At 53.1% G+C, this 137385-nt stretch overlaps 5 protein-coding genes, 1 long non-coding RNA gene and 1 pseudogene across 13 annotated transcripts; 4 read left to right on the forward strand and 3 right to left on the reverse strand.

The window, feature by feature from the left end:
• Positions 1 to 7226: 7226 nt before the first annotated feature.
• APOD (apolipoprotein D) lies at positions 7227 to 10036 on the forward strand. The gene is made up of 4 exons (XM_082223497.1): positions 7227 to 7359; positions 7620 to 7741; positions 8366 to 8454; positions 9403 to 10036. The coding sequence occupies exons 1-4, from the start codon at positions 7237 to 7239 to the stop codon at positions 9636 to 9638; spliced, it is 570 nt and encodes a 189-aa protein (XP_082079623.1). The 5' UTR covers positions 7227 to 7236; the 3' UTR covers positions 9639 to 10036.
• Positions 10037 to 14618: 4582 nt separating this feature from the next.
• Positions 14619 to 28847, forward strand: PPP1R2 (protein phosphatase 1 regulatory inhibitor subunit 2). 3 transcript variants are annotated; one of them, XM_082224649.1, is made up of 6 exons: positions 14619 to 14865; positions 15406 to 15513; positions 16024 to 16101; positions 16280 to 16383; positions 18198 to 18389; positions 26498 to 26567. In XM_082224649.1, exons 1-6 carry the CDS (start codon positions 14669 to 14671, stop codon positions 26509 to 26511), a joined length of 693 nt encoding a protein of 230 aa, XP_082080775.1. In that variant the 5' UTR covers positions 14619 to 14668; the 3' UTR covers positions 26512 to 26567. The 3 variants fall into 3 exon arrangements, with proteins under 3 accessions (XP_082080775.1, XP_082080774.1, XP_082080773.1); XM_082224648.1 differs by lacking the exon at positions 26498 to 26567 and adding an exon at positions 28531 to 28847 and having other exon boundaries at positions 14620 to 14865; positions 16280 to 16380; XM_082224647.1 differs by lacking the exon at positions 26498 to 26567 and adding an exon at positions 28531 to 28847 and having other exon boundaries at positions 14625 to 14865.
• Positions 28848 to 31758: 2911 nt separating this feature from the next.
• Positions 31759 to 36420, reverse strand: LOC309533327. Its single transcript, XR_014220120.1, has 2 exons — positions 34782 to 36420; positions 31759 to 32294 (listed from the first exon to the last, which is right to left on the reverse strand). It is a non-coding gene; the product is annotated as an uncharacterized lncRNA (long non-coding RNA).
• Positions 36421 to 37667: 1247 nt separating this feature from the next.
• On the forward strand, positions 37668 to 68052 carry ACAP2 (ArfGAP with coiled-coil, ankyrin repeat and PH domains 2). 5 transcript variants are annotated; one of them, XM_082224805.1, is made up of 25 exons: positions 37668 to 37803; positions 44821 to 44878; positions 45421 to 45540; positions 46016 to 46069; positions 48087 to 48145; positions 48778 to 48961; positions 49978 to 50022; positions 50271 to 50366; positions 50797 to 50871; positions 52089 to 52201; positions 53975 to 53995; positions 56275 to 56326; positions 57024 to 57124; positions 57542 to 57647; positions 58025 to 58230; positions 58352 to 58421; positions 59462 to 59556; positions 60044 to 60237; positions 61144 to 61248; positions 62107 to 62187; positions 62817 to 63010; positions 63120 to 63229; positions 64661 to 64771; positions 65001 to 65062; positions 67851 to 68052. In XM_082224805.1, the coding sequence occupies exons 1-25, from the start codon at positions 37751 to 37753 to the stop codon at positions 67952 to 67954; spliced, it is 2469 nt and encodes an 822-aa protein (XP_082080931.1). In that variant the 5' UTR covers positions 37668 to 37750; the 3' UTR covers positions 67955 to 68052. The 5 variants fall into 5 exon arrangements, with proteins under 5 accessions (XP_082080931.1, XP_082080933.1, XP_082080932.1 ...); XM_082224808.1 differs by having other exon boundaries at positions 37737 to 37803; positions 45358 to 45540; XM_082224807.1 differs by lacking the exon at positions 61144 to 61248.
• Positions 68053 to 83820: 15768 nt separating this feature from the next.
• XXYLT1 (xyloside xylosyltransferase 1) lies at positions 83821 to 86958 on the forward strand. The gene is made up of 4 exons (XM_082223716.1): positions 83821 to 84297; positions 84397 to 84544; positions 85301 to 85433; positions 86235 to 86958. The coding sequence occupies exons 1-4, from the start codon at positions 83833 to 83835 to the stop codon at positions 86629 to 86631; spliced, it is 1143 nt and encodes a 380-aa protein (XP_082079842.1). The 5' UTR covers positions 83821 to 83832; the 3' UTR covers positions 86632 to 86958.
• A 13707-nt stretch (positions 86959 to 100665) lies between these two features.
• On the reverse strand, positions 100666 to 101785 carry LOC309532903 (guanine nucleotide-binding protein G(I)/G(S)/G(O) subunit gamma-5 pseudogene; annotated as a pseudogene). The gene has a single exon. The product of its transcript is annotated as a guanine nucleotide-binding protein G(I)/G(S)/G(O) subunit gamma-5 pseudogene (transcript).
• Positions 101786 to 125705: 23920 nt separating this feature from the next.
• FAM43A (family with sequence similarity 43 member A) lies at positions 125706 to 127920 on the reverse strand. Its single transcript, XM_082223678.1, has one exon. The coding sequence runs from the start codon at positions 127796 to 127798 to the stop codon at positions 126431 to 126433; it is 1368 nt and encodes a 455-aa protein (XP_082079804.1). The 5' UTR covers positions 127799 to 127920; the 3' UTR covers positions 125706 to 126430.
• Between the last annotated feature and the right edge of the window lie 9465 nt (positions 127921 to 137385).

The raw sequence follows: 137385 nt of genomic DNA on the forward strand, positions 1-137385 counted from the left end.
CTCTCGAGCTGGGTAGATCCGTAACAAAGTCCAGGGCCACCCTCTCCCACGGTTCAAACGGCGTTTGCAGCGGTTCCAGCAGTCCCGCCGGTGGTTTGTGCACCGGTTTGGCCCTCTGGCAGGTGTCGCACCTCGCAACGTAGTCCGCGACTTCCCCTCTCAGTCTGGGCCACCAAAAGTCCCTTGCGACTAATTCCACCGTTTTTTCCGTGCCAAAGTGCCCGGCCGTGGGTGCGTCGTGCAGCTGCTGCAGTACCCTGGCGCGAAGTTCGTCTCCCGGCACGTAGATGGCCCCTTTACGTAAGAGCAAGCCGTCTCGTATCTGGAACTCGTCGCCCTTCGCCGTGCCCTTGTGCACCTCTGCCATCTTCGCCTGCGCGAAGGAGTCGTCCTGCAACGCCCGCCGCACCGCATCCAGGTCTACTGTGGCTGAAGCGCACGCCCACGCTGTTGGCGCGAAGATGTGCATGGCTGCCGCTGGCGTCGCCTCTTCGAGGTATTGCGGTTTGCGGGACAGTGCATCCGCCATGACGTTGGTGTCGCCTGGGACGTACTCTATTCGGAAATTGAAGTCAGCAAAGAACTCCGCCCAACGTATCTGCCTCTGGTTCAGGAACTGAGCCGTGCGCCAGTGCTCCAGATTCTTGTGATCCGTGCAGACCTGCACCGTGTGCTTGGCGCCGATCAGGAAGTGCCTCCACGCCTTGAAAGCTGCATGAATGGCCAGCAACTCCCTGTCCCAGATGGTGTAGTTCTGCTCCGACTTGCTGAGCTTTCTGGAGTAGAACGCTCCCGGCCTCCAGACCCCCTGTGGGTCCCTTTGCAGCAGGACAGCTCCCACTGCTCTATCGGACGCGTCTGTCTCTACCCGCATCGGTCTGCTGGGGTCGATATGCAGCAGTTGCTCTTCCGACGCGAATAGACGCTTGAGTGCTTGAAAGGACTGCTCCGCCTGCTCCGTCCAGATGAATTTCTTTTTCTTGGAGCTTAGCGTGTCCGTAATGGCCGCCGTCTGCATCGCGAACCCCTTGATAAACTTGCGATAGAAGTTGGCGAAGCCGACAAACCGCTGGACCTCCTTCCGGTTGCGCGGGCTCTTCCAATCCAACACCGCACGAACCTTGGCGCTGTCCATGGCTAGCCCCTTGTCCGACAACTTGTAACCCAAGAAATCCACCTCCGTCGTGTCGAACTGGCACTTCTCCAGTTTGGCGTACAGTCTATGCTGCTGCAGCCTCTTCAGCACCTCCCGAACATCTTGGTCATGGGCTTGCTGCGATTCGGAGAATATCAGGATGTCATCCAGAAAGCAGACGCACTTCTTGTAAAGGAGTCCCGCCAACACATGATGCATGAAAGCTTGGAAACAGTGAGAACCGTTTTGCAATCCAAACGGCATCACTCTGTATTCGTAGGTGCCCAGAGGCGTGAACATGGCTGTCTTCCACTCATCGCCCTCCCTCATGCGGATGAGATTGTACGCACCTCGCAGGTCCAACTTGGTGAACACGCGTCCCTTGCGCACCGTCGCTAGTAGGTCGTCAATCCTGGGCATGGGGAAATCAGAAGGCTTGGTCATCTTGTTTAAGAGGCGAAAATCCACCACCAGTCTTTTTTGGGGCGTGTCTTTCTTCTTCACGAAGAAAACAGGACTGCCCCCTACTGCCCTGGACTCCCGGATGAAACCGCGCTGCAAATTGTGATCTATGAACTGTTTGAGTTCCTGTAATTCGTCCTCAGACATGGAATACAGCTTCCCTTTCGGCAGCGTCGCCCCTGGTAGGAGGTCAATCTTGCAGTCATATTGCCTGTGCGGTGGTAGCTTGTCAGCCTCTTTCTCGCAGAAGACCTCCAGAAAGTCTGCGTATTTGTGGGGGACTGCTTGCAACGTTCCCAACTGCAGTTGTGATTCCTCCTCCTCTCCCTCCTGTCTGGGCAGGATGCAGTGTTCTGCGCAATAAGAGGAGCCGAAGATCAGCTGTCTCTGGTACCAAGCCAGTGTCGGACTGTGCCTGTCCAGCCAACTCATGCCCAACACAATGGGCGTGTCCGACAGTTGGGTGACATTAAAACTGATGACTTCCCTGTGGTTGCCAAGGCGCATCACCATCGGTGGCGTTTGCTTCACCACCTGCCCCCCTAGCAACTCTCTGCCATCCACTGTGACGACTTGCAGGGGCAGAGTGGCAGGCAGTAGCTGTATAGCGTGCTGCTCCACAAAATCCTGCGCTATAAAGTCTGCGTTGCTTCCAGAATCCACAGAAAGCGGCACTTCGATAGTGACGCCATCGGGTAGCTGGAGAGATGCTGTGAGCTGCACTACTGGTTTGGGTGGGAGGGGGTCCGTGGGTTGCAAGATCGCTGGGGACTGCTTCACTGATGCGTCTGGCTGGGCCCCAGTGCCTCTGTCTCCAGCCAGACATCGTCGTTTCCCTGCTGTGGTTCTCCTTGCTGCGTTGCTGCAGTCACCATTGCTGAGGCTGCAGTGTGCTTGTGGAGCCTCCGGGGACACTCTTTCGCCAAATGGCCTGGATCCTCGCAGATGTAACACTTCCTGTTCCCTCTAGGAGGCTTCGCTTTCACTGCTGTCGGTGCTTGGGCTCTGGCTGCTGACTGAGCCCTTGCACCTCCAACCTCCATCGGTTCCCCTCCCCCTCCAGGCGGAGGTATGGATTGCGCACGCGCTGCTTCTCTTGGAATGAAAGAGAAACTTCTCGCTGCTTCGCGCCCTCCACGTCCTTCATCTCTGCACCATGGACGTTCTTCCAGCCTCACCCCCACAGTCAGCGCCCTTTGGACCACCTCCTGCGTGCTTCGGGGCCTCTCCCCCCTTGCAATCTCATCCTTGACCGCAGAGCTTAGACCCTCCCAGAACAGGTCTCTGACAGGGGGCGAATCCCGGTCCCACTCTAAGGCACTGACCAGCGCAAAAAAGCGGGCGTGGTACTGCCGGACGCTTGCCCTCCCTTGTTTTAGTCCATGAATCTCCCGTCGGGCAAGATCCACATCAATAGTAGACAAAAAACACGCATCCATCGCTTTGATAAAGGCATCTGCATTCTGAAGCGCCGGATCTTTATCCCTCCACAAATTGCGTAGCCACGCTTTAGCATCCCCATGCAAATGGGATAGTATGAACCCCACTTTCTCTTCCTCATCTCTAAAGTCTTTTGCCAGCAGTTGCAGTGCGCACATTACGTCTGCTCGAAAATTGGGGTACTGTTGTAAATTCCCATCGAAGTGAGCCACAAGCCCTCCTGCTCTCCGTGCCAACCCAACCCCCTCCGGTCTGGGTCCTGGCTGCCCGTGTTTAACCCATGCTTCAAACCTGGCGTGGAGATCTCTGTAGGCGGCTGCCGCATCCTCCTCCCTCTTCTTGGATGCCAGTACCTCCGCGTTCAATTGGGTAACTGCCTGTTGCAGCGCTGCAACTGTCTCTGCTTCCGTCATCTCTGCTAACCGTCGTGAGCTTGCTCCCAAACACCGATCCCCTCCTCCAGCTGCCTCTCTCTCCGCTGCGAGATATCAGGTGTCCGAAGCTTTTGAGAGACGGGTCTTACTGTCAGAGCTGCCACCCAGTCCCAGCTCACATAGGACCAAGTCCGCCAGCGTTCACTTTATAAGAGTCTTTATTAAGTTACAGGTTTCATTTCCGAACTGCAGCGTGCAGCTCTACACCTTCTGCCCTAGGTCGGCGAAGACCCGTCTGAGTCCCCGCCTCTTGCACACCAGCTTAATACCCTAGCCTTGCTCCACCTCCTTCGCCTCTCCCTACGTCTCTGGGTCCTTCTGCCCCCCTGGGCCTCCTCCCTTCTACTCTCCTCTGACGCTGACCCCCCTGATCCTTCTGCCTCCTTGCGGCGGGCTTTAGGACCTGGCTCACTCTCCGGGCTGCTTACTGCTCCAGCTTCCGCTGCATTTGAACTTGGCGCGCGCGCCCAACTCTCTACTTTCCTCTTAACCGTTGCCTCGCTCTCTGAGGAGGGCGTGACCACCCCTGACTCGTGCCCTCCCTCCTGCTGACAGCCTCCGGAACCCGATGCCTGGCTACCTTCCTCCCTGCTGCTCTCAGTCTTGAGCGTGGGTCCCGACTTCCAGCTGCTGCCGCCCTCAGTTATGAGCGTGGGTCCCGACTTCCAGCTGCTACTCTCTGAATCTCCTCTGTTCCCTTCCTCCTGGGGTGTCCCCCCGGATCCCCCCCTTGCTCTGCTCACTGGGGCTCCCTTTTGGGAGTCCTCTGACTCACTGCTTAGGCTTGGAGATCTCGGGTCGTCATCATCACTCATTTTCCCTTCGGATTCCTCCCCCTCGCTCTCTGCTTCCTCCCTTCTCTGCGTCTCTGCTCCTGAACCCCTGACAAGCAGCATAGAATAACATTAAGTTAAGACGCATTCCCATCCCTCCTTTTGTTCTATGTCGGTAGAGAGTTTTGTTGCGTCTCCTAGTTTTTTTGCTTCCTGACACAACAAATGCATTGAATCTTTAGCTGAAAAGGGGGGATGAGAATAGGCAAACTTTTTAAAATACAAGGACTTAGGTTGGGGTCCATTTTCTGAAGCAACGACTGCCTGGTACTGAGAAGACCGCTGGTGGTGGTGGGGAGGAGCGGCGAGGGCACTGATGCCAAAGAGCCTGCCCTCTGGCTTGGCACCAGTTGCCGCCCTCCTTCCAGCAACAAAGGGATGAGTGAAAGGGGAGGAAGGTGTGGCTTGCCAGGGCAGGATCCTCAGCCCCAGAGAGGCTCATAAAAGGAGCTGCCCTTGCAGGGATCCTTTCCAGAGAGGCTGGAGAGCATCGGCTGCTGGTCTGCAGGAGGAGAGCTTTCAGCAGGCAGGAGACACCACCTGAGCTCAGGTAGGCCAAGACCGCGTCTCTTTGGGGTCTTCTTCGAAGGCTTGTGGAAGGCAGGCTCTCCATTCTGAGGGGGCTTCCTTCCCACAGGCAAGGGGCAGGAGCCTGGAGGGGCTTGGAGTTGGGCTTCTTTTTCATGCAAGCGTTGGCTCAAAGGGCTCAATATCAAGCCTTGACCCTCCAGAATTACCAACAGGGATAAATGCTTGACCAGCAGCTGACCATACACCCCATAAATGGCCAAAGTTTGCTTGTTTATTGCTATAATCTTTAGAATTTTTGTAAAATTATGGACAGAAGTTCAACATCACTCCCCTGAGAATTTGGTTACAATAAGAGGCTAAGCCTAAGTGATACTGAACAGAATTTTTCAACAAAAAAGAAAGAGAAAACAAAGACCCAAAAGTACAAATGTAAGGAGCCACGTTATGGAGTGGTTACAATACCATCAGTTACATGAAATGTTTAGATTAGATAGAAAAACTGGTTTTTCCAGCCAAAGCTCACAATTTGAAAAAGAACTTCTACAAAACAAAGAGAAACTTTAGTCCAAAATGTGTAATTTGTTATTAGACCGGGAACAAAAGACGAGCTTGTTAAAGCCTCAATGACACACCGGGCAATAGATATAAGACACAATATAGATTTTAACCTCTGGGAAGAACTCTGGAAAAGTGACTTGAAGTTTGTAGCATGTTATTCTTTGAAGGAGAACTACCTAAAAATGATTCACAGATGGTATTTTACTCTGAGTAGGCTTGCTAAGATTTACAAGACAGAATCAGATTAGTGCTGGAAGGGTAAAGAGGTGGAGCAAATGTTTTTTCATAAGTGGAGGACTTGTAAAAGGGTAAAAGAGCATTGGGAAATGATACATAATGAATTGAAAAAAATGTTTAAAAGTACTTTCCCCAAAAAACCAGAGTCCTTTCTGTTGGGGATAATTCAGACTGAAATTCCTAGGTGTCAAAAAAGGTTATTTAGGGATGCTACTACTGCGGCTTGTGTTTTGTTAGCCCCCAAATGGAAAACGAGCGAGGTCCCAACCAAAGAAGAAAGGCATCTTAAGTGGACAGAATATGCACAATTCCCAGGCTTAACATATAGAATAAGAGAACAGGAAGAACATACATTTAAAGAAGATTGGAAAACTTTTATTGAATATATGGGAAATAATTGTATACAGCTGAAAATGCTGGCAGCAGTGTAAACAAGTTTTGATGGATACAATAATGTAATACTGAATGGCATAGTTTTTGTAAAATATTCAGGGATTTATAATATGTAAAATGAACCATGGAAAGAGAAGAAGGGAAGCCATTGATATCTTAAGGATATTTTAAATTGCAAAACAGAAGATTTAATAGAAAATATAAATATAAATCTCTAATAGTCCGAAGACATAATAAAGTTGTCACAACTTTACTTCTTTCATAAAATTTATACACTGCTTTACTATAAAAAGACAAACCTCTAAATGGTTTACAAAAAGGACAAAACAATAACAGTAGCAATAAGAAAAATTAACAGCAATAATTTAAGACTCCCCCCCCCCTCAGTTCTGCCAACCCAGCTTCTGGCTGAAGGGGCTCGCAAGAGAGCCACTGTCTTCAGGGGAGCCCTCTCTGAACCCCCTTCCAGCCGCCACCCAGCAGAGGCTCCCCAGAGGCAGAGGAGGCAGCTGGGCATGGCCTGCCCGGGGGGGGGGGGGTGCCCACCCATGGCTCTGCCCCGGAACTGGCATGGTCTTGAGATGGGCTGGCTGCTCCTGGGGAGGTAATGAGAGAGCCCAGAGCGGCGGCAGACCCATTTCCTCTGCCTGGAAGCCACAAGAGGCTGCACGTCTGTTCAACAAGGAGCACTTTTGATTATCCTAGAATCGTGGCCATCTAGTCCAACCCCCGCAGTGCAGGAATCACAACGCTTTTCTCCTCTCCCCCCCCCCTTAATGGGTGGGAGATAAACTTTCTCAAATGAAGTAAAAAGTACATCTTTGGTGTCAGATTCTTTTCCAAAAAGTGATTCTACCTGCCCTATTGGTGATGTTATTTCTGAGCGTAAGGGATGCCTTTCCTTGCATGGCGCTGCTGGTCTCCCTCTGCCCAGTGATATCTGCAGCTGCCCCGGGGGGTCTCGCTGGGTCTCCTGGCTGAGCTGGAGTTGTGAGCCAATGCATTGCCTTCTGGGCTTCTTGGGCTCCCCCCCCCCACCTTCTCTCCTCGACAGGCAGCTGGGGATGAAGTTTCACCCAAGGCCCCTTTGGCCATTTCTGAGCCTTGCTCAATGATTGCCAGACCCATAAAACTGGAGAGTTGGCAGGGACCCCAAGGGCCATCTAACCCCTCCCTGACCCTTGTGCTGTTTTTCCCTGCCAGGAAGGGAGCCATGGCAGTCCACTGGGTGCTGCTCCCCTTCATCCTGGGACTCCTCGGCGGGACCCAGGGGCAAACTTTCCACATGGGGAGCTGCCCAGACCCTCCAGTCCAGGAGGGCTTTGACGTCAACAAGGTAGGAGCAAACCTGCCCTGACTCTGCCTTATTGCAGCCAAACTCAGCAGTCAGCTGGACCACCAGGTGGCAGCGGTGGCAGGGGGGGGGTTGAAGGTGGGGAGGGCATTGCCAAGGCTGGGCGGGGAAAAGCAGGGCAGAATGAGATTTCTTCAAGGCTACTCTGCGAGGAAGCCTGATCCACAGCGGTGCTTCAATCCACAGAAGAGGGTGGGCAGAATATGGAGTGACTCCCTTGTGTGTCCCCTCCCCTCTCTCAGTATCAGGGGATATGGTACGAGATCGAGAAGCTGCCATCCAATTTTGAGAAAGGGAAATGTATCCAGGCACACTATGAGCTCAAGGAAAACGGGAACGTGAGAGTGGTGAACAAAGAACTCCTGTAAGTATCTTTCTCCTCCTGCGTGGCAGGAGCTGGGGGTGCAAAGTGGATTCTTCCTCGTGGTTTGGGGAGGGGGGCTGGGCAAGAGCTGGGGTGCTCCTGCTGGGCTCCTGGGGGGCCCTCCTGCCCCAACACCTCCCTCTGGCTGCCCGGCTGAGGGGTTTGCAGGCTTGCCTTTATCTAGGTGTTTTGGTGCCCCATTCCAGGGCCAAAGACCCACCTGCAAAGACAGCTCACAAAGGGAGGCACAGAAGGTTTAAAACCTGCAAGATCAGGCCATCCAACAGTGGCACTTTAAAATTATACATTTAGTTAAAATGAGAACAGGAATAGCTGCATCTCAAAGGCCTATTTTAAAAACACAGAGAGAGGGAACCAGGCGCGCAAAACGCAGGAGGGAATTGCACAGGGAAGGAGCCACCACCGAAAAGGCCCCGCCTGCCTCCCACCAAGCAGGCAGATCTGAAGAGGAGGCCTGTGAATGCCACCGGGGCACAAGGGGACTGAGGTCGACTTTCTCCTGACACAGTTGCAGATGTGTCCATGCTGTTCCTTGCTTTGTAAACTCTTTATTGTCCTCCGTGGGCTGCTCTTTACCTGCTGCACGTCTTGCTCTCCCTCCAGCTCTGACGGCTCCATCAACCAGATTGAGGGGGAAGCCTTCCAAAGAGACCACCATGAACCGGCGAAGCTGCAGGTCAAGTTTAGCTCGTGTAAGTAAGTGGGAGGCTCCTCCTCGTCCTCTTGGTTCACCCTGGTCATGGAGGATGGAGCGTGCAAGGCCAACCGTGGAGGCAGAATGGAATCTGCCCCATTTCGGGGGTTTCTGCTGGCTACATTGTGGTTAGTAGTCATTGGCAATCCTCTTACTGCCCACTCCTCTTGGTGGACCATCCAAGTTGGCCATCCCTGCCTCCTGCAGCAGTGAGTTCCATAGTTTAACCATGCACGGTGTGAAGAAATAGCTTCTTTTACCTGTTCTGGATCTTCCAACACACAGCTTCACTGGAGCACCTCCCTGCATTGACTTTCTCCACAATATTCCAAATTTGCCCCAAAGTTGTCACCATTCCTCACCAGGGGAGTTGTTTCAGACCCTTGAAAATTGGAGTGGCCCCTTCAGCTCCGCAGCGCCCTTTGTGTTGCAGTGCACAGTGTCTTCCAGCTGTGAGCATGCCTTAGATTTGGACAAAGGCCTCACACTATTGGCCATTTTCAATCCCTTTATCAATGATCTGCTTCTTTGGCGCCATGTGGCTTCTTTCTACCTGGCAAGGAAGCAGATGGAGGCCTCATTCATTAGAAACACACAGAGAGCCATTTCCTTGATTGCCGGCTGTGAGTTTGGCCACTTCATTCCCCGCTGCAAGGATACACCTATTATAAAGGCTGTGTTTTGCATTGTGATACAGTTCGGTGAAGTCTCTGCACTGCTCAGCTTCCCTTTGGGACGGCTGGACTCTGAGTCACCGGTGAACAGGCTCCTTACTCCTTTTGCACCGTGGGCTTCGTTGTTGCCCCGGACAAAAGGGAGGCCTTGTTGGGAAGTGAAGGGACGCTGCCAGGCCTCTCCTCTCCCTCCGTTTTCCTGCCAGCCAAGCCGCCCTGGTTCTTCCAGCGGCTCTTTTGCTGATGGCAATTCCTGCTCCTTTCCCCTCCAGTCATGCCGGCAGCACCCTACTGGGTCCTCTCCACAGACTACGAGAACTACACGCTGATCTACTCCTGCACGAATTTCCTCTGGCTCTTCCATGTGGATTACGCCTGGATCATGTCCAGATCCCGCCAGCTGCCCCCGGAGACCGTGGAGCACCTCAAGAGCACTCTGCATTCCTACAAGATCGACACGGCGCGCATGATGCCCACCGACCAGGAGAATTGCCCATCAGACATGTAGCCTGCAGAGCCCCAGCCAGCCCTGGACTCTGCCTGCTCCTCCTCCCCCCTAGCTACTGCTTTGTCTTGACCAGCACAGTCTTTGGGCTCCTGTAGTCTGCCAGCCCTCAGGCCACCGGGACGGGTGGGAAGGCCCTGCGCCTGCTGCCTTGTGGCTCCCACCTGTCCCGGGGAGGACCTTGCTGTTGTGTCCTGCTGCCCCCTTCCACACTGCTGTTTCCGGGTTAAAATCTGTCTCAAGAGTAAAGCGAGGATCTTGGAGGAGGCTGCCACCTGACTGAGGCTGCCAGTTGCTTCCTGGAGGGTTGGGAACCTGGGACCACATTCCAAATTCTCTTGTGAGGAAACTTCAGTTTTTCTGCTTAGAATAAACTTGCCTAATCAAGCGACTTGCATCTATACAGCTCCTGATTTTCCTTCATTTATTGTGTCTTGCTATGGTGCTGAAATTGCGGGGGGGGGGGGTGTCGCCTTGGAGTGAGAACCCCTCACTCCTTTGGAACTTGCACCTCAGAATTTCCAGAACCCCAAAGGGTGTGTTTGTTTCCGACCTCCTTGCAGCCTCTTTGCCTGGGGCTGTCAGAGGCTGAGCCAAAGGTGGGCGGTTGAGATGGGTGCTGAGGGTTGTTGTCAGTCCTGCTGAAAAGCCGTGTCTAGACCTCCTCACTGCCGTTTAGAGGCAAGCCATCTGGGCCTCTGCTGAGATGTGCATTATCTGGCAGCCTGCCTGGTAAAGTGACAGGCTGGGGGCCAATTGCAGCCAGCTCCCCAACGGGCCCTTCTACCTGCTGCCCCAGCTTTGCAAACATGGCCCCTGGTGCTGTGTTTTCTTGGCCAGGGCTTTCTGGAGCTCCAGTGATAAACACAAGGCATACAAAATATGTAAAAACACCTCAACAATTGAAGCCTTACCTATTTGCAATTTATTTGCAGTTTAGGAGGGACCAGTTATGGTTGAGGTAGTTACAGGTGAGAAATAACGGCTGCCCTGAGGCCACCCAGTGAGGATCAGGCCCAAATGGAAATGTGCCCCCCCACCCCCGTCATAAGCCTCAGTCACATGTCAGAGTTCATGGTTAACGGCTGAATGTGAAGCCAGTGCAAGCAGCAAACCACAAGCCTCTGTTTAGCGTGGGGACCACTCAGGAGACGGTGGTTTGCTTCACTCCAGACAAACCACCGTCTGAAACCTGAATCCCTGGGCCTGGCTTGTTTGAGGGCAGCCAGCTAGGGACCCTCTACCTCCCTTATTAATTGTGCATTCCTAGGGATTGGTGCTCATCATGGTTTCAGGGAAGTAATACATGATCCTGCTCTCAATGCTCTTTACGCCTGCAAGAGTTTCTGGGCAGAGACGCTGCTTCGTTTCCTCCCAGGGCCCCCCCAGAGTGTCCTGCTCCATTCCTGTAACTTTGCATACTACAACTAAACAGTTTGCCGTGCCACACAAACCTGCCTGTAGTTCCAGCACTCATGTCTGCCACACCAATAATGGCTGCTGGTGCAGAAGCTGAGCTGAGCTTGAGGAAGAAGAGCTCCTGGAACATTCGCTGCTCCAGAAGTTTGTAAGTGGGACACCGGCCACTTCCTCACCTGCCCACCTTCTCTAGGCAGCTGCTGGGTCTTTGAGCAAGCAAGCTGATCTGCCGAGTGGGCCTGGAGCGCCACCCAGTGGCTTGCCAGGAGCCAAGCACCCGGTGCTCCAGAGCCCTTCCAGAGAGTCGGAGCAGGGTCCGCAGGGCTGTGTGGAATCAGGATCCTGCCTCTGGCCTCCCCTGGGTTGCTTATTCTCTAAATAATAGCCAGCTGGGCTCTGCCACCACTCAGGGCCAAAGCCCTTCCAAGCTGGCTCACACAGAAAGTCAAAATGCAAAATACTAATAAAATTAACTTACCGTATTAAGACTATAAAAATAAAGCAGGAGGCTGTTAACATTCTGGCACATCTCCCCATGAGCTTTTTCTCATCTGCATATATTTGCCATAGCTAACATGCCACAAGCAGCAATTGAGGGCCCAAAACTAAGGAGAACAGCAATATTTTAGAAACCTGATGATTCAATTTCCATATGGCCAAATCAGTATTTTTGAAGCAGGGAGCAAATGGCTTTTAGGTGAAGCCCATGTGTGCCATAGCAGGAACAGTCGGAGGAGAGAGGGGGAGGGATTCCTTCCTGTATGTGAGAGGAGAAATCCTTCCTAAACGAAATGCAGTTGCCACCTGTCATTTTTGTAAGGACCTGCATTCCAAGCAATGCAGACGCAGAGAGAGAGAGAGAGAGAGAGAGAGGGATCTGCTACCTGGGGTACTTTTGCAGCTGATGGGAAATGGCTGGCTGGATGGAACAGACAGAACACAAATTTCAGTCCCTGGAAATTCAAATGCAGCCCCAAAGCCACAAATTCCTGGTTTGCCCAGGAGAAAACGGGCAGCGCAGCAACCCTGCGGCTGGCCAAACCTGTCTCTTCCTGCTGGAGGACTGAGACGTCCCTGCAAAAAGCTGCTCTCCCTCTGCCAACCTAGATGGCACCCTCTGGAACCTGACGCTGTGGCTTCTGGGTCCTACTCCAGATCCAGCCCTCAGCTCCCCCCAAACTCCCGGCTGCTCAAAGACAACCTTGGCTCAGATCTGGCCACCAGTGATGAAAGAATCCCGTTTTCCACAGACCATCAACAGCCATCTTGGTCCCTCTAAAATAATATTTTGACCTTTCCGCAGCTGGTATTCAGATGGATAACTACAGTGACATGCGCTTAGCTCAGCATCATGCAGGGCTTCCTCTGGGAGTCAGCGAGACTCACACTAACCTTTATCCCCCGTGGGTCTTCCTCAGTTGGGGGTGGGGGCGGCAGTCTGGTGCCACCCCTGGGGATTCTGTGTTAGCCCTCCTGGCTGCATGTCTGCCAAGTGCCATCCCACAGCACTGTCCCTCTCCCAATCCAACAGGAACACCTCGCCCTCACTCAACTGCAACACCTGCCTTGGGGAACCTGCTCCCACACAGCCTGACTCTCTCCCAGGTGACGGAAGTGAAGCCACTGCCTGATTGCGCACTCACCCTGATGTTGTGTGACGGATGCGCACAGGGCTGGCCCATCCATGAGGTAGACGGAGGCAGCCGCCTCAGGTGGCAGAATCTATGGGGTGCCTCCATGGATGCCCTCTACCACCACCCTTGCGACTGGAGGGGTGGCTTCTGGACTCGGGTGAGGCCTCTGCACAATCTTGTGGGGCTCTCCTGAGATATCGCCAGAACACACAGCTGCGCACGCCGGTGAGAGAGGCTTTGGTGGGGTGGCAAGGGGGGAGGCGGGCTGAGTGTGTGCAGGACAGCAGCTTCCCCTCTCGCCTCGGATGGTGAAACATGATGCATGTGACCTTTATTTATTTTATTCTATTTATTAAATTTCTATACCACTGGTTCACGGCATAAAAATACAAGCAGGGGCAGGGGATCTGGCAACCCGGGAGCCCGGCCATGCGGCCACTGAGTGGAACTCATCCGAACCGCTCCAGGGGAAGAGGCCTGTCTGGGCAATTTTGTGCCGGGGCCGAGAGAGACTGGCCGTCCCCCCGAGCTCCCAAATGATCTGATGAGCCAGCAGCAGCCCAGGCTCAACCCGGCCATTATCTCAATCACTCCAGCAAGCCGGTCGATCGGTTTGGGCAGGGCTGACAGCTGGCAAGATGATGCGCTTGTCACTCCTTGCAAGGGAACAGGCAGAGACACGGCGCGTCCTGATTAGCAGCCAGGCAGGGCGGGATGTTCTCCTGCCTGGAGCTGCTCTGCATGGACGCCGGCCCCTTTGATGCCGCGTCCCCCGAAGGGAGAGGGAGGCTCTCGCAGAGATGGGAGATGGCCGACTTGCTAAAGCTGTTCTGACAGCAGAGCGGCCAACCCTAATCCCCTCGCACACCCGCCCCGTGCGCTTGTTAGCCCAGCGCCTGACAGCCAGCAGTAAAGACCGGAGCTGGGATGGGCCCAGGCTGCCAGGGGAGCGGGCGAGGGCTCCGCACCCATCCAGACAGGCTCCCCCTGGGGCAGAGCTGGCAAGGCATCAAGGAGCTCAAGGCAGGCGAGAAGGGCCCCCCCCCCCTGCCCGGCCTTTTCTTCGAGGCCAGCCTGGCCCGCAGGCGGAGGAATGTGGCCCTCGCCAGCCACACCAGGCCCAGGGTGCTGGGGTGGGGAGAGGGGTCGGAAGGCCCACTTGGCCACGGGCTGTCCAGGCTGCCCGACCTCGCAGGGTTGGTGTGAGGACACAATTCAGGATTCGCCTTCTGCCTGGAGCTGCAGGGGGCTGGACTGGATGCCCTCGGGGGGTCCCTTCCAGCCCTTCTGTGAATGGGAAGGCGGGACGCCCGCCCTCCGCTGAGGGGCCTCCGGGCGAGGGGAGCCTGCTGCGCCTCCCCCGGGGCCTCCGCTCTCACCGCCTCCTTCCGGGCAGGCCCGCCTCGGCTCCAGGCCCCGCGGAAAGGGCTCCTCGCCTCCCTGCCCGGGCCCCTCCTGGCGCGCCTGCACTACAACTCCCGTCATCCTGCGGGGGCGGGCGCGGGGGCCGACGGGAGCTGCCTTCCCGCCGCGTCCAGTTCTGAGGCGCTGGCCCAGGCCGAGTCGCGTCCAATGGCAGCGGGTGTTGTCGTTTGGGTTGCGCAGGGGCAGTTTGCGTTGAGCGGCGCGTTCTACATCCGGGCTCCCGGACGTCCCGCCTCTCGCGCGCTCGGCGCATGCTCAGAACGCCGCCGCGGCCGCCGCCTTGTCTCGCCTGGTCCCGCCGCCCGGCTTCTGAGGCGAAAGGGAGGGAAGGGAGGCGCCCCGCCCCCGCGCCCCGCTTATGACGCCGCGTCGCGCGTCGCCTGCCTGTTGCGCGTGCGCAGAGCGAGGCGGCGCCGTGACTCCGAGCGGCCTCCCGTCCCGCCTCCGCCGCCGCCTGAGGAGAAGCAGCAGCAGCAGCAGCCGGAGAGCCGAGGGGAGCGCGAGGCCACGGGCGGGCGGGCGAGTGGTCGGGCGGGGAGCCCCCCTCCCGGCGCCATGGAGGCCAAGTCCTCGTCCAGCAGCGGCCGCCCCCCCGTGAAGGGCATCCTCAAGAACCCCTCCGGAGGCAGCGGCAGCGGCGGCGCCGGGCTGGTGGCGGCGGCCCTGGCAGAGGCCTCCACCGCCAAGGCCAAGCCGGCCAAGCCCGCCGCCAAGGCCCCGCTCGGAGGCGCCTACGACGACGACGCCCAAGGGTGCGAGGCCGGGGGGGCGGGGCGGGAGGCGGGGCGCCGCAGAGGGGAGGGCTCCCCGTCCCGCCCTGGGTCAGGTTCCTTTCGGGCCCCCGAGGCCCACTCCCCGTGGGCGGGACGGGGAGCCTTCTGGTCAGATCCCCTTGCTTGCTGCGGGGGGGGGGTCCTGGTTTGGGGGCTGCCTTTCAAGTGGAACAGGCGGATCAGAGCGATCATCTGTTCTTATTCCAGATGGGCGGGGGATAAATAATTTACTAGCATGATTATCACCCACCTTTTCTCCAAAGACCTCAAGGTGGTCTTTGCCCTTTCTCCCGCTTCATCTTGTCCTTACAACAGCCCTGTCGGGTTGGGGGGTTATAGAGCCCAAGACCCACCCAGTGAGCTTTGTACCTGAGCAGGGGCTTTAAGGTGGGGTTGGATAGATCCAAAGGGTGAGTTGCCCTGCTCTCTAGGGAGAGGGAATAGGGTGTCTGAAAGAGAGAAGTGCTAATGTTTCTCTCCCTTCTAATTCCATTTCTTTCCTTTCTCATGTTCTTTTAGTAAGAAGTCCCAGAAGTGGGATGAAATGAACATCCTCGCTACCTATCATCCAGCGGGCAAAGACTACGGCTTAATGAAGATAGATGAGCCAAGCACTCCCTACCATAGGTAAGCCAGTCATGGTGATTAAAAGATAGATTGCCTTTGTGCTCTTCGCCAGATAAAGGCACTTTGGATAGGCTAAACAGCAGCCTAGAGTGAAAAGATTTCATGGTGTGGCAGGCTTTATGTGTTGCAGGGGTTGCTTTTGATTAATTAGTGCACATTTGTGTGTATGATAGGCTTTTGGGCAGCTCAAGCTCCAATTATATATTATTTGGAACTATATCACTCAAAAAAATTATATATCAAGGGAAAAGCCCTTCTACTCTGTTTAAAGAGACCAATTACAGCATTTAATAGGTCTCTGAATATGACATAGTTGGATATCACCTTGATTTTTGTAGATTCCTTTGGTATCTTCAGCACAGGAGTTGTTTTACACAAAAATACTTGAAATAAGGAGAGCTGGCATTAAAAGGAATCTCTTCTGGCACGCAGGTAGCTTGGTGCTGCTTCTTCAAGTGAGGCTGTAGCAGCAAGTTCTCTTGATGTCCTCTCTGTGTCTTACCTTTGCAGCATGACAGGAGATGATGAAGATGCAGGCAGCGATACAGAATGCAACGAAGGCATCACTGCAGATGTGTTGGCAAAAAAGTAAGTGCTCCTGGGTGCAGGGAGGATTGTTAGGTTTTATGCTACATTTAAAAATTATATTTTTACCTGAACTTGCTTATTTCTTTGGGTGTGTTACTACTGTAACCTGTCCTGTGATCTTGGGAAATAGAGTGGGCTAAAAGTATGATGAAATAAATAACCCAATAAATCTGTGTAGGTTAGCAGCTGCAGCGCATGGCAAGGGGCCGAAGATCCTCGCCCAGCAGGAAGAGAGCAGCGAGGAAGAAGAGGATGAGTCGGAGTTAACTCCTGAAGAACGTGGTAGGTCTTGCTTTGCCAGCTAGAGCCAAATGGTGCCTGTGGAATAGCTGAAATGTGTAAAGGGCTAGATAGTTTTTATTTTTCATATTTGCACAGATGTTGTGGTTTGGTTCTTATCCCTATCTATAGATGGAAAGATGAGGCAGAGGATGGTAATTTGATGGCCTGTGGCCATCAAGTGGGGCTGGGAGGTGGGATTGAAGCCCAAGGAACAGACTCTTGACTTTGGACTCCATTAACATAATAGTTATAACCTGTGAAAGAAAGATGCTTGGATTTGAAGGCACTCCTGGGGGTTGGATTCCACTGTCAACACTTGGAGGAGACCCGTTGAAACCAGTGTTGTTAATTGACTTAAGCCCTTTGTAATGAGGGGCTCCTCTTTGAGTATGACTTAGCTGGAATAGAGCCCTTAAGTGAAGGTAATGGCTGGGACCTTCTAACAAGTGGAGTTGGGTTGGGTTAACAGGTAAAAGTTTAAATAAAAAAATTCCTTCCTGTAGCACCTTAAAGACCAACTAAGTTAGTTCTTGGTATAAGCTTTCGTGTGCATGCACACTTCTTCAGATACGTATCTGAAGAAGTGTGCATGCACACGAAAGCTTATACCAAGAACTAACTTAGTTGGTCTTTAAGGTGCTACAGGAAGGAATTTTTTTATTTTGACTATGGCAGACCAACACGGCTACCTATCTGTAGGTAAAAGTTTGTCCTTCTTAGATCTCTACCTCCCCATGGCATGATAAAGATGCTTGGTGACAGTTATGATTTTGGATATTTTCCTTCCCCCTGAACTTTCCAACTAAATTTCTAAATTTCAGGCTCTTGGTGAGACACGGAGCTTTTTCCAAGTCAGCAGTTCTTTTGACTGCATAACATCATAGGGGAGGGAAAGAGCTGTGGTGGTGAATGAGCTGCCTTTTCCTTTAAGGCTACCTGCAGGTGCCAGGGAACAAGTTGGAAAGAATGGTTGCTCTTTGACGGATCAGTTTGGGGATCATGTTCTTGCCTCTTTCTGCAACTACACGCTGCAGTTCTCTGTGTTCATACCACGGCTTTCTGAAAACTGCTCTTGAGAATAGCTGGCATTTGTGCTGGGTATCTCTTTTTTGGTACCCTTAAGCCTTCCCAGTTACCTGCCCTTATGCCTGACTCCAGAGTAAAATGGCTGAGATTGGGAGCTGCTTAGGCTGGTCTGTTTGCTTCTTCCTTTGACTTTACTAACCAGAAAAATAAGCCACTGATTTCTCAGTGCGAAGGCCCAACAAAACAGACATTGGTGTGGTTCTTGCACAGACTGTGCATACACACTTGTGCAGGTGGATTTTGGCTGCTTAGGTGGAAATTCTGCTCCATTGCGGACCTGGAAAAAATCTAGTTGAGCACCCTGCAGAAGCTTGGAGGGGAAAATGTTTTGGAAGTTCTAGACTGACCAAAAACAAGTTCTGTTTGTGCTGCCTCCCTACCCACCCATAGCCTTTGGGATGAGGTCGGCTGTAACTCCCCTTAGCAAATGCACCCTAGGCAATGTGGTAAATAATTCCAGTTGAACACATTTATGTACATTGTTTCCTGGCCAAATGCAATGCCCCTGCAGGATTTTTTAAAAACCTTCCTGTTGAAATTTTGATTTTTATTTTTTTTTTGATGGACCCCAGTTCTTGTTGTTCAGGGTCTTCATGGCAGCAGGCAGTGGTGGCAAGGTCTGCTGCAGCTTTAACAGAGTGTGTAAAATGTGAAGTTGCAGGAGGTATCACAATCGAAAAACAATGGCTGATGAGTAGATCTACTGAATCTGTTTGTTCTCCGTGCAGAGAAGAAGAGGCAGTTTGAGATGAAAAGGAAGATCCACTACAATGAAGGCAAGAACATCAAGCTGGCCAGGCAGCTGATTGCGAAGGAGCTGCATGGTGACGCAGCCCATGAAGAAGATGACAACGATGAATGCGATGATGAGGATGAAGATGATGAATGTGATGAAGAGATGCGGGACACAGTAGACCTTGGTGAGCCAGTTACTCCCAAAGTGCCTACAGTTGGTGCCGGTCAGAGAGCACTTCCCCATTAGCGTCAGCTCTCTGAGCCACAGAGTGGAGGGCGTTTTGCAGGGCTGAGAATAGGTTTTCGATTCTGAGGTGCCAGGATGAAATCCCCAGGCAGCTGCTCTAGGGGTTTGGCAGCCGTGGCCATCTCCAGCCAAGTGTTTGCTTTGCATTGCCTGACAACTCTGGTATTGTCTTCAAAATGATATACAGTATCAGCTTGAAGTCTATATTGTGTTGTCGGTTTCATGATTTCTGACCTGGCAATATCTGTTTGGTGAGACGTTCATCAGGTAAACATCCTGATATACCAACACATCACGATGTCTGAAATAAGGATGTAATTATGTAGAGGTGAACAGGGTAACGTCCTGGAAAGTGCTGCTTCTTAGGGGTCTAAAACTGACACAACTGATAGAACAGAAGAAATCGTGAGAGAAGGGATGATTGGCTTCACATTTTTTACATGTTGCAATTTTTTTCATAGTGCGTGCGCGCGCACACACATACACACACATTGTGATTCGCTATAAATTGACATGCTGAATATCATGAAACTGTTGACATAACATTGCCTATCCCTAGTCTGTGTGTGAGCGAGTACGTTTGGCGCACTATACAAAAATCACAATGTTGGAAAAACCATGAAGCCAGCTCACACTTCCTTGGAAGTTTTCAAGCAGAAGTTGGATAGCCGTCTGTCATAGATGCCTTAGCCAAGATTCCTGCATTGCAGGGTGTTGCAGTAAATGACCCTTGCGGTTTCTCCCGATTCTGTGATTCTCTCGATTCCTGCAGCCCCTGTTACACTCTGCCAGCTCAGCTCTCCCCTGCCAGGGGGCAGCAGATCACAAGAGCAGGTGCTAGCAAAAATCGCAATGTGGGAAAATCCATGAAGCCAGCCAATGGCTCTACATAGCTCCATCCTTATTTCAGACATTAATATATTGCAATGCTTAACTGGTATTATATCACGATTTCAAAAACCAGATATTGCCCAGCCTTAACAGCCAGCTCTGTTTCCATTGGAGGGACTTGTTCCTATTTGCCTGCAGGGGCCGTTCTCCTTGAGGTAGAAATAGGAACTGTGGAGAGACAAAAATGGGCAGTGTGTTGCCATTCTTGTTTTTCCACTCCTTTTCCAGGTGACTGGAAGGCAAGCCCTTCTAGGATTTGTGCAGCTGGGTGGAGCCCAAGCAGCCAGCACTGCCTTGTCAGCAGACAGACTCTGTGTGTCTGCGTGTGAGAGAGAGAGAGAGAATTGGGCAGCAGCTGAGCTGGCCTGGAGGTTTGCGTTTGCACTCCTCACACAGCGTTCTGCATGCAGAATGGCTTATTCAGCTGCTGCTGAGCTGGTTTGGTCTTCCCTCTGCATGCCTCATTTACCCATCCTCCTTTATCCTCACATGAATAAATTGAATGCTTCTCTTGGAGATTTCAGAGGCTGCTTAGTGGCACTGATTTATTTATTTTTAGTTGGCTTCTGCTGTTGCTGGCCAAGTGGCTTCATTCACAAAGACACTTTGGAAGTAGCAGTGTTAGTGATGCCTGAACAGTTGGGTTTTGAGATTCTCCTCCCAGATGCAACCCAGATATTCTTGTATCCCATGATACACATATGAACGTCAGTTTCCAAGTTCTTTAGTTCTAAGTATCTCCTTTAGCAGAAACACACCTTTGACATCTGGGCTGGAAAAGGCATTGATAACAAAGGGAGATTTGAAAGGAATAAGCCAGGCATAGGCAAACTCGGCCCTCTAGATGTTTTGGGACTACAGTTCCCATCATCCCTGACCACTGGTCCTGTTAGCTAGGGATCATGGGAGTTGTAGTCCCAAAACATCTGGAGAGCTGAGTTTGCCTATGCCTGGAATAAGCACATGCAGAACAGCACTGTGGCAGAGACAGGCGATAGAGGAGGATCTGTGAGTTCTAGGAGAGAGTAGTGAGCCCAGGTGTGCTGTGGAATGGTTGAGGGAGCCCAGGGAAGAGAAGACACAGGTGATATGATAGCTGTTTTCTACTGTGAGACATCTGAAAGGACCTCTCCAAACAGGCAAAATGGCAAATGCTGTTTAATATAAGGTTCATTCCACGCCAAATCACCTGGTGCCATGTGCTCTCACGGCTTAGATTTTCTTCATTTTTTAAATGTGTAGATACCTATGAGATAATGTCAAATAATTGTTAAAGATTTTTTGGTCCAAAATTGGGCGCAGTCGATTTTTTTTGGAAAATTTCGATTTTTGTGCGATTTAGGCTAATGCAGTTTCTGCGTCAGTTTAGGGAAAACCACCTGTTTCGCTCATTTTTCAACCGATTGGGCTTATTTTGGTATCAAAATAAAGGTACTTGTGGTCTCTTTCAAAATAAGGTATTAAAATGGTATTAAGTGCCACAGAAAAGGGTCACCAACCATTCAAAGTGAATTTTTGTCAGTTTATTTCTGGTGGGTTTGATAAGCCATAGCATGCAAACCACAACTAACATGTGTTTCACACTTTTGTTGTAGAATGGGCTAAGCATGTACTTTTTATGTTTTGAAAATCAGGGTGTTTTGTGGTTATAAAATAAATTGATTTTGAAGTAATTTTTTTTACACTTTTTTGTACAGTTTTAAGGTCTCTTTGAGCCTGAAATAACTCACACATTCGTGAGAATAGTTAAAATTGTACCCTCTTATGTTACAATGTCATCTGATATATTTTTAAAATTAAGTTTTTTGATTACTTAATAAAAACAAAATACGTCTCAGAGCCTTTGTTCATTTTATTGTGTAAAACACTTCTGCAATGATATGGTCAAATCTGGTTTGTTTCTCATACATGTAATATGGTAATGAGGCTGTATGTGTGTGCGTGCGCATGTATATGTATATTTGACGATAGATTGGATTTTACAATTTAATATTCAACCAAATAACACAATACAACATTTGTCATATAAACAAAAAAGAAAAAAAAACCCCACCCCATGACTTCCCTGGTTCTTTAAATATTTATTACTTCTGCTTAATTTTTGTCTTATTTTTATGATCTTATACTTCAATGTACTTGACATTTTTATACCAAATTTTATTTCGTAATTACAATTGCACTACATTTGAAAAAACGTAGTTTCTTTCTCTTTACACTTCCAACATTTATTGGAACTAGTTTTATACATTTTTGCAAGCTTAACTGGAGTTAAATACCATCGGTACATTATTTTCTTTTTTTATAATATTTTATTCAGTTTTATCGATAGAAAAGTTTAGAAAAACAAACAGCAAAAGCAAAACAGATACAAAATACAAAAGCACAAAAATACAAAATACAAAAATACAAACATTAAGCACAAAAGAAAAAAAAAACACATATAAAAGAAAAACAAATTTTTCTCTCTTTCTTAATCTCTCCACTTTAGTTGACTTATTTTCCTGACTTCCTCACGTCTCCCATTTTTGTATCCCTTTTAAATTTGGTTCAGCAAATTCATAATCTATTAGTTTATCTATTATTAATCCCCTCATACTTTTTACCTTGTTGCTTGAGCCCCTTCAATTCATTTCAATGTCATCAGCATTCAAAAATTTTACAATGTTTCTGCAAATAAATTTTAAATTTCCTCCAATCTTCTTCCACCGACTCTTCTCCCTGGTCTCGGATTCTGCCAGTCATTTCCGCCATCTCCTTATAGTCTATTAGTTGCATCTGCCATTCTTCCAAGGTGGGTAGGTCTTGTGTCTTCCAATGCTTTGCGATGAGAATTCTTGCTGCTGCTGTAGCATACATAAAGAAAATTCTATCCTTCTTTAACACCAATTGGCCAACAATGCCCAGGAGGAAGGCCTCTGGTTTCTTCAAGAAGGTATATTTAAATACCTTTTTCAGTTCATTATATATCATTTCCCAGAAAGCCTTAATCCTTGGGCACGTCCACCAAAGGTGAAAGAATGTACCTTCCGTTTCTTTACATTTCCAACATTTATTATCGGGCAAATGATAGATTTTTGCAAGCTTGACTGGGGTCATGTACCACCTGTATATCATTTTCATAATATTCTCTCTTAAGGCATTACATGCCGTAAACTTCATACCTGTGGTCCATAACTGTTCCCAGTCAGCCATCATTATGTTATGTCCAATGTCTTGTGCCCATTTAATCATAGCAGATTTCACCGTTTCATCCTGAATATTCCATTTCAACAGCAAGTTATACATCTTTGACAAAGTCTTAGTTTTGGGTTCTAACAATTCTGTTTCCAATTTTGATTTTTCCACCTGGAAGCCGATTTTTTTGTCCAAATTGTATGCCTCCATTATCTGATAATAATGAAGCCAATCACGCACTTTGTTTTTTAGTTTTTCAAAACTCTGCAATTTCAATCTATCTCCATCTTGTTCCAAAATTTCCCAATATTTCGGCCATTTGACCTCCATATTGAGTTTTTTCAGACCTTTCGCTTCAATCGGTGACAGCCACCTTGGGGTTTTATTTTCCAATAAGTCCTTATATCTTATCCAAACATTAAACAATGCTTTCCTGACAATATGATTTTTAAATGCTTTATGCGCTTTGACCTTATCATACCATAAATATGCATGCCATCCAGATACATTGTTAAAACCTTCTAAATCCAAAATGTCAGCGTTTTCAAGAAGCTAAATCATTTCTTTTTATCTTATTTAAAAACCTCATTTACTTGAAAATATTGCAACCAATCATTAACATCTCGAATCTCTTCAAAATCTTTCAATTTTAATTTCTCTTCTATTTCTATTAAAAGATCTCTATACGTAAGCCATCTTTCTCTGCTTTTTTAAAAAATTGATGTTGCTTCCGTTGGTGACAACTAGCACAGAGTCTTTTGTTCTAATAAATCTTTATATCTTTCCCATACTTTTAAAAGTGATCTCCTGATTATGTGATTACAGAATATGCACTTTCCCTTTATAATTCCACAGGTACGCATGGCATCCAAATCTGTTGTCATGTCCTTCAAGATCTAACAAATCTGTATTCTCCAATTTAAAACCTACTGGCTGTTGCTGGGGAAGGAGGGGGAGGGGCTCGGAGTGAGCATTGTCACAATGGTGTTTAGATAGAGCTGCTTGCCGGGCTCCGTATTTGCTGAATTAAAACCACAAAAAAAGAATTTCTTGCTTTTTCTTTGATCCTTGAAACTGCCGGGGGAGAAGCGAACCCCTCAAGTCTGATACTTATTGCCTAAATCCTTTGGTTTCATTCGTAAGAAACTTGTTGGATGTTTTTAAAGTACAAAAATAAATACATTTTTTCTTGCCGATTCAGAAAGGTCATATTGCATACAGTGGTTAAAACAGCATCAATGACCATACTACAGTGGTGCCTCGCAAGACGAAAATAATCTGTTCTGTGATTCTCTTCGTCTAGCGGTTTTTTTCGTCTTGCGAAGCAAGCCCATTGAAGGATTAGCGGATTAGCACTATTAGCGCTATTAGCAGCTTTTAGCAGCTTATCTGCTGATCGGATCAGCTGATAAGCGGCTTAGCGGCTTAGAAAGAGGGGGGGAGGGGGAAAAAACCAGCAGGAACTCGCAAGACATTTTCGTCTTGTGAAGCAAGGCCATAGGAGATTCGTTTTGCGAAGCACCTCCAAAACGGAAAACTCTTTCGTCTAGCGGGTTTTCCGTCTTGCGAGGCATTCGTCTTGCGGGGCACCACTGTACATTTATGGGAAACAAAATAGCTTTGACCATATCATTTCAGAAGTGCTTTACACAATAAAATGAACAAGGGCTCTGAGACGTAGTTTGTTTTTATTAGATCCTGCAGGAAAAGCAAAATCAATTGAACTCACTAATAACTACGGAAGTTCAAACAGCAATTAAACAGGGAAAGATTGGGAAGGCACCTGGACCAGACGGATTTACAGTAAAGTATTATAAAATATTAGGTGAACAACTGATAGCCCCGTTAAGAGAAGTTATGAACAATATATTGACAAAAGGACTGATCCCAAAGACATGGAAAGAAGCCTATATTACTTTGATTCCAAAACAAGGCACAGATTTATTGAGTGTGAAGAATTATAGACCAATTTTGTTATTAAATAATGATTCACTTTGAATGGTCTCCTGCGCCCAATTTTTTTTAATTTTTAAATATTTATTGAATTTTCACAGATTATAAAATACAAACAAACACACACAAAAACAAACAAATATAATTTCAAATCCTTATTCTCTTAAACCTTACTTTACCGACCTCCTCATACCTCCCCTTTCTGCATTCCAATTTCAAATATTTAGTTCAGCAAATCCTCACCCTTAATTTAATCTAGTTGTAATCCTTTCTTTTCTTTTAACCTAATCTTTACAGCTGTAATCCGCTTACTTCTATAGTCGCAACATTTTAACACTCATTAGTTTTACAATGTCTCTTAAGATGGATCTTAAATTTTTTCCAATCTTCTTCCGCCGTCTCTTTTCCCTGATCTCGGATTCTGCCTGTCATTTCAGCCAGTCCCATGTAGTCTATCACCTTCATCTGCCATTCTTCCAGAGTGGGTAGATCTTGTGTCTTCCAATACTTTGCGATGAGTATTCTTGCTGCTGTTGTAGCATACATAAAAAAAGTTCTGTCTTTCTTTGGCACCACTTGGCCGACAATGCCCAAGAGAAAGGCCTCTGGTTTCTTAAGGAAAGTACATTTAAGTACCTTTTTCATTTCATTATATATCATTTCCCAGAAAACCTTAATCTTTGGGCACGTCCACCAAAGGTGATAGAAAGTACCTTCAGTTTCTTTACATTTCCAACATTTATTATCAGACAAGTGGCAATTTTTTGCAAGCTTGACTGGAGTCATGTACCACCTATACATCATTTTCATAATATTTTCCTTTAAGGCATTACATGCCGTAAATTTCATACCGGTGGTCCACAACTGTTCCCAGTCAGCAAACATGATGTTTCCTGCGCCCAATTTTGGACCAAAAAATCTTAAAAAAATAATTTGAGGTTATCTCATAGGTATCTACACATTTTTTTGTTTTTTTAAAGAAAATCTGAGTCATGAGAGCATGGTCGAGTATTAAAATCAGGTGATTTGGCGTGGAGTGACTCATAAGTAAGTGTAAAATGATGTACACAGGGGCAAGAAATCTAAAGTTTGCATCAGTGCTCCTGGGATCGGCGGCAAATGACCAAGAAGGAGACCTTGGGTTCCAGTGGGGACCTTGTTGAAGATGCTGAGAAAGGCTAGGGCAGGAATAGGCAAATCCCAGCCCTTCAAATGTTTGGAATACAATTCCCATCATCCCTGACCACTGGTTCTGTTAGCTAGGGATGATGAGAATTGTGGTCCCAAACATCTAGAGGGCTGGAGTTTGCATACGCCTGGGCTAGGGATTGTTAGGAAAGGGATTAAGAATAAAACTGCCAAAATTGTTATGTCGTTGCACAAATTTGTGGTGCAGTTTGGAATGTCGCCTCAAAAAGAATATTGTAGAGCTGGAAGAAGTTGAGATAAGGCCAAGGGGGTGAAACAACGAACCAGTGAGGAAAGGTGACAATATTTTTAGTTCAGAGGAAAGACAAGCAACAGGAAACATGATAGAAGTATAAAATTGGGACTAAAGAACATCTTTCACACGGTATGGCATTCCCTCCCAGAGGAGGCAGAGATGGGCGCCAACTTGGGTGGCATTAAAAGAGGATTAGAGAAAAGCTTGACAGATCAGGGTCCCCCAGTGACCGACCACTGTGGCTGTGCTTCTGCCGCCTCTGCCGGAGGCAGCAGGCCTCTCCAAACCAGCGGCTGGTGTTCCCTGGTGCGTTGCACTCATGTCCTGCTTGCAGGCATCCCTTAGGGGCACCTGGTTGGCCCCTTTGAGAACAGAGTTCTGCCCTAGACAGGCCTTGGACTGGATCCTGCAGGGGGTTCTGCCATCACTTCAACCTCTGGAAGCAAATTGCATAGCACCCCCCCCCATAATTTTATCTTTTTGCAAGTGCACTGAAGCAGTGCCTGCCCGTCTGAAACACGTTATGTGCCTATTTCCTGACTGAGGTGAGTTTGTTTTTTTTACTGTTGTCTTCTTTCTGACAGATTGGGACAGTTGAATAATATGTTATCCATGGCATTCAGAGTAGTAAGAATAAAGCAGATGAGAATCAAATCAAGGCCTAATGAATCTTCCCACCAGAACCCCGAGGACGACGTGCTGGTTAGCTGCTGGCCGTAATTCTGCGGATGACCTTTCTTGTGAAGCTGTGCAGTTCACACGAGCAAAGGAAGCTGAAACATCGCATTTCTGAACTTCCTGTGAGCCTGAGTCACTTAGAAATCCCTGTAGGATACTTCATCTCTGTTTTCAGCACAGTATTTGGACAAGAGCAGGCCTTGAATCTTGATTCAGTTGAGGAGGGGTTGCAGTCCTTTCAGCTGGGTCTTGGGGCGGGTCCTTCTGTGTTTGTCTCCTTCATGCTGGAATGGGTGGCCTAAGTGCAGGAGGTTCAGGCTGCCCAGGCTTCTGGTCTTCTCCCCCAGCAAGGCCCTGGGGTGCTTGTGAGTTGGGCTCCTTCCGCTCAGCTCCCTGTGGCTTCCACTTGGTCCCCCACGACCTCCAGTTGCATGACCAGGGCTCTGTCTTTGCCCTTCCCACCACTGCAGAGCCCAATGAAGGGCTTCCCTCTAACATGCAGGCCTGTAGACGCTTTGGCAGCTGTTCATCTTTTCTCCAAGCAGAGGGGCAAGTCTGGGTTGAGTTGCCTGCTCTCACTTGCTCACTTGCTGCCTTTGAATGGAGGGCTGGTTGTGGGGCTGAAGCCACTGCGGGGTTTAAGCCACTAACTGCGTACCATGACTTTTTAAAAGACTCTTTCCTCTGAAATGGGGTCTGAGTTGGAGGCCTCCAGGTTTTTATTTTTAAGAATTGGATTTCCTACCTCTCTATGAGGCTCCAGTGATAGGGAAAAGGTGCATTTTCTCCCCTTGTCCCTCTCTTTCCCCCAAGTCCTGTAGGAATGGTGTGGGGAGTGTTTGGGGAGTATCGGGCTAAGCTGGTAAGTGTAGTGTGGAGCTCCCTGCTCAGTTGTCTAAAAAGCTGTACACCTGCTGTGTGACTAAGATGTCAGGAAGGAGGCCAGGAGAGACACTTGGGGTCGCAAATCCTCATCAGTCGGCTACAAAAACATTGGGACTGGGCAGGGAGGAGAAGGCACACATGATGTCCCAAATCCCTGTGTCTTTCTCTTCATCTTCAGAGATCTTTGCTGAGGTTATTTTAGCCTTGAGAACCAAGTCAAAAATGGCATTGCTTTGGCACAACTGGTTGATGTGTGAGTGGCTGATCTCTCCCCTGCCCGGTCACCTGGTGCACTGCTGTTAGTCGAAGATGCTGTTCCCTTCCCTTTTGTCTCTTCAGCCACCTGCTTGACAGCTGTAGGTTGTGTGTGTGTTTATATATGTACAGTTCTGCCTCTCCGTGTGCCTTCCTGCTTAGTCTTCTCCTTGGCCAGCCTGTTCAAAAATGGTGCTAGACTTGGGGCTGGTCCAGTTCTTGCTGGGATTCTGTGTGGCAGATGCAGTATCCTGACCATGAGGTTGGTTGCCCAAGTTGGATTTCTTTCCCAGGTGGCTTCAGGCTTGTAAAGAGAAGCTCACCTGGTATCCTTCCAGGCCTGCAGTCCAGGAGAGCAGCTTTTGTGACCTGGAAGGTGGTTGAAGCATGTGGGTGGTCTAAAAGGCCCGCGTGACGGACATTGGGGGTGACGGACATTGGGGGTGGGACCCTTGCAGAGCTGCCCATAAATCTGGTTGAGGGGTGTTTATGCAGGCCAAGCAATTGCTGTTCCTCATTTCGGAAACAATCACTGGTGGCTAAGAGGACTCTTGGCTTCTGCAGCTAGTGGAGATGATCCATGTGTTTGGGCGTTGTGCACACACTTTGATGGACTCAGGTTGACCATTTGGAGTTTCACCCTGTTCAGATGAAGAAGAAAGATGTTGCATGCAGGAATCTGACCGTCTGGGCTCTGCTCCTGTGAGGGTGAACGCTTGCCCCACAGACGCACAATCTTTTGTGATGTAAACTGCAGCTGGTGAGAAATGCCCTGTTTCTTTTTTTCTCTTTCCTGCAGCACCTGATCCTAGCGACCCACTTGAGAAAATTGCACACAGCCTAGAAGAAGTCTGCTCAGGACTGTAGCTGATCCTGAAGCCACACCTTTGTATTCACTGCATTGCTGCACACCTGCAGTTGTGACTCAAGTAACTGAGGAGCAGGTCGGCTCCCACTTAGTGTTGCCAAGTGTGGAGGGAGCCGGCGAGACTTTTCTCTCAGGCAGATGGAAAACTCTGCTGAGCTGGCTTATTCTTGTCCCTGGCAGCCACAGAGAAGACGGCTTCATGCATAAACAGCAGGATCACATGACGTACAATGCAGGTGACTTTGGCACATCCGTGTTGCTCCTCTTTATGGTTTTGAAACAACCAGTCACTTTGCTTTCTCCTATTCTATTTGGCAGGACCTTCTGGGACTTAAAGTGGCCACATGCCTGGTAGAAGGGCTTTGGCATTGGTGTGCCAAACTTTACGACTAGAATAGATGAACCCTTACACTGAACCACTTGACAATTGACAAGGTATTTTGAAGGGAAAAAAAGGGATTGGTTGATTAATAGGCTTCTTTTTGTAGAATATTTCTTCTTGGTTGTTAATCTTGCTAGTCTGTATCTTGTTGCTGGAGGGGGAGAAAGAGGGAGAGAGGCAGGCGGCATTAATGCAGCCAGGAGCAAAATGAAGGAGAAACGGGGCTCTGCATTCCCTCCATGCTTCCCAGAGCTCCCCTGCTGTTATGTGGGGGCTGTTCTGAGCCTGGAAATGGTGCTTCAGCCCTGCCGGGCTGTGCAACGTTCTCTGCTTCTGCTTGTGGGCTTGGCTGTGGAGTGTTGTCTCGTGGGCTTTTTCACCCTGAATTTCCATTGAGCTGCCTGCCACTTGTCAGCTGAGGCACCCCAGGGGCTTGCCACACTTTCCCCAAGTTGAAGTCCGCTTTGCTGGAAGCATCACTGGCACCCGTCTCCCTCTTTCTTCCTGTCCAGAGCGATAGGGTGGCCTGGTGAACTGTGCTGCCACGCAGCCCTAGTGGGGAGCCAGAGCAGCCACCTGTAAGTGGTTGTGGATGGAAGACCAGCCTTTGTGCTGGAGGCCTGGCAGATGGATGAAGGCAGCAGGGGAGAAAAGAGTCGGGGGTCTGGCTTGTCCCCTCTCTCCAGACTTGAGTAGAGAAACAATCCTGCTTTGGCTTTTCATTTTCTAATTTTGATCTAAATTCAATGTGTTGACCCAGCTCCATATGACTCTATGGATCTGTTTTAAGGTGGCTTGTTTACTATGTGACATCTGAACAACACATTGAAAGTTATAGTATTGCATTCCAGGGCCGTCTTAAAACGTTAGGCTGTTTGTACCCTTACAAGAAAGACGTGTGTGTAGTCATTTAAGAGAGATAAAATGGGGAGGGGGCCGTTGAAAGAAGCTTAACCTTTCCACAAAAGTCCAGGCTGTGTGGAATTGCATGTAAGCCTTACCACATCAGAGTCACTGTCTGGCTTCCCGTTTGCAGTTTAATTTTGATGTTTTAAGTAAAAGTGTAGTTTCCTTTGACTGCATTTTCCCATGAGAAGAACTTGTAGTGAATGTTCTGTTCTTTAAAGCAGCTCTCCAGATGCTGGTGGCACTCCAGCTCCTAGCCCCGCCCCCACCGGCCCTATTCTGACAACGTCATGGTGAAGTGACATTGACCTGTATCCCCCTTGGTCCCAGTGAGCTGCATCTCCGGGGCACCCACCCCCAGTCCCCTGGTTGGCTGGCTGAGATTGTGAGCCTCTGGGATGTTGTCTGTTCTGTGCAGCACTGACCCTAAATAAACAAGTCTAACACCACTGGCTTGCTTCCTCAAGCCATCCTGATTGCTTGCGAAGTTCCCCCTTGGCCCTGGGGGAGTTTAGCCTGTTCTGCTGGCCCACCATCTGTGGAAACCTCCTTTGGACTTCAGGCTCCTCTGCAAAGAGGGTGGGGAGAAATGCCTGCATTTGGGGTCAGCACCTGCCCTGATCCCAAGCTGCCTGCCCTGCACAGCCTCTCTGAGCCTTTGGGGCCCTTCGTCTGGCATGTATTGATGGCCCATTCCTGCCAAGCTGCAGCATTTTAAAATACCCAATCAAGGTATATAAGTGTTGTGAAGAGCAGAGGGGTCTCTGGGAGCTGGTGGCCTCTGACTTCCCCTGGGAATGTGCGAGAGGGATCCTTCCAAGTGAGCTCTGCACCAGGACATGGCAAGTGGAGGCGCCAGCGGAAGAACCTCCTCTACTCGGGTGGGGGAGGGAGAGAATCTGCTTTTCAGGGCCCCCCCCCCCAGCGGCGGAATCTCTTGTGAACAGCCTCCTTTCTTTCCTTAGCATGCAGTCTTATAATCTGCCCAGACTATGATCCAAGTATAATTGATTAAGGTTAAGGCATTGATTCTATATGAATTTCTGAAGATTTTGTATCTTTCCCCCGCTTCAGCCAAGTTCAAAACATACAGTGTAACACTTCTAGGCAATTGAAACCAGAATGATTACATTTTATGAACCTCCGCCCGTTCTCTGCCCAGCGGGAGGGTGCTCAGTCTACCATGCAAAAGGCTGAGCTGCCTTCCCTGCCTAAGCACTTCAGTGATTCCCTGCCGATTGCACACTCCACTGTTTTGCAAACAATTTTGATTGGTCAGTCGTTACCCATTCTTTGAAAATGCAGAGTTCATTCATCAAAGAATGGTATTTCATTGAAGCATGCAGTTAATACAGTCGTACCTTGGATCCCAAACACCGCAAACCTGGAAGTGAGTGTTCTAGTTTGCAAACGTTCTTTGGAACCTGAATGGGGCTTCCATGGCTTCTGATTGGCTGCAGGAACTTCCTGCAGCCAATCAGAAGCCGTGCTTTGGTTTCCGAACGGACTTCCAGAACGGATTCCATTCGACTTCCCAGGTACAACCATAGTTGATTTCTCAAAAGAGGGAGGATTGGGGTTTTAGGGCTAGGTCGCGTTTGTGCTCACAGTGTAGGGGAACGGTCAGCCTCATCCTCCTGACTTCAGCTCAAGGCCGTGGTGGGGACTTGGTCCTACTTCTGGGGTGTCACAATCCCCCCTCCAGCTTTAACAATAGGTATTGGAAAACACCTGATGGGTGCTCTGATCTACCCTGCTCAGCACGTCTGTAGCTGGCTGGCTTTTCTTGTTGGCTAGTTGTGTGGCATAGCAAAAGCAAGCTCCAACGCCAAGCCTGCTTCTCCCTCCCCTGGCCTTGCAGGCTTTTCTTGGGAGAGGTGTGTGCTCCCCCTGAGGGGAAAAGCAAGCTGGCAAGCACCAGGAGAGCAGCCACACACCTCCCAACTTCCTCAGCCGGGCCAGGTACACACCAGTTGTTGACTGCCCTTCCTGTGTTGAACCCACAAAGTCGAAAAGAGAACTCTCAGGGCAGCCTCCGGAGGGGCTGCTTCCTCCTCCCTTTTCTCTGCTGGAGGGACACCACAAATGAAGGCGCAAAGAGTTGCCAGCAGTGTGTTCAGCTGTGGGGCATCTTCACCAGGCTCTTCCTGCTTCATTTGCTCACTGTCACTGCCATCACCAGGATGCAACTGCAGGAGCTCTATGCAATGTCAGAGTGTGTTTTGGGTTGTTTGGTATTTAGAATAAAGTTCTTAATTTAACTGTATGCGTTTTTGCATTTGTTCAGCTGCAGCCAAAGGGGATGTTTCCTGTTGTTCTCCTTTGTGGGGCGGGGGGAGAAGTTGGATCCTGGTGGACTTTGAACCAAACTCTCCAAAAGGTGGAAAGAGGTTTCCCAACAGAGTGCCTAGAGCACGGGTGTCAAACACAAGGCCCGCGGGCCGAATCCGGCCCGCCAGACCTCGTCATGTGGCCCGTGTAGCCTTTCCAGGATCATGGGACGAAACTGGCCAGGCAGCTGCGGCCCCGCTCCCCCGGGGAACGTGCCCCATCACCCTCCGCTCCTGCCTTGCTCCCTGTGACAGGAATTCCCCAAAGTGCATCAGCATCTGCCGCTTGCCCAGCAGCCTCAGCACCACCTTGCACCCGGCGCCCCCGCCATCCTCGGCGCAGGGAGCGAGGGGCGCGCGGGCAGGCGCTGCCCGGCGGAGCGACGGCTCCTTCCTAGCGGCTGGCAGCGTCTGGGCAGGACTGGCCTCCCGCCTGGTCCTGCGGCGGCTGCAGACGCGACCGAAGCAGCGCAGGGAAGGAGATGCCCGGCCGCCCAGCCCAGCCCCGCGCGCTCCCGCTCTCTCTCTCTTTTTTTTATAAATTTTTTATTGGTTTTACAAATTTTTTTAAAAAGAAACAAACACTTAAAAAGACATACAAACACGTATAATTTCATAACATTTTTTCATAGACCTCTTTTCCGGGACTCCCCCATACCCCCCCCTTTCTGCATCCCAATGTCCAAAATTTTATAGCAACTCCCAATTGTTCCTTTCCACCCTCTGTCATCTTAGTCTTTTCTTTATACTGACCTTATATCACTGTATCCCTTTATTCCTGAAAACCACAACATTCTAACATTCATCAAGTTTATAATAGTCCTTAAGATAGCTTTTAAATTTTCTCCATTCTTCTTCCGCCGTCTCTTTTCCCTGGTCACGGATTCTGCCTGTCATCTCAGCCAATGTCATGTAGTCCATCACCTTCGTCTGCCATTCTTCCAGAGTGGGTAGATCTTGTGTCTTCCAATACTTTGCGATGAGTATTCTTGCTGCTGTTGTAGCATACATAAAAAAAGTTCTATCCCTTTTTGACACCAAATTGCCGGCAATGCCCAAGAGAAAAGCCTCTGGTTTTTTCAAGAAAGTACATTTAAGTACCTTTTTCATTTCATTATAAATCATTTCCCAGAAGGCCTTAATCTTCGGGCATGTCCACCAAAGATGATAAAAGGTACCTTCAGTCTCTTTACATTTCCAACGCTTATTATCGGGCAAATGATAAATTTTTGCCAGCTTGACTGGGGTCATGTACCACCTGTAAACCATTTTCATAATGTTTTCCTTTAAGGCATTACATGACGTAAATTTAATACCAGTGTTCCATAACCATTCCCAGTCAGCAGACATAATGTTATGACCAATGTCCTGTGCCCATTTAATCATAGCCGATTTAACTGTTTCATCTTGTGTATTCCATTTCAGCAGCAAGTTATACATTCTTGATAAATTCTTAGTATTGGGTTCTAACAATTCAGTCTCTAATTTTGATTTTTCCACCTGAAAGCCAATTTTCCTATCCTGTTTGAAAAACTCCATTATTTGATGATATTGAAGCCAATTTTGTACTTTATGTTTCATTTTCTCATAACTTTGCAATCTCAATTTGTCTCCCTCCTGTTCTAAGATTTCCCAATACTTTGGCCATCCGACCTCCATATTGAGTTTCTTCACTGCTTTAGCTTCCACTGGAGACACCCATCTAGGGGTTTTGTTTTCCAACAGATCTTTATACCTTATCCAAACATTATACAATGCTTTTCTAACAATATGATTTTTAAAGGCACTATGCAGCTTAATTTTGTCATACCATAAATATGCATGCCAACCAAATGCATTATTGAAGCCTTCCAGATCCAAAATGTCTGTGTTTTCGAGGAGCATCCACTCTTTTAGCCAGCAAAACGCTGCTGCCTCATAATACAGTTTTAAGTCCGGCAGGGCAAAGCCCCCTCTTTCTTTAGCGTCTGTCAATATCTCGGCGGCCGGGGAGCGGGGCCAAAGCGGGACCCCACCTGAGTGGCGGCTGCGCGATCCAATAGGCGAGCTGGGGGAGAGGGGGAGGCGGGGCCCCGGGGAACAAAGGAGGGAGGGGGTGCCCGGGAGAAGGGGGCGGGGAGCTTGGCCGGACAGCCTCGCCCGGGGCGGGGCGGGAGGAGTGGGAAGTGCGGCGTGGCGCCCAGGACGCCCGAGTTCCGCTGGGTTAGAAGCCGGCGGCCTACCTCTGCTGGCCGCGGAAGGCAGCCGGGTCTGGATCGTGCCCCGAGAGTGGCGGGGTCCCGCGCGCAGCCTGCCCTTCAGGTTGGGAAGCTGCTCCTGGGGCTCCACCTGAAGCCACGCAGAGCCCTCAAGGCGCCCTCGGCGCGACTTGGCTGGGGCAAAAGGCGAAGCGGAGCCTCTGGAGGGAAAGGCGGTCGGATTCCCCTCCTCGGCGGGTCCGGTAGTCTCCTGCCTCCCCTGAGGAAGGGTCTCTTCTTCAGCTTTTCTGATCCTTCGTGGCCCTCTTGGGAGAAGCCGAAATAAATAATGCGGCCCCTGATGAATTTGAGTTTGACACCCCTGGCCTAGAGCATGGTTAAAAAGCCATGTTTAATTTTATTTTTTAAGATGAGAGGTCATACTATTGCAAGGTAAATAATGGAGGAGCCGACTGTCTTTTCTGAAGTAGAATCATGTATGGTAAGCTCTCAACCTACAAGGGGGTTACTTTCCAGGGATCATGCCTGAAGCCAGAATTGCATATAGTCAAAACACATTGTCTTTTTTTCTGGACTCTTGCCCCTTTTCTTTCTTTCTTTCTAATTGCCAAGTGCGTAAAGCTGAATGTGCACAAATAAAATGTGTGTAAGTTGCAGTTTAACTATACAGTGGTACCTTTGTTTAAGAACAGTTTAGTTTATGAACAACTTGGCTGCAAACCCGGAAGTAGGTGTTTTGGTTTGTGAACTTTGCCTTGGAAGCAGAACATGTTCCGCTTCCTATTGAGTGTGTTCCTTTTGTAAATTTCCCTGCTGCTATGGGAAAGCACGCCTTGGTTTAAGAATGCTTTGGTTTAAGAACTGACTTCTGGAACGGGTTACGTTCGTAAACCAAGGTACTACTGTATATAAATCCTGGTCTGAAACAAACAAAATGCTTTCCCCAAAGCTTATTGAGTCCACTGGTGGTGAATATTTGGGTCTTTGATGGCAAGGAGGGTTGGGGGGGGCTTGCTATATAACGTTACACTACAGCTCCCCAAATCCCTGGCCATTAGTCCTGCTGTCTGGGGCAGTTGGGAGTTCAACCATGGCTGGTGATTTGGGGTTGGAAAGGCAGGGGAAGGGATACATGAGAGCATGAGACTGCTGGCCAGTGGCCCATCAAGTCCAGCCTCCTGTTCTTAATAGGAAGCCAGCCAGCAGGATCTGAGCGCAAGAGGCGCTCCCCCTTGCTGTGCTTTCCAGAAACCGACATTCAGAAGCCCTGCTGGCCTCAAACTGCAACGGAAGAGCAGAGCCGCTGTGCCTAAGAGCCACCCATAGCCCTCTCGGTAAAATGGTCTAATCTTCATCTTTTCAAGCCATTGAGGTCGGTGGCCTTGGCAGCCTCCTGTGGGAGGGAGTTCCGCAGTTCAGTTGTGCTGCGTCAGGAAGGACTCCGTTTTGTAGCAGAGGAAGGGGCTGAGCGAGCACGATTTGTCCAAGGCTGGCAAGGTGGGAAGCCAAACCCCACGTCCTGTTGTAATCTGGATTAATGGGGGGGGGGCTTGTCTTTAGACCTGATTTGTTTGGTGGTTTCATTTTGCATTTCTTGTGTTGCTCAGCCGCCCAGCAGAATGGCGGCAGGATGAATTTAATGATGCTGATTCCCAGTGCTGGATTTATGTATAAGCTAAACAAACTATAGTTTAGGGCCCCACTCTCTTGCCCCCCCTCCCAATATAAGATAAAAAACAAATAAAATAAAACCTACATCCAGCAACAGTGTTTTGTATTGTGTCGGCTCCTAGGATGTAAGTCTTGGGCCCCGCCTGCTAGCCTGCTCCCAAAAATATCACTGCTTTGCTCCTTTCTATATATAGGGTGCCTACATTCTGCATGGACTGGTTGTCTGGCAACATGTGCAAATGGCTTTAGAGATCTTTTACTGCAGGTCCATCAATTTGTTGTTGTTTATTCGTTTAGTTGTGTCTGACTCTTCGTGACCCCCTGGACCAGAGCATGCCAGGCACTCCTGTCTTCCACTGCCTCCCGCCATTTTGTCAAACTCATGTTCCTAGCTTCAAGAACACTGTCCCACCATCTTGTCCTCTGTTGTCCTCTTCTCCTTGTGCCCTCCATCTTTCCCAACATCAAAGTCTTTTCCAGGGAGTCTTCTCTTCTGATTAGGTGGCCAAAGTCTTGGAGCCTCAGCTTCAGGATCTGTCCTTCCAGTGAGCACTCAGGGCTGGTTTCCTTCAGAATGGAGAGGTTGGATCTTCTTGCAGTCCATGGGACTCTCAAGTGTCTCCTCCAGCACCAGAATTCAAAAGCATCCATTCTTCGGCGATCAGCCTTCTTTGTGGTCCAGCTCTCACTTCCATACATCACTACTGGGAAAACCATGGCTTTAACTATACAGACCTTTGTTGGCAAGGTGATGTCTCTGCTTTTTAAGATGCTGTTTAGGTTTGTCATTGCTTTTCTCCCAAGAAGCAGGCGTCTTTTAATTTCGTGACTGCTGTCACCATCTGCACTGATCATGGAGCCCAAGAAAGTAAAATCTCTCACTGCCTCCATTTCCCCACCTTCTATTTGTCAGGAGGTGTTGGGACCAGTGGCCATGATCTTCATTTTTTGATGTTGCGCTTCAGACCATATTTTGCGCTCTCCTCTTTAACCCTCATTAAAAGGTTCTTTGATTCCTATGAGGTCCATCAATGACCATCTAGCATATATTCCACACACAAAAAACAGCGGCAATTTGTTGCGGACAAAGGACAGCTGGAGCTGGAAAGGGCCGCATCCGGCCTCCCTCCGGCCCGGGCTCCGCAGCTTCTCCGCAGCCCGTCCTGAAAGGGGGCGGGGCTCCTGCTGCTGCCTACGTCACTCTCGGAGGGGCGTTCCGCTCGGTTGCTAAGCAACGGAGCCCACCCCCTCCCGACGCGGCTCTGCCTGCTCCCGATTGGCTCAGGCAGGACGCGACGGCGGCGGGCGTTATGGACGAGCGCTATTGGCTCTCCGGGCTGCCCCTTATCGAGAACGGGGCGGGTGAAGGAAGCCGAGGAAAGCGCTTTGGCAGGCGGGGATTGGCGCGAGCCGCCCGCACTCTCCCTCCCCATTGGGTCGGGGAGCTGCCCCTTCGGAGGCGGCCTGCGGAAGAGACGCCTGCCGCCGGCAGCCATTGGCTCGTGCGTAGCGCCGCCTGTGCCGATTGGTGGGCGCGTGGGGCGCTGGGCTGGGCTCCGCCCTCCCTCTCCGCCCGTCCTGCGCTCCGCCCCTCTCTGAGGGAGAGTCTCTGAGGGAGAGAAGGAAGGCGCGGCGGCGGCGGCGGCGGCCGAGGGGAGGCAGCCATGAGGGTCGCCGTGGACTTCGAGGAGTGCCTCAAGGACTCGCCCCGCTTCAGGTCCGGAGGGCGGCGGGGGGCGGGGAGGCCCCGGAGGGAGGGGAGGAACCCCGGGGCCAGCCAGCCCCGTCCCCCGCGGGCGAAGGAAGGCGAGCCCGCCGCCCGTCCAGGGGCGCCTCCCCGCGGAAGGGCTCCCTCCGCCCGGACACAGCCTCTCGCCGAGGGGAAGGCGCCTCTCCGGGCTCCTCGCCGCCCTTCCTCTTCAGCAGCCACCCCCCCCAACTCGGCCCGCCAGCTGTTTGGGGACTGCACCTCCCAGCATCCCTGACCCCTGGTCCTGCGAGCTAGGGATGATGGGAGCAGTAGTCCCAAAACAGCTGGAGGGCCGAGGTTGGGGATGCCTGCTGAGTCTTCAGCCTCGTCCTCCAGCGGGGGGGGGCAGAGGGGGCCTCCTCCTCTGAGGCAGCCCAAGCCTGTGGCAGACCTTCAGGGAGTGGGGTGGAGATTGTCCCAGGCCAGGGGCTCCTTGGGGGGAGAAGAGGCCGTGAAGCAGATGGGGGCCTCCCTTGCCACATTTGGCCAAGCCCAGCTGGGCTTTGGGGCTTGGGAGGACCTTGCTAGCCGACACCGGATCCTTGCAGGGCATCAACGCTCACTTGGATCCAGGCATGGACAGGCTGAGTACCAAGAAAGGCCTGGGTGCTTTTGGTGGTCCTGTGGTCAAGACTTTGTCTCCCGAGCCCTGGAGGGCGTTCAACATCAGGGTGCAAATGAGAAGCATCAAAATAAGTGGTGGATCCCTTTGTCAATATAAAACTTGTAGGAATCATTGACTTCTCCGAATGCTCAAATATTCTGATGGACATGTGACTCTTTCATATGTGTTAGACTATTTGCTAAGTTACAGAGGGTGTTTCTGTGGATGGTTTGTTGATTTGTTTGTGTGTTTTGACTTCCACAAGCAGCATTCATCTGGAGCTCAGCTGCTCTGGAATGCACGCAAGAAATAAACCGGAACAGACACAAATCTGTGTTACCCATCTCAACCAACCCACAGTAAGCGGTGTGGGGGTCTCGCACACCAACCAACTAACTCTACCTGATTTTGGTTTCGTCTATTTTTGAGCATCTGGTAAAAGCACCTGGTGTGTCCTCAGTTTGTGGTTAGCCTCTTCAGAAGCTTTGAAATATAGGGGAGAGAACAACTGTTGGCCCTACATCCAAATGCTGGAAGACAACAAGAACGTTGTCCCTTCAATCTCCTACTGCCTGCTTGGCTAGTGGCCTCAGATGCGTCCCGCCATGGTGATTCCATCATTTATGTAGGCATCTTGATGGTTTCTTTTCTCTAGTTGCCTCAGGCATCCCTGCCACTCTTTCCTCACCTTCAGTGTTTCCCATCCACACAATGGGATTTGTAATGCTGGCCTCTCCAGGGCTCATGTGTGAAAGACGTTCCTCCATTGCAATGTCATTGAATCTACTTTTCAACATGTGGCTTTTCAATCAGTGACTATCACAACAAGGAAAGCAGGATAGGAAGTGGCCACAGTGGCTGGAGGGAGACCTGTGCAGCAGAAGCCACCCCCAGATGTGAGTGAGGGACCCTGGCCCCCAGCGCAGGGATTTATGTCGGCTGCTTGGATATATTGATGCAGGCGATGCCTTAGTTAGATTGCACCCCCCCATAAGTAGCAGGGGGCCTTCACAGAGCCGATGTGTTGGCTGTTAAGGAGACATTTCTACCCTTAACTTGCAGGGTGTACCCACCTTTCCTGTACTGCTGTGTGCTTATGAAATGCTTGGTCCCTCCCTTGCCAGACTGGACCACAGTGGCTCTTCTGGTCCTGGAGGTTGTCTCAGATGGGTCAGAGCCTGGAGCTTGAAAGGAAAGCTAGAAGGAAGCACCCATGCAAGACGCTGGCTTATTCTGCAAACCGGCGGGTGGTTTCCTGCCAGACTTCTACCCACTACAGTATGTAATTCTTGGAATCTGGAGCTGATCAAGTTTAGCTGTCCTTTAAAATGGTTCCTTCTGCTGCTCGCGTTTGCCAAATGAATAGAGATTTCTGTCTTGCTGTCATTTTACCTGGATACAGAGAAGCAAAGATACAAAGCCGTTCACAGGGTAGGCTTCTTGGGGCTCCTGCTCTGCAGCTGTGATTCTTTGTGTAAAGTTACCAGAGAAACGGTTCAGATGGGTAACTGACAGGGAAAATGGTCTCCAAGTTTTAAGACTCCTTGAATGTGTAGCTGAAATGGAGGAAGAAAAACGGGCTGAGAGGGTTATTTTTGCCAAGTGCTTTGAGATTTGCAGAATAAGGCAGGCATAGTAGAGATGCTGTGTTGCTATGCCATGATAAACTCTGGTTTATGGTGAAGGAAGCCAGCCCCAGGCACATTCATTCCTGTACCTTCTCCCAATCTGGCTTCAGGTTTCAATGAACCACTTTCGCATGGCATCTGAACCTGACAGACTACAGTTTTTTGAAACAAGTCTGCTTTGTAACCTGTGCTTGAAGTTGGCTTCTTGGAAGGAAACCATAGTTAAGATAAACTACTATTTGTCAGATCTGGATGACGTAACAAGCTGTGTTTAATCAGAAATTGGAAGTTCGAGCTCCTTGTGGTGGCGCTGGAAGAGGAGGAGGGCTCTTGTGTGAGTCCAAGGCTTACTCAGCCTTCTTCTCATCTTAATAAACCATAGTCTCTGCTATCTGGATACAGCCCTCTTGGTCTGTTGATGAGGCTGGAGAAATCTCAGGCACCACAAAACTGGATTCGGGCAGCTAGGAATTTTGCAGTCTCCTTCCAGGCTTCGCGGGGCATAACCTCAGTTTCCTTCTGACAAAGACCAGTGAAACTAGACAAGAGAACAGGCCTCGAGTTGACCCAGTTGTGCAAATGACGGATGTCAAATGCAGAAGTTGTTTCAGGGAGGGGCTCCAAGCATCAAACCCTAACCAGTGTTGCTACAGAGCAACGCGTCAGCAAACTTTTGTTTGGATTGCAAGGAGGAGGAAAATGCTTCTTCAAAGCACTGGAAAGCAGTATTTAATCTGCCACAGCTGTAAGGCAGAGGGTGGGGATGCTTTGTAATGTGTCACTTGCCTTTTGTGCTCTAGTTCAGCGGGGGGGGGGGGGAGCCTGTGACCCTCCAAATAGTGACCCTTAGGAAGGCCGATGGAGGTGAGGGAAGTTGTTGCTTGACAACATCTGGAGGGACAAAAGTTCCCTGTCCCTGTGCTAGCCCAACAGACTGAAAAGACAATCTTAATTGGCATTTTCAGAAGCATAAGCTATTTTAACTTGCAGTGAAATCCCTTCTGTGAATCCCTGCAGCTTTGGGTAGCGCTCTCCTCCCTGCATTTGTCTGGCCCTCTTTTAAAGCCTTCCCAGTGGGTGCCCACCGCTGTCCTCAAGAGGGGCACCAAGCCCTCAGGGGAGACTTTTCTGGGAGGTGCGGTAGGCGGAAGCAGAAGTGTTTTCTGCCAAGAACTACTTAAGTTAACTTGCCTTAGGAGTTTACTCCCAATGATGGACCCTCTTCTTTTTATTCTTTTTGTAAATGTGTTTTACTGTTTTCAAAGAAAGAAATTAACAGATACAAACTGTACAAAAAAAATCTAGAGGCAAGTCCCATATTTGAAAACTAAGGAGGGTACGTTAACCCCAAGAACCTAACTCACACAAGCTGGAGCAGTTTCTTGGTTAAAGGGACAGAGCTTCTGCTCCACAATGCTGTGGGTGCTGCCAGTGCGTCCTTGTGCTCTTGGGGCCCCAAGGGAAGAAGGAGGCTGCTTGACGGCCAGCACATCATCCAGCCACTCCTCTGCACAACTGGAAACGGAGGTGGCTTTGCAGTTGGTTGCTGAAGCCCTGCAAACAGGATAGACCGTTTTGCAGAATACCGACCCTCAATACACTCACATGCAAGGTGTCTCTCTGTGCCCCATTTGGCAGTGCCCTCCCCCAACCCCACCTATATCTTGAGCTGCCTTAGTGCTTCAGATGCAGTGTTCTCATTTGGCAAACATTTAAAGCACACAGGGCAGCCACAAAGACTAAGAAAGATCTCCCAAGCATAGGCTGGGGTTTAAACGCATGCTAGGAGCACGGGAAGCTGCCTTCTCCTGAGTTAGACCGCTGAGCTCAGTGCTGTTGACACTGGCTGGCAGCAGCTCTCCAAGGTCTCCGGCAGGGAGGCTTTTCCCACCCCCCCCCCGGAGGTGCCATTGAGGATGGAAGCTGGACCTGTGTGCAAAGCAGGCGCTGTGGGTGGACAGGTTCTGACCCCTGGGCGCTTGACACTTGGCTCTCCTTTCTTTCTGAGAGGAAGCTGACTTCTGGCAGCCAGATATCTCTGCTTATGAGAAAGTCCTTTCGGAGAGGAGGAGAGACGGGGGCTTCCCTGACCGTTCCCTGCCCCGTTTGGAGATGGAGCAATAATGACGTGCATTGGGGACCCTTTTCCATGGCAGAGGCTCTGTGTTCAATTCACTCAGGTTGCTCTTTATTGCGTACATAATCAAACGAAATACAGTTAGAGGAGCAAGCATGGGGCGACTTTCAGTTTGATTCCTGACTGAGGGGGTGAACTGGAGCATTTCCGGACAGGCCTTGTGTTCCCTGGCTGTTGTCTGTGGCGTGTCGCAGGCCAGTCTCCCTCCTGATGCCTCCGTTGCTGCAGCATTGGTTACAATTACCGTATTTTTCGCTCTATTGGACGCAGTTTTCCCCCTCCAAAAATTGAGGGGACATGTGTGTGCGTCCTATGGAGCGAATGCAGGCTTGTGCCATAGCTGCGCGCAACCCCTCCGGCAGGGGGAGGCTGCACGGGGCTATGGATTCTTTAGCTCTGCGCAGCGTCTCCCAGCAAGGAGAGGCTGCACGGGGCTAAAGGGGAAGCCAAAACAGCGAGCGGGATCCAAATCCAGCGAGTGGGGGGGGAAATATTTTTTTTTCTTGATTTCCCCCCCTAAAAACTGGGTGCGCCCTATGGTGTGAAAAATACGGTACATTGGTTTGTGTGTCGTCTTGTCCTTGGCTGCTCCTCCAGTCTTGGATTGGGTTTCTCTGGTTTGTTGGTGCCGGAGCTCCTGCCACCCCCTTGACCCCACTGTTTGCCCTTCGCCTGAGGTTTGCTCCCTGGATGCTGCGCCTGAAAAGGGTGGGGGCCTCTGTTCATAGCCAGGGGGCAGGGGATGGAGAACTAGGGTGGGAGGGAGCAGAGCAGCCCAGGGGCTGGACAACCTGCCTGCCCCCTTGCCCACAGGGGCATCAGTAGCTGCCCTCACTATATGGGAGCCACCCTTCCCAGCCTCTCCCTCTTGCCTGCCAGGGCATAGCATTCAGCTCTTACTGGGCCCTTTCCCCGGTTTTTAATTGGGCACATCTTTTGTAAGGTGTTTTGTGAGCCTATTAGGAGGACAAAGCAGGATATCAGGGTCCTAAATAAAACTTCTAAAACATTCTGCCCATTGGGGAATCCTGGTGGCAGAAAACGTTGAACCTCCTTGTCGGCCTGCTCCATTTGTTGCAGGAAAAGCAGCCAAGGGAGGGGGTGGGATGGCAGAGCTCCGCTCAAGCTGGCTCCCCTCTCCTCAGCAGGCAGTTCCTCTGGCTTTCTGTCTGCAAAAAGCCATTCAGGCAGGTACTGGCTAAAGAGGATTTTTAAACTTACCCAAGCACTGCTTTCCTACTGAAGATGCCCTCCCCCCTTCTGTAAGTAAAGAAATGTGGCCAACCATGGCTGGCATCACCCTCAGAACCCTCCTTTCACGTGTCTGGGATGTCCTCCGTTGGTTCCTGGTGCTGCTTGTGGGTCCATCTGCTCCAGTTGGTTGTTCAACGGGCTCCAGCCCTTCTGGACACCACTGTTCCTTGAGGGAGGGAGAGCACAAACGGCTGTGGGTCAGGCCAGCCTAGGCCTCGTCACTCTTGTTAACGCCAGGCAAGAGGCACCTGCAGGTTGGCGCTTCTGCCAGAAGCATCCCCGCTCAGCCAGGTGGAGGTCCGTGCATCACGGCTGGCCTGTGTCTGGGGCAGTCTTTTTGCATGGAGCCAAGTGAATAACATTCCCTTTCTGGCAGGCTGCTGATGCTTGGGAATAATCAGAGTCCATTTGCGTAGCTCTCCAGGAACAACCTTTCCTGGATTTGAGAGGGCCTGCTTTGCAGCTTAGACCCAAATGAACACTTTGCCTCTTTCCCTGCCTCCTCCCCAATGGAAACGGTGAGAAGGGAGGAATGACCCTTTGCTTCATGGCTTTCGTCCCCTCTGGCCCACAGCTGCAGAGCCTGTCAGCTGTTTCCCGGCTGTGTGGTCCCCTGCAGCTGGACGGTGCATCCCAGTTGCAGGGTGTGTGTGTGTGTGTGTGTGAAGAGACTTTCCTGGGTGGCTCTGCCCACTGGCTGCATTCCTCACACCGATCCTACAGCTTCATGGAGATCAGAGTGTGGGGAAAGGGCTCTGTGTGAAAGGGGAATCGAAAAGGCAATTTTTTAAAAAAAGGTAGTCATCCTCCCTCCTAAATGGCAGGAGAGCCCTTTTCCACAAACGGGTTTGGCAGCGCCATGCCTGGAGTGGGGAGAGTGTTTCTGTGGCACCCGGTGGCAAATTGAGGTCCCACCTGGCATTGGCAGTTGCTGTTGACTCCGCTCTGTGGAGGCATCCTCTGAGAGGCGACTCATTTTGCAAGCAGCCCTGAGTGCTTGGCTGCAGTTGTTGACACTGAAGCCGCCTTCTTCTCAGAGTTGGCGTTCAAACAATGGGAATCTGGCCAGACCTAAATGGGGAAGCCAGTGCCACTGAAACTGCAGGGACTTCCAGGAGTGCCTGGAGATCAGGGCCCGAGTGCAGGGTGTCTCCCTCTGCTACACAGTCCTCCTCCATCCCGTGCCTCTTGGTTGTGCCAGGATGAGCACCCCCATCCCTCAGACCCCTCCAGGGAGATCCACTGGAAGCCTTTCTGAAGTTGAAATGGCTGCTTTGTGTGCGGTGGGTCTTCTGTTAGCAACCGACCACTTTCCCAGGGAGTCTGGAGGGTGTGACATCTCAGTCTGTTTCTCCTTGCAGGGCTGCTTTGGAAGATGTGGAAGGAGATGTCACAGAGCTAGAGCAGAAGCTGGACAAGGTGAGCAAACGTCACCTGGGCAGTTCCACCTCCATCTTGCTCCTCAGAGGGTCCCTAAGGGGAAGGTTTGGGGAGGGAGAAGCAAAGTTCTGTTGCGTAAGCATAAATCCTTGCACTAGTGGAAGGGGGATATTGAATGCCACCCTTTAGGCCCAACTCCTAGTTGAAGCCAGTTGTGCTCCTGGAACCTGGGGGTCAACTAACTGTCAGTCAGCTATTGAGGTGGGCATTGCCATGCGGAACGCAGCCAGTTTCTGGAAATCGCAGGTGGGCAGAGTGGCGGCCGTTGTGTTCAGGTCCTGCTGGTGTGCTTCTCATGGGGTGGGGGCATCTGAATGGCCCCTGTGAGAACAGGAGACTGGACTAGATGGAGTCCCTTTGGCCGGATCCAGCAGGGTCTGTCCCATCCAGCATTTTCATCTGCCAAGGTGGTCAGCCAGATGTCGGAGGAAAAGGGCATTTGCTCTTCTTTGCTGCAGAGTAGATATGTTGAGAGACGACCGGGGCCCTGAGATAGGAAGAATCTGCTGCTTCTCTTTCAGTTAGTGAAGCTTTGCATTGCGATGATTGACACGGGGAAGGCCTTCTGCCTGGCAAACAAGCAGTTCATCCATGGCATTCAGGACCTGGCTCAGTATTCCAGCAAGGATGCCCTCGTGGAGGTAAGTGCCCCCTGCCAAGCGGGCTCAGAAGAGTTCCATATTCTGGGGTCTAGAGCTTCCCCTCGCCTGGGGAACGGGCAGGGGGGCTGCCTGCCTGGGCGCCTGAGTGGGCTTTTCTTAACCGGGGGCGGGAGGTGGAATCCACAGCCCATCCAGGGAGGAGCTGCTCCTAAGAGAGTGTAGGACTTAAATGGGCTCCCCATTAAATATCTGTTGCTTTCATCTCCTTAAGCTAAGCGTACTTGGCTCTTCAGCCTTCAAATGGTGAATATATCTGTTAGTTCATGCTGACCCCTTGAGAGAAGTTGGAGAAGAGGAATGCTTGCAAGAGCAGAATCCCGCTCTCCCCTCCCAGCCCCCAGTGCAGCCGCAGTCTCTGCTGATCCCTTTGGGAGAGGGGCTTCCCTGCTGTTCCCTGGGCAGGAATAATCTATCTGGCCTTGTTGCTTCCTCTCCCTGCCCCCCCCCTTTGCAGACCAGCTTGACGAAGTTCTCCGACAGCCTCCAAGAGATGATCAATTACCACACTGTAAGTTTCAGAAGTAGCTCCGCTTTTCTCCTCTATGGATTTAGAAAGCTGCTTGATAGAGATGTGAAAGTTTTTCTTCCCTGTGTTTCGTGGACACTCCAAGACACTTAGAAATGAAATGCCTCCTTAAAATATTTAAAATCTCTCTCTTTCTCTCTTTATTAAAAAAATGTGTGTTTTGAAGTCCCGATGGAGCGTGTATGACTCGGTTGTTCCAGCTTCCTGGAACATCGCAGCTCTTGGCACTCTCTCCCGGTTGCCTTGGCTGGCCATCTGGAAACTCTGCCTCCCACCCTCTGTCAGGCATGGGGGTGAATCTGCAGCCAGAGTCTGTGCAGGGCCTTGCACATCTTAATTTCTAGCCTCCTTAACACAGAGGCTTTGTCAGAGATGACTCCTGCAGCCTCGTGGCAGCCTGCCGAATGGTGTGGCTGATTCTTTCAGCTGCAGCGAAAGAAGGAAGCGTCCGCCATGCATCTTCCCGGCATGGGGGGAAAGAAGAGAGATGGAAGGAAGTGAGGGGCTCTTCTCCCTCCCGCCGGCATTTTTGTGGCTTGTTTGCGCAGTCCCAGAGCAGGACTCTGGAGCTTAGAAACCCCAAGTTTCCATCTCTCAGTGCCCCCTTGTGGAAGGCACAGGCAGCGCTAGTGGGTAAAGCCAGGAAGAACTTCAGTGGGGAGACTGGCTGGACGTTGGAAGGTGCCTTGGAGCAAGAGGCGTCCAGAGGGCATGTGGGGGGGGGGGGGTTCCTGCCTGGGGCGTCCTGCATGCAAGCTGTGGTCCGAGGGGAGCCTTCTTGGGCCCAGGAGCAATGACGTTCCTTCTGGGCCAGTTTAGGAGGCTGTGGGTTGGGGCCCTTCTTGCTTGGCCAAGTGGAGGGGTGCGCAGTGTGTGGTCTTTGAGGCAGAGGCTAAGGGAGGGAGCCAGGTGGGGCCTGGGGTTCAGCGCAGGGCTGCAGCTGCTCCTCCGGCAGGTGCTTTGCCCCCCCCCCCGGCAGCCTCAGTCCTCTTGCGCCTGCCTTCCGTTTCTGATCCTATTTGGGAAGGGGGAAATCCAGGGCCCATGAAAGGTGGGGGCTTTATGTTCTTTCTTTCTTTCTTTCTTTTTTTTGCTGTTCAGTCACCTGAAAGATGTGGGTCCAGCTGAAGGGGCTCCATTGGAAGAAGGAAAGGAGGAGTGAGGAGAGGCCTTGGGAAGCCTTGAATGTGGGGCTCCTCCAATTGAGCAGCTTGCAGAGCATTGGGCATGGGGGGGGGAGCCAGTATTGGCAGAGTGGGGCTGGGTTGGGGGTTCACTGGGCTGCTGCAGCAGAACTGCTGGTCCTTGGCGGGGGTAGGCCTTTCTCTGGCTGGTCTGTTGAGTCATAAAACTATTCCTGTCCTCTCTTTTGGTCACTGAATGGGGCCCCCAAGGTGGCTGATGGCATTATAATCCTACAGTAGCAAATGCTAAAAGAGCGAGCATCAAATGATGCTAAAGAAAATGAGCCAGTGGGGAGGGGTGGGGGTCACAGTCCCCAGATAAAGCCGACTGCCTAAAGCCCTCCAAGGCTCATGGAGCCAGCCGTGAAGGTGAACATTGATACTGTGTGCTGAAAAATAGTTCTGCAGCCAGTGAAGTTGTTCAGGAGCTGCTGAGCGATATTCCCTTTGGCATGTCCTAGTCACCAACTGGGCAGCTGTATTCTGGACCAGTCACTGCTGGAGCTGTCTTCAAGGGCTGCTCCATAGGCAGCCCATGGCAGTAGCCTAACCTGGATGCCAACAGTTCATGCATGGCAGAGGGCAGGCAGCCTCTGTTATTTGTACCTTCTCTGGCTCCATAGTGAGCTTGCCATATAATCTGAAATATCCTTTGAGTTTAAAAAAGAAAAGGGAAAGGTAGCCAATCGCAGAAGCTCCTTCTCTGGGATCTGTTGCCTGGGGACCCTGAGAGAACCGGGAGGAAGAGGAGGCTGGAGGTGCTGGGGCCTGGAGTGCCTCTGAGCCTAACTCTCCAAGCATTTCCTCCATTTCAGATCCTGTTTGACCAAACACAAAGATCAATTAAAGCGCAGCTTCAGACGTTCGTTAAAGAGTAAGTAAGACTTGTGCTTGAGGAGTCTTGGGGGTGGGTGGGGGGGTCAGGCTTCCAGGAGGGGCTGTAGGCCAGCTGGACTCTTGAGTAGAGGCTGCATATCTTCAAGGTTTCCTCGTCACTTGGACATGCAGATGGTGCAAGATCTTGCCTTACCATGGAGTTTTCCCAAGACTTCTGATCCTGGAGAAGAGGCATCCCCAAACTCGGCCCTCCAGATGTTTTGGGACTAGAACTCCCATCATCCCTAGCTAACAGGACCCGTGGTCAGGGATGATGGGAATTGTAGTCCGAAAACATCTGGAGGGCTGAGTTTGGGGATGCCTGCTGGAGAAGAAGCAAACGCTTTCCTGCAGTGGAAGCCAAAGCCCATCCTGGGTTGGGCTTCCTGTTTGTTCCTCTGCTGCTCCTGAGCCACGATGGAAGTGCCAGGCCTCATTCTGCTGAGCCCCCCCCCCCCAGTTGCCCCCAGGTAGGCACTCCTGTGCCCGCTCTCTCTGTCTGTTGTGCCCTCCCCGTCCATGAAGCCGCCTCTGCATTCAGCCCCAGTTCCCCTGTGAGGCCGCCTGGGCGCTGCTGTGCTGCGAAGGGCGGCTGATGGAGGGGAGCCCTGTGTTTCCCTTGCGCTCTAGAGATATCCGAAAGTTCAAAGATGCCAAGAAGCAGTTTGAGAAAGTCAGCGAAGAGAAGGAGAATGCCCTGGCCAAGAACGCCCAGGTGCCACGGACCAAGCAGCACGAGGTGGAAGAAGCCACCAACATCCTGACGGCCACCAGGAAGTGCTTCCGCCACATCGCTCTCGACTACGTCCTGCAGGTGGGCCAAGGAAATGTGTTGCTGCTTCTAGGGGACTCTGGGGATGGGGCTCCTCTGGCGGAGATGGGGCTGCATCAGGCAGAGCAGAGGTCTTGCTTGGCTTAGCAGGAGACCCGGAGGCAGGCGGAGGCAAAGCCCAGGGCTGGCAGTCAGGCCTTGGCTGCGGGTGGGTGAAGGCTCTGAGCAAGTCAGGAGAAGCCCAGCAGTTACCTCTCGTGACTTGGGTATTCTCCATGAAGCCCCCCACTGCTGGAACTGGCGTGGGGAGGGGTCTTTGTGGAAGGCTCGCCAGGGGCCAGAGCTGGTGCTGCTGGTGGAGAGGCCTCCTCCACTTTCTCTGAAGTTGGCTGTTACTTGGGTTCTGGGCTGTGAGCAACACCTCCAGGTGAAGTGGCCCACGGAGCCCCTCCAAGAAGCCAGGGTAGGTGGAAGGACAGCTGCAGGGTGAGGAGAGCCTTGGGAGGGGGGTTCTGCCTTATATGGCTGCCCTGGTTTTACGGATTTCTTTGTTCCTGATGTCCAGAAAGAGAAATGTGCTTGTTTAAAAAGTAGCTTTGACTGTCCTTCCCAAAGTTAGTTGCCCTTCTAGCAGCCTCACCTTGACTGGTGCAGGAAGAGGAAGCTGGTCGTTGAACACAGGGCTTTGGAGACGGAACCATGGGAAAGGGAAGGGTCACTTCAAAGCAGCAGAAGGGAGACCCAAGTGGGGAATCCTCCCTGGCTTAGCTGGAGAGAGCTCTGGCTTGGGGAGGAGTCAGGCCAGTCCTCTTGGGAGGCCAATGAGCCACCCGCCTTTGCTGGAACTCCGGCGCTCTGGGGTTGCAGACCCAGCGGGTGCCTTGCAAACAAGAAGCGTCCCAGGTGCAACGTGGGCTTGAGCTGGTCTTGAGCTTCCCATCCTTCTGCTTGTTTTGTGACTCCTGCTGCCAGCCTTGCGCTGCTCCTGCAGAAACTTCTAGCTCTTCCTTCCCACGCTCTGTTGCCGGCATATTGACAGGATTCATTTTGCCCCCTAGATTAATGTTCTTCAGTCAAAGAGGAGATCAGAGATCCTAAAATCGGTAAGCTTCTCATGCCCCCGCCAGGAAATACTGCAGGGTTGGAACTGATGGGCGAATGTGTCTCTGAGGGTCCTGGGTCTGGTGCCAGGCTCCGCCCTGTGGGAGCTGCTGGAATGAGTGGCTGTTTGCGTGGGGCCAGTTTTGCCAGGTGTGGGAGGGCAAAGGGAGGGTGATGAGAGCTTGGCATGGAGGGCGGAGCGTGGGGGATGCTGGAAGCCCCTGAGACCTTGCCTCTTCCTCCCTGCCAGATGCTATCCTTCATGTATGCCCACCTGGCCTTTTTCCATCAAGGCTACGACCTTTTCAGTGAACTTGGACCCTACATGAAAGACCTTGGAGCTCAGGTAACGACTGCAGTGGGTGGCTGGGTCTCTCTCCCGGGGATGGAGCTGACCTTCACGCTCTCTCCTCTGGCGGTGGAGCAGGGCTGTCTCCTCCTCCTCCTCCTCCTCCTCCGCTGCTGCTGCCGTGAGAAGGGCTGGCCGGGCAGCTGGCTCTGGAGCGGCTCAGGCGGCATGAGTCATCCTTTTCTCCAGCCGGCCCTTGCGCTGCACCAGCCCCACCGCGGGTCCCTGGCACCTTGGCTATTCTGGGAAGCCAACTCCTTGGCGCAGCGGCAGGAAGCGGGCAGGCCCTGCCCAGCCTCAGGTCGGGAATCTGGCAGGTAGGCTGCCAGGGGAGGGGAGCTCGCCTGGGCAGGGGGGCATCCTGGCACACCGAGCAAGGCGTGGAGGTCCAGGACCCTGCACTGCCAACTCTCTTCCTTTCTTGCAGCTTGAGAGGCTGGCTGTAGATGCTGTGAGGGAGAAGAAGGAGATGGAGCACAAACACTCCACCATTCAGCAAAAGGTACTGCAGGGGACGCAGGAGGCAGCCAGTCCACCCGCTTGATCTCTCTCTTCTGGCTGCATCAAAAAAGTTTCCCAGTGTGCTCCCGCTGCCAGCAGGGCTTCCAGGGCACTCTCCCAGCCCCAGCTGCCCAGGGGGCACTATGGGGAGGGAGAAGCCAGGGCTGCCCAGGTCCTCTGTGGATGCCCACTCTGGCCCTCCAGTGAGGCCAAGGTGGCCGCCTGCCACTCGGCGGGACCAGAGTTTCTCCAGCCGCCAACGGAAGCCATCTCTGTAGAAACAGTTAGGCTCTTAGAAGGTTGTCACATGTGTTGAGCTGGACTGGGTGCTGTTTATTTTTAAATTTAGGAATTGCCTTTTAGATGTTTGTCAAGGCAGTTTACAAACATAGCTAAAAATAGTTTTAAAAACAGTACAACAACCCCTCCCCAGAAAGAGTCACAAAGAGGTTTGAAAACAGCACTATTATTATTGCTTCTGAGTCTCGGCCCTTGAAAATGTAAGTAAGCAGCCCATTCTGAAGCTGGTCTTGGGAAGACCAAGGCAAAAGAGAACCAAAGTAGTCCAAATTTATCTTCTGTACCATGAAAATAAATAAAAACAGTATTTTAAACGAGAACGAGGGGGAGAAGTCCTAGTGGCAGCTTCGTTTTGGGGGGAAGTCGGAGGTGTCCTCTGCCTCTCCGCTTTCTCAGGCAGGATTCTGCTTTCCCGCGTGATGGAGCTGCAGATCCCTGGGACTGCGCACTGCTTCTGGAGGACCCCAAAGGGACAAACTCTGGCCATCTGACTCAGGTGGCCGCCTGCCTCTTTCCACCCACTTGACCCAGGAGCTGTCACTCCAGTTGGGTTCCGAAGCAACTTGTTGAGACCCCCAATTCTCCTTCCCTGCCCAAGGCAGGGCTGTGCAGGATTTCTTGAGTTGTGGGGCTCAGCTGCCCCACCATCTCCCCCACAGCTGCCCTCCCATGTCAGCTTGCAAGGGGAACCGTAACAGCTTGCCCTAGAAGGGCAAGCAAGATAGGAAGAATTAAGCCTTCAGGCGTGAAGAGTCTCCGCTGTACCTGCCGCCACCAGAAGGGAGGCTGGTGCCCCACCTGCTGCCGCTCACTTTCCACTTCATGGCAGACTGTCGTATTTTGGGGTGAGGGGGACCGGCCTGGGAGAGGTGCCCCATCTTGCTGCCCTTGTTGAGCAAGGTGCCTCTTTTCTGCCAGGACTTTGCCAGCGATGACCCTATGCTAGAGTACAATGTGGATGCCGCCAGTGGCATCGTCATGGAAGGCTACCTCTTCAAGCGAGCCAGCAACGCCTTCAAGACCTGGAACAGGTACCCAGCCTCCTCTCTGGTCTCCTCCTCTTCCTGCTGCTACCACTGTCTGTGGCCTGGCCTGGGCTTTGCTGTGTGCTCCCTCAATACAGGCTGCTCTCTTCCCCTTCCCACTTGTGGCTCTCTGGCCTCTGAGGCAGAGGCATCACCTTCTGTCGCCTCCCCTCCCCACAGGACTAATCCCTTTAACAGCACATGGAGGGGGTCACAAATTTGCATCCCTAGTTTTGCTGTCTGTGAGCTTCTCTCTGCTGGGTTTTTTTGATCATCATGCATTTTTCTGCCCAAATCCCCTGTTAACCATCATCAATGGGGAAAGGTGGGCCTGAAATGGTGGGTCTGCGGGGTGCAGGCTCCCTAGGAGGGTCAGGGCGAGTTCACAGCTCCCGGGGGGGGGGGAGGTTTGCTGCACTGGCTCGTCTGCCACCTTTCAGTGGGAGTGTGGCATTACCTGCCAAAATCAGATGGAGGCTGTGTGTGTCGGCTTGGAAGCTGCCCCTTGAGGCCATGCCGCCCTCACCCACCCTGCTGGCTGCCTTGCGTTGCCCTTTGACCCTCAGCTCAGAAACAAGGAGAAGAGAGGTGGTGGGGCCTCTTCTTTCCCCCCATGAGATCTTCTGCAGCTTGCTCTTTCCAAATGGGACCATGCCTTTCCGCCCCAGTCCATGCTGCCAGAGTGCTCCTGCCTCTTGGGTGGGCACTGGTTTCCCTGAGCCAAAGGAGCGTGCAGGACCCTCATGGAGGCCTCATCTGCTGCCAGGTGCCAACGCCAGCGTCTCCCGGCGTGTCCTGCCCCTGGGTCACGTTTTCTTCCTTGCCATGCAAGCAGCAGGGGAGAGTCTGCCCAGCTCCTTGCCTGGTGGGGATTTTAGTAAAGGAATGAATTGAACTCTTTTCCCTGTTGGGCTATGGGTCAACCCTGTGCCAGGCTGGCAGTGAGCTTAAAAGTCCAGATCAGGCCTTGTTGGGAAAGAAGCCAGACTTGGGCCTTGTTCTGCGCTTGGTGTGTCCCTTCAAAGGGTCAAGCAGGGCTGTTTCTGAGCTCTGGTCTGGCAAGTGGAGGAGTGGCTCTTGCCTTGCCCATTGCGTCCTTTGCAAGATTTCCAACCTGCCCTTTGCCACGAGGTTCCAGGGATTTCTGCACCTTTGAGAAGCTTGGGTGTCTGAGCCCTTTGAGGTGTGCGTGGTGGCTTTGCTCCTGGGGGGCAGCAGAGTCTACTGGGGAGAGGGCTGCCTTGAGGATGGAGGGCTCTTTCCAGAGACACCCGCCTGGCACCTGCCTTGTCTTCCCGGTGCCAGCCAAAGAGCAGCTGAGACAAAATCCCAAGTCTGCTTGGTCTGGTGCCATCTTACTTCCTTTCTGACTTTATTACTGTTCTGCTTTGTGTTTAGCTCTGTTTTAATTGTGTTTTCCTTTTACGTAAGCTGCCCCTGGGATTCCTGTTGGAGAGGAGGGGGTGTCAAGAGGTTTCTTTAGTTGCAGAGAATTCCCGCATTTTCTTTCCTGTGTGTGTCTTGGGGGGCTCCAGGTTGCGGCAGCTCCCTAGCCGCTCCCCGGGGTTCCTTGGCTGCCATGAGATGGCAACAAGAGAGAGAGAGAGGCCCTGTGGCTTAGCCCTCCCTCCCTGGGTCAGCTGAAATGGGGCTGCCTTGCTTCCTCTTCTGCTCTGCTCTCTACTTATTTGTTTGCGGGGGGCTTTGTTTCTTTTTAACATGTTCATTTCTTCACCTCCTTTCCCCCACCTAACCCTCCCCATTTTCTCCACCTGACAGGAAAAAGCCCGATGGCATCAGGTACCAGCCAGATTCCGGCATCCTCTCCCTTTCCTCCTTCCTCTTCCTCTTTGGCCCAGCATGCAAGCTCTGAATCTAACCCTTAACCCTTTTCGCTCCAGCAACTTGCAATGGATGGCAAACCACGTGTCTCCGCCCCCCTCAGGAGTAACGGCCCCTCCTCCTGCTGCTGCTCCATGGCTGAAGCAGGTTTGGTGGTTTAGGATCCCCCCCCCCCCGCCCCAGTGTGTGAGGGCTGCCCTTTTCTGTGATACAAGAGGGGGCTGGCATTTGGTAGCTGCAGTGGGTCATAGTGCTGTAGGCTCCGCCTCTGAGGAGGGGCTTCTCTGGAACCAGCGGGAAGCTGGCTGGGGGTCTCCAGGGACCCTGAAGCATTTGCCAGCTCCACAGCCAGTGTTGTGCCCTTTTCCATCTTGGCTGCTGCCCCCCCCAGCAGTGCAGGATGACTTTCCCACTTCCTTCTCACTGCTCAGATCCAAGGGGCACAGGCAGCCCTGGGGTTAGAGTGGAGCTCTGGGATCTCTGGGTTGCCACGAGGGGCTCAGTTCCTGCTTGCTCTTCCAAGAAGAAAGGTTTCCCTCTGAGGCTGAGTGAGCTGCTGGCCAATGGCAATGGAATGGGGGTCTGGGGAGGGGGGAGGCTGCAGTGATGCCTCAAGGTCTCCCAGCTCCTGCTGCACCTCCTTTCCCCTCTCCCCCCCCCCCAGTCCTTGCAGCTGCTGACCCAGCTCTCCTGGCTACAGCGGAGGGGTGGAGGTAGACACCCATTTGAGGGGCAACCCAAACATGGAGTTAGTTGGGCCTCCACGTTCTGTGCCAGCTGCAGCCTCTGGACCAACCCCAAGGGGAGCCCCACCTCCAGCACATGGCAGCAGTCCAGCCATGAGGCTCCCCATGCTTGGACAGCTGTGGTCTAGCTATTTGGATGTGGGTCCCAGCACTGGATGAAGAGCGGTCACGGCCATCTTTGCAGCGCAGCAGCATCATGCGATGCTCATTCCCCAACAGATACATTCTCTCTCTCTCTCTCTCCAAGGCTGCCCAGGGTCTGGTGACTTCCCAGCAAAACAAGGGGGGCAGGGACTTCTTCTACAAACCAAGCTAGAGTCCCACCCCCTCTGGGCTGGAGGGTCCCTCTCCCGACTGGCCCCACAAGGAAGGAAGCTTGTAGGCCTGCCCCCTATCTTTCCTGGCAGCTGTTCTGCCTTTTGCCCCATTGCACATTGCCCCCCCCTTGCCTTCACCCCCAGGCATGGAGGACCTGCCTTCTTCTTCTCTGTCTGCCTGGACTAGATGCTTGATCTTACTACTTTCTCCTCCAAACAGCAAACGTCTTGGTGTGTTTTCAAACGCAGCTGTCTTAAAGCTAGGCTGATGATTAACCTTGTGTAGGCCTAATGTCTGGAGTGTTGCTTTGGAATAATGAAGTGTGTTAAGACAAAGTGGAACGTGGCGGAGAGTCTCGCACTGAGCCTCCGGGGGCCACGCGGCCTTTGCTTGCTCTCCTCTGGGGTGTTGTCAGGGCTCGATCTTGTTTAGGCGAGAGCCACCTCTGGATTGTGGAGTGGAGGTGCAGCACTGACCAGAACTGCCCGACTCAAAGCCTGCAACTCCCACCATTATTATTTGCCAGGCAGTGCAAGGATCTCCCCAGCTTCAGGAAGCGATGCTGTCGGGGTCGCCTGCCATCTTTGTAGGGCAGACCTAGACGCCCTTGCTGCTCTGGTGCTTCCGAGGCTAGGTGGGGGCAGGCTTAGGGGGTCATCTTGGTCTTTTCCCTGTTTTCTTCTTTTATTTATTGCATTCCTATCCCTCCCTTTTCTCCATGGAGCTCAAGGGGACATAGACAGGCCTCCTCCTCCTCCTCCAACTTGGAACAAGTGGGAGTCAGACATCCAAATCCCCCCAGGAGCTTCTCTTTCACCTGGCTTTGGCTGTGCCCCATGGCGGCCATGCCCAGAGCCCTGGCCTGAGCTGGGCACTCTCTCCCTCCTTCCCTGTGCCTATGAAGAGCAGGTGAGACACTTTCAATGCGCAAAACACTCTGACAGCTCCTGTGCCGTTTGTCCTGCCAGCCACCGTAGGCAGAAGCCCCCCCCCCGTGACCTCCTGAGACCCCCTCCCCCCAGAGCCAGGCCCCGTGCTCTCTGTGTTTGTGGACTGGGGTGCTGCTGCCGGGGAGGGTTGTAGCTGCTGTGTGCCCAGGTCCTCTCTCTTCCTGGCTCCCCGGTTCCTGCTGCCAGGAGAGGGCTGTTGATTTTGCTCCCTTCGCTTGTGCAGGCGCTGGTTCTCCATCCAGAACAATCAGCTGGTCTACCAGAAGAAATTTAAGGTGAGTCCTGGGGAAGCATGCCTGGGGAGGGGGCTCCAAGGGCAGGGGGGCAGGAGGTTGGGACAGGTGGACCACTGGGATAGAGCATGGAGCTTACTTGGGGCACACAGCCATTGGAGGGGCCCTGCCTGGCCTTCCGCTGCCTTTTCCTCTCCTCCCCAGGGCGAGGGACAGGCAGTGGGGCCGCTAGCACCAAGCCCAGGGGAACAGAGATGCCTGGGGCTTTGATGGCCCCGGAGAGATGCTTCTCCCTGGACTGCTTGGGTGTGAGATGTGGCTGGAGACGCTTTGGGCTCAGCAGGCAGGAGGGGCCCCAAAGGAGGGGTTCTGACCCCCATGCCTTGGGGACGGATTTCTTTGGGCGCACCCAAGGAGAGCTGGGATGCCTTAAGTCTTAAGAGTCCCTCAGGCAGCCTTCATCCGTGGGGTGCCCTCTGGGCGCTGCCATCCTCCTTCTCCCACCACAGGAGCAGAGGAAGCTGCCTTAGGCCAGTGGCCGGACTTGGTGTATCTGGCTGAGCCTGCCCACACTGACTGGCAGCAGCGTCTCTCCAGGCTTTCTGGCAGGGAGTTTCTTGCAGCCCCACTGGGGACTGAGTGTGGGCCCCATGGAGCTGCCGGGGCCCTTCTCTCATTTCTGGCCAGAGGTGTTCCTGGGTGACCTTCCCTCAGGCTTGGCCTCCTCCTTTCTCCCCAGGATAACCCCACGGTGGTGGTGGAAGACCTTCGGCTCTGCACAGTCAAGCACTGCGAAGACATTGAGAGGCGCTTCTGCTTTGAGGTCGTCTCCCCAACCAAGTAAGGAGGCCTTGGAAGGTGATGGGAGAGGCGGGGGGCCCCTTCGGATGATGAAGCCAGAGAGGCAGAGAATAGCCAAGGGTGGGGTGGCTCTGGGGGGCAGAGGGGCCAATGTGGGGGGAGAAGCAAGGGGGGCAGAGGACAGATAAGTCAACCGTCGTCATCTAGGCTCCTCATCATCACTCTTCTAACTTTTGGTGGGAAGGTTCAGTGAATAGTTGCCAAAAAGTGAAATAAAATATATTCTAAAAGAGTTAGCTGATAACTCATATTAGAATAAGATGCCATATCAGGTTTTTTTTGTTTCAACATGTGTTTAAAATAGAAATTGGGCCCAAATTTGGTTTATTTTAACTATTTCTCTCTCCCTCCCTCTCTTTCTCTCATCTCTTGTCTCTATCTGTCTGTCTCTCGCAGGAGCTGCATCCTTCAGGCAGACTCAGAGAAGCTGCGGCAAGCGTGGATTAAGGCGGTGCAGGCCAGCATTGCCACAGCCTACAGGGAGAAAGGGGACAGCACAGAGGCAAGTAGGAGAGGAGCCCTTTCTCCACCAGTGCAAGGGGCAGGGCAGCAGCCTTGCGGAGAGAAGAGCATTGCTGCCGGCAAACGGCTCTCAAGGTGGCACAGCCTCCTCCTCTCCCTGCAGTGAAGCACAAGAGGGCTTAAAGAGGAGCTGGGGGAAGGAAGGCCTTCAGTGGCTGCTGCCTGTGGGGGGCAGATAGTGGGGGGCTTTGCCTTTCTGCCTTCTGCAGTCTGGGCTGCAGGCACAGGCGCCCAGAGAGCCGCCCAGGGGAGCCAGGCTGCAGGAGGAGGAGGAGGAGGCAGCCCTTGACGTCTCGGCTGTGGCGGCTTTGCAGATTGGCCGCTGTCACACGAGTCCCTCTTTCTGCTCTTCTCCAGGTGGAGGGGAAGCCGTCCCCTTCCAGGGGGAGCCCGGAAACGGGTGCGGAACCCAAAGAGAAGCTGCTGAAAGGAGAGAGCTCTCTCCAGAGGGTGCAGAGCATTCCCGGCAACGCTGTCTGCTGCGACTGTGGCCTGGCAGACCCCCGGTGGGCCAGCATCAACCTGGGCATCACGCTGTGCATCGAGTGCTCTGGCATCCACAGGTGGGCAGGCCGGCCAGGCTGGGCAGCTCAAGCCCCACCCCAGGGAGGGAGGGAGGGCACGAGGGCACAGTGCCCCCCCTGGCAGGTTTCAGGCTCATTCTCCCTTTTTTCTTCTCCTTAGGAGCCTGGGTGTCCATTTCTCCAAAGTCCGCTCCTTGACGCTGGACTCCTGGGAGCCAGAGCTGCTCAAGGTATTTGCCCAGCAGGCGGGGGCAGAAGAGAGCTGTGAGGAATCCCCCCTCCTCCTGCTGCACTTTGGGACCTGGGCCTGGGAAGGGAAGAGAAGGCCCTCCCTCAAGGGTTCAGGGGCTGTCTCCGGGGGCAGGGGGGAGAGACCATCCTGCGCAGGGTCCTACGGGTGGCAGGGAACATAATATTCACCTGTAAAAAATTATACCAGGCAGGGTAACATGTGCATACTTCAGAGATGAAATTGTGCTCTTGACATGAAATGCAAGGGGTCTTTTTTCTTTAAATACTTAGGAATTGGTTGAACAATTTATTTCGTAAAAATTCACTGCTTGATTGCAGGAAAAAATCCTTAAAGTGGAATCCTTGGTGTTTGGGCTTTCTCGGCTGTGGCTCCAATCTGGTGGAACGCTCTGTCACAAGAGACTAGGGCCCTGCGGGACCTGACATCTTTCCGTAGGGCCTGCAAGACAGAGTTGTTCCACCAGGCCTTTGATTAGGGCACAGCCTGACTCCCTCCTCTGGCAACCTGCGCAGAATTTTGCTTAACGGTTGCCATCAATTTGATTTTAATTAATTTTTATAATGAAATGTTTTTAGAACGTTGGATTATTTTGATTGTTGCTAGCCGCCCTGAGCCCGGCTTCGGCTGGGGAGGGCGGGATATAAATAAAACTTATTATTATCATTATTGTTTGCATTAAGCCACTGCCATTTTGGGAGTAGCACAGAAGTCTTTATAAGACCTGCAAGGCAGACCAGGCCTTTCTGGTACATAATTGCCTGTGCCCATTGCAGTCAATGGCCTTGAGGGCACAAAGGGGCTTCCGGTTTCAGTGAGCCCCCCTCCCTCCTGTGTCTGGTCTTCTCTATCCAGCCAATGGGAAGGAGGCAGGCTGTGTCCATGGCGGCTGACGGGGACTACCCCCCCCCCAGAACCCGGGATGCTTTCTGCCTGACCAGTGAGGTGCCATTTAAGGGCAAAGGTGACCCTGGGCTGGTGCTGCCCTTCCTTTCAACTCTCCCTTCCTTTCGCTTGCAGCTGATGTGTGAACTGGGAAATGAGGTCATCAACAGGGTATATGAAGCAAACGTGGAGAAGACGGGCGTCAAGAAGCCTCAGCCTGGAAGCCAGAGGTAGGCGGAGGGATCATAGGATGGTAGAGTTGGAAGGGACCACGAGGGGCATCCAGTCCAGCCCTTGCCCAACGTGGGGCTGGAACCCAAATTTAGATGTGGGTTTTTAGCATGTTTTTCAAAAACAACAACACACACATATCTAAATACCTCCAGGTATAGGGTGGCATATAAATTCAGCTAATAATAATATTAATAATAAATCCCCTTTGTTGTAAAATATGCATTTTAAAACATGTTTTGTTATCTTTTGAGGGCCCAAGTACTTGGTGCAATGCAAAATTCAGTGCAGTGCAAAATCTGAGGGAGGAACTTCGTTCCGACCCCCGTTCTTATTCTGAGAGATGCAAGATTGATTTGTTTGGGGATTTGCCAGCTCCCTGAGCCCCTGCACGGCAGGCCAGGAGGCGCGCAGAACACAGACCCCCCCGCCCCCCCCGGAGACACACAGCCCTGTGTGCTCACCTGGCCTCTTCCCCTTGCGCAGGCAGGAGAGGGAGGAGTACATCCGCGCCAAGTACGTGGAGAAGAGGTTTGTGGAGAGGGGTCCGGCTGCCTCCGGAGGGAAGCCTCGCCCTCGGAGCCAGGGGCCTCCAAGGCACAGCGGCAGCCCGGAGGAGAGAGCCGAGGAAGAGGAGGCCCCCCCAACAGCCAAGGAGCAAATGGCGGCAGCTCTGAGAGGTAGGGGCCCCTTCCGCCAATGTGCCACAAGAGGCTCTGCGTGGAGGAGCCAGAACTCTCCTCCTTTCTCTGCCCCCCCCTTCTGACTTCCATCCCTCCAGGAAATAAGAAACAGAGTCCGGATCATGTGGACGCTCTGCCTTCTCAGGGAAAGGGAGCGTTTGCTCTTGAGCTGCCTCCCAAGGGAGGCGGGCACTGCCCAGGCAGCTTGAGAGGCAGGCAGTGGGAAGCCTTGCTGGGGGGCAGGTCTTGCTGTGGGGTGGAAGGGGAGCACGGGCTCCTAGCCCAGTAGAGAGCCAGTGTGGTGTGGTGGTTAAGAGCGATGGACTTGTAATCTGGTGAACTGGGTTCGCTTCCCTGCTCCTCCACATGCAGCTGCTGGGTGACCTTGGGCCAGTCACACTTCTCTGAAGTCTCTCAGCCCCACTCACCTCACAGAGTGTTTGTTGTGGGGGAGGAAGGGAAAGGAGATTGTGAGCCGCTTTGAGACTCCTTAGGGTAGTGATAAAGCGGGATATCAAATCCAAACTCCTAGCAGTGAGGGGGGGGGGAGCCTTGTGAAGACCCAGGTGGGGGCAACATGGTCAAGTGTGGTGCGCAAGGGATTTCAGGCGGGCTCTGGCACTGCTGCGGAAAGGTCCAGTGGGGCGAATGTGGGGAGAGATGGAGAAGGGGCAGTCAGGAATTCTCCTAGGTTTGCGAAGGCTGGATGAAGCGCAGAGAGGTCCTGTTTCCTGCAGAAGCTCCCTGGGTGCCATTCTGGGAGGGCTGTTGTGCCTCTGCTGCCCACCCTGTACTAACTGGCTGCTTCTCCTCCCTCTCCTCCTCCTCCTCCTCCTTTCCTTCCTTCTTTCTTTCCTTCCTCCTGCCTGCTGGGCTCTGCTTTGCTAACTTGCATGCCCCCAGGGGTTGGTGTCAGTAGCGACGAGGTGAGGCGGGAATCCCTGTTCTGCCCCGATGAGCTAGATTCACTCTTCTCCTACTTTGATACTGCCTCAAAGCTGCGGAGTAGTAAGTACCTCCCTCTCTTTCTCCCTCTCTCTCTCTCTCTCTCTCTCTCCCTCTCTCTCTCTCTCTTTCTCTCTCTTTCTCTCCCTCCCTCTGAGCTGTCCTTGTGCCTCTTTCTCACCTGCCCAGTGTCCTGCTTGGCGCCTCCCTTTGCCTGTCCTTCACCTGCTTCTTGTGTGCACCTTGGAAGGGAACCGGAGAAGAGATGAGCCTGCAGGATCAGGCCAATGGCCCCTCGGGTCCGGCACCCTCTTCTCACAGGGGCCGACCAGTGGTCTGTGGGAAGCCAGCAAGCAGGATCTGAGGGCAAAAGCAGCCCCCCCCCCGCAGAACCCAGAAGCATCACTGCCTCCAGCTGTGGAAGCAGAGCTGAGCCCCCCTGGCTAGGAAGCCTTGCTAGCCCTCCTCCTCTTTTAAAGCCATCTAGATGGGTTACTGCCTCCTGTGGCAGGGAGTTCCACTATCTTCTGGGTGGAAAAGGGCTTGCTTTTCTCTATCCTGAATCTTCCAAGATTCTTCTTCTCATTGATTGCCCACAATCTCTGTTACGAGAGAGGAAGGAATTTTTTTCTCCATTCTCTCTCATGCAATGCATAATTCTGCAAACTTCCATCATTGCACCCGTTACTCGCCCTTTCTCTAAACTGGAAAGTGCTGCAACCGTTCTTCACAGGGGAGTCCTGCCACCCCCTTCCTTGTTTTGGCTGCCCTTTTCTGAAGGGGAGACGGAGCCTGAGAGCCGTGGGGCTTCCGGGACGGTGTTTGCTTTTCCACCCGGTGTTTGGGAGGCGAGACCCCGCTGGGGTGTTGGTGCCATGCTGCTGTGTGGGCGTCTCACGGCCGTGCTGCTTCTTCCCACAGTGCGCAGCAACGACAGCGGCTTCCAGCACAGCAGGGAGCAGCTGGCCTCTGCCGTCTCAGCCAGCACCTTGTATGAGCCAGGTGGGTTTTGCGGGCGGAACGCCAGTCTAGGCAGCCTGGCATGGCCAAACCGTTGTCTCTCCCCTCCCTGCTGTGTCCCAAAGGTCTTGTTCCCTGTCCGCCACCTCCAATCCAGACCGCAGGGGCGTACAATCAGAGAAGTGTAGAGTTGCCACCACGAGGGTCACCCAGCCCAACCCCCTGCAGTGCCAGGATCAAAGCAGCATGGGGAACTGACGTTATTTGCCTGTTTTTTGCCCTTCTGTTTGCCCTTTTGGAGCTCTTCACAATCTCTCCGTTTCAACCGCCCTGAACAATTTAGCGTCACCAGCAAACTTGGCCCCCTGCCTGCTCATCCCTGACTCTAGATCCTTTATGAACCATTTGGAATAAGCCCAGGTTCCGATCCTTGGGGGACTCCGCTTTCTCCCTTTGGAGAACTGTCTGTGGATTCCTACTCTCTGCTTCCTGAAACTCAACCCACGAGAGGACCTCTCCTCCTCCTCCTCTTCTTCTTGGTCTGCTAAGCTTCCTCGGGAGTCTTGGGTGAGGTGCTTTGTCCAAAGCCTTTTGAAAGTCCACCGGATCTCCTCTCTCTGTGAAGGGTGTTTGGGGAGTCACACCACCTCCTCCTCCCCTCCCCTTTCCAGAGGCTGAGAGGCCTGAGGCTGCTGCTTCCGCTTCCCGAGACGCCCGGCCAGATGTTCCGGGGCTGCAGCTGTACTTGGCCTCCTTCCAGAAGAGCCTTCCGGGCATGGCTGAGGCGCTGGCGCACGGGGCGGACGTCAACTGGGTCAATGCAGCAGAGGGCAGGTCCACGCCGCTGATCCAGGCCGTCCTGGGGGTGAGCCTTGCTTTCTTCCGGCCCCATAGTGCCAGGCGGAGGTGGAGAGCCAGGGGGTGGGTCTGGGGCCTTCTTGGGGCTCCCGGCTCAGCTGTGGTCTTCTCCGCAGGGCTCCTTGGTCACTTGTGAATTCCTGCTCCAGAACGGGGCCAACGTGAACCTCCGGGACGCCAGGGGCAGGGGCCCCCTCCACCATGCCACCGTCTTGGGGCACACCGGGTAGGTGCGCTTCTCGTGGCCCTTCTTGGGGAGGGAGGAAGGGCCCTGAGAAGCCTCTGCATGCTGCTCTTTGGAAGGGGCCTTTTCAGTGGTGGCTCCCCATCCGTTTGTGGGATGCTCTCCCAGGGAGGCTCAGCAGGCAACTTCGCTGCATCTCTTTAGGCAAAAACGTTCTTTTTCTCCCAAGCCTTTGGCTGATTAAACAATCTGCATTTTAAACTCAGGGCATGGCCTTATTTTGTTTGTTTGTTACTATGTTGTGTCTTTATATTGTAAACCGCCCTGTGATCCTTGGATGAAGGGCAGTGTAGGAATTTAATGAACAATGGCAATTAATGAATTAGCAGAGTAAGGGGGGGTGGCCAGGCCTGGAGGAGAGCAAGGGGGGTCCTGTTTTGTGGGAGAAGAGATGGCAGGCATGCAGCTGCTGGGTGACCTTGGGCCAGTCACGCTTCCCTGAAGTCTCTCAGCCCCACTCACCTCACAGAGGGAGGGAGGGAGGGAAAGGAGATTGTGAGCTGCTTTGAGACTCCTTAGGGCAGTGTTTCCCAACCTTTTCTGGGCAAAGGCACACTTGTTCCATGAAAAAAATCTCGAGGCACACCACCATGCCAGATGGGGAAAGGTCACTTTTTACTTATGTAAAAAAAAAAATAAAAAAATAGTAACAGCATAGAAGGTAATGGTTAGGCTAGCATCCCTCTTCCAAATATGCTAGGTTTTTATTTGCAGGGACTGTTCTACATGGGAAAGCATTCAGCACTGTCATTCTCCCATCTGCCATCTGAATTGGTACTATTCTGGGTCAACTTACTCTGCTGCATGTATAGATGAAAATGGCACCAAGTGTGGGGGAGGGGGCAGAACAGGTTTCAGATGCAGGATATTAAGCATACACGTACTTCAGATTGAACTGGTTGCTTGCTTTGCAAGTTTTCATTTCCCAAATGACTGCCTTGGCAAGCGCAATACCTGCCAGGCTCAACGCCGGTCTCGCGCTGCCGCTTCCCGCGCTCTCAAGGACCCGGGAGGAGGAAGGCGTGAAGGGAATCCCGAAGGCGCGAAAACCTCGCGCATGCGCAGGCCTTCCGCCTGCGACAGCCCAGTAGGCCAGCCAAAGCGAGCGGCGATGGGATGTGGGAGGGAGCTCGCTCGCCGCCCCGCGTGTGCCTATGTGGGGCACGTTACAGCCCCGTGACGTCAGCGCCACGCAGGCAGCCAGGCAGGCAGACGGCGAGAGCCCCGCGCTGGGCGGCCTCTCCTCGTCGCCGCCTCTCGCCGCCCGCCTCGCCCGCCTCCCTCCCACGGCACACCAGGCAACGTGTCGCGGCACACTAGTGTGCCGCGGAACACCAGTTGGGAAACACTGCCTTAGGGTAGTGATAAAACGGGATATCAAATCCAAACCCCTCCTCCTCCTCTTCTTTGCAGGCAGGTGTGTTTGTTCCTGAAACGGGGCGCCAACCAACATGCCACGGACGAGGAAGGGAAGGACCCCCTGAGTGTGGCCATTGAAGCTGCCAACGCGGATATAGTGACGCTGTGAGTAAGGCTGCCCCCCCCAGTTGGCACCCCAGGGGCAGAGCTGCTCTGTCAGACCACAGAGCCTGTCAGCTCAGAGTGGGGCACAGTGGCCGGGGGGGGGGTGTCAGAGTGGGGATGGAAGAGCTCAGAGGGGCTGCCTCCCGGGCGGGTGGTGGGTGCTGCAAGACCACCCACTTCAGGTTCCGCCCCACCTCACCCTGTGCCCTCTTCCCTCTCCTCCTCACAGGCTGCGCTTAGCCAGGATGAACGAGGAGATGCGGGAATCCGAGGGACTCTACGGCCAGCCAGGTCAACCTTCCAGTAACCCCACTGAGATGCAATACCGGAAGTGCATCCAGGAGTTCATTAGCCTGCAGCTGGATGAGGCCTGAGCGGAGCCCTTGCTGGTCTGGTGGGAGGGGCTGCCCGCCCGCCCCCCGGCACTCTGCTGCACCCAGAGCAGAGCCGGGAATGGCCCCTGTCTCTCTCCCCAGGAGAGACCCTGAGTGGGCAGCCGCCTCCTGCTCCAGCAGCCGCTTCTCCGCTTTCCTCCCCCACGGGGCGCCAAGGCCCACAAAGCCCCCTTTGGCACAGCCCAGTCCAGAGAATTGCGGGGGGGGGCACGGTTTGGCCACACTGCAAAGCCAGCCTTCCCCTGCTTCACAATCGCACCGGAGAGTTGAGGGATGGGCTGTGAAATCCCCCTCCAGCGAGTATATTTCGTGGGGGGGGGGGATTGGCTACTGTATGTGCTCTTCAGAGAATTGGGGGAGGGTGGAGAGATGGCAGCAGCCTGGGCAGGATCAGGCCCGTTGCCAGGAGGAATCAGCTCAGAGCGTTCCAGGAACCTGGGCCAAGAAAAGTCAAATTGCGTCCCTGCCTAATTCTGCCTCCAAGTCCGCCTGCCTCTGCCTCCCTTGCGCTGCTTTTGCTGGCTGGGGTGGGGGGAGCCCCTGCCCCTCTCCCCATCCCTCGAGCTTGGGACCTTTTCCCAGGGGCTGCCGGGAGCCTCTGGTCCTGAGCATTTCGGCCGCCCCGTGGGCGAGGAGCTGACAATCAAAAGCAAGGGAGGGCTGCAGTTGCTCAGGGAGCTCAGAGGAGCAGGAGCAGGAGAAGCGGGGTTTCCCTTCGCTCTTGCAAAGGTAGCCCAGGGGGGCAGAAATGGAGTTCCCCACCAGAGGCCACTGTCACTGCAAGAGCGCAAGGCTGGGCTGGGAGTCCAGGGTCCCTGCCCAGAAACACAGCGGGAAGCCAGCCTGGCCAGCCAAGCCCCCTGCCCTGGCTGAGTCCGGGCTCTGCCCTCCTCCCTGAAGAGGGGGCTCTGGCAGCTGTCCTCCTGCTCCCCTCCCTGGGGGCTCCTTCCCGGCCTGGTGCCCCCCCCCCCGTCTTCCTCTCCCCTCCTGGCCAAGCCTCGCTGGCAGATCCACAGTCCCTGGGAGCAGGGGCCCTGAGGGGGGGCACAGAGGGTGCCCTCCCAGGTGTGGGATAGCCGCTTCGGTGCATGAAACGACGAGCACACACTGCAGCTGGGGGCGGAGCGAGCCGCCAATGGCAGACATTCGGCACACCGTCCGCCCACCTACGACTGCCAAATATCACCCCCCTTAGCGAAGACACCTGGGGAGTCCGCCCCCACTGCACCCCCCATCCTCCGCCCCGAGGAGCCTCCTGCACCCGCTTCTCTCCCCAGTTGGTGCCTTTTCATTTGGGTTTGGGGAGTCAGGGCTGGAGAGCAGTGAGTCGTTTTGCACTATTAATGCACACAGGTCCTTTGACTGTGTCTGGCTACTGATCCTCGAATGCAGCACAGTGTGAAATTCAAGGGCACTTTATGTTTCCTCTCTTTTCATACGGGAGTTTCTGTTTCTCGAGTGGCCAAAACTTGAACCCAAAGAGAATGTCCCCCGAAACAGCTTCTGCTGGGCAGCTGAGCTTTACCCATCCAGGAGCAGCAGCAGTGCCCTGTCTTTCTCAGAGACGCTGCGCCTTGAATGTTGCCAAAGAGCACCCAGGGGTGCCTTTGGTGGGCAAGTCTTGCCAATGAAGCCTGGGCCCCTGGGAGGTCTTTCCCAGCCCACTTCAGTCCACGTAGCACAAATGCCCACAGCAGCCCCTGTTTTCCTTGGGGGAAACTGGCAAAGGGGGTGCCCAGTCCCCAGAGAAGCCGTTGCCGGCCCTCCTGGGCCCCTCTGGCTTGTGCCTGCCCCCCCCAACTCTCCTGGGGCCGACGTGAATGTACTGCCAGCCTGCTCTGGCCCCAGTTGCAATCAAGGCAATTTCAGGGCAGGCCAGGAAGTAGAAAGGGCTGGGCCCTCCCCGCCAAAGCCGGGCGGCCAGAAGAGACTGCTCCACCCCACGCACAAGAATCCCAGGTCTTCCCTGGCTCCTGCTGGTGGCGCCACCTCCACTCCCGATTCCCTTGCTCAGCGCTTGGGGTCAATTTTGGGGTGCTCCTCTTGCCTGGGTTTGGGGGAAGCTGCTTTTTTTCTCCCTTCCTTCCTCCCTTCCTTCCTTCCTTCCTTCCAGCATCTTTTGTTTCTCTAACGTTGAGCTTCCTCTCTCTGGCTGCCTTTGAGGTTCTCTCCTCAGGTAGAGTCTGACTTTTTCTCAGTTGCTTTTCCAGGGCTTGGGAGCAGATGCAGGGCGGCTTTTCTTGACGGAGAAACGGGACCCCTTGTGGGACGGGCCTTGCTTTGCCCACCTTGAGCACATTGGGAGTCACAGCCGGGCAGGGGCAGGGTTTCCGAAGGCTTGCAGAAGCCCTTTTGGGCTGGAGTATTATGGTCTGGGAGGACCAGAGTCCTAACTAAAGGCACCTTCAAGTGGTGAGGCTCTGGAGGGGACAGGGGAGGCCTCCGCGCCTGGGCCCACTTGGGGGAACCACTTGGCAAGTGAAGTTTGCAGTGCAAGTTTTAGGCAAGCAGCAGGGTGCTGGTTTTGGGGGGTGTTGGAGTAGTAGGAGATGCTCACGGTGGGAATGCTGCCCAGCTGAAGCTTGGATGCTCAGCCACCGGGATGCTTTTCTTGGGAGGGGCAGCAGATGGCTGGGCTCCTCTGCCGCCCCCTTCACTGCCATTTTTCCCTCTTCCTCTTGCAGGAGATGAAACCTACCAGGACATCTTTCGAGACTTCTCACAAATGGCGTCCAATAACCCGGAGAAGCTAAACCGCTTTCATCCGTCAGATGTGCAGAAGCCCTGAAGGCTCCAGGGCTGGGGGGAGACCAAGACTAGCCCCCGCCCTGCCTCCTCCTTGAAAGCTCACCCCTCCTTTTTATACATAAACGCTGCTTTGAGTAAGAGATGCTGTTTGCAGTTTGTTAGCAGTTGTATCACCTGGAAAATGCAACCAGAGTGGCTGGGGAGGAAGGGAAGCTGGGTGTCCATATGCTGAGCGGGGGGGTGGGGTGGGCTGCAGGAATCTCTTCCCACCGTCATCTCCCCCCCCCTTTTTGAGCTGCCTTCCCTCCTTGGGTGGGGCTGCTTGCAGACAGCAGGGAGGAGCTTGTCTTATTTATGTCCTTCACAAGATTTTTGTATCACTTGACGGAAATGAAACTTCAAAGCAGTTTTCTCTTGTATCTTCCCTGATGGTAACTTTCTCCCCCCCCCCCAATCATCTGTGTCCTCAAACTGCCCTTGTAGCCTCCCTCTCGGGGGGGGGCAGCATTTCCCAGCCAATAGCAGCTTGTGGGACCATCTAAGGCTTGCAACTACTGACCGTGGTGCCTCAACCTTGGAATGGTGGAGACTCTGGCCAAGTCACTGGGCTCACTCTGCCCCCCAGCATGTTCTAACACCCACTTTTAAAAATGACTGTCCCAGGAAAGCTGGTGGAATATATTAGTAAAGATTTTATTTTTTTAAAAACCCAGCTTTTGGCAAAGCTGAGCTTACAAAGAGGAAAGGTCCTGTTATGGGTCAGGAACTGGTTTTGCAAGACAGAAGGAATATGGGGAGTTCTCCAAATGGAGAAAGTGGAGGCCCCCAAGGATCGGGATTGGGACCTGTGCTTTCTAAATGGTTCCAAAAGGGGAGCAGGGAGGGGGCCAAGTTTGCTGGTGATGCTAAATTGTTCCGGGTGGTTGAGAAAGAGATTGTGAAGAGCTCTGAAAGGACTTCTCCCAACGTAGTGTTACGGAAAAATTCTGGGTGCGGGGTTACTCTGCCACCCAGCTCATCGGACTAAGTCCGTGGGTCCCTGCGGAAGAAAATGAGCTCAGCCGGACGCAGGAGCAAACTGCAGAAGATCCAAGTTTATTGCGCAACAGGTTCAAGGCGAGATTGAACAGCGAGAAAGGGGTGGCATGAACTTTTGAGATTTCCCTCCATGTCCCAGAATACAGTGCATGAAACGTCACGAATACATTATGGGAAGGTTGGGTTTCACAAGTTACATCATGAATATACTTTACACGTCATGAATACATTATGAAAAGGTGGGATTACATTAATTAGCATTTTCGGATGAGGGAGGGGGGATATGCGGAGCGGGAAATATACATAGATACACATTTATTGAGTACCGGTGGTGGCAAGACAATGGGCCAGGAATATACATCGTCTGTCACCTAGTATTGCCCGAAGGAAGGATTTGCAAAACTATCTGACAGGATTAAGAAGTTCCTGCGTACGTGACCTGCTGCTTTGGGGATTATGGAAGTAGGGACAGCATCATGGAGTCCAAGGGGAACTGAGTTGAATGGCACCGAGAACGAGCAGATCAGAACCACGGCTGATTTTATATCAATTTTTGAAGATTTCAGTGATTTCTAAGCCACTCTGTACTAGAGAGCAAAAGCAGAAACAGAGTGGATACATTGTAACAGGATTTTGACAGTATTACTTGAGAGATTATGGAGGACAGGGGAGGGGTGATGGAGTCCTAGAGAAATTGAGCAAATATATTGTAGTGAAGAAGACATTGCCCCCCCCCCCCGTTCCGTATCAGTCCCCCATTCGGAGATAGATTTGCATTAAAGTTCTGTAAGAACTTGCAAATCTTTTCTCCGCACCCTAAATCGCACCTGTCAGAGCTGCTACCAGGTCCCAGCTCACATAGGACCACGCCACACAGCGTCCACTTTAAAAGAGTCTTTATTGAGTTACAGGTTTCATTTCCGAACTGCAGCGTGCAGCTCTACACCTTCTGCCCTAGGTCGGCGAAGACCCATCTGAGTCCCCGCCTCTTGCACACCAGCTTAATACCCTAGCCTTGCTCCACCTCCTTCGCCTCTCCCTACGTCTCTGGGTCCTTCTGCCCCCCTGGGACTCCTCCCTTCTACTCTCCTCTGACGCTGACCCCCCTGATCCTTCCGCTTCCTTTCGGCGGGCTTTGGGACCTGGCTCACTCTCCGGGCTGCTTACTGCTCCAGCTTCCGCTGCATTTGAACTTGGCGCGCGCGCCCAACTCTCTACTTTCCTCTTGACCGTTGCCTCGCTCTCTGAGGAGGGCGTGACCACCCCTGACTCGTGCCCTCCCTCCTGCTGACGGCCTCCGGAACCCGATGCCTGGCTGCCTTCCTCCCTGCTGCTCTCAGTCTTGAGCGTGGGTCCCGACTTCCAGCTGCTGCTCTCTGAATCTCCTCTGTTCCCTTCCTCCTGGGGTGTCCCCCCGGATCCCCCCCTTGCTCTGCTCACTGGGGCTCCCTTTTGGGAGTCCTCTGACTCACTGCTTAGGCTTGGAGATCTCGGGTCGTCATCATCACTCATTCTCCCTTCGGCTTCCTCCCCCTCGCTCTCTGTTTCCACCCTTCTCTGCGTCTCTGCTTCTGAACCCCTGACATCCATCCCCCCCTCGAAGCCCCCCCTTCCCCCCTCCCCGCTGTCAGGTGTGGGTGCTGGGTGCTCCATCATCATGGGAGGGAATGCTGGATACAGGTCGCTCCCCGTGGGTGGCCGCCAACTGAAAACCTCCGAGTCTTCCCCCTCGCGGTCCTCGACGTTGACTTGTTGCTCTTCCATCTCTGTACCGCCGTGCTCGAACCCGAGGTCCTCCCCGAACACGTCCATGTCAGTCTCTGCGTCGGTCGCTCGACCTGGCATCTCCAGCCACTTCCTGCGCCATTGCTCCTCTGGTCGATCGTCCCACCAATACGAGTTGCCTGATGCCGAACCTGCCGGTGAACCTTCTGGGGAACGGGTGCTCCGTGCGGGTTCCCCTTCTGAGTCGAATCCATGGAACGTGCTGGAAGAAAGTGTGGGTGTGAACAACCAGTCGTCGAAGAAGCTCGCTGGCATGGGTTTGTGTGGGAAGAGGGCATGAAACTCGTCCTTGAGCAGGGGTTCCTCCAAAGCGTAGTCTGGTACCCAGCTATTGGCGCTGGCCCGGGTGCCCTCTCTGGCTAAGAGGTATTCGACTCCCTCCTCCCCCCATCTGGAGTCCAAAATCTCCGTGACCTCGTTGATGTGGTCCTGGTGCTTCACCCCCCGCGTCTCCGTCCGTTCCCGGAGCGGACTTGGCGCCGTCCCTGGCTCCTGGAACCTGTGAGGTGCCTTGTAGGGAGTGAGCACCGACCTGTGGAACACCGGATGCATTCTGGAACCCTCCGGCAGCGCCAGTCGGAAGGCTACCGGGTTGATCTGCGCTTCGACTTGGTACGGACCGATTTGCTTGTGCCCCAACTTCTTCTTGGCAAGTGACCTGGTCGGCACTGCGTGGGCTGCCAACCAGACCCAGTCTCCCACTTGGATCACTTCGCCAACCCGCCTGTGCTTGTCAGCTTGCACCTTGTAGGCGTGCTTAGCTAGCTCCAGCTGCCGTCTGAGTTGATCGTGGACCGCCTGCAGCTCTGACGCGAACGCGTCCGCCGTCTGTGGTTCTCCTTCCCCCACTCTCTCCAGTCCCGGGAAGGTTCTGGGATGCCTCCCATTGTTGGCAAAGAACGGCGTCACTCCTGTGGACACGTGCTTCGTGTTGTTGTAAGCGAACTCGGCTAGCGGCAGGTAATCCACCCACGTCGCAGGCTGTTGATTGGCATAGCATCTCAGGTACTGCTGCATGATGGCATTGACCCTCTCTGCTTGCCCGTTGGTCTGCGGGTGTCTTGCTGATGCCAGATTGACCTTGACATTTAGAAAACCCATCAGCTTCTGCCAGAAAGACGAGATGAACTGGCGTCCGCGGTCGGACAGGATAGACCGTGGCAGGCCATGCACTTTGAACACGTGATCTATGAACAGTTTGGCGGTTTGTTCCGCCGTGGCCACCTTCGCACACGGAATGAAATGTGCCATCTTGGTGAACAAGTCCACCACCACTAGCACAGCTGTCTTGCCTCTCGAGCTGGGTAAATCCGTCACAAAGTCCAGGGCCACCCTCTCCCACGGTTCAAACGGCGTTTGCAGCGGTTCTAACAGTCCCGCCGGTGGTCTGTGTACCGGCTTGGCCCTCTGGCAGGTGTCGCACCTCGCGACGTAGTCCGCGACCTCCCCTCTCAGCCTGGGCCACCAGAAGTCTCTCGCGACTAATTCCATCGTTTTCTCTGTGCCAAAGTGACCGGCCGTGGGTGCGTCGTGCAACTGTTGCAGTACCTTGGCGCGAAGGTCGTCTCCTGGTACATAGACAGCCCCTTTGCGTAGGAGCAAGCCGTCCCGCACCTGGAACTCGTCCGTGGTAGCCGTGCCTCTGAGCAGTTCCGCCATCTTGTCTTGTGCGAATGAGTCGTCCCGCAATGCACGTCGCACCGCATCCAGGTCTACTGTAGCTGAGGCACACGCCCACGCCGTCGGTGCGAAGATGTGCATGGCCGCCGCTGGCGTCACCTCTTCTAGGTATTGCGGTTTTCGGGACAGTGCATCCGCCATGATGTTGGTGTCGCCTGGGACGTACTCTATTCGGAAATTGAAGTCAGCAAAGAACTCCGCCCAACGTATCTGCCTCTGGTTCAGGAACTGAGCCGTGCGCCAGTGCTCCAGATTCTTGTGGTCCGTGCAGACCTGCACCGTGTGCTTGGCGCCGATTAGGAAGTGCCTCCACGCCTTGAAAGCTGCATGAATGGCTAGCAACTCCCTGTCCCAGATGGTGTAGTTCTGCTCCGACTTGCTGAGCTTTCTGGAGTAGAACGCTCCCGGCCGCCACACCCCCTGCGGGTCTCGCTGCAGCAGAACAGCTCCCACGGCTCTGTCTGACGCGTCTGTCTCTACCCTCAACGGTTTACTGGGGTCGATATGCAGCAGTTGCTTCTCCGATGCGAAGAGACGCTTGAGCGCTTGAAAGGACTGCTCCGCCTGCTCCGTCCAGATGAATTTCTTTTTTTTGGAGCTGAGCGTGTCCGTAATTGCTGCCGTCTGCATCGCGAACCCCTTGATAAACTTGCGATAGAAGTTGGCGAAGCCGACAAACCGCTGGACCTCCTTCCGGTTGCGCGGGCTCTTCCAATCCAATACCGCACGAACCTTGGTGCTGTCCATGGCTATCCCCTTGTCCGACAACTTGTATCCCAGGAAATCCACCTCCTTCGTGTCGAACTGGCACTTCTCCAGCTTGGCGTACAGTCTATGTTGTTGCAACCTGCTGAGCACCTCCCTCACGTCTCGGTCGTGAGCTTGCTGCGAGTCCGAGAAAATCAGGATGTCATCCAGGAAGCAGACGCATGTCTTGTAGAGGAGTCCCTCCAACACGTGATGCATAAAAGCTTGAAAACAGTGAGAGCCATTTTGTAATCCAAAGGGCATAACCCTGTACTCGTAGGTGCCCAGCGGTGTGAACATGGCCGTCTTCCACTCATCGCCCTCCCGCATGCGGATGAGATTGTACGCCCCTCGTAGGTCCAACTTGGTGAACACGCGTCCCTTGCGCACCGTCGCGAGGAGGTCGTCAATCCTGGGCATGGGGTAATCAGACGGTTTGGTCATCTGGTTCAAAAGGCGGTAGTCCACAACGAGTCTTTTTTGGGGCGTGTCTTTCTTTTTCACGAAGAAAACGGGACTGCCCCCCACTGCCTTGGACTCTCTGATGAAGCCACGCTCCAGGTTATGCTTGATGAACTGTTTGAGTTCCTGCATTTCATCTTCAGACATGGAGTATAGCCGCCCCTTCGGCAGCGTCGCCCCCGGTAGGAGGTCAATCTTGCAGTCATATGGCCGGTGAGGGGGTAGCTTGTCCGCCTCCTTCTCGCAGAAGACCTCCAAAAAGTTCGCGTATTTGTGGGGGACCGCTTGCAACGTTCCCAACTGCAGTTGTGATTCCTCCTCCTCTCCCTCCCGTCGGGGCAGGATGCAGTGTTCTGCGCAATAAGAGGAGCCGAAGATCAGTTGTCTCTGGTACCAAGCCAGTGTCGGACTGTGCCTGTCCAGCCAACTCATGCCCAACACAATGGGCGTGTCCGACAGTTGGGTGACATTAAAACTGATGACTTCCCTGTGGTTGCCAAGGCGCATCACCATTGGTGGCGTCTGCTTCACCACCTGCCCCCCTAGCAACTCTCTGCCATCCACTGTGACGACTTGCAGGGGCAGAGTGGCAGGCAATAGCTGTATAGCGTGCTGCTCCACAAAGCTCTGCGCTATAAAGTCTGCGTTGCTTCCAGAATCCACAGAAAGCGGCACTTCGATAGTGACGCCGTTGGGTAGCTGGAGAGACGCTGTGAGCTGCACCACTGGTTTGGGTGGGAGGGGATCCGTGGGTTGCAATATCGCTGGGGGCTGCTTCACAGATGCGTCTGGCTGGGCCCCAGTGCCTCCGTCTCCAGCCAGACATCGTCGTTTCCCTGCTGTGGTTCTCCTTGCTGCGTTGCTGCAGTCACCATTGCTGAGGCTGCAGTGTGCTTGTGGAGCCTCCGGGGACACTCCTTCGCCAAATGGCCTGGATCCTCGCAGATGTAACACTTCCTGTTCCCTCTAGGAGGCTTCGCTTTCACTGCTGCCGGTGCTAGGGCTCTGGCTGCTGACTGAGCCCTTGCACCTCCAACCTCCATCGGTTCCCCTCCCCCTCCTGGCGGAGGTGTGGATTGCGCACGCGCTGCTTCCCTCGGAACGAAAGAGAAACTTCTCGCTGCTTCGCGCCCTCCACGTCCTTCATCTCTGCACCATGGACGTTCTTCCAGCCTCACCCCCACAGTCAGCGCCCTTTGGACCACCTCCTGCGTGCTTCGGGGCCTCTCCCCCCTTGCAATTTCATCCTTAACCGCAGAACTTAGACCCTCCCAGAAGAGGTCTCTGACAGGGGGCGAATCCCGATCCCATTCTAAAGCACTGACCAGCGCAAAAAATCGGGCGTGATACTGCCGGACGCTCGCCCTCCCTTGTTTTAGTCCATGAATCTCCCGTCTGGCAAGATCCACATCAATAGTAGACAAAAAACACGCATCCATCGCTTTGATAAAGGCATCTGCATTCTGAAGCGCCGGATCTTTATCCCTCCACAAATTGCGCAGCCAGGCTTTGGCATCCCCATGCAAATGGGACAATATGAACCCCACCTTCTCTTCCTCATCTCTAAAGTCTTTTGCCAGCAGTTGCAGTGCGCACATTACGTCTGCTCTAAAATTAGGGTACTGTTGCAAAGTCCCATCGAAGTGAGCCACAAGCCCTCCTGCTCTCCGTGCCAATCCCACGCCCTCCGGTCTGGGTCCCGGTTGCCCTTGCTTAACAAGCATTTCAAACCTGGCGTGTAGGTCTCTGTAGGCGGCTGTAGTCTCCTCCTCCCGTTTCTTGGAAGCCAATACCTCTGAGGACAACTGGGTCACTGCCTCTTGCAACGCGGAGATCCTCTGTTCTTCCGTCATCTTGCTAACCTTTGTGAGCTTGCTTACAGACACCCCTCTTCCTCCCCTAGCGGCTTCTGCTCCCGCTGCGAGGTTTCAGGTTTCTGAAGCTTTGAGGAGATGGGTCTTACTGTCAGAGCTGCTACCAGGTCCCAGCTCACATAGGACCACGCCACACAGCGTCCACTTTAAAAGAGTCTTTATTGAGTTACAGGTTTCATTTCCGAACTGCAGCGTGCAGCTCTACACCTTCTGCCCTAGGTCGGCGAAGACCCATCTGAGTCCCCGCCTCTTGCACACCAGCTTAATACCCTAGCCTTGCTCCACCTCCTTCGCCTCTCCCTACGTCTCTGGGTCCTTCTGCCCCCCTGGGACTCCTCCCTTCTACTCTCCTCTGACGCTGACCCCCCTGATCCTTCCGCTTCCTTTCGGCGGGCTTTGGGACCTGGCTCACTCTCCGGGCTGCTTACTGCTCCAGCTTCCGCTGCATTTGAACTTGGCGCGCGCGCCCAACTCTCTACTTTCCTCTTGACCGTTGCCTCGCTCTCTGAGGAGGGCGTGACCACCCCTGACTCGTGCCCTCCCTCCTGCTGACGGCCTCCGGAACCCGATGCCTGGCTGCCTTCCTCCCTGCTGCTCTCAGTCTTGAGCGTGGGTCCCGACTTCCAGCTGCTGCTCTCTGAATCTCCTCTGTTCCCTTCCTCCTGGGGTGTCCCCCCGGATCCCCCCCTTGCTCTGCTCACTGGGGCTCCCTTTTGGGAGTCCTCTGACTCACTGCTTAGGCTTGGAGATCTCGGGTCGTCATCATCACTCATTCTCCCTTCGGCTTCCTCCCCCTCGCTCTCTGTTTCCACCCTTCTCTGCGTCTCTGCTTCTGAACCCCTGACAGCACCCTAAATCTCGGTGAATGGGATGTGTGGCTTTATGCAAACCTGAAAGGGACTTGCAAGCCATGCCTCTTACGGTCATTTGCAAGTATATCAGTGCAGGTAGCTGCATATAGGGTATTATATAAAGAACATCTCTTGTATTTTGTTGCTAAATTACTTGTGGCATTCTCAATAGTGTTTTATGCTTTGCACCTAACAGGAAGGTCTAATTGACTGAAAAATGCAGTTGGTGTTTTGTCCTTCGCCATTTTTGTGTGTTTCTCAGGTGTCAAGCTAGCTCTTCTGTGGTCTCACACTGACATAGTGCTACAGCAACACATCCTGTCTGTTGAATCCCCTCAGGGCTTTCATTTAACCATGTCGCCTGGCATTCACCATAGCTGGCACAGGTTTGGGCATCTCTGAGGGAGATGTCTTCGCCTTGGCCTTTAGCTATGGGATTTTATTATAGGCTGTGGTTTTGCACGCATGGGGGTTGCTCACTTGCACTTAAAGGACCAAAAGGCTAATTGCAGCCTGGATACACGTGCCCAATTCAAACTGAGTCCAATTTGAATTTATCTTGCCCCATGGTTCTCAACTCTTCAAACCAATCTGTTAAAAGAAAACCATTCTTAACAAGGGCAGTTGTCCAAATAAGTCAATTTAAGTCTATAAGGAATCATTCCTGCTAAACCAAAGCATATCCACCTTCATGTTTCTTAGAAGCTTCTCCTTGGTAAAGCAAGTTTTAGCACATTTTTAAAATGGGTAGGGAAGGTTGGCATAGTGCCAGGTGGGACAACGAATTGTGGTTATCTAAACATTGGACTACACAATAGTGTGAGCTATTAGAAAGTATAAAATGCATGAGAATTCTCCACTGGTGTGTAAGGAATAAGACATTAAACATAAAAACAGTTACACACAATAAATTGCCCCCCTTTGTGGAAATCACACTGTCAGACACATTTCAACATTCTTACATAATAACACATAATACAAAACAAAATAATTAAATATCTGTTGCATATCTTGACACCATTGTGATCTTTTACGTATGTATCTTTTGAATCTTGGAGCAGAGGCTTGAGGTTCAAGTGAAAAGATGTCCTTGTAAGTCAACTCCACCCCCCTTTGTCAGGCCCACTCCCCCAGCAGTCTCTGTTGTCTGTTGTTGCTGGTCTTGCGATGGCGAAGTACTGAGTTGAGGGGTTGTTGCTGCTTTTCATCATTGCACATCTGTAGAAGTGATATCCTGTAAGGGGGCAGGGTTTTGGGGTGACTTAAAAACACAGTTAGACAAGGAAAGGGCAAAAGGTAAAAGGGATGTCCTCCAGTTTCCATGGGAAGCTGCAAATAATAACAATCTTAGTGGATTAAACATTTTATTCATTATCACATTTCCATATAATTACTGTGATTATCTGCTAAGTTTGTTTGCTTTCCTTCACTTAATTTTTGTTGTTGTTGTTCTTTTCATATTATAAAATAAAAAATTACTCCACATGTATAGAAAGAGAACTGTAAAAAATACAAAGGTTAAAAAATAAAAAAGAAAGCAAAAAATTAGATTACCAGTTAGATGAAAATGGACTTGACACAAAGACATCAGATTCAGAAAATAACTATTATTAAATAGTACAAAGATATTATCAAAACCACACATATTACTACTGGACTGGAAAAAATGGAAAAACAATGAGGAAAACTTAAAATTCACCATGTGCTATTCAATAAAAGAACTTCGTGAGACTGACTTTCAACATGTGATGAACATGTCCCCCAAAGTAAAACACAAACACACAAAAATGAGCTATGAGGAACCAAAAATAAATAAATGCTAAGACACACAATTAATAAGTAACCTGAAGTAATCTGTTTTGGCATTCTAACATCCCAAATGAAAATAAAAGTGTTTCTTGATGTGACATCAGCTGTAATGTTAATAGCGGAATACTGGGAAATGAGTTAATACCAATAAAATGAATGGCAATTTAAAGTTGTGCAGGTACCTTGCACTAGCCAAAATGACAGAATTAGTAAGAAATGCTCAGGCCAAAGGTAAACAAGTACCATTCCACAAACAATGTTTGGTTGTGCTTCGATTAACTTCATAGACATCATGGAGAAACTGATTAAATAAATGAAAACAGATTATTTGTAACTTAAAAAAATGTCAAAGGCACAAAGAGATAGAGGTCACTAATACAGCAGGGATTCAGACTTGTTTCACAGAACAGAAAGAAAGTTGCTGTGGGAGGAAAAGGGACAAACACTTTGTTATCAGGGTTCACATATCCTGTTAAAAGGGAAAATTATTTCATGTGAAAAGCCTGTCAGGAAATGCTGTTCCTAAAATTCCCAATCAGGGGGGAATGCTTTGATATTTACCTGTGAAAAGAATTTTGCATGTTAAGATTTGGAACCTGGAAAGCTCTTGACTTTTGATGGGCTAGTTTTTTTTTTGTTGTTTTTTTTTTGTAGCCTTTTGTCTTAAGTAGCCCCTGGGGCAAAGACAGATTAAGGGTGATTTCCCTCAATGGTTCTGACTTTTCTTTTACATTTGGAAGAAACCTCCTCTCCCTCCTTACAGTCCCCCCCCCCGTCCTCTCTCTCTTCTTTAGCTGATCTAGCCTCTGTGCATGTGCAGAGTTCATGTCTCAGCAAACCTTTTGTACTATTGAAAATGTTGCATCCTTTGGCTAAATTAACATTTGAATAAGGGAAGGGAAGGGTATGGAGTAGATTTTGAAAACAGGGTTTGATTTTAAACAAAAAAGAGAAACTCAGCAATTTAAGTATTTACCAAAGCTAGCGATTTCGGCCCAAGCAAACGAGACTGCTTCCTTTATGTACAGGAAAGGGCTAATATCCCTCTGGCCATTCGCGGAACAATCAACCGCTCTCTTATTTATGAGTAAAAATGGCCAGAGAGTTAGAATTCATAGGAATTTTTTTTTTTTTTAAACATTCTCAGTCATTTCGGCCTTACCATTTGCAGACAAATGGATTGGTCAAGGCTAATTCTACTTGATTATCCATTTGTATGTGCTTAAACTTTGAGTAGACTTTTAAGTCTGATTTTTGTAAATAATAGACAAAATGATAAACACTGTAATCACTTAAATGCTTGATATCACCAGTTCTGCTTCAAACATCATGGCTTTCACCTCTCATCACACCTTTTAAAAAACAAAGAGCCAACCTGGGCTGAATTTCAACTCATCAGCCACAAATTGGGAAAGTTGAAAGGGACCTGGGGTCATCTAGTCCAACCCTAAAATACAGGGTTCATAGCAAGATTTGTACTACCAGAAACACACACATACCTATAGAAATTATCTTTAAAGGAAGATTGAAGTTAACATTTTCCTAAGATAGGGAGAGGATCTTTTATAAAGCAAAGTTAATTCAATTGATATAACCACTCACAAATAATTACAACAGCCATAGATTTGACAATTTTGTTGAACTTGCAGAGCAATAGTAAGCCTAATCTATGCCCCCCCTTGCAGTTTCCTTTAAAGGAAGCTTACTCAGGAGTAAATTTACCTGGCACAGAATAAGAAGGAGAAGGAGGGAAAAAAAAAACCCCTGAAAGAGACAGAATGAAACAGGGGGGGGGGCATTTTCTAAGAAAAGAGGCCAGGAAGTCTTATAGAGACTGATATCAGGAGCCTTACAATAACTCTTCTGTCCAACCAAATCAAAGTTAAAACTGGACTCAGATATTTTCTTAGAAGGAACACCATACTTTCATAGGCATATGCTTAATGAAATACATACACTGCATTTTAGCTTGAGAGCAGTTGGCTCAACTAGGCTTTTGCAGCAGAAACATTAGGTTATCAGCACCTTCCAAAATAAGACTGTAGACTCGCAATCTCAAAAGTTGGGGCAAAGCAAGAGGTGGGGTAAACATTTGCACACTTCATTCTCATTTTCTCTTATTTAGGACTGCTAAGATCCAGCATGACTTCCTTAGATTTAAATTTTGAAGCAAGCTTGCAGTTTAAACTATGCACACTTAAGAAAGGCAGTCTGCCAGAGACAGAAGGAACAGACAACACACATAACGGACAACATGTAAACATACATATTCTCATATATGTATTAACAGACAACACACATAACAGACAACATGTAAACATATATATTCTCATCCTTTAGTTGGTTATTGCAAGGAGATGGGCCACTACCTTTGGCTTCATTAAGTGAAATTAGTAGGAAGGTCCCACATGGTTTTATGAGCCTCCTTGCCTCTTCAAACACACCACCAGGTAATCAGACTGGTAGGGCTCACAACGCTTGGTTGACTGGGTACCCCTTTATAGATGCATGCGTTGCTGTTGTTGCTTTTTTGCTTTTTCCTTTTTTTGGGGGGGGTGTCTGGGATAGAGAAGGGGAGAAAAGAGGGGTTGATTAGGATTGGTATGTCTAGGGGTTTGGTACGCTTAGTACAGGGACGTATAGTAAAGAGGAGAAGGGGCTTCTAGTTGCCTGGCAACTTCCTTAGTGGGTTTTAGAGAGCTCTAGCTATCCGGTTCCTTGCGTTCCATTTCCTATTTCCTTATTTCCTTATTTCCTATAACCTGGGGTCTCTTTCCACTCTGCCGGTCCTGCCCAATTCCTCATGGGCTATCCCTCCTGGCAACCTCCTACCTATCGTCACATCTCAGGAAAAGGGGCCCTACTGGACGCCCGCGCCATGCAGTGCCAGATCGGGTGGTCCCTGGATAGAATTTCGGGTCGAAAATCCCCCTTGCTTTCGGAAGCGAGCTTACAGTACACGTGGTATGTAGCTCGACCGGTGCGGCTGGGATTGGGATAGAAAGCAAGACCACTTCCTGCCCCCTAGAAAGGACGCTCGGGAAGATCGGAAAGAGAGCTCCAACCCCTTGCTTTCAACTGGGATGCCCGTTGCAGAGAGTCGGCTATCTTTCAAGTCGGGTCTCTCCGTCTTACTTTCGGGCTCCCAATTGGTGCGGCTGGCTGGAGATTTTAAGGAAAAGGGATAGAGCTCAGAACCCCCCTTTCGGGTTGAGCAGCGGTCCACGGTCTCTCTCACTAACCGGACCAAGAGAAAGGCAAGAAGGAGCGATAGAGAGGAGGGCAGAGAATTCAGTTGCCAGGAGACTTCCACCCCCTTCCCACCAGTGCACTGGATTTTCCTTTTTCCTTATACTCACGCGTCTTCTATGATGATCCCGGGATCGATGAATAAGCCGGCTGGATCCCTCTTTTGCTCCCCGGCTGAACTCCTAGGGCTTTCGATTACCGCCCAGAAGATGGCTGGGGGTCCAAAAGGATCTTCCCAGGCAAAATGGCCTGGAGCCGGATGAAGATTTCGGGGCCCCCAGTCAGCAGCTTGGGAGAACCACAAGCCCCACGTTGGGCGCCAACTGTTACGGAAAAATTCTGGGTGCGGGGTTACTCTGCCACCCAGCTCATCGGACTAAGTCCGTGGGTCCCTGCGGAAGAAAATGAGCTCAGCCGGACGCAGGAGCAAACTGCAGAAGATCCAAGTTTATTGCGCAACAGGTTCAAGGCGAGATTGAACAGCGAGAAAGGGGTGGCATGAACTTTTGAGATTTCCCTCCATGTCCCAGAATACAGTGCATGAAACGTCACGAATACATTATGGGAAGGTTGGGTTTCACAAGTTACATCATGAATATACTTTACACGTCATGAATACATTATGAAAAGGTGGGATTACATTAATTAGCATTTTCGGATGAGGGAGGGGGGATATGCGGAGCGGGAAATATACATAGATACACATTTATTGAGTACCGGTGGTGGCAAGACAATGGGCCAGGAATATACATCGTCTGTCACCTAGTATTGCCCGAAGGAAGGATTTGCAAAACTATCTGACAGGATTAAGAAGTTCCTGCGTACGTGACCTGCTGCTTTGGGGATTATGGAAGTAGGGACAGCATCATGGAGTCCAAGGGGAACTGAGTTGAATGGCACCGAGAACGAGCAGATCAGAACCACGGCTGATTTTATATCAATTTTTGAAGATTTCAGTGATTTCTAAGCCACTCTGTACTAGAGAGCAAAAGCAGAAACAGAGTGGATACATTGTAACAGGATTTTGACAGTATTACTTGAGAGATTATGGAGGACAGGGGAGGGGTGATGGAGTCCTAGAGAAATTGAGCAAATATATTGTAGTGAAGAAGACATTGCCCCCCCCCCCCCGTTCCGTATCAGTAGCGAAGGGGCTGCAACATGGCAAGTGCAATTCAGTGAAAACAAGTGTAAAGCGATGCAGGTCAGGACACAAAAAAATCACCTACATGCTCTTGGAGTCTGAACTGGCAGTGACTGACCAGGAACGAGACCTCAGGACCACAGTGGACAGCACCATGAAGATCCCGACCCCGTGTGCAGTGGCTGTGAAACAGGCAAATTCCGTGCTAGGGGTCATTAGGAAAGGATCTCAAAACTGCCCATCTCATAGTGCTATTGTTATACAAATTATGGTGTGACCACATTTGAGATGCCAGGTACTGTTCTGGTTGCCTCACCTGAAAAAGGATATTGTAGAGTTGGAAAAGGTTCAGAAAAGAGTAACCAAAATGATCGAGGGGGTGGAACCAACACCCCTTGGAGAAGTGTTGCCGTGTCCGGAAGTTTTTTAAGAGAAAGTGGAAAGAGGTTTGGCCATCCAATGAACCTGAATATTGGAAGATTCAGGACAGAGAACAGACAGTCCTTCACACAGCATAGAGTTCTGGAACCCCCTCCCTAGGAGGCAGTGAGGGCCACCACTGGGTGACTTCAAAAGAGGACAAATTCATGGAGAGCAGGGCTAGGAGGGGAGAGTGCTCTTGTGGGCTTCCCAGGTGGCCGTGATAGAGAGGCGGGGGCTCCACAGCAGCAGCCCAGAACCACCTGTTTTGCCTCTGGGCTGTGGCCCGCACACCCTCCCGGCAGAGCATCTCGGGGCCTCCCCCCCCCGCGAAGGGGGCCCTGCAGTGGCCGCGGCTCCTGCCCGTTGCCGCCTTGTCTCCTTCCATCTGAAGGCTGCTTCGCTTGGCAGGCGCCCCGCCAGAGGCCCCCGGGCCAGAGCTCTCCAGGAGGGAAGAGCGCAGCACCCAGGCGGGCCTCCCGCTCTGCAGCTTGACCGGGGCAGCGAGGGGAAGCGAGCAGAGGGAGTGTCTGTTGGATCGGGCCAAGCCCCCCCCCCGCACCCTGCTCTCGCAGCGGCGGCACAGCTGGATCCCAGCGCAAGAGCAGCTAGCAGCCCTTCATCCCTCCCTCCCTCCATTGATTTCCCCGATCCTCCTTTCAAGCCATCCCGGGGGGGTTAAATCTGCGTTGGGAGAAGTCCTGTCTTGGGTCCGCCCTGGATGCGTCCCCGCTCATCTCCGCGGGACGCTGGCGGCTTTTCCGCCGGGAGCCCCTCTTCCTCCTCCTCCTCCTCCTCCGGGTCCGCCTCTTCTCGTCCTTCTCCTCCTCCGCCTCTTCCGCCGCCGCCGCCGCCGAGCATGGCGCGTCTGGCCGGGTCTCCGGCGTCCCTGCCGCGGCCCCCTCCGTGCGCGCTGGCGGCGGCGGCGGCGCTGGCCCTGCTGTGCGCCCTCTACTACGCGCGCTCGCCCGCCTCGCCCGAGCCCCGCGCCCCGCCGCCCGCCTCCGCCTCCGCCGCCCCCGCCGAGCCGGTCGGGGAGAGCAAGGCCAAGGCGGGCGAGGAGCTGCTGGCCGCGGCGGCGGGGGCGGCGGCGTCGGGGGCGGCGGGCGAGGCCGAGCTGCACGTGCTGCTGCTGCTGGCCAAGGCCGAGCGCAACGCGGCGCTGCGATCCAAGGCCGAGGCGGCGCTGCGCTCGCTGGCGCGCTTCGCCAAGCTGGGCCCGCGCCAGACCCTCGTGCTGCACCTGCTCAGCGACGCGCCCAGCCGCCCCGTCGGGAAGGCCGCCCTCCGCGAGGCGCTGCGCAGCGCCCAGTTCCAGCACAAGGTGCGCTCCCGGGGGCAGCATCCCCAAGGCGGGCGCCCCGCTTTCCCCGGCGCGCATCCCTCCCCCTGACGGCTGCTTCTCCCCTCTCCCTTCCCGCAGGTGGTCTTCCACGACGTGGACGTGGTGGCCGAGAAGCTGCTTCCCCTGGTCGAGCCCATGCAGAAGCTCTTCAGCGCCGGCGCCGGAACCTACTATGGCGACTCCCTCTTCTTCCTCTCGCTGGCCATGCACCGCGTCCTGCCCAAAGGTCAGCAGGCAGATGGGCAGCACCCCCCCCCGTCCACCTGCCCCCTCCCTGCGCCTCCCTGGCATCCTTGGCGCTCCTGCTTTAAAAAGCGCTTCCGCATGCCTGGCGCTTGGGGTCCAGGGGGTGAGCTCGGCCAGGGTGGCAGCGCCAGGTGAGATCGCCAAAGTCGGACTGAGTAGACCAGGTGCCCCAGGGCCTGGCCTGGCCACTGGGGCAGAAAGGGCGGTGCCCACAGCCACTGCCAGAGGATGGGGAGGGGGTGGCAGCAGGGGCTTCTCTCTCTCTCTCTCTCTCTCTCTCCTAACAAGGAAAGTGTTCCATGTTGCCTCCCCCTGCCATTGGCAGCAGAAAACCCTGTCCCCCCTTTCATCTCAGTGCAGCAGGGAGAGGGGAGAAGGTGCAATATACAGTTCCTGAGCCCCCATGACCCACCCCCTGCCCCCTACCTGACTGCCATGTATGGTCTTGGTCCCTGGCCTCTTCCTCTGGGTGGGGGCTGAAGGAAGCCTCCCTTGGGGGGCGGAAGCTGTGCCTGGGGACAGTGGTGTAGCGTGGTTTGTCAGCACCCGGGGCAAGGCAAGTAATTTGCGCCCCCTGACCCGTGGATTTTAGCAGGGGGCAGAGAGCTGCGAGTGCGAGCGCGCCCCCCCAGATGTTGCGCCTGGTGCGGCCGGCCCCCCCTGCACCCCCCACGCTACGACCAAGGGAGCAGGGAAGGTGCTTCAGAGTCTCCTCTGGTTCCTGACTCCCCCACAGAGATTTCGCGGATCATCCAGGTGGACCTTGATGTGGAGTACAGGACCAACATCCGGGAACTCTTTGAAGAGTTTGACAACTTCCTGGAAGGGGCCGTGATTGGCATCGTCCACGAGATGCAGCCCGTCTATCGGTAGGTGCCAGCAGTGGGTGCTCCGGGGGGGGGGGGTTACTTGGGATCTTAACAGAAGCTGCACATGGGCACAAGGGGTCTCAGAGGTGGCTTCCCAGAATCCCCCCCCCCCTACACTCAGGACAAAAGATTTGAGAAGGGAAGTTGGCCAGAAAATCTGTGGGGAAAGTGAGCTCTTGGGGTGGAGATTGGGGGCCCAGAGTGTGAAACTCAACAGGAGCTCACTTTTTTTGGGGGGGGGGCGGTTGTCAATTTCATTTGCTGCTTACAAACACCTAGTTGGACATGGGACACATGTAGCAGGGGGGACAAGCCTTGGGGGGCACTGCTGCTGTCACATGGAGCCTGGGGAGGAAGGGGGCCAGCTGCGCCCTCCATCTCCTCTGCCGGCTGGGGAGTGGGGCTGCTCTCCAGATGTTTCCTTCCTCTGCTCTTGCCAGCTGTTTGTACGCAGCTCTTGCCAGCAGGGGCCTGGGATGGGGCTGGCCGGGCTCATTCCCCCGACTCTCCTTCCGGACTTTGTTTGGAAGAGACAGGAGGACTCTTGCCGCCTCGGCTGTCCCTGCAAAGGAGAACTAGGCACCTTCAGGGCTGTCCGTGACTGCCGGCCCCACGGCCTGAGCCCTGCCCTTCCCAGTCAGGGGCAGCGATGCTTCTGAGTCCCAGTTGCAGGAGGGCAGAGCTGTTCTTGGGTTCGAATCCTGATGGCGAGTTTTCTAATGGAAGCAGAACAGGATGCTGGACTGGACGGGCCCCTGGCCTAATCCTGCCGAGCTCTGACTTGCCTTTCCTCTTGTGCAGGCACCTCTTCTGGCAGTACCGCCAGGAGCACCCGGGGACCAAGGTGGGGGAGCCCCCGCCGGACGGCCTCCCCGGCTTCAACAGCGGGGTCCTCCTGCTGAACCTGGAGGCCATGCGCCACTCGGAGCTCTACAACCGCCTGCTGGAGCCGGGCGCCGCCCAGCGCCTGGCGGACCAGTTCCACTTCCGGGGCCACCTGGGCGACCAGGACTTCTTCACGCTGGTGGGCATGTCTCACCCGCAGCTCTTCCACGTCCTCGACTGCACCTGGAACCGGCAGCTCTGCTCCTGGTGGCGTGAGCACGGCTACCGCGACGTCTTTGACCACTACTTCCGCTGCGACGGCCACGTCCGGATCTACCATGGCAACTGCAACACGCCCATCCCCCAGGAGTAGCCCCGGCTGGCCAGGGGGAGTTTGGGGGCAGCAGCTGTGCTGTGGTCACTGCAGGACTCTCGCCGTGTCTCTTCGGGGGGTTCCATCAAGTGGAGGCTGCTCCCTTTCCCTTGCGCACAACTGGGGTCTACCTGGGAGGAATCCTCATGGGCCTTGCAGGAAGGATGCGGAGCTGAGTGCCTTCTGCCACCAGCCAGAGATTGTTGTTTTGGGACCCAGACACGGCAGGGAGAGGGAGGCGAGCCCAAGGCCTCTCTGGGGCTGAGACCTCCTGCTGGACATTTCCCTGGCAGCTCCCTGGGGGACTGTGAACGTTTCCGATCTTGGCTGCAGCACACCTGCCCAGCAAGGCGGCAGGATCGTGGCCCCCAGAGCAAGAACAGCTTCTTGCGGACCAAGCCTGGAATCTGCAGAGATCCATTGGCCCCCAGTGCCACTAGAGCACTCAGCCCTCTGCCATCCTTTCGGGCTGTGGGGAAAAGGCCCTTTGGGCCAAGGGGAGACTGTGGGGCTGGGAGGCCTTGTCCTGGGGGTGATGGTGTGGTTCTTCTTCTGCTGTCAGGCAGCGGGGCAGGGGCAGAGACCCGGAGGGAGAAGGAGAGGGTGCCAGGAGTCTTTTGTCCCTTCTGCAGGAGCAGAATAAAATGCATTCCAACAGGCCCAGCATGTCTCTCCCCTCTGGGGAAAGAGGGGTGGAAGGAGAGGGGTCTGCAGCAGGGAAGCGAAATGGCTTGCTGGAAGTCAGACCAGCTGCCACCTGATGTGGCTTCCAGGACTCTTGGATCAGGAATGGAAAGCTCTCCAAACGGAGAGAAGTAGAAATCTAAGTCCCCCAAGGAACAGGGTTGGGGCCTGTGCTTCATAAAGGATCTTGTCCAAACTTGGGTTTCCAGCTGTTTTTGGACTACAACTCCCATCATCCCCAGCTAGCAGGACCAGTGGACAGGGATTCTGGGAATGGTAGCCTGAAAACAGCTGGAGACCCAAGTTTGGGAAACACTGGACTAGAGCCAGGGGTGAGCAGGGGGGGGGCCAGGTTTGCTGGTGACACTAAATTGTTCAGGGTGGTTAAAACAAAAAGAGGTTGCAAAGAGCTCCAAAAGGATCTCTCCAGGTGTAGTGAGGGAGCTGCAACATGGCAAGTGCAATTCAGTGGAAATGAGTGTAAAGTGTTGCAGGTTCCCACGGAAAATGTTGATTTCACGTACACACTTGTGGGGCCTGAACTGGTGGTGAAGACCAGGAGTGGGTCCTCTGGCTTGTAGCAGAGAGAGAACAATAGAGATGTTGGGCCCATGTGCGACATCCGTGAAAAAGGCAAATTCCACACTAGGGATCATCAGGAAAGGAATTGAAGACAAAACTACTGACGTGATATTTACAAATCAGTGGTGTGTCTGCATTTGGAATCCTGTGTCCAGTTCTGGTTGCCTCACCTTAAAAGGGATATCGTAGAGCAGGGAAAAGTTCAGAAAAAGGCAACAGAAATGACCAAGGGAACAGAGTGACCGTCCTCTGCCCCCATGAGGAAAGGCTGAAAAATTTGGGACTCTTTAGAGAAAAGGTGAGTAAAAGGAGACATGATAAAAGCGTGACACAGGTTTCCTGGCATAGAGAAAGTAGGTGAAGAAAAGTGTTTCTTTCCATGGTTTCCAGCAACTGGTAGAAGCACTGGTGCCCCTGCTGTGGAGTCAGAAGCAGAGCCTTCATCCTTCTAGGAGCCATCAATAGCCCTCCTCTCCATGGATTTTTCTGGTCCTCTTAAAGCCTTCTAGGCTTCCTGGGGGTGTGATTCCCACAATTTAACTCTGCAAAGGAGAGCTTCCTTTCTGTTCTGAATCTTCCAGGATTCGGCTGTTATTTACGGTACTTCACACAAAGGTCCCAGAGTTAACAGCATTAAAAGAAATCGAAAACAGCTTCCACTTCACTTGGATGTCCATGGATTTTGGTGTCCGAAGAGAGCAGGAGAAAACTTTTCTCCCTCCGCTTTCTACATGCCCGGCATAATTTCATATCCTTTCCCTTTGCCTCTTCCTCTCCTTTTCTCTAAACCTCAAAAGCCCCCAAGCTGAATCCGGACCCTTCCCTCTAGGTCTCGGGGCGTCTCTCCATCCCTGGGTCTTTTGCGTCGCCCTACTCAGAACCTCCTCCAGAGGGCGCTGCCCCCGTTCTCACAACCCACGAGGCAAACTCGCCTTTTCAGCCTCCTCTGCAGGGCTGGCGTCTCGGCCGCGTCGGGGAAAGCAACCGGCACCTCGAGGCGGAATACTGGAAGCAGCGACGCGGGCGGGCGGGCGGGCTGCAGCAGCATCCCCCATTAGCGGGCGCTGGGCCTCTGGCTGTTGAGCAGGACAGGGATCGGGGCCAAACACCAAGCGGGAGCCGAGGAGAGCCTTCCTGGGGGGGGGGGCTGGCATCGCAGCTGGCGCAGGAGGCCGCCCATCTCCGCTCTGCCGGCCTTAGGGACCAAATGAGGGCGAAAGGAGCTCCTAGAGTCGTGGAATGGGAGGGAAGCCAAGGATCATCTAGTCCAGCCCCTGCCATCCAGGACTCTCAACTGAAGCATCCGGGGCAGCCGGCGAGAGAGCGGCTCGCCCGGCGCGCTGCGGGAGGACGCGGGTCTTCCCGGAGCCCCCGCCTCGCTCTTTGGGCCCCCCAGGTCCCGCCCCTCGTGCCTGACCATTGGTCCTGCTGGCTGGCGCCGGTGCCCAGCAACCTCTGCAGGGAGCCGTGTTGGTGTGTTGGTGACCCCAGCAGCAAAGGGGTTCCTGCATAAAATATTTTTGGGGTGCAGGATCCGGACGCTGTTCTGCACCGGTGGCCAGAGGAGGGGGGTGTTTCAGCTCCACACCCCCTGGGGCCGAGTCCTCCTCACCCTCCCTCGTGCCCTCCGGGCTGCCAGCTGCCAGCCTAGCCTCGGGGTCGGGGAGAATGGGAGCTTGAATCCAGCCCAAGGCCCTTTACCAGGACAGCCGGGAAGAGGGCGGCTTCTGGACTATCAGCAGAGAACATGGGAAGCCCGTGGCCCGTTTCTCTGCCACGGAGCAGCAGAAGACCCCGGAGGAAGACCACCAGCCCTGAACTGGGACTGAGCAAGCGGCCAGTGGCTCGCAGGATCCCTGCGCCATCCCGGCGGAGGAGCAGCCCCTGCCCCGCCAGGTCCCAATTCCCAGCCAGATGCTTCTGTTGTGGAAAGTGGCAGGTGCCCGCGGGAGGCTGTGCCAAGGCTGCCCTGGCAGGATCCGGAGGGGTCTTTCCCTTGGGTGCTTGGCTGGCAGCTCAGGCGCAGCGGGGGTCAGTGGGGGACTGAGTCACGCACAGCCGGCTTGCGCTGCTGGAGCCCAGGCACCCGTCCTGCAATGACAGCTCGCCCAGGAGGGCGCGCCTGTCTGTCACTCCCCCCCCCCCCCCGCTTGCAGTTGCGCGGTATTTTTAGCCCGGGCGCTTCTGGAGAGCGGCCAGGTCCCGCAGAGCCGCCTGCCTGGTTGCCTCTTCCTGCAGGTTCCAGATCTGCAGGAAGTCGCGGGGGGTGGAGCGGAGCCCCACGAAAGCCTTGCGCGATGGGGAGAGAGATAACTGGTCTGGCTCTGCCACACGTTATGGGGAAGTGGAGGACGCAACTCCCCCCCCCCCCGGTGCAGATCCGCAAGATCCCTGTGGGGCTCCGGCCTCCCTTGGCGAGGCGCAGCTCCTGGCGCTGCCCCCGTGGCTCTGCAGAACCCACGTCCACCCCATAATGTATGGGGCAGAGAGGAGGAGAGAGAAAGAGAGCAGGGGGCAAGGCTGGGTGGTGTGGGGAGGCCTCTCAGCCCGGCTCGCCCCGTGAATCTCTTGTCACCCCTGAATCTCCAGCCTGGCAGCTGAGCGGAGTGGCAGCCCGCCCCCCCCCCCCAGGTTCAAGGCATATGAGAAGCCCCTTCGTCCCCCCGTTTGTCGCAGCAACAGGTCTCGCTGCAAACTGAAGTCTCGAAGGTGTTGCAAGGGAGCGAGAGAAACGCTTTTCTCCACCCGCTTTCTCCGGGCCATGAGAAATGCTATTCACCTGGACAGGTGCGGCTGCGCCCTTTCCTCAGAAGGGACTCGCTCCGACCCCTCCATCCCTCGGACTGCCGGTCTCGTTTCCCAACCTGCCGCATCCTTTTTGAGGCGAGGCCCCCAGAACTGGACCCACAACTGAGCTGCGGTCGCGCCAGGGAGCTGTGAGCCAGACGGGCCGTTTCCCCAGCTGTTCCTGGCGCGCAGGTTGCCTGCTTTCAGGGCCCCGACACAAACACCAGGGTGGCCTCCGCCGGGACCCCCAGAGGCCTCTGAGCCAGGCTGGGGGGTGGTGCCAGGGCCCCCCCCCTTCTCGCCCTGCCTCTGCCCTTTCATCCCTCTCTATGAGCCTCATCTTGCCCAGGATAAATCTGCCGGCTGGAAAGGAAGCGCCGGCCGCCTCTGCTGCCCACAGCAGCGGGGGGGGGGGGGGGAGGCGGTTGGCTGTCGCTGCTGTGAGACTCAGCTCCCCTCGCCACCCTCCCGCAAAGGGCAGAGCCCCCTCCCCGCCAGTCCCGCTGACGTCGCTCCCCAGGGTGCCATCGGGGGGCCTGGCTCTTGACATTTCCCGCTGCGCTCAAAATAGCTTTGCTGGAGCAGCTGCTGCTCGCCTCCTGCTCGGGCGGCATCCGAGCCCCCCCCCCCCCGCCCGCTAGAGAGCCTGATGCGCCCCCGAGGCGGCGGCTCTGGCCTGGCGGGTTGCAAAGCCTGCTCCGCTTCCCCGTGGCCGCCTTGGCAAGTCCCCGCGACCCCGGAGAGGAACGAGAGGGAGCAGCAGCGGCAAGCTCAGGCCTGCCTGCCCCATTTCCAGGGGGGCATCGTGAGCTGCGCCCCCTTTCCAGGCCGCGAGAACAGATGCCCCTCAGAGGACGCTTGTTTCGTGGGTTGATCTGTGAAATGGGCACCTCGCCGCCTTCCCACCAAGGGCGCTTCAGGTGGCAAAGGGCAGGAATAGACTCCATAGGGAAACTCAGCAGCGAAGGGGCTTGCGGCAAATCAGGATCCTGACCCTGCTGTGTGTTGAGGCCCGAGGGCTTTCTGAAACTGAGCTCTGCCCCCTTGTTTTCTCCTCCTGGCCCGGGAGACCCCCACTCGGCAGGCAGCCGCTGAGCTCGGGACGCTGTCCAGGGTACTTACTTATTTTATTTATTTACAAAACTATTTGTATGCCGCTGTGCCGTAGAAATAGGCACAATATAAAAACATAAAACTATACACTAAAATCACGAAAAGTTAAAAGCAAAAGAATTGAAAGGATGCATTCTTCCTCTGCTGCCCAGGCCTGGCAGAAGAGAGATGATTTTCAGCAAGTGGACGCAGAAGGCATCTGCTGACTCTCCTGTAGCGGGGAGTTCCGCGGGCTCAGCTCCTCCTGGCCCTGGAGGGCTTTCTGGTGCTTCCAGCTGCCCGTGGCATGCCTGGGAGGGTGAGCAAAGGAGCTCAGGGGCAGAACACCGGCTTGGCGTGCAGAAGGTCCCAGGTCCGATCCCTGACACATCTCCAGGAACAGCCGGAAGAGACGCCTGAGTCGGAAGCCGTGAAGAAACGCTGCCAGTCATGCAATCCTAGAATTGTAGAGTTGGAAGGGGACCCCCAAGGGCCATCCAGACCACCCCTGCAAGGCAGCAATCCCTGTCCCTGTCCCTCTGCTGCTCTTAAATACACATTTTCACGCCATTATATTTTTCAAAGGAAATCTTGACATGACCTGCAGGACAAAAAAAAGCAATACAAAATAAACAGAAGATTGAAAACAAGAAAAAGCACCCCAAATCATCATAGACGAAACATCAGGCAGAAATGCAGACTCCCCCCACCCTCCCGCTCCCCGCTGGAGCCCAATCCCAAGGGCAGCGGCCTGAGAGAAAGCCACGGCCTCTGCTCTTTCCAGGAGGACAATAGTCCTCCTCTGCAACCTCGATGGCTCACTGCTCAGCCTGCAGCTGCTGCTCCTGAGAGGCAAGGGGGGTGCGCAGCTAGATTGCTATGTTCCCGTCTCAATTGCAGCCTCCAAATCTCACCCAAGGGGCAGGTTTATTTTTAGGAAAGGTTCCTTGTTGAGTTCTCTGCTTGACAATGAGTTTGCCTTCTGCTGCCAACCCTGGCCGATATTCTTTCCCCAGGCAATGTGGTCCTTCAGAGAAGGTGCTCTTTTTAGGGGGGTGGGGCTGCCATGGAATCGCAGAATTGTAGAGTTCGGACCCCCAAGGGCCATCTAGTCCAACCCCCTGCAAGGCAGGAGCCAGAGCTGAAGAATCCCTGATGGATGGCCAGATGGCCTCTGTTTAAAGGCCTCCAAGGAAGGAGAGTCCAGCCCCCTCAGGAGTTGGACAATCTATGAAACGCACAACTAGAGTTGCTGCTCAGTCAATTCAGGGGGAGAAAGGAGCCCCCTCGCCTCTCCTCACTTTCTGCAAACCAACTCCCCCAACTGCCCTCTTCTTCTGCCCATTTGAGAGGAACAAAGGAGGTCAAAGATGCTTTGGAAAGGTTGGAAAACAACAACAGGCAAAACATGGCATTGGGGGGGGAGCAGGGAGGGATGGCTGCCCTCCGGAGTTTTATATAAGTTCAAAAATCAATTTGTTCAGCTTCTTGCTGACCCCTTTAATAAAGTTTATTAAAACAGACAATCCCTGGATCATGGAATGAGGCAAGAACTATTGCAGTTACCTAAGTCACGAAGGAGGAGGCCCCAGGGCTCACTTCACTCCCCCCCGCCCCCCCGCCCCAAACCAGAGAGTCAGGATCTTCACCAGCCAAATGCAAGTCAAAGGAAGTGGATGTGAACCCCTGCATTTAGGCTCAGGGGGGGGGGCTGGCTTGGCAGAAAAGGATCCAGGGGTCTTAGTTCCCAGGAAGCCTCCTGATGGGACCCCTCTCTTGCACCCCCCCAGAAAGAGCTCCTTCCTGCCCCTCACTCACCCCCCCTTTGGACTTGTTTTCTTTCTTTGTGGGTGGCAGAACAACTGGAAGAAGCAATGGTTCATTTCAACATCCCCACCAATATCGTCACTACTTGTTTTCTGGTTTGCCTTGGAATAAATGAGTCCTGCCCTCCAGCTGTCCGATAACAAATTTCTGATAGATTTCTGCTGCCTGTGAGAGATTTCCGGCCCCTGAAGAGACTCTGAAACTCTGAATTCCTAACTGATTTGCTTTTGTGTCATCGGGTTAAGGTTGTGTTCTTGTTTTAACATATTAATGATATATTGTGGCGGTTTTGGGGACTGGACATGGCTTACAGAATTTTGAAATATTAAGCAGTTTATAAATGCTTTTGAGTGATATAATACAAATGAATGAATAGCTGGCCTTAAAGTGTCTGGTCATAAATGAAGGAATGAAGGCAATGGGAAAGCTCTGAATTATAACCCGTCAAGAAGCTCAGTGGGACTGAATTGGCCTAATGCATATTTATATTTATATTTATACCCTGCCTTTTTCCCTGGTGGAACTCAAGGTGGCTTACAGATAAAGAAGAGAAAACAATTATTTTTTAAAAAAACCCACTGATAGTATTAAAACTCTCCCTCTCTCTAAAAAAATGTGTTAATTGGCCTAGCAATGCTGGGATCTCTGTGTTATCAACAAACAACATTTTCTGAATAGTCACTATTAATTACTTAATTATTACTTTCCACCTTTCATTTCCACCTGCCCTCCCTGCTTACACTTCCGCCTCCACCTGGCAAATTGCTTGTTGCAGAGACCAGTCCATCAGGATCTGGTGCAACTCCACACCTCCCTCTGTTCCCGTCTGCTCTGAATGTCTCTTCTGCGCTTCTCCCATAGAGCGGCAGGCACCTCCCTGATAAAGCCATGCCATTCAAAATAAAACCAAAACCATTAAAAACCATTAAAAAACAATTAAAAGGTCTCAAGCAACCACTGGCTTTTGTTCGTCTTTGAGGTGCCACAAGAGTCTTCGTTGGTTCTGCTGCAATTTCAAGGTTGTAGCCAACTAAGTTCTACTTGTGAGTAGGCCCAGTAAGCCTGGTTAGCCAGGTCCATTCATTTCTATGGAGCTGCTATGGCGGAGGTGGGAGACAACTTTCTCCTGCAGAGGCAGGACCCTTTGGCTCTCAGATGTTCCCCAATTAAATCTCCCCCCCCCCAGCCCCCAGGAAGGCTGACCAGGAGGGAGGCTGGGAACTGTAGTTCAGCAGCACCTGGAATGCTACAGGTTCCCACACCTGTGAGAATGTCGATCCCGAGGGAAAGAAATGCCCTCTGGCAGAGAACAAAAACCCACAGCAAGCAACTCAAAAATCTGTTTGACCGACACCTTTCCACATTTGACGTCTCTTTCAGTCCACATTCAGTGCTTCTTTTTCATATTACAAACATTCAAAAGCTAAGCAACAACATGCTTGAAAACGAGAGAGAGAGAAATACTGTCCTTTTCTAAGGAAGAGGAAAGTGAGGCGCAGCGGAGGAGGAAAGGGCGAGGCGCCGGGGCTCTTCCTTCCTCGCTAGCAAATAATCAGAATTCAGCAGCACAGCAGAGAGGCAGGAAGGTGACATGTTCCCATGCAGAGGAGGGTTTTCATCAGTCTGCTCCAACAGAGAGCGGCTGGCAACACCTCACATTCATGCCTTGAATCAGACCAGGCGACCAAGGAAGGGAATCCTCAGAGATTACAGTATTTGCAGGGAAAGCAAATCTGAGCTTGCCAGAAACGGCAGGAGGGGAGAGGGCTGCTCTGTGCTCACCCCCTTCTGCTTGCTGGTTCCCCACAGGCACCCAGTTGGCCACTGTGAGGAGAGGAGGCTGGGCTGGATGGGTCCCCTTTGGCCTGATCCAGAGGGCTCTTTCTAGGTCCTTACGACCCTCAGGCCCCTTCCAGCCCTGCAAGAGCTTGTCTGTGACGCCCACAGGAAATGGCAGGCAGGCAGGGAGAAGAGGCCTGGGGCAGCCGAGGGGCAGAGGGAGGGGGCAGGTGGGATTTCTGGTCCTAAACCTGCCCATTTGTCTTTGGACAGTGACACATTTACACCAGCCCCCTGCTGCGCTTGTTCTCCTCCACAACCTTTTAATGAGGCCATTAATATTCGTCTGATTGGCCCAACTTCCCTTTTCTCATGGGCTGGCGTGAGAAAAACTGTGGATCAGGCCAGCAAAGGTGTGTCCAGGGGCCCTGAGACCACGGGGGCTTCTGTCCAGCAGGTCACCCTGTTAGTTGGCCAAGAACAAAAGCCCGCCGTGGGGTGCCCCACTGGTGGTCTCCTCTCTCTCTTCCAGATGGAGCAGCATGCCAGAGACTTGGGCTGCTTCTCAGGGTCTTCAGTGGACAATCACAGCACAAAAGCCTTCCTTCTCTGCAGCTCCATCGAGGTTCAGTCAGAGAGGGTTAAGTGTGTGCCAGGCGGTGAGGGGGGCAGTGAGGACGGGTTTTTCTCTTGCAGGGAAAGGGGGTGTTTCTGCTGCAGCAGGAAAGGACGGAGCCAGCCGGGTTTCCTCTTTGGAGAGAAGAGGCTCTGCTCTCCCAGGGCTGCTGCTGCTTCTGTGGAAAGTGCGGAAATGGCTGCCTTGGCACCAGGAGTCTGACTCCACAGCCCCCTTCCTTACACTGGGAGGGGGGCATGCTCCCTGGCCCATGCAGAGCCCAGACCCCCTGCCTCCTTCTGGCGTGGGGTGAGACAGTTGATGGGGGTGGGATCCTTGGGTGTGGATTTACTCCACTGCCCAGCTCCTTGGGGTGCCACTCCCCGTGGGTCCCTCCAGTCAGCAAACGGAGGAGGCTCCAGCCAAGTTAGAGAAGCGAAACAGCCGTCAGTAGACCTGATCAAGGTTCAAACACAAGACAAGTAGGAACCCCCAGCCTGGGGTGGCAAGAACTTTTAAGACTTCCTCCCCTTTCCCCGTAAAACATTTCCAACAGCAGCATCGATATGTCACAAATATGTCACAAAGTGGGAGTGTTTGGCATGAAGGAACATGAAACTGTCACTCACCCCTGCCAATCACCCCAGTTCCTGACGCCTTTTAACTACCCTCTTCCCCAAAGAACAATGGCAGTATTTACACATCCCCTGCACTTCTTCTCCCTTGAAAGCATCAGGATTGAATCCACCATCCCGATGGGTTTCCGTCCGGGGTATGGGCTGCCCTTGACTGCCTCCTGCCTCCTCTTGTGTGGCTAAGTTCCCACCTTGTGGAGGGGAAGGAGAACGTGACCTTAGGGAGGCAGCACAGACCTGGCTTCCCCTCTTCCAGAGGAACCAAGGAAATCGGTCAAACTGTTGAATTCTGGAGATTATTTGTGAAGTTTCTACAGTTCTCCATATTGGATAGTCAGAGGAAACAGTACTTGGTACCTGCTTATTGCTACAGTTTTATAGACGGCTTTTCTGAGCCTCTTTGCTGTTGCGTATCTATGGTGCCTGTGTCAATGGTCATTGTCCGGGTCTTAGTTGAGGCTGTGGTGGGGACCTGGGTTTTTTGGGGAGTCGTTTAACTCCCCCCCCTGTTTTAACACTGGAAAGGCCTCCTAGCTGAGCAGAGAGCTGGAATTGGGGTGGGGGAAAGCTCTTGCAAGCCCGGAGTGAGCCAGGAGAGCCCTGGTGGGCAGCGTGGGTGGAGGGGAAGCGCCACCAGCCATGCGCCCTGTGTGCATGGAGCAGGCCAGGCGCGTGACAAGGAGGCCTCCCCGGTCTTCCTCAGCACCAGCGCAGCCGGCCAAGCAGTGAGCTAAATATAGCCTGGCCCCAGAGGGAGAGCTAGAGCCAGAGCAGGGCAGGCTGAAGGAGGCAGGGAGCAGCCTCTGTTGCCAGCCCACGTCAGGCAGAACAGGCGCTTCCTCAGATGGGGAAAGGGGTCTGCCCCCCCCCACCAGGCAGGCACCCCCCTCCTTCCCCTGGCCTTCCTTTGGCCTCCCTCAGCATCTGGCTGCCCACAGAGGAGCCTGCCCTGGTGGTTTTCCCTCAGCACCTGGCTGGGCCAGATCCTGCACCTAGAGGGTCTTCCCTGGGCTCCTGAGGACAGGGTCTGGTGGCCGAGGGGACCCTTGGAGTCTCTTCCAGCTCTGCGGTTCTATGAACTGTGGGGCTTCCTGCAAACAGAGAGGAAGTCCAGAGAGCGACGATGTCTTAGTCCTGCTGGAGCTACAGGCCAAAAGGTTCCTTTGCCAGAGAGTGACAGAGGGAGTGTGATAGGAATTTTGAGGTCTTAGATATATGGTAATGTTCATAAGTGTACCAACCAAGCACATACATAGATCAGCACAGGAAGGACAACCTGGAACCATTTTGATTCCTAAACTGACCAAATGTTTTCTCTGCAAAGTCAAAGGAAAATGGAAAAGCCTCCCCATTGTCTTTTCCTTCACAAATCCTGTCTTAAGGGTATGTCTGTGTTTGAACAGGGTGTGAGCCTGTGACCTGGCCCAGGAACTAAGTATTTATCATTACAAAAGACTGGCCAGGCTACCCAGGAAATCCAATCAAGTAACCTGCCAGACAGGAGATAAACAACAACAGGACAAAAACAACATTCAAATTTCTGTTTTAGACTGCCTTTTCTGTGATGTAGGTGGGATGTATCTGAGGGGTGGTCTTAGGTTACACCCCTTCTGTGATGTATGCATGATGTTTCTGGGGGTGGTCTTGATCTACAGGGTGGCAATTTCAAAAGTCTTTATAAGGCCTTGCACACCATTTTTCTGGTCCCTCCTCTCTCCTGCAAGTGAGGGGAACACCCTGTTGCAACAGATCAATAAAGGCCAAGCCTACAGGCTGCTGTTTTGCTCCAAGTTATCCTGGTTGGTGTCTTTGTTTTTGTCCAAGGGAGCCCTCGGAGCAAAGGAACAGAGCAAAGGTCTGCCCCTTGCTGCCCTGCTGCTCCCTGACTGTCCCAAGCAGGAAGGGCCTCCTCCTCCTCAGCCCTTCCCCAGGATGCTGAGCCCCCCCCCTACTAGCAGCAACTGCATCAGGCACGGGGGGGGGCAGCAATGGGAGAGAGGGATGGCTGCAGGAGGGGTGATGTGCTCAGGTGCGGGGGGGGGGGCTTGTTCCTGTGGCCACCAAGGGGCCGTATCCGTAGTTCCTGGGCCCCTTCAGAAGGGAAGGATGGCCAGCCCTAGGGAGTTTACTGGCTGTGTGTGGGGCTGTGAGCAGCCCTGGCCTGGCTAGCAACCCCTTCCCTTATGCTCCCCACAGGGGCTGAATGGCTGGTCTGCCCAGGCTTCATCCTGCCCCCCCCGCCAGACATTTCACATCCCCCCTTGCTTGAGTGATGTGCGCCAGGAGGCAGCAATGTGCGCAGAGTTCCCTGCTTGTGCTCACTGGCGACACACAGGCATGCTCTGCTGCGCAAGATGGATCTGTGGGTGTCAGAGGTGCAGCCAGAGAGAAGAATGGGCAAATCCATCCGCCGGCAGGAGAGAGACGGAGCTGCTGATGCAATGAAGTCAAACCCATCATGGAGAATATGTTCTGACTCTGACTCTCCCTCTGCCGCCTCCCCAAGCGCTTCCTCAGCCTTCATGTGACGCTTTTATTTTGCAATGCCTCGCAGGCGGTTGGGGCTGGCTGTGGCTTCCCTGCTTCCTCTGGCTGCTTTCGACCAGGCCTTTCCTCTCTGCTGGCTGATGGGATGAAGGCTGGGGAGTCTGCCCTCTTCCATTGGCAATGGGGGTGCAGGATGCTGGTCTGTGGAGAAATCTGTGGAGCCCAGCCTGCCCTGCTCAGGCCTGTGCAGAGCTTCTCTGAGGGCCAGGGAGGAGTGCCCAGTCGGCCGGGAGGCACTGGGCATTCTTGGCATGACAGCGAAAGTCCAGTAGGGCCCTGGCAGGGCTCCCTGGCCAGCTTAGCCTTCCAGGACCCCCGGCTGCAGCCCCCTCTGGACACAGGGAGAGCAGCTGGCTGGTGAGGAGGCCATCAGAAGACCCCAGGAAGACCCCTATGGTCCCAGATCACCACCACAGCTAGAGCTTCCCCTCCAAAGGGAAATGTAAGAAGAACTCTGCTGGATCCGGCCAATGGCCCATCTAGGCCAGCATCCTGTTCTCACAGGGAACAGCCTGAAAGCAGGACCAGAGAACAGGAGCAACACTCCTCTCCTGTGGTTTCCAAACACTGGATTCAGAAGCCTGCTTGCCACCGATAGCCTGGATAGCTCAGTGGGTTAGACCATGGTGCTGATAACGCCAAGGTTGCAGGTTCGATCCCTGTATGGACCAGCTGCATATTCCTGCATTGCAGGGGGTTGGACTAGATGACCCTCAGGGTCCCTTCCAACTCTACAGTTCTGTGATTCTGTGATTCTGTGATAGCTGCTTCCTCCACAAATGTGTCTAAGCCTCTTTTAAAGCCACCCAAGTTGCTGGATGTCTCCACCTCCCTCTGAGCACAATGCAAGCATGCTCAGCCTTGCCTCTTCCACAGCGGCAGAGCATTGCGCACGGCCACCAGAGCAGCCTTTGGACCCTAGAGAGAATAAATGTGCGCTACACAGCCCTATGAACAAAGGATGCCTTTGTCCTATGGGCTTGCATTCCCAGTGACACAGAACCACATAATTGTAGAGTTGGAAGGGGAATCGAACCTGCAACCTTGGCGTTATCAGCACCACGCTCTAACCAGGGCAGAACAGAAGAGTCCTGCAGCTGGATCAGGCCAAAGGGCCCCATCTAATCCAGCACCATCTCTTCACCATGCCTTACCCGATGCCGCCATGGGAAGTGCAGAAGGCCTGAGCAAAGCAGCAGCGCAGCCCCCTCCCCTCCTGGGGTCTCCAGAAGTTGGGACTCAGAAGCATCTCTGCCTCCAACTGTGAAAGAAGAGCTTCTTCTTCTTCTTCTTCTTCTTCTTCTTCTTCTTCTTCTTCTTCTTCTTCTTCTTCTTCTTCTTCTTCTTCTTCTGCGATCCCTCGTAGCCGAGTAAGATTGTCTCCCATAAACACAGTTTTAACCATGAGTCCGTAAGTGACTGTGGAGGCCAATTCTGGATCCACACGACCTTCCAAAGTGTGGACATTGGTTTCTGGGCGGGAATTGATCCTGGTGTGGATTTGCCAAGTGTGCCTTCCTCTTAGCACGTTTCTCCCTTGTGTCCTGAGTTCGAGCGTCTTCAATGCCCATGACACATTTGGTAAAGGCTGTTCTCCAACTGGAGCGCTTGCATGTCAGTGTTTCCCAATTGTCAGTGTTTATACTTCATTTTTTTAGATTTGCCTTGAGAGAGTCTTTAAAGCTCTTTTGCTTTCCACCGGTATTTTGCTTTCCAATCTTGAGTTGGGAATAGAGTAGCTGCTTTGGAAGATGATAATCAGGCATCCAAACAACAAGACCAGTCCAACGAAGGTGATGTTGGAGAATCATTGCTACGACACGGGTGATCTTTGCTTCATGGCCATCCTGGCTAGAAGCCCTCAGGAGCTGGCTGGTCGCTGCTGGCAGCCTGTGAGGAGAATACTGAGCAAGACATACCAGCTTCCTGGGGCGGCTTCCTGTGTTCCTCTTGCTTGAACCTAATTTCTCTCTCTCTCTCTCTCTCTCTTTCTTTCTTTCTTTCTTTCTTTCTTTCTTTCTTTCTTTCATCAATGTTTTATTGCTTGAATATAAAATTGATTCCATCATAATAACAGAAGTTCTTGCAACTAGCATACAAGTTTAGAGAGGTACATTGCAAGACGTTTGACCACAGCAGCGGTAGTACTAGTTCTAAGTTGGCACATTTAGCACAAAGTTTCTGTACAGATTCCAGGTCCCTCTCCTTCACTTCCATATTCACCAGACCCACAACAGATTGTAGGTCACAAAGTTAGAGAAATGAACAGACGTTCTGTGGCCTCAATGGATTTGTACTTGAAGAAACTCCTGTTCGCAGGGGATCGTGATGCGTGTTCTGCAGGCAAAACTGCTTCAAGTCAGCTGCAGCTTGTGAAGCCTTCATGCGTCTCACTCTGGCCTCCAGGCGCAGCTGCTGCACCACCTTCTTCATGGCCGCCATGTTGGAGGAGCCGGACATGGTTCCCTCGCTCCAGGATCCTGCTTGCTTTATGGGACAGCCAAACCAAAGAGGCGCCTTGCAACTCTCCCAACCGTTGAACCTAGTTTCTGACGGGGCGAGGACTGGGAAGATCAAGTCGTGCTGAACCGTCCTCTCAGCTCATTTCCAAATATAAAGTGTAATTGGGAACGGGGAGCTGCAACCAATAATATTGACAGGCGGCTCAGCGAGGGTCCCCTTTCCAGGACTTAAAGTCTCCTGAAGTGCTCAAATGAGTTCACAGCAGCCAGACAGGCAGTGCTCCAAGCACACCCACCCTCCCCTGTCCTGGGCATGGGTGCAAACTGCCCCTCCTGCCCCCCATGCCAGTCGCACCTCTGCCATGGGGCTGCTGCTGCTGCTCTCCCGTGCAGAGAAATTAATTCATTGGGGCTTCCTGACCTCGTTGTGTTTGGCCCCCTGCCTGGGCTGGAGAAACCCAGATCGAAATTCAATTTTTAGAGGACAGGAACCAGCAGCTTTCCCACTAATTTTTGAAGCCAGCTTTTTTGCTGGGGAGGGGGTAAAGAGGGGGGGGGAAAGAGGCGACTCATTATCAGCCCCACCAGGAAGCTTTCTGAAGAAGGCTCCTCTCTGGACCGGGAAGAATCCACGGCCACCAGAGGGGACTTTGTTTTTCTGCAGCATTACAGACTCTTAATTGATAATAAGTGATAAATACTAACTGCCACACAGCTTTAAGAAGGTAATGGACAACGAAGCCAAATGCAGTTGCGTAAAAGCATCAGAAACTGAGGTCCATGCACAGCCCCTGCCCCAGAATGACTCAGGTCCCAAACACCCTATGGCTGCCTTCTTCCCTACAGGCCCCCTTGGGTGCAAGACTGGCAGGGGGACCTCCTGGCAATCCCTCCACCCTCAGAGGTCCAAGAGGGGGTGCCCAGGGGGAGAGCCTGCTGCTGAGCTCTGATGCGCCCTTGCAGGCACAAGCCCAGTTGTGAGACTTTCAGTGAGTGTTTGGAGTGGCTCCATTTATCTACAGCCACACAGCCTGTCTCTGTGTGTCTTTGTGTTCCAGAAGCCTCCTTTGCTTTGTGATTGCACAAGAGGAAGTTGGGCAAAAGGCGAGGATTAAATGGTGTGAGAACTCCAGCCGAGTCTGGAGACTGGGAAGTCCAGAGATAAATGTGTCAGCAGCAGCAGCAGCAGCAAGCAAAAGGCGGCTCTCATTTCCAGGCGCCCAAAATGCCCCAGAGCCAAAGGAGGAGGGCCTGGTCTCCAAAGCAGAGGGAGCCAGGGGGCAACTGGGCACCTGAGTCAGACCGTCTCTCCACTGCCTGCCCTCTTGCCTGCACTGACTGGCAGCAGCTCTCCGGGGAGGCGTGGGACTCTGTGTTTTGAAAAGTATTAAGAGCAGTGGCTGGCGGCTTTCCTCACATGCCAGCTTCCCGCTCCAGTTTCCCCCTTCCATAGCGGCTGCTCCTTGTCCTGGGGGGGAACTGACCACAGTGGCTGCAACACAGGTATCTGGTGGGAAGGAGTTTTCCCAGTCCAATGAAGTGGATGCAAGCTGAGAGGTCCCCGTTTTGTAGGGTTGCCATATTCCCTCTTTTTTGAGGACACACCCTCTTTTTCAGGATTAAAATTTCTGTCTAGGTGGATTTTTAAAATTTGGCAAAATGTCTGAGTTTTGTTTGTTTGGGTTTTTTTTTACAATAACTCAATAATTTTTTTTCTAGTGCATTAGACACAGATCTTTGGCACCCGGCTAAGCTAGTCTGCAGCAGAGAATCACAACAGGGCAGCGTCTTGAACTAGCTACATCCTGTATAAATGCCTTCTCTGTGGCTGAACTAAAAGGATGCTGGCTCAGCTACAAGATCTTGGAGAAGGAGTCTGGGAGGGCAAGAGTTAACATCCCTCTGCCCTTAAGGAGAGTCCATATGTACATGTTAAACAGTTTAATAAATTGTTCTGTGCACATTGATGTTCACAAAGATGTGAACATGAGCTCAAATGCTTTCATGTGGCAAGTGAGGGAGCAATAGATATTATTATTATTATTATTATTATTATTATTATTATTATTATTTTGTTGAAAGTTAAGAACATTGCTACTAGCAATATATCACAGCTTCTATAGCCTATATATAAGAGGGGTATTTAAAATGAGTCGTTATAGCGATCTGTAGTTAACAGTGGAAGTCAGCAAATCTCTCCTCTTTTTTGTTCTTCAACTACGTTTGGGTCACTGGTGGCTGTTTTGCTCTCAGGCTCCCTTCCTGGGAGATGCATCCTCAGGCGACTCAAAGACTCAGGGTGTGGAGACCCTGAAACACTGAGCAGGGGCCGGGGCCCAGGGTGGGGATTCAGGAAATGGACTTTAAGGTGATCAGTTCCTCTCTGGGAAGGCCAAAGCAGCTGAGTGGGGCAGAGAGCCTGTTTTTTGGGCCAAAGGTCCCTGCTTGGGACCCCCTTCCTGAAATCCTGGAGAGCCACTGCTGCCAGCCAGGAGCTCCTTCCCGTCTATCCAAGGGGCGTGGAAGCCTTTGAGAGGTTGGGGAAGGAGGGAGACAGCATCGCCCTGGACTGATGGGGCGCAGCTTCACAGCGCCCTCCTTGCAGGAGCACAACAGGGGAGGAAGCCGTGATCCACCAGGACCACTGGGAGACAAAAGACCTCGACAGGGATCAGAACCAAGGCCCCCCAGGAATGGCAGGCGCAGGTGGGAGATGCTCCAGGAAAAGCCCCCCCCCCACCTGCCCCGTCTGTTTGCCCAACAGGAAGAGCAAAAGCTGTTCAGATACAAATGCCTTTGATCTTCCGCCTCTGGGATCCTTCCATTGGGATTACAATGAAGCAGACAAGAGAGAGGCCTCACCATGCAGACAAGAGCCAGCGCATGGCAATGTCCTCTGTGACTGACAGGCTTGCCAGCTGCCAGCGTTTCCAGGTTGGCATCCCTGAAAGGGCTCCTGTCAAGGGGAGCAAAGGAATGCAAAGTTTCCTGGGGGTGTTTTTTGCTCCAGCCTCTCTGGAATGGCCAGGCAGACTGGCTTTCTGCTTGCTTTATTCATCATCCCAACATCTGCTGTGATGAGGCTTCCTGGCGGTTGCCACTGGGGGCCTGGGGGGGGGGGGACATCAGGCATCCCCAGGGCTTCCAGACTGCAGAGGATCATGACAAACAGGCCTGGTGGCCTCCTGGGCGCCATTCAGCAAGGCCCAGAGCCCGGGGGGGGGGGGGGGGAGGGCGGAAGGAGTTACAAGGAGAAGGCGGGACAGCCCAAGGCAGAAACCCAAAGGCAGCCTCCCCAGGGGGCTGTTTGGAACATGAAGCATCCCTGATGCAACAGCAGTGCTTAGTGTGGGACTTATACTGGCCACCCACACATCATTCCCCTTGCTGTGTGTGCTAAATAGGGGAGGGGTCATTTCTTTCATTCCACCCCCTCCCACTGCAACAAGCCCAAGGGGTCCAGCTCAAACCATTTTGTGTTTTCTCCTCCTTCCTTCCTTCCCTTGCTGGGCTCTTCCACCTCTGGCTTAACAGCTGAACAGCAGCTCACCTGAACAGCAGCCACCTGGGCGACTCACACCTGGGCAGAGTGTTTGAGAGAACAATACGTCCCAGATCAACGGCAGAGCAGCCACCTGCCACTTCCTTGTTGACCATCTATCTCCCCCTCTGAGTCAGCAAAGCCCTCAGCCAGAACCAGAGATCCTTTGTTGTGCTTTCAGATCAGGACTCTCTGCGTTCTCTTTATTATGAAACTGTCATCTGGAGGAAGAGATTAAACTTGGAGTTCCTTTGGAGAGGAGCCAGGATCAGGTGGGGTGAGGCAAAGGGGTGCATTCAGCCCTGGGGAAACAGCCTCCCCCTCCCCACACAGCTTGTCCCTGGTGGGCTGGGGGTCATTCCTGTTCTCAGGTATCCAGCACCCAGTTTTTGATCCTGGGGAGGCTCTGGCCAAGGGTGGAGAAGGCAGGGAGCAAAGCCCCCTCCTTCTGGACCAGGGCAAGGTCTGGGGTCCTTTCCTGGGGCCGCAAAGGGCTATAGTCCTATGGGGCAGGACTGGGTGCTGGAAATCCAGGCTCCTGGCCCACAGGGCTCGCCAGTCCAGAGGGGCAAGGAGGTGCTGGGTGCATCCACAGCCCAAGTGGGAGGAAAGGGGTTGCAACCTGCCGGGGGCCCCCAGCCCCACTGCTGCAGAACCGACAGGGAGAGGGGGCGAGCTTGCTGGGTCAGCCCAAGGGGGGGCCATCGTGTCCAGAGTCCTGTTCTCACAGTGGCCAACAAGATGCCCATGAGGGGCTTCCAAGCGCAAGAGACCCTCCCCTCATGTGGGTTCCAGAAAATAGTTTCCAGAGGCATCACTGCCTCCAACTGGGTGATCCTGGCTAGGGGCCAAACAGAGCCATCCAGAGCCCTCTCCCCTCCTCCTCCTCCATGAATTGATCTGCTCCTCTTTTCAAGCCATCCAGGAGAAGGGAGTTCCATAGTTTAACTGCAGCCCGTGTGAAGAAACTTTCTCTTTTCTCTGACTGAATCTCCCACCATTCGCCTTCACTGGATGGTCCTGAGTTCTGGTATTACAAGAGAGGGAGAAATATTTTTTCTCCTCCTACTTTTTCCACACTGCATGTCATTTCACAAGCTCCTCTCCGTCGCTTTTACCCTAAATTAAAGCCCTACATTTCTTCCCTGGAGAGTCGCTTTTCAAGACCACCAGGACCCAGACCCCTGGGCAGGTGCAGGCGCAGGCGCTGTGCTGGTGTCCTGCTCCCTGTTCTGCCCAGGCCTCTGCCTCCCTCTCCTCTGCTCCCTGTGGAGCCAGAGATGAGCGCCTGGCCTTCCTGCAGGGATCACAGCGGGAAACTGGAGCGAAAACAGCCAGGCTTATGTAACCAGGCTCCCTGCCCTCCCAGAAGCAGCAGCAGCAGCAGCAGCAGCACAGCCCTGGCTGCTTAAATAGGGCAGAGCAAGGACTGGAGCAGCCAGTCGGTTATTGAATACACACACACACAAAGGAAATTGACATTCGACTCTTGCACAAGCCTCTCCAGAAATTTGGGGCAGGTAACATTTTTTTGATGTAATATAGAGCCTTTTATTCTCGGTCCTCCTTGTGCCTCCAGTGGTTTCAGTCACAGGTTTATGTTTCTTGCAAGACAGGTGTGCCTCACCTCTTGCTCTCTTGTTTCTTATGACGCTCCTCTCCACTTACCTGTCTGCATCTGAGCATGACTAAGCGAGGGCCATACATTTCAGTAGGTCTACTCTGAGCAAAATGTGGCTGACTGCCACCCACAGAGGGCTGTTGTTGTTGCTTCTGTGACGCACGTTGCACATTCCTAAAGCGCAGGCTCCAAGAAGAGGCAGCAGGGCATAGTGGTTAGAGTGCAAGACTAGGAGCTGGGAGGTAAAGGTAAAGGTACCCCTGCCCGAACGGGCCAGTCTTGCCAGACTCTGGGGTTGTGCGCCTATCTCACTTAAGAGGCCGGGGGCCAGCGCTGTCCGGGGACACTTCCGGGTCACGTGGCCAGCGTGACATCGCTGCTCTGGCGAGCCAGCACCAGCGCAGCACACAGAAACGCCGTTTACCTTCCCGCTATAAAGTGGTACCTATTTATCTACTTGCACTTAGGGGTGCTTTCGAACTGCTAGGTTGGCAGGCGCTGGGACCGAGCAACAGGAGCGCACCCCGCCGCGGGGATTCGAACCGTCGACCTTTCGATCGGCAAGCCCTAGGCGCTGAGGCTTTTACCCACAGCGCCACCCGCGTGGGAGACTCGGGTTCAAATCCCCACTTGGCCACAAGGCTCACCGGGTGTGTGACCTTGGGGGGGGGAGAGTCATTGCCTCTCAGCCTAACCTTCCTCACAGGGCTGCTGCGCAGATTAAATGTGGAGGGGGCGAAGTCTGTTCTCCACCTTGAGTGCCTTGGAGGGGGGCGCGCAGAGGAAATGGATATAAATGCAAATAAATAAATAAATAACTGGTCTTGGATCCTGCCCCCTGCGTCCTGACAGCTCATACTTCTGAAACACAGAACGCCACATGGTGAAGAAGGCTGGGAGGGGGCTGGGGGCTCCATCCTGTGATTTTTTTGGCGGGGGGGGGGCTGCTCCATGGCTTAATCTCCAGCCGTTTAAGTGGGTCTTCCTGTTTTGAGCACAAGGCAGCACTTCCTGCCAGGAAAAGGCATCTGGCTGTGGAAAAAAACGCTCAGGAAATCTCTGGAAGAGTTGAGAGAAGCTGGAGCAGAGGCTGCCAAAAGGGGCTGGACCTGCAGGGAGACCAGCAAGGATGGGGTTGGTGGGGGGCTGCACAATGGGGGGAGAACATCCAGTGGATGAGGCGCAGTGGGGAGATGAGGCCCCCCAAGCAGCCCAGCGCAGCAGAGAGACCCTGTGGCGGGGGGGGGGGCGAGGAGAGCCTGCTACGTCCTTCCCAGAATCATAGAACTGTAGGGGTGGGACTTGGAGGGGCCCCGGGGGTCATCCAGTCCAACCCCCTCAGTGCAGGAATCTCAGCTAGACCACACATGACAGAGGACCACCCAACCTCTGCTTAAAAGGCTCCAGGGAAGGAGAGTCCCTCACCTCCCGAGGAAGTCCCTTCCACTGTAGAACAGCTCTTAGCGCCAGAAAGTTCTTCCTGATGTTGAGTCGGAATCTCCTTTCTTGGAACTTGAAGCCATGGGTTCGAGTCCTACCCTCTGGAGCAGGAGAAAACAAGCCTGCTCCCTCCTCCATGAGACAGTCCTATCACTCTTCTCTGTTCCAGGCTAAACAGACCCAATTCCCTCAGTGGTTGTTGCCCCACAAACGCCAAGTTGTGCCCAACATTGGGGGAGGGGCCATCGCCCGTGCATGACGTCACACACACAATGCCAACTCGCCCTGCTGGCCACCCCCCCAGCTGCCTTACCTTTTGGAAAACGATGCTCAGGGCGAAGCATCTTCACTCTGCGCATCCCTGATAGAGATCTCCAGAGCACCTTCCAGGAGGACAGTCTGGCCATCTTCCCAGAGATGCCCAGGGCTCTCCACTCATCCCACCCTCACCTGTCTCCTGGGCACTCACCTGGTGACAGCAGGGGATGGCAGCCCTTTCAATATTGGGGGGTCCTCAGCCCCCTGCACACCAATATTGAGGGGCCTGAAGCGCCTTCTGCCCCCTATACTTGGCACCCCTGCCTGGGACGCCAGGGCCACAGGTTCTGCTGGCACCCTGGGGAGGCCCCCTCCCCCGTGTCCCTGATCTGAAGATCCCTTGTCACCCACAGGCCTCATTAGTGGATCCTGTTCTTCCACTGTGCCTGAAACTGGCTGTGAGGGACTCCCCGTGATCCCGGGGGTGGCTGTGGAGCAGTGACACATCGGCCAGCCTTCTTCCTCAAGAAGCCAGCCCTGGGGTAGACGGGTCAAATGTTGCTGTTTTGAAAACCTCAGGGAGGCCTGAGGGCAGGTGGCAGCCTTGATCCCGGGCATGCCTAGACTTAACACTATTTTCGGGTGGGATCCAGTCACATACCAGCAGATCCGGGTTGTGCAATGGAAGCGGATTTGCAGCTCTTGTGCCCCAGAGCCCCTCCCTTGAAAGAGCAGACTCAAGGCCTGTGATGGGGAAATGCCCTGGGAAGTGCGGGGTGTGTGTGTGTGTGTGTGTATAGAGAGTTTTGGCTTTGGTGCCAAGGTCATCTCGCCTCCTTAGCCCCAAGGCCAGCTTGGGCAGGGGGCTGACCTGGGCTGAGGCAAGTGAGTGGCTGGCAGCATCTGCATTGGCACCATCCTTGGCGAGCCACAGCTGCCAGCCAGCCAGTTCTTCCTGGGCCGGCTTGGCACTCTGGTGCACAAACCCGGGCTGAGCCAATCACAAGGCAAAGGATCCACAGGAGGAGCAGAGCCTGAGGGAGAAGATCTTCATTCCTCCTTTGCTCCCGAGGCAGATCTTCCTCTGCCCGTCTTCAGCAGAGGGATTCGGTCTGCCAGAGTGGAAGCAGCAGCCTCTCTGCCTGGCCGTCCTCTGGCTTGCGGGGGGAACCGGTTGCGCTTCCATGCTGGGGGAAGAGGGTGGGGCAGCCTACATACCAGCCAAACACGTCCCTCCCAGAGCCAGCTGGGCAGAGTGGGAGGCCTCATCCAGGGCTGCTGTGTCCCAGAATAAGAAGCAAAGCGCATCAGAAGAGTCTGCAAGATCAGGCCAATGGCCTGTTCTCACAGAGGCCGACCAGAGGCCAGAAGGGGAAGCCAGAAAGCAGGATCTGAGCGCAAGAGCAGCTCTCTCCTCCTGCCTTTCCCAGCCCTGGGGATTCAGACACTTTGCTGCTTCCAGCCCTGGAGGCAGAGGGTGGCTGTCCTGGCCAGCAGCCACTGGCCACTAGAGTCACGCGTGTCGGTGGCCCTTGTTCTCTGCCCCTTGGAGGGCAGGCAGTCTTGTTCCCCTCCAGAGAGGGAAAGGGATCCCATGTCCCACTTGGCTGTGCAGTCTCACTTCCCCTCCCCTCCTGCTCTGCTACAGCCCCCCCTCCAGAGCCCCACATTGTTTGTCTGGCCGCCTTGTGTCTCTTCCATGATCTGGCAGAAGGAGGAACTGGGATTTCCTGTTTTGACAGTGATAGTCCCAGCTTTCCCTCTGTTATCGAGAGAGGGAGATAAAACCCAGGGCAGCCTGGAGACTCCATCCCGGAGGAAATTCCATTCCTCACCTGCCGGCCTCTTGGCGGCTGCTCTGCTCCCCTGAGAGTCGCTTGTGGGGCAGCAGAGAGCAAACAGCCAGCGCTGAGATGTGGGGCTGAGCCCAGGGCTGGCCACAGGGCAGGAGGCCAAGGCCCGGCTGCAAGCACCACCAGCGAAATGGGTCAAGGGCGAAGGGCTGCCTGCGGAGGAGAAGGCAGCGGGGGCAAGCGGCATTGGCACCACCCTGGCACAGCTCTGCCTTGACAGTGGCATTGGCGCTGGCTGGTGATGGGAATCCTTCTGTTTTCTGGTTGCTGCCTGTGAAGACGGTCATGATCTTGGACAGACCCCCGCCCCAATCTGCGAGGCTGCCTGGCCTTCCTCTGTAAGGCTCAGCCTGGGTTGGACGTATCCCGTCCACACGAGAACCTAAGCTGAGCCTGCGAGACCAAAGGGACCCATCTGGTCCAGCCTCCTCTTCTCACAGGGGCCAAAGGGAAACACACAAGCAGGATTCGAACACAAGAGGACTGTCCCCGCATTTCTGCTTCCAGCCGTGGAGGCAGAGCAGAGCCACCCTGGCCGGCAGCCCTCCATAGCCACTCCTCCTCCATGAATCTCTCTAGTCCTCTTTCAAAGCAATCCAAGCTGGTGGCCATCCCTGTCTCCTGTGGGAGGGAGTTCCACAGGCCACATCAAGGGTATCTGAGAAAGCTTCTCAGGGCAAGAGACCCCCCAGTTCAAGGAGCTCCTTCTCCTCAGATCCTGCCCTTGGCAGCCTTTCTGCAGATCAAGGGGCTTTCTGGGGTGAAGGGGGAAAATGAGCTTCCCAGCTGCCTGCCCAGGACAACTCGGCTGAAGCTGCCAGGGCTGTCTTTGTCCCCGGAGGAAGGGGGCTCATTCCTTTTGCTGCAGGTCAAGGCGGGGAGGGAGGCAAAAGGTCAATGGGGCCAGCAGGAGGAGGAAGAGGAGGAGGAGGAAGAGGAGAAGCAAGCTTGCTTAACAGGATCATCGCCAGAGAACAATTAACTCTGGAGGATCAAGGCCTAAGCCCATTACCCTTCCCAGGTGCCAAATTTAGCTCTGAGCTGCCTCAGGAACCCCAAGGCAGAGGAGAGGCTCACCTGGAAGAGGGTTTTGCCCAGGGATGGGGCTGGAGCAGGCAAGAATATTCCCAGGGGGAAGAAAGCGGGGAAGGGGGTGTTTTCCTTCCTCTCTTGTCACCCCCCTCCCAGGGAGATTCAGGGCAGGCCAAGGGAGGAGCTTGTTCCCAGCTGAGACGGGGAGGAAGGGGGCACTGGCCTCCAGACTTAGGGATGGGAGGCATTCTTGCAAGAGGAAAGTCCATCAGAGGTGGCATGGAGCCTCCATGGCCAGAGGCACTCTATCCCTGAGAACCCAATGCCCCCCTGGCCACCAGTGGGCAGCTCTTGCCTTTAGGCACCTGACCAGCAGCTGCCACTTGGGACCACCAGACGTGCAGATGAGGAGCTTTAGCCTGGCCCTGTGAGACGGCTTCTCTTCTCCTTCATCCTCACCCCCCATGGCTTGTCTTGGCCTTCTGCTCCCTGCTAAGCCAAGGGGCTGGCTGAGGGTGCTCCTTCCACCAGGGGTCCTCGCCTCGCCTGCCAGGCTGCATGGGGACCACATTATGCAAACTCCCCCCCCCCCGCGCTGTGTCACATCCCTGCATCCCCAGGAAGGCTAAGGAGATCAGAGGACTTAAAGGCGCTTTGTGGCAATGGATGCAAATGGCCCGTCAGACCCTCTTGTGCTCAACTCACAGGGCGGCTGGGGGCAGAGGGTGTTTCTGCCTCGCAGGCGGCAGAAGGCGGCACCTGCTTGCCAGCCGGGCATCAGAAGCATGGCAAGCTTCCAGGCACATTGATTCCTGTCCCCCATGGCAGCCCACGGACTCCTGCCTGTGACTCAGGGCTGCTTCAGGTGTTGTGGTTTTCTGCCCAGGAGCGGAAAACACTGGATTTTTCAAAATGGGTTTCTGGGTGAGAGAGGTGCCAGCTGGGTCTGAGTGGCTTTCCAGTGCCATGTTCCCTGCGTGGAATCTTTTTGCATGGAATAACTGCAGCACCAAAAGCGACTCCAAGATTCTGATAGGTACCCCCCCCCCAGGATGTCCCTATCTGCCCCAGCTTCCCTCCTCCTGACACCTATTCTCTGTTTACTCAGGAAACTCCCTTTTAGTCTTGTGTTGCACATTCCAGAACTGGAGTCACCAGCCGTGTGTCCTACTTAAGAGAGGCTGCTCCGTGATTTGAAGGGTTGTGGCGATGGAGACACAGTCTCCTCTGCTAGGGGGAGATGTATTTAAATTGCAGCCGCTCTTTCTGAATCTGTATCTCTGCATGCAAATAGAGACTTGCAAATATTACATAAGTCCTTGTCTGTTTCCCCTCTGGCCATCTGTCCTTGCCACCCCTCTCCAGAGCCAAGTCCTCTGAGACCCCCACCTCCCCACCAAGGCCAGGTCAGCACCTGCTTCCCCAGCACATCGCCATGAATTTTCCTAATCCTGCCTTAAAGCCACCCAAGTTGGTGGCCTTCACTGCCTCCTGAGGGAGGGAGTTCCATAGGCTAACTCCGTGCTGCACGAAGAAAGACCTTCTTTCCTCTGTCCTGAATCTTGAGTGGCTCTTTTGGGATCTCTCACGATAAGAGAGGGAGAAGCAGGCGCTTCTCACGGGGGCATCGTAAGAGAGTCTGTTACAGAAGACTGGAAGGATTTAGTCTCAAATCACACTCAGTCATGGGTTTTGGAGTCAGAAAAGTACACACACGGTTTGCCACTCCCCCCCCCCTTCATCAGGCTCACCCTGGCATTTGGGGAAGAATGTTGCCCGGTTTTTATGTTTGGCAAATGTCCATAACGTGTGCATCACTTACAGGACATGTTGCAGGATGAGGCTGCGCTTCAGATTTTCTCCTCTGAGGATCCTTAGCCAGCTGCCCCCAACAAGCCTCCCAGGGGTAGATTTTCATCCAGACTTTATCTGCATTTGGCTAGGTATTGTATTTACAGTATACATATTTTCATAGCTGGGATAAGCTCCCGGATGTTTCATAGAACCCAATTCATGAAGGAAAATAAATGAAAATGCTCCTAGTTATATTTGCTCCATATTTATACCCCACATGTTCATCAAAGGTGCTTGAAGCACTGGCCTCCCCCCCCCCCCATTTCAGCTTCTCCAGCTGCCTCCCAGCTGATCTCTCCCCAGCCATCAAAACCCCACTCCAGCCCATTTGTTTTGGAAATTAGTTGTTTTTGCTGAAGGGGGAATTGACACTTAGATTTTGTTGCTCTGCTTTTTCACCCTGCTTTGTTTTTCATTTATTGCTGTTTCGTTTCAGCTTATATTATATTGTGTGTGTGTATTTTAGCTTGTGATTCTGGAATTCATATGAAAAAGCGGCTTATTGCTGCCTAATGCAAGAACGTCCTGAGCCAGGAAGGGAAGTGTCAGCCTGAAAGAGCAGCTGCCAAAAGGCAGGAGGGCAACTGCTGCTGCCACCCCCCCCCCCAAGGCAGCCTTTGGTCTCTTGTGGGAAGGGGGTGTCCAAAGGAGCCCCCATCTCCCTCCCTTGTCGCAGAAACATCTCAGTGCCTTGTGGCACCTGAAAGATGAGCACATTTATTTTTCTGTGCAAATGTTCCTGCTCAGTCTTGAATGTGCTGCAAGATGGCAAAGGTCTGACTGTTGGAAGGGTTTCTTTAAGGCAGGCATCCATCTTGGCCCCCCAACCCAAATGGCCCCACTGGCCTCTTCAGGCAGCAGCCCACCCTCCCTGCCATCAGGAGGGCTCAATGTTCGCCCAGCCCCCACTGCAGTGCCCTTTGGAGCAGAGGGGAGAGAAGCCATGCTGTGGGGCAGATCAGCGCCTTTCCAGCCTGGCAGGGAGGGGGCTGAGTGCCCCCCATCACCTGGGCCAGGGTGGAGATGCAAATCCTCCCTCTCAGCTGAGGACAGGGATTAGCGGAGGAGGCCGGAGGGTGTGAGAGAAAGATCCTCTCTCTGGTGTTGGGTCTGGGTGTCCTGCCACTCTCCCTCTAAAACAAGTCTCTCTCTCCCCCTGCTTCCAAGGGTCTTCAGGGCCAGGGGGGGGGGACCATTCCTCTCTATCCTGATGCTCAGCACTTCACCCAAAGCTGCCCTTGCCAGGCTGTTGCCCTGATTCTCCCCACAGCCCCCCAGAGCCCTGGCCCCTTCCGGGGTCCTTCAGCGGAAAAGGCTTTCCTGCCAGGGGGTCCCTGGTCTGTGCTCTTGTCCAGCCAGGGACCCCTCTCCCTCCTCTCGGCTGCAGTGACACTCGACTGACCTCAGGGACAAGCGCTGCTGCCGCTGCTGGCTGGCTTTGTTCCTATTTTTATCTCATCTTTATCTGTTTCTTGTAGGTCTCACCCCTAAATCCCTCCTCCTGCTCCTGCTCTCAGCCGCTCTGACGCTGGCGAAAGCCCAATCTCAGCCTGCACGTTAGGAGCCCCCCCCAGCACCCCCCCCAGGCCTTGCGGAGGTCAGAAATGTCCCAGGAGTCTCATTCCTCTGAGAAGGAGAGCTGTTATTTAGGCCATGCTGTGTCCTGCACACATAAATGCGACGGAAGCAAAACACAAATATGTGTGAACGCAGCACCGGAGAAAGGTATTCTGGAAAAGCAAAGAAGGGTTCCTTCTTTGGGTGGCATATAAATAAAACACCAAGAACAACTGTATGGGAAGAGCTTCCCAGGACGGTTCTCTGAGCCCAAGGCTGCCTCTGCAAGAGGAGAAGGGAAGCCCAGGGAAGCCACTCCCAGGGGGGTCAGAAGAGCAGGGGCCCCATCTAGTCCAGCCCCCTCTTTTCAGGGTGGGCAGCCTGGTGTCCCAAGGAGAAGCCAAACAGGGGCACCAAAGCCACACAGCTGCCCTCTTCCCCCTGCACATCCCAGTGACGCCTCTCCCAGGGGAGGCAGAGCATGGCCTGCAGAGCTGGCAGCCTCCTCAAGCCTTCTCCTCCTCCTCCCGAAATTTGTCACCATCTCTGCCTCCTGTGGAAGGGAGTTCCGTAGATTAACTCTGCGCTGCATGAAGGACTTTCTTTCATCTGCCCTGAACTGCCCAACATTAGGCTTCACTGGATCACAGAATCCTGGCATTGTAGAGCTGGAAGGGAGCTGTGGGTCATCTAGTCCAACCCCCTGCAAAGCAGGAACAGGCAGCTGCCCCAGATGGGGATCAAACCTGCAACCTTTGTGTGCGCCACGCTCCAACCAGCTGAGCCACGCCCACAAATTGTTATGAGAGAAGGAGAGAAAAAATGCTTTTGTCTCGCCACTTTCTCCTTGCCAGGTAGGATTTTATAAAGTGGTCTGATGTCGCCTCTTACTTGTCCTCAACACATGGCAGCTGTTCCTCATAGGGGAGTTGCTCCACCCCCTGGATCACCGGGGTGGGTGGGGGGGTGGGGGGCTTTTCTGAAGCTTCCCCAGCTCTGCAATATCCTTTTAGAGGCGACCAGAACTGAACGCAGTATTCCCAGAGTGGTTTCACCACAGATTTGCATAGCATTTGCAGCTTGGGTTTCTGTCCCTGCTTCCAGGGCCTGGGCCAAGCTCCCTCCCAGCTGCTCTGCTCCCCCTCCTCCCCGGCCAGCTGCCTCTGCTTCCAGGGTCAGCCTTCGGCTCTGACGACAGCCGTGCTCTTGCTCTGCCTTCCAAGGCTTCTCCGAGGTGGGAGCAGCGAGAAGGATGCCAGGCAGGCCTGATTCCAAGGCAGGGAGCTGGGCTCACGCTTCCTTCCTTTGCTGTCCTCCCTTTGTTCAATCCAGAAATATAAACCAGGGAGCTTAGGCGTAGCCCCGCGGCCAGTTCAAACTGGGCGGGCTGGACTGGTGTACGGCTGCCCCGTGTCTGCTTCATTCGGAGTCAGGGTCCTCAGTCCAGGGAGCCCAGGATGGCCTGTGCCAGCCTTTCCCAGTCTAATGCCCTACAGATGTTATCACATCAGCCTCTGGGGTCAGGGGAGTCCAACTCCTTTGGAGCTTTGTTTGGGTGCAGGTGGAAAATGGTTCCCTTACACCCAGGGCTCCTCCAGAGAAACTCTATTCAGCAGCCAGCCCTGATTCGCTTGCAGGAAGCTTGTGAGATGGTCAGACAAGCTCCAGTCTTTGCTGAGTCTTCTTTGGTAGGACATTTGTCCCCAGTTGTTTGTGGGGTGATTATATGTCTCCCCATCAAGTCTTCATTCCTCCCACACTTTCAATGCATTCCCCTCCCACTTTCCCAACTGCAAAAAGTCATATTTTTTAAAAAAGTGGATATGTTGTGTTGGGGCGGCAGGGGGCTTTGATCCACTTTAAATGTGAGAGTTGAACAGACACAGAAATCCCTACTTCCAGTCATATGTTTTATTACATATGCAACATTGATAGAACATGGTCATAGGCCAGGGGAGAGGGAGACGCTGGAATCCGCCTGCTGCCTCCATCACTGTAGTTCTCCCTGACACCTTCTATGGACCTTGGAAAACCTGCCAGGGTGGGGGAAGGCCTTTCCTGGCTAAGAAGAACCCCTTTCTGTGATGTGGAGGGGGGGGGAATAACCAGCCTCAAATAACCAACATGATTAAGTCTAATTAATGCATGAAAGAGTTAAGACCATAGAGGCAGCTGTCCTGACAGGCTTAGCTCACCTTCCCCTCCAGTCTCCCTGATGAATTCAGCATGCAAAGAAGCTAAGCTGGTTGCTCCAGCTCAGACCACACGGCTCTCACAAGCCACTCTTAAGTTCCCATACCAATAATTTAGGGACTTTTACCACTTTGAAAGTAAGCCAAGTGTTCCTGCCTGTGCAACCTTTCCTGAAGCATGTGAGCCTGACCTTGAGAGAGTTTGTAAGCAAGCAGTTCTTAACTTACCACACGTGGGGTCTTTTTCTGTGCTAGAGGAAGAGGGAAACTTGGAAACTCCCTGGAAAGGGCATGTTTTAAAGATCTATCAGTCTATATTTCCACATTTTGCTTCACGATATATTTTTTGACTTCAAATCTCTGCTGGAATTCTCTCACCGAAGAATATTCATTTGTTTGTTTGTTTTATTAAATTTCTATACTGCCCGTCATCCGAGGATCACCGGGTGTGTGTGTTACAATATAAAAACACAAAAATACATAACATAGTAACAAACAAAAGCAATATTTCCCTCCCCCACATAATTTTATGTTGTTTACTTGCCCCAAACTTGGATCTTGATATCGAGGAATTCTCTTCATATATCTATTTTTTCCCTTGAATCAATGGGGGCGGGGTATGTACACACAGTATCCAGCATGGGAAACAGTCCGGTGTGACTCAGAAGCTTGCCTCAGCTGTTGAAAGGACACTTGCAGCTGCGTCAGGGCACTGCCCCTCTGCCTTTGTCATTTGGACACGGATGCTGGGATGCCCCTCTTGCATTTGAGACCTTCCCTAACCGCGAGAAATCTTCTTTCTCCCTTAGAGCAGCCAGCCTGCAAATAGATCTCTCCTGGGCCCCACCATGAAATTGGCCACATGCACATGCACACACTGCAAACTGGATTTCAACCCTGCAAATTTGACCCGGTTTGGAACCCGCAACCCCTGCCTGCCTGCCTGGAGTCCCAGGAACAGACCATATGGGCTCAGCAGTCCTGCAGCTGCCGCCATCCGTCCGTCCAAACGGATCAGATTTCCTTGCTGGAACGAGACTGTCTGAGGAGGGCGAGACAGACACCTTCTCCCCCACCTGAGCTGCCTGCAGGGAACCAGGGTGCTTGCAAGAGGGGGGTGGAGAAAGAGGGGGGTCTTTCGGGGAAAAGGTGCAGGTTTTCAGTGCTTCTGCAAAACCAAGACACTTGCAAACTCTCCCATTCCTTGTCCTGCACCTGCAAGGCCTCATCCTGCCTGGCACAGAAGACTCCATGCGGCCCCTTCAAAGGAGTCCCCCAGGGGCAGACCTGAAACTATGAAACTGAGCCCCCAGCCATGTGCTCAGGGGGAGCGTGGCCCCCAAGGCAGCCACACTCTGCTCAACACCAGCCACACCACAGGCCAGGGCAGAGGGGCTGCCAGCGGGGGCTGGGAGAGGCACTCGGATGTGGGGCGTCAGTGGGGCACCCTCCACACTGTGGGAATGGGAGGGGGGTTGGCATCATGCTTCCCACTTCTGTCTCCTGCCTCCCCCTTGAGTTCCTCTCTGTCTCTGTCTCCGGGGTTTCTCCTCTGAAGCAGCTCTGCTCCTGATCCTTGAAACATCCAGGAAGCGCCTGCAGGCTCAGCCCAGAGAGAGCCCCTCAAGGCCAGCATCCTCCCAGCGCCCCTGGGAAACCAGCAAGCAGGATTTGAACCCCAGAGCCCTCTCTCTCCCCTCCTGTGGCTTCCAGAAATTGGGATTCAGAAGAAGCCGTGAATCTGCCTAATCCTCTTTTGAAAGCCCTCCAGGTTGCAGAGGAGTCTTTCCCTGCCTGGGCTGCTTCCTGACTCCTTCCAGAGGTGTTTCCTGTGAGCAGGCCCAGATCTGCCCCCCCCCTCCTCCCTCCTCCTGGCCCAGCAGCTGCATTCTTGACTGGAAGAACATCTTGTTTTTGTTTTGAAAGGGCAGGGCGGGATCCTGCGCCCGCCCGGGAGGCAGCAGCAGCACCACCGTCATGCTCCCCAGCAGCCCTTTCCAGCTGCAGGGCCAAAGCTCTCCGGTTCCACAGGGCCAGGAGGTGGCTCTGCTAGCAAACCCATCCAGATGCTGCCTGCTGTTTTGCCTCTGGCGGATCCAGGGGGAGCAGTGCAGAGAGGAGCTCTGGGTCCAAGCGCCCCCCCTTCCTGCATCTGCTCCTAAGGCAGAGGAGATGCCTCCTTGGATCACAGCACCGTAGAGTTGGAAGGGAACCCCAAGGCCATCCAGTCTGACCCCCTGCAATGCAGGAATGACGGCTAAAGCACCCGGGACAGAGGGCCACCACCTCTCATAGGAGACCCTTCCCCTGTCCAACCGCTCTCACTGTCAGAAAGATCTTCCAGAAGTTGAATCGGAATCTCCTTTCTGGTCAGTTGAAGCCATGGGTTCGGGTCCTACCCTCCAGATCAGGAGAAAACAAGCTTGCTCCCTCTTCCTTCCCATTTGGGGCAGGGGGACGGGGCTTCTGCACTGCTGGGAGGGGGGGGCTAAACGGCCCTTTCGGTCTCTTCCAGCTCCACCAGTCTAGGATCCCGTCATCCTTTGCGAAAGGTGCAGAGGGGCTGGGAAGATCAGGCCATGTTCCTGGAAAGGAGTTTGATCCAGGAAAGGGGAAGCCAAGAAACGGGATGACAATGGCTGTGGGCGCATGTTTCAGACACTGGGAATGACCTTCCCTCAAGGTGACAGGAGGACTCCACAGGGTGAAGGTTTTCTCATTTCCCCATTTCCCCTCCTCCAGGAACAAGCACCAAGGAAGGCCGGGAAGCCCTAGCGTAAGTTAGAAAGAGGAGCTGGCTGTGCACAGGGGTGACTGGCAGGCATCAGAGAGGTCACTAACTCCTCAATTCCCAATGCAGGTTTCGTCTTGAAAAAATAAGTTTAGGATTTTTTAGTAATATAGAAACAAAGAGATGGATGGGTGCACATAAAGGGTTTTTTCCCCCAAAGGTGGATGGGCAAGACTGGCAGATGAGCTTCTGCCACCCAGACTGCCTGCCATTTTTCTGGGGAAGCAGCTGATGACTCTGCAGAGAGCGCTCCTTCGATTCCTGCATCTGCAACCACCCAGTCGGAAAACCGCAAACGTGTAGCTGAGCTGGACAACTTGAAAAGAGAATTAGACAGATTCATGGAGGGGGAGAGGGCTACTGACAGCTACTAGCCCCCAAGGCTGTGCTGTGACTCCCCCCCTGAAGGCAGCAAGGCCTCTGCCAATTGCAGGAGGGGAGAGGGGGCTCTTGGGCGCAGGACCTCCTGGAGGGCTTCCCAGAGGCCACTGTGGGAAGACGCTAGACTAGATGGGCCATGGGCCGGATCCAGCAGGTGTTCCTCTTATGTGCCACTTGCCTTAACTTCCTCCCTCAGCTAAAATGAGAGCCGGCCCTCTTAAAAATGGACCACGAGGAGGAGGAGGAGGAAGGAAGGAGCTGCCTTGTTTGTGCTCCTTCCTTGGCCAAATTTAACTCCCTCGCCATCTCCCCAAGGAGGATTTCATCATCTCCAGAGCCTGGGCTTGAGTGACGCTTGTGGGCTGGCTTGTTTCCAGGCGGGGCTTGCACACCCTTGCTCAACTTAGAACTCCTTAAAATAGAGGCCACGGTTATAAATGAAAGGCCAGACAGACAAAATGTAGGTTTTAAAATTCCTTCCTGGAATTTAAGGTTTTTAAATTCCTTCCTGGCCTTGAGATGAACCAATGGGGAAGAGCAGAAGAAGCGCCTGCCAGATCAGGCCAACGATATTGGGGCTCAGAAAGAACGGTGCCTGAGAAAGGGTTTTCTGTCTTGCAAGTGTTAGTTATCTTCAGAATCTACTTGTAATTCTGAATTGCTGCAGGTGCCCTGTGTGGTGCAGAAGTGCCAGCAGAGCAAGGCAGAAATCTGGATGTGAAAACGAATCTTTCAGCTGCTATTCCTGCATTGCGGGGGGTTGGACTAGATGACCCCAGGGGTACCTTTCAATTCCGCAGTTCAGGTGTCAAGGAAATAAACAACTATCTGACTTTTAGTGTTCTGTTGGGAGCAGCCCAGAGTGGCTGGGGAAACCCAGGAAGATGGGCAAAGAAAAAGAAGAAGAAGAAGAAGAAGAAGAAGAAGAAGAAGAAGAAGAAGAAGAAGAAGAAGAGTACCACCACAACTGAAACAGGCTGGGAGTTGTGGTTATCAGAGGCAGAGAGCAGCGTAATGTGTGGGAGGAAAACCTCCCTTACTGCACAGGCTGCCTGGGCAGAGATGAGGGTGGCCGGGTGGCCTCCTTTATGGAGGAGTCTCCTCTACCTGAAGGGCCACCTAGTTGAAAGGGGGAGGCCACTGGAAGGGAGTGGCTCTGCCGTGGCCACCACTCCCCCCCCCGGCTTTTTCTCTGGCTTAAAACATGGGTCAGAGGCAGTTGGGGGCAGAGGCTTTGCTCATATGCAGACAGATAAATCCTAAAAAGAAGCACACCAAGATTAAGCGGGGATAATCTCTTGGCCATCTCAGAGAAAGGGATCAGGAAGGGAGCACAGCCCTGGTTTGGCTCCTCTGGCTGGCAGCAGCTCCCCAAGGCGCCAAGAGGAGGGCACAATTCCCCACCTACAAAGAGGCCTCTGGATCAGAGCAAAGGCTCATCTGCCCCAGCGTCCTGTTCTCACAGGGGCCGAACGGGTGCCCAGCTGGGGAAACCTGCAAGGGGGGTGCGAGTGCAAGAGCCAGCTCCCCTCTGCCTATGACTGTGGTGGAATCTCTGCAAGAGCTTTACAACAAATAATAAAATTGCCCCCCTGCCTCACAGGGTTGTTGGGAAGATGAGCCCCACAGACGCCACGCTGACGTCCCCAGAGGAGAGGGGGGATTTAAATGGAAATAAGAGCAGATTCCCTGCTGGCTTCCCTTTGAGCCTCCCCCCCCCCCAGGCCCTTCCTGGGAGCAACAAGGGGGCTGCCTCTGAGGCTTCTCCTGTGCAGGAGGCAGACAAGACAGAGCCATCGCTGGCTTCTTTGGAGGCAGGAAGAAGAAAGGCAGGCACTTGTTCCAGCTTCCCTCCCTCAGTGCAGGAAACTTGCCATCTACTGAATCTAGACCAGTGAGCCCACCTTGCTCAATACTGCCTACACTGACTGGCAGCAGTGGCTCTCCAGGATTGCAGTCAGGAGTGCTCTGCAGGGAGATGTCCGCAGGAGTTGAGGCTGGGACCTTCTCAGCTCTGCCCCAGAGCGACAGCCCTTCCCTGGGTGCCAAGTGGGGCTGGCCAGGACTGCCCAGGACTCACTCTGGGGACACAGGCCTGGTGGCTGCCTCCTCTTGCTTTTCCTCCAAGAGGCACTCTTGGCTCTCAGAGGCTTAGGAAGTAGTTTCTTGCTGGGGGCCTGGGAGAAGCCCAGGTGAGCTGATGAACTAGCCCTGCTCATGAGGAGGCTCACCACACATAACCAGCTGATGGAGTCTCTGCCACATGCAGGCAAGAGCAGAAGAGCTCAGGGAAATCCCAGGTGGGTTCAAGTGGTCACTGCAGAGCTCCTCTCGCCACAGGGCAACCACTCAGCCCTGTTTCTTGCAGATCCTGCCACCATGGAGGGCACATAATGGATGTGGATTTGATATCCCGCTTTATCACTACCCTAAGGAGTCTCAAAGCGGCTCACAACCTCCTTTCCCTTCCTCCCCACAACAAACACTCTGTGAGGTGAGTGGGGCTGAGAGACTTCAGAGAAGTGTGACTGGCCCAAGGTCACCCAGCAGCTGCATGTGGAGGAGTGGAGACGCGAACCCGGTTCCCCAGATTACGAGTCCACCGCTCTTAACCACTAAGGTAAAGGTAAAGGTACCCCTGCCCGAACGGGCCAGTCTTGACAGACTGTGGGGTTTGTGCGCCCATCTCACATTTATTGGCCGGGGGCCAGCGCTGTCCGGGGACACTTCCGGGTCACGTGGCCAGCGTGACAAAGCTGCATCTGGCGAGCCAGAGCCGCACACGGAACGCCGTTTACCTTCCCGCTGGTAAGCGGTACCTATTTATCTACTTGCACCCGGAGGTGCTTTCGAACTGCTAGGTGGGCAGGCGCTGGGACCGAACAGCGGGAGCGCACCCCGCCGCGGGGATTTGAACCGCCGACCTTTCGATCGGCAAGCCCTAGGCGTTGAGGCTTTAGCCCACACTAATAATTAGTTTGAATCACTGGTGGAGAGCAGAACCACAAGAAGGACAGAAAACCAGGGACCCCAGTTCCTGACATTTCCACGCCCCAGTCTTGTGCCAGGAACTGCCTGATCCCCACTTCTGCTCCCTGTTGAGAGGCAACGAAGCAGCCCAAGCTCTTTGGGCGGGGGCAAAGAGGGAGGGAGGAAATGTTTGCCTCTTGGGCAGGTGCCAAAAAAGGCAGGAGCCCGTTCAGGGGGAAAATGGCTACCCTTTCTCTACCGGCTCACCAGCCCCAGAGGATCCCTGCAACTCCCTCTCCCTTGCCTGGTATATTATAGCTGAGGAATCTGCTTGGCGGAGGGGGAGAAAGGGGCCCCTCTCCCCACTAAGGGATCTGTTATATTGGGGGGGGGGTGCTCCACAAACCCTGATGCCTGATGATCGTCTTCCAAAGCAACTACTCTATTCCGAACTTACAAATGGAAAGTGTAATGCTGGTGGTCAACAAAAGAGGTTTAAAGACTGTCTCAAGGCAAATCTAAAAAAAATGTAGTATACACACTGACAATTGGGGAACACTGGCCTGTGAGCGCTCCAGTTGGAGAACAGCCTTGACCAAAGGTGTCCTGGGCTTTGAAGACACTCGAACTCAGGACACAAGGGAGAAACGTGCTAGGAGGAAGGCACACTTGGCAAATCCACACCAGGATCAATTCCCGCCCGGAAACCAATGTCCCCACTGTGGAAAGACGTGCGGATCCAGAATTGGCCTCCACAGTCACTTATGGACTCACTGTTAAGACTGTGTTTATGGCAGACAATCTTACTTGGCTCGCAGAAGAATAATAATCTGGGGGGGGGGGTGCTGCTCCACAAACAGTCCCTCCTGCCTTCTGCTGTCCCCCTTGTTGCACTTTGAACATGTTCCTGCCAGAGCTTTGAGGCGGCAGCCATAATCCCACAGGACTGGGATCTTGAATTAATCATGGGCTTTTGTCACCGGAGCTGCCTTGCCTGCCAAGGGAGCATTTCTCGCTTCAGGTGACTTTCTGAGCTACTTTCCTATGAAATTCAAAACTCTCAGCTCCTGATTCTGCACTCCTCCTGCCGTGTAGGGCCTAAACCCTGGAGGCTGTGTACTGGGGAGGAAGTGGAGTCCTGGCCTTACATGGGGGAGGCCTGGGCTCAAAGCCCACCCCCCACCCTCTCTCTTGGAAGTGGAGAGGGCCTTGCAGGACATCCTTCCCAGGGACTCTGTGCAACGGAGGTTGTCTGGGTCCCGGCAGCTGCCCAGGTTGTGCCTGAAGAGCTCTGGCAAGGGAGGGGCCACCGCTCTCCCTTTTTGGATTGCTCTTACCCTTGCAGAGTTGATCCCTCTTCTCCTGCAAAGGAAGCCCCCCAGGCCTGGCCCAGCATTCTGCTTCTGCAACAAAAGCAAGCCAAGGAAACTACCTCTCAGCCTTGTCTACCTCCCATGGTGGTTGTGAGAACAAAATGGGGTGGGGGCAAAAACCCTGCATGGGACCCTCAGCTCCTTGGAAGATGATGGCAGAATAGGAGCGCAAGAGAGGGAATAAATCAGTCCCAGCTCTTGCTTGAGCTGCAGCCCGAATGACCCTCACTTGGAACAGGACCATTTCTGGGCTGGCCACCAAACCTGCAAAATCAGACGGAGCCAGGCCTGGTGGAGGAGAGGGCAAGGCCTGGGGGGAGAGGGGAGCAGCCAGGCTGCCCAGGAGCCCAGCGGCAGCAGGGGGGAGATGGTGACACCATTCCCAGGGGGCCAAAAAGTGGGGCACCTCATGAACTCCTCCTTGTAGCATCATGGCGGCAGCAGCAGCAGCAACAACAACAATGGGGAGGTAGGCAGGGATGCCCATGAGCAGCCAGGAAGCCCCACGGCCCTGGGCAGAGCTGCTGCCCTGGCCTGGCTGGGCCGAGAGTGCCTTGAGAATGTGCAAAGGTGCTCTACTGCTCCAGAGGGCAGCTGGGAGGGCCAGTGTGGGCAGAGCTCCCTCTCCCCCTGCTGCAAGCAGGTTGCTTAGCAAATGGGTGGGGAGCCATGCGGCTAAACCCTGCCCTCTAACCACTCTCCTACTGAACCCAGCCACCCCTTTCAGCTGCTGTTGAACCAGCTGAGGGGGGGGGGCAGGTAAAATCCTGGCACCTGTTTCTCTCTGCCAGCACCAAGAGGAGGTTTCTCATCCCTCCTAGTGCAGTTACAAGCACAGAAACCCAAGAGAAGAGTGCTGGGGGGGGCAGTGTTGAATCTCCCCATCCAGTTGGGCCCAGAGATCCTTGCTTGGCTGGATAGTGGAAGGTGGGGAGGGCTGAGCCATAAAGAGCCCCTTCCCACATTTCTCCCCCCAGGATACCAAAGAATGTCAAGCGGCTCCAGCCAGAGAAGATGTGACTGGGCTGGGGGGGGCACAGGCCTGGGGGAGACCCATGGGGGCAGCACAAAGGCAGCCAGCCTCCTGCTCAGCCGGCAGCAGCAACTTCCTCTGTGAGCATCTCCAAATACGGGGAGCAAACCCAACCCCGAGGCCAGGCTCCTGCTCCAGAAATTAAGAAAAATGACAACAACAGCAACTAAATGTATTAGATATACATTTGTGTTTTCCATGGGTTGAAGTGAACATCCACATGTACAGTTTCCTTTTGCACAGCAAAAGATATAATAATAATTATAATATATCTATACATATCTATAGAAACACTGAGACTGGAGAAGAAAATGGATTTGTGGAGAATAAAAATAATATTCGCCAAACCTCATAATTTAAAAAAAAACACCCCAAAAAGGTCTCCATGATCTCCACCACAGTGCAAAAGAAAAAAGAAAAAAATCTCTTAACACAGCATGGAATGGAAGGAACCATGGAGGGAGACACACGTTTCTTCAAAAAAGGAGGAAGGATAGAAGGAGAGTCAGGCAGGGAAGGAGGGATGAAGACCCCCCCTCCCCCCTTGGGGATCTGTAAACAAGACACACCCCTCCCCCACCCCCAGGGTTACGGAAAAGCATTTGGCAAGTCTGGGGGGTCCCGAGAAGCCGGGGCGTCATCCCACCGCTCGGGAGCGGGGTGGTCCTACCGGCGAGCGGGCGGCCGGACGGGGCTCCTTCTCTGAAGCCCGGCCGCCGGGCCGAGGAGGAAATGTGCCGGGGCTTTTCTGCCTGGAGGGGGAGGCTGGCGTGGCGGCCCCGGGGGGGCAAAGAGGGTCCCACCTGGAGGGCGCCGGCGAGCGTGGCACATCTTCCCTGCGCCTTGGCGGAGCCTCCCCTGCCTAAGGCCAGCCGCCCCTCCGACGGCTCCGTCAGCCGCTGTCTCCTCCGGGCTCGGGGCTGTCCGGTCCGCGGCACGGCTGGAGCGGCGGCGGCGGCGAGCCTCCGTCGTGGCCGTTGCTCTCGATGGACGACTCGCTGCCGGTGCTCTCGCCCGAGAGGAGCCGGGTGACGCGCAGGTCGGCGCGCAGCAGCGCCACGTCGTTGCCGATGGCCAGCTCGCCCAGGTCGCAGATGAGCTGCCCCAGGCTGCGCGCCGCGTCCGCCCCGTCGTCGTCGTCGTCCTCGCCCAGCGGCGCCAGCAGCTCGTCGTCCTCGTCGTCGCAGTCGCCCTCCTCCTCCTCGTCCTCGCCGTCGGGGCCGCCTCCGTTGGCCAGGCCGGCGGCGCGCTCCTCCAGCTCCTCGCCCAGCGCGTCCTCGGTGATGGAGCCCAGCTTGGGCGCGCTGCGGCTGCGCTCGACGGGCGGCTTGTAGCAGCAGCCGGGGCCGTGCAGGAGCAGCTTGCGCAGCGGCACCAGCGGGATGGCGCCGTCGGCCGCCGCGCCCGCCTGCTGCAGCTGCTGGTGCCGCGCGTCGGCGCGCTTCTTGAGGCGGCGGAACTCGGCCAGCGCCGCCGCCGAGGTCTGGTAGAGGAGCAGCGCCATGGCGCGCGCCTTCTCGGCCTTGGAGACCAGCACGGCGTGGCAGCGCAGCAGCACGGCCTTGTGCTTCACCTCGTGCCGGTAGATCCAGGCGAAGAGGCGCGGCAGGCGCGGGTCAGCCACGCAGTAGGTGACGCGGTGGAGCAGGTAGAGGTGGCCGGGGCGAGAGGCCGCCTCGGAGGGCGCGGCGGGCGCCATGCGGATGCCCTGCGGCCCGATGGTCAGCTTCATCTTGGTGCCGTGGCGCCCGGCCTCGCTCTTGGCCCAGATCTTGCCCACCGCCACGTCCGTGCAGCCCTCGCCCTTGGCCTGCAGCGTGGTGGCGTTGCCCAGGTAGAGCACCGTGTAGGTGGGCGCCTCGCTGCTCACGCGGAACTTCTTGCGCTTGCAGCGGAACAGGTTGCCCATCCTGCTGAGGGCGCCCTCGGGCGGGCACGCGCGGGCCAGGGAGCCCAGCGCCGCCGAGCAGGGCAGGCTCCCCGCGCCCGCCGCGCAGCAGCTGCCCTTGCCCTTCCCCGACGGCGCGCTGGGCGGCGAAGGAGGCGGAGGATGCCGCCGGGGCTTCTGCTGCGTCTTCTGGTGCTGCTGCTGCTGCTGCGTCAGCTGCTCGTCGTCCGCGGCCAGCAGCTCGAACTTGTGCCTCTTCCAGGGCAGCATGGCGTCGCCGCCCGACGGCGCGGCCGGCCCGGGGCGCTGCTGCTGCTGCTGCTGCTGCTCCTCAGCTGGAGGCGCCCGCCGCAGCCCCGGCCGCCCGCGCATCCCGACGGCGCCCGAGGGGGACAGCCGGGCACGGGCCCCCCGCCTGCCACCGCCGCATCGGCGCGCGCGCCCGCCGCCCCTCGCCGCGCCGCCGCCGCTGCCCGACCCGCCGCCGCTCCGTCTCCATCGCCGCTGCAGCGCGCTTCACATCCCGTCCGCGGCCGCTGCTCGGGGCTCCGCGCGGGCGGCCGCGCCGCTAAATATAGGCCGGCGGCGCCCCGAAGCCCCGCCGGGGAGGAGCGGAGGCGGCGCCGACGGAAGCGGAGGGAGGGACCGAGCCGAGGCAGGAGGAGCCCCGGCGCCGCTGCCCTCCTCTTTTCCCGGCCGGGGAGCGCGCTCGGCGGGGAGGGAAGGCGGGGAGATGCGCGTGCGGCTCCGGATCGAGGACCCGGCTGAAAAAGGGGAGCGCAAGGCGGAGGGAGCGACCACCGGGGGGGGCGCGGAGGGGGGGCTTGGCTGTCGTTCCCGGCTGCGTTTGCGCGCTGCTGCCTCTCCGCCCCTCGCCCCCCGCCGGTCGCATCCTCTGCTGGGCAGCCGGAGAAGCGCAAGGACGGCGCGCAGTGGGGAAGCAGAGGCACAAAAGAACCGCGTCGCAAAAGGGCGAATTCGGGCAAAATCCCGGCGGGGGAGGAAACACGGAAACAGGGAGAAACGGGATAGCAAACACAACTCCTCATCTCTAACCATGTTAGGAAACGGAGCTCCCGGGTCCTGTTTTCTATTTCTTTATTTCCATGTTTCTGCATTTATGTCGCAGTTCCCCCCCCCCCTCCAAGGAGCTGAAGGTCCAGGGGTCTCTCTCTCTCTCTCTCTCTCTCTCTCTCTCTCTCTCTCTCTCTCTCTCCCTCCCCGTTTTATCCTCACAACAACAGCCCCGTGAGGGAGCTCAGGCGGAGAGGCAGGGACGGTTCCCAAGGCCAGGCAGGAGAGTTTCATGGATGAAGTGGCCGCTTGAACCCGGGTCCCCCAAATCCTAGTATTCTGCCACTGTAACCACTATTCCACACTGTCTTTTTGATGTGAGAAGAAGACTGCTGCATCTCCCTGGCCAAAGGGTCCAGCCAGGGAGCATCCCAGCATCTGGACTCTGACAAGGTGGCTTTTCCGTCTCCCACAAGCAGAAGCCCCTCTGGCGGCTGCTCCCCTGGCCAGGGCTGACTGAGGGGCAGACTGCTTTGGAATATGGGGGTTGCACCGAGCTGTCACAATGATTCCCTCCCCTTCTAACCACCAGGGCTAGTGGTCAGGAGAGCCTTGTCTGGTACGGCTTCACATTCAGGTGATGTGTCAAGGAGCATCTTCTTCCACTAGGTCTGCTGGCAAGGGCAGTGGCTCAGTGGCAGAACACCTGCTGGGCATGCAGAAGGGCAGTGGTTCCATCCCTGGCAGCCTCCTCAGGGAGGGCTTGGAAAAGACTCCTGCCTGAAACCTTGAGAAGCTGCTACATGTCAGTGTAGTGCAGAGGGTACTAGGCTGGAAGTAAAAAGCAGAGCTTCCTGTTTTCCGCTCAGTCAAATGAGAATATTCCCAGCATGGATTTGATACGGAACGGGGGGGGGGGCAATGTCTTCTTCACTACAATATATTTGCTCAATTTCTCTAGGACTCCATCACCCCTCCCCTGTCCTCCATAATCTCTCAAGTAATACTGTCAAAATCCTGTTACAATGTATCCACTCTGTTTCTGCTTTTGCTCTCTAGTACAGAGTGGCTTAGAAATCACTGAAATCTTCAAAAATTGATATAAAATCAGCCGTGGTTCTGATCTGCTCGTTCTCGGTGCCATTCAACTCAGTTCCCCTTGGACTCCATGATGCTGTCCCTACTTCCATAATCCCCAAAGCGGCAGGTCACGTACGCAGGAACTTCTTAATCCTGTCAGATAGTTTTGCAAATCCTTCCTTCGGGCAATACTAGGTGACAGACGATGTATATTCCTGGCCCATTGTCTTGCCACCACCGGTACTCAATAAATGTGTATCTATGTATATTTCCCGCTCCGCATATCCCCCCTCCCTCATCCGAAAATGCTAATTAATGTAATCCCACCTTTTCATAATGTATTCATGACGTGTAAAGTATATTCATGATGTAACTTGTGAAACCCAACCTTCCCATAATGTATTCGTGACGTTTCATGCACTGTATTCTGGGACATGGAGGGAAATCTCAAAAGTTCATGCCACCCCTTTCTCGCTGTTCAATCTCGCCTTGAACCTGTTGCGCAATAAACTTGGATCTTCTGCAGTTTGCTCCTGCGTCCGGCTGAGCTCATTTTCTTCCGCAGGGACCCACGGACTTAGTCCGATGAGCTGGGTGGCAGAGTAACCCCGCACCCAGAATTTTTCCGTAACAGTTGGCTGCCCAACGTGGGGCTTGTGGTTCTCCCAAGCTGCTGACTGGGGGCCCCGAAATCTTCAGCCGGCTCCAGGCCATTTTGCCTGGGAAGATCCTTTTGGACCCCCAGCCATCTTCTGGGCGGTAATCGAAAGCCCTAGGAGTTCAGCCGGGGAGCAAAAGAGGGATCCAGCCGGCTTATTCATCGATCCCGGGATCATCATAGAAGACGCGTGAGTATAAGGAAAAAGGAAAATCCAGTGCACTGGTGGGAAGGGGGTGGAATCTCCTGGCAACTGAATCTCTGCCCTCCTCCCTATCGCTCCTTCTTACCTTTCTCTTGGTCCGGTTAACGAGAGAGACCGTGGACCACTGCTCAGCCCGAAAAGGGGGGGCTCTGAGCTCTATCTCTTTCTCTGAACCCCCCCAGCCAGCCGCACCAATTGGGAGTCCGAAAGTAAGACGGAGAGAGCCGACTTGAAAGATAGCCGACTCTCCGCAACGGACATCCCAGTTGAAAGCAAGGGGTTGGGGCTCTCTTTCCGAACTTCTCTAGCGCCCGGCAAGGGGGCGGGAAGTGGTCTTGCTTTCTATCCCAATCCCAGCCGCACTGGTCGGTGCCACGTAACCGTGCGTGAGCCCGCTTCCAAAAGCAAGGGGGATTTTCGACCCGAAATTCTATCCAGGGACCACCTGATCTGGCACTGCATGGCGCGGGCGTCCAGTAGGGCCCCTTTTCCTGAGATGTGACGATAGGTAGGAGGTTGCCAGGAGGGATAGCCCATGAGGAATTGGGCAGGACCGGCAGAGTGGAAAGAGACCCCAGGTTATAGGAAATAAGGAAATAAGGAAATAGGAAATGGAACGCAAGGAACCGGATAGCTAGAGCTCTCTAAAACCCACTAAGGAAGTTGCCAGGCAACTAGAAGCCCCTTCTCCTCTTTACTATACGTCCCTGTACTAAGCGTACCAAACCCCTAGACATACCAATCCTAATCAACCCCTCTTTTTTCCCCTTCTCTATCCCAGACACCCCCCCCCAAAAAAAGGAAAAAGCAAAAAAGCAACAACAGCAACGCATGCATCTATAAAGGGGTACCCAGTCAACCAAGCGTTGTGAGCCCTACCAGTCTGATTACCTGGTGGTGTGTTTGAAGAGGCAAGGAGGCTCATAAAACCATGTGGGACCTTCCTACTAATTTCACTTAATGAAGCCAAAGGTAGTGGCCCATCTCCTTGCAATAACCAACTAAAGGATGAGAATATATATGTTTACATGTTGTCTGTTATGTGTGTTGTCTGTTAATACATATATGAGAATATGTATGTTTACATGTTGTCCGTTATGTGTGTTGTCTGTTCCTTCTGTCTCTGGCAGACTGCCTTTCTTAAGTGTGCATAGTTTAAACTGCAAGCTTGCTTCAAAATTTAAATCTAAGGAAGTCATGCTGGATCTTAGCAGTCCTAAATAAGAGAAAATGAGAATGAAGTGTGCAAATGTTTACCCCACCTCTTGCTTTGCCCCAACTTTTGAGATTGCGAGTCTACAGTCTTATTTTGGAAGGTGCTGATAACCTAATGTTTCTGCTGCAAAAGCCTAGTTGAGCCAACTGCTCTCAAGCTAAAATGCAGTGTATGTATTTCATTAAGCATATGCCTATGAAAGTATGGTGTTCCTTCTAAGAAAATATCTGAGTCCAGTTTTAACTTTGATTTGGTTGGACAGAAGAGTTATTGTAAGGCTCCTGATATCAGTCTCTATAAGACTTCCTGGCCTCTTTTCTTAGAAAATGCCCCCCCCCCCCTGTTTCATTCTGTCTCTTTCAGGGTTTTTTTTTTTTCCCTCCTTCTCCTTCTTATTCTGTGCCAGGTAAATTTACTCCTGAGTAAGCTTCCTTTAAAGGAAACTGCAAGGGGGGGCATAGATTAGGCTTACTATTGCTCTGCAAGTTCAACAAAATTGTCAAATCTATGGCTGTTGTAATTATTTGTGAGTGGTTATATCAATTGAATTAACTTTGCTTTATAAAAGATCCTCTCCCTATCTTAGGAAAATGTTAACTTCAATCTTCCTTTAAAGATAATTTCTATAGGTATGTGTGTGTTTCTGGTAGTACAAATCTTGCTATGAACCCTGTATTTTAGGGTTGGACTAGATGACCCCAGGTCCCTTTCAACTTTCCCAATTTGTGGCTGATGAGTTGAAATTCAGCCCAGGTTGGCTCTTTGTTTTTTAAAAGGTGTGATGAGAGGTGAAAGCCATGATGTTTGAAGCAGAACTGGTGATATCAAGCATTTAAGTGATTACAGTGTTTATCATTTTGTCTATTATTTACAAAAATCAGACTTAAAAGTCTACTCAAAGTTTAAGCACATACAAATGGATAATCAAGTAGAATTAGCCTTGACCAATCCATTTGTCTGCAAATGGTAAGGCCGAAATGACTGAGAATGTTTTAAAAAAAAAAAAATTCCTATGAATTCTAACTCTCTGGCCATTTTTACTCATAAATAAGAGAGCGGTTGATTGTTCCGCGAATGGCCAGAGGGATATTAGCCCTTTCCTGTACATAAAGGAAGCAGTCTCGTTTGCTTGGGCCGAAATCGCTAGCTTTGGTAAATACTTAAATTGCTGAGTTTCTCTTTTTTGTTTAAAATCAAACCCTGTTTTCAAAATCTACTCCATACCCTTCCCTTCCCTTATTCAAATGTTAATTTAGCCAAAGGATGCAACATTTTCAATAGTACAAAAGGTTTGCTGAGACATGAACTCTGCACATGCACAGAGGCTAGATCAGCTAAAGAAGAGAGAGAGAGAGGACGGGGAGGGGGGACTGTAAAGGAGGGAGAGGAGGTTTCTTCCAAATGTAAAAGAAAAGTCAGAACCATTGAGGGAAATCACCCTTAATCTGTCTTTGCTCCAAGGGCTACTTAAGACAAAAGGCTACAAAAAAAAAACAAAAAAAAAAAACAAAAAACTAGCCCATCAAAAGCCAAGAGCTTTCCAGGTTCCAAATCTTAACATGCAAAATTCTTTTCACAGGTAAATATCAAAGCATTCCCCCCTGATTGGGAATTTTAGGAACAGCATTTCCTGACAGGCTTTTCACATGAAATAATTTTCCCTTTTAACAGGATATGTGAACCCCGATAACAAAGTGTTTGTCCCTTTTCCTCCCACAGCAACTTTCTTTCTGTTCTGTGAAACAAGTCTGAATCCCTGCTGTATTAGTGACCTCTATCTCTTTGTGCCTTTGACATTTTTTTTAAGTTACAAATAATCTGTTTTCATTTATTTAATCAGTTTCTCCATGATGTCTATGAAGTTAATCGAAGCACAACCAAACATTGTTTGTGGAATGGTACTTGTTTACCTTTGGCCTGAGCATTTCTTACTAATTCTGTCATTTTGGCTAGTGCAAGGTACCTGCACAACTTTAAATTGCCATTCATTTTATTGGTATTAACTCATTTCCCAGTATTCCGCTATTAACATTACAGCTGATGTCACATCAAGAAACACTTTTATTTTCATTTGGGATGTTAGAATGCCAAAACAGATTACTTCAGGTTACTTATTAATTGTGTGTCTTAGCATTTATTTATTTTTGGTTCCTCATAGCTCATTTTTGTGTGTTTGTGTTTTACTTTGGGGGACATGTTCATCACATGTTGAAAGTCAGTCTCACGAAGTTCTTTTATTGAATAGCACATGGTGAATTTTAAGTTTTCCTCATTGTTTTTCCATTTTTTCCAGTCCAGTAGTAATATGTGTGGTTTTGATAATATCTTTGTACTATTTAATAATAGTTATTTTCTGAATCTGATGTCTTTGTGTCAAGTCCATTTTCATCTAACTGGTAATCTAATTTTTTGCTTTCTTTTTTATTTTTTAACCTTTGTATTTTTTACAGTTCTCTTTCTATACATGTGGAGTAATTTTTTATTTTATAATATGAAAAGAACAACAACAACAAAAATTAAGTGAAGGAAAGCAAACAAACTTAGCAGATAATCACAGTAATTATATGGAAATGTGATAATGAATAAAATGTTTAATCCACTAAGATTGTTATTATTTGCAGCTTCCCATGGAAACTGGAGGACATCCCTTTTACCTTTTGCCCTTTCCTTGTCTAACTGTGTTTTTAAGTCACCCCAAAACCCTGCCCCCTTACAGGATATCACTTCTACAGATGTGCAATGATGAAAAGCAGCAACAACCCCTCAACTCAGTACTTCGCCATCGCAAGACCAGCAACAACAGACAACAGAGACTGCTGGGGAAGTGGGCCTGACAAAGGGGGGTGGAGTTGACTTACAAGGACATCTTTTCACTTGAACCTCAAGCCTCTGCTCCAAGATTCAAAAGATACATACGTAAAAGATCACAATGGTGTCAAGATATGCAACAGATATTTAATTATTTTGTTTTGTATTATGTGTTATTATGTAAGAATGTTGAAATGTGTCTGACAGTGTGATTTCCACAAAGGGGGGCAATTTATTGTGTGTAACTGTTTTTATGTTTAATATCTTATTCCTTACACACCAGTGGAGAATTCTCATGCATTTTATACTTTCTAATAGCTCACACTATTGTGTAGTCCAATGTTTAGATAACCACAATTCGTTGTCCCACCTGGCACTATGCCAACCTTCCCTACCCATTTTAAAAATGTGCTAAAACTTGCTTTACCAAGGAGAAGCTTCTAAGAAACATGAAGGTGGATATGCTTTGGTTTAGCAGGAATGATTCCTTATAGACTTAAATTGACTTATTTGGACAACTGCCCTTGTTAAGAATGGTTTTCTTTTAACAGATTGGTTTGAAGAGTTGAGAACCATGGGGCAAGATAAATTCAAATTGGACTCAGTTTGAATTGGGCACGTGTATCCAGGCTGCAATTAGCCTTTTGGTCCTTTAAGTGCAAGTGAGCAACCCCCATGCGTGCAAAACCACAGCCTATAATAAAATCCCATAGCTAAAGGCCAAGGCGAAGACATCTCCCTCAGAGATGCCCAAACCTGTGCCAGCTATGGTGAATGCCAGGCGACATGGTTAAATGAAAGCCCTGAGGGGATTCAACAGACAGGATGTGTTGCTGTAGCACTATGTCAGTGAGACCACAAAAGAGCTAGCTTGACACCTGAGAAACACACAAAAAATGGCGAAGGACAAAACACCAACTGCATTTTTCAGTCAATTAGACCTTCCTGTTAGGTGCAAAGCATAAAACACTATTGAGAATGCCACAAGTAATTTAGCAACAAAATACAAGAGATGTTCTTTATATAATACCCTATATGCAGCTACCTGCACTGATATACTTGCAAATGACCGTAAGAGGCATGGCTTGCAAGTCCCTTTCAGGTTTGCATAAAGCCACACATCCCATTCACCGAGATTTAGGGTGCGGAGAAAAGATTTGCAAGTTCTTACAGAACTTTAATGCAAATCTATCTCCGAATGGGGGACTGATACGGAACGGGGGGGGGGGGCAATGTCTTCTTCACTACAATATATTTGCTCAATTTCTCTAGGACTCCATCACCCCTCCCCTGTCCTCCATAATCTCTCAAGTAATACTGTCAAAATCCTGTTACAATGTATCCACTCTGTTTCTGCTTTTGCTCTCTAGTACAGAGTGGCTTAGAAATCACTGAAATCTTCAAAAATTGATATAAAATCAGCCGTGGTTCTGATCTGCTCGTTCTCGGTGCCATTCAACTCAGTTCCCCTTGGACTCCATGATGCTGTCCCTACTTCCATAATCCCCAAAGCGGCAGGTCACGTACGCAGGAACTTCTTAATCCTGTCAGATAGTTTTGCAAATCCTTCCTTCGGGCAATACTAGGTGACAGACGATGTATATTCCTGGCCCATTGTCTTGCCACCACCGGTACTCAATAAATGTGTATCTATGTATATTTCCCGCTCCGCATATCCCCCCTCCCTCATCCGAAAATGCTAATTAATGTAATCCCACCTTTTCATAATGTATTCATGACGTGTAAAGTATATTCATGATGTAACTTGTGAAACCCAACCTTCCCATAATGTATTCGTGACGTTTCATGCACTGTATTCTGGGACATGGAGGGAAATCTCAAAAGTTCATGCCACCCCTTTCTCGCTGTTCAATCTCGCCTTGAACCTGTTGCGCAATAAACTTGGATCTTCTGCAGTTTGCTCCTGCGTCCGGCTGAGCTCATTTTCTTCCGCAGGGACCCACGGACTTAGTCCGATGAGCTGGGTGGCAGAGTAACCCCGCACCCAGAATTTTTCCGTAACAGATTCCAGCTGCTTCCCCCCTTTCCTTGGCTTCACGGATTTCTCCCCCACAGCCCCAAGATCCCTCTCTCGGTCAGCTGCTGCCAAGGGGGACCCTATCTGTGCACATCTGAGGTCAGGATTCTTTGCCTCCATGGGCATCACTTGACACTTATTGTTTCTTAAATATGTATCCTGCACAGCAAAAAGACACAGAAATAAAACCACAAAGAACATAACGAATACAAGAATGAAAGCAAAGCAAACCAAGAACCCACCCAATAACTGCCTTGGTCATGTTGTTGCCCAGTCACCCAGATTGGAGAACTCCTTACAATCTGCTCAAGTTTTTGCTGCCCCAAATGCTGAGTTTTCCCCATATACCATCTTGGCGCAGGCAGTGCAGAAAGAATCCCCAATATAATTTGGTGTTACGCAGATGTGAGCAGCAGGCCTTTGTAATGTGCCATTACTCACTTCCCTCCATTGTTCGGGGCCTGTTTACTCCTCCTCCCTTTCTCTCTCTGCCTCCGGTTGTTTAACTGACAACAGTCCCCAAGAGTTCCTGTCTGTCTTTGTCTGCCATGACTGCTAAGTTTTCCCTGGAGGCTGGGGGGGGGGGCAGAGGTACAGTGGAATTGGAAGAAGGTTCAGAAAAGGGCAACCAAAGAGTCCCCTACAAATAAAATCTGCAGCATTTGGGACATTTTCGTTTAGAGAGGCCCAGCCACACCTCCCCTTAAGCCCATACCTCTTTGCCCCATTTTCCATTTGGTCTGGGCATGGCGATTCCACTTGTGCTTTTTGCCTCGGACCCCCGAAGCCCCATGTTTTCCTGTTCATACTTCCTATAATCAATAGTCTGCTGTTTTTGTTGTCTCTACCTTCAGCTCTCCCCCTCCCCCATGGCAGAGAGCCAGAGAATCAGAAACCCAGAAAATCAGATTATCAGAAAACCAGCTTTTCAGAAACCTGA

The sequence above is a fragment of the Podarcis vaucheri genome (genome assembly GCF_965113315.1).
Source record: "Podarcis vaucheri genome assembly, chromosome: 5".
Lineage (NCBI taxonomy): Eukaryota > Metazoa > Chordata > Lepidosauria > Squamata > Lacertidae > Podarcis > Podarcis vaucheri.

Bases quoted from the DNA above. Each gene is read 5' to 3' on its own strand.
- APOD (XM_082223497.1), top strand. From the start codon at position 7,237: ATGGCAGTCCACTGGGTGCTGCTCCCCTTCATCCTGGGACTCCTCGGC. The intron at 7,360-7,619 runs GTAGGAGCAAAC...CCCCTCTCTCAG, and splicing joins AGGGCTTTGACGTCAACAAG to TATCAGGGGATATGGTACGA. The intron at 8,455-9,402 runs GTAAGTAAGTGG...TTTCCCCTCCAG, and splicing joins GCAGGTCAAGTTTAGCTCGT to TCATGCCGGCAGCACCCTAC.
- PPP1R2 (XM_082224647.1), top strand. From the start codon at position 14,669: ATGGAGGCCAAGTCCTCGTCCAGCAGCGGCCGCCCCCCCGTGAAGGGC. The intron at 16,384-18,197 runs GTAGGTCTTGCT...TTCTCCGTGCAG, and splicing joins GTTAACTCCTGAAGAACGTG to AGAAGAAGAGGCAGTTTGAG. The intron at 18,390-28,530 runs GTGAGCCAGTTA...TCTTTCCTGCAG, and splicing joins GCGGGACACAGTAGACCTTG to CACCTGATCCTAGCGACCCA.
- ACAP2 (XM_082224805.1), top strand. From the start codon at position 37,751: ATGAGGGTCGCCGTGGACTTCGAGGAGTGCCTCAAGGACTCGCCCCGC. The intron at 44,879-45,420 runs GTGAGCAAACGT...CTTCTCTTTCAG, and splicing joins TAGAGCAGAAGCTGGACAAG to TTAGTGAAGCTTTGCATTGC. The intron at 62,188-62,816 runs GTGGGTTTTGCG...TCCCCTTTCCAG, and splicing joins CAGCACCTTGTATGAGCCAG to AGGCTGAGAGGCCTGAGGCT.
- XXYLT1 (XM_082223716.1), top strand. From the start codon at position 83,833: ATGGCGCGTCTGGCCGGGTCTCCGGCGTCCCTGCCGCGGCCCCCTCCG. The intron at 84,298-84,396 runs GTGCGCTCCCGG...CCCTTCCCGCAG, and splicing joins GCGCCCAGTTCCAGCACAAG to GTGGTCTTCCACGACGTGGA. The intron at 85,434-86,234 runs GTAGGTGCCAGC...CCTCTTGTGCAG, and splicing joins GAGATGCAGCCCGTCTATCG to GCACCTCTTCTGGCAGTACC.
- FAM43A (XM_082223678.1), bottom strand. From the start codon at position 127,798: ATGCGCGGGCGGCCGGGGCTGCGGCGGGCGCCTCCAGCTGAGGAGCAG.